The 144,179-nt window shown below is 39.3% G+C and overlaps 1 protein-coding gene across 1 annotated transcript; it reads left to right on the top strand.

Moving 5' to 3' along the window:
* The first annotated feature begins 41,813 nt into the window (after window positions 1-41,813).
* On the top strand, window positions 41,814-86,866 carry SRD5A2 (steroid 5 alpha-reductase 2). The gene is made up of 5 exons (XM_047746009.1): window positions 41,814-42,164; window positions 76,493-76,656; window positions 80,671-80,772; window positions 83,169-83,319; window positions 85,815-86,866. The coding sequence occupies exons 1-5, from the start codon at window positions 41,884-41,886 to the stop codon at window positions 85,879-85,881; spliced, it is 765 nt and encodes a 254-aa protein (XP_047601965.1). The 5' UTR covers window positions 41,814-41,883; the 3' UTR covers window positions 85,882-86,866.
* Window positions 86,867-144,179: the final 57,313 nt, after the last annotated feature.

Raw genomic sequence — 144,179 nt, 5'->3', positions numbered from 1 at the left:
TCTTATTAATTCTTTCAAAGAATCAGATTCTAGTTTCATTGATGTGCTCTACTGTAATTTTGGTTTCTAAATCATTGATCTCCCTCATTGATCTTATCTTAATTATTTCCCTTCTTGTGTGTGGGTTAGGCTTAATTTGTTGTTGATTATCCAGATCTTTAAGGTATAAAGACAGTTAGTGTATTTGGGATTTTTCTACTTTTTTAGTGATGCTTGGGTGGCTATGTATTTCCCTATTAGGATTGCCTTTGCTGTATCCCATAGGTTTTAGACCAATGTGTCTTCATTCTTATTGGTTTCCATAAATTGTTTAAGTTCTTCTTTGACTTCCTGGTTGACCCAAACATTCTTGAACAGGATGGTTTCTAGCTTCCAAGTGTTTGCATTTTTCATTTCTTCTAAACTTTTTCTTTTGATTGAGTTCCAGTTTCAAAGCATTGTGGTCTGATAATTTGCAGGAAATGATCTCAATCTTTTGGTATCAGTTGAGACCTGATTTGTGATCCAGGATATGTTCTATTCTGGAAAAAGTTCCATGTGTGTTCAAGAAGAATGAGTATTTTGTTGTTTTAGGTGGAATGTTTTGTATATATATATATATATATATATATATATATATATATATATAGTCCATCAGGTCCAATGTGTCATTCAAAGGTCTTGTTTTTTGTTGGTTTTCTGCTTAGATGATCTGTCTACTGTTGAGAGTGGAGTCTTGAGGTGTCCTACTATTAATGTGTTATTATCAATATGTCTTTTTATTATGGTTAACAGTTGGCTTATGTAGTTGGCTGCTCCCATGTCGGGGACATAGATATTTACAATTGTTAGCTCTTCTTGTTGAGTAGACCCTTTAAGAATGATATGGTATTCTTCTGTATCTCTAATTACAGGATTTAGCCTAAAATCTTATTTGTCTGATATGAGAATTGCTATCCCATCTTTCCGTTGAGTCCATTGGCATGGTTCTCCATCCCTTCACTTTCCGTCTGGCGGTATCTTTAGGTTCAAAATGAGCCTCTTGATGACAACATATGGATGGGTCCTGTATATTTATCCAGTCTGAAGCCTTGTGCCTTTTTATGGGTGCATTCAGGCTCTTCACATTGACAGTGATTATTGAAAGATATGATTTTATTGTCATCATGTTGCCTGTGAAGTACTTGTTTCTATAGTTTGTCTCTCTATATTTCTGTTCTTTAAAGAAATTTTTTAAATTAACATAATATGTATTATTAGCCCCAGGGGTACAGGTCTGTGAATCGCCAGGTTTACACACTTCACAGCACTCACCATAGCACATACCTTCTCTAATGTCCATAACCCCACCACCCTCTCCCTTCTCCCCTCCCCCTGGCAACCCTCAGTTTGTTTTCTGAGATTAAGAGTCTCTTATGTTTGTCTCCCTCCTGATCCCATCTTGTTTCATTTATTCTTTTCCTGCCCTCAAAACCACCCACATTGCATCTCCACTTCCTCATATCAGGGAGATAATATGATAGTTGTCTTTCTCCGACTGACTTATTTTGCAAAGTATAATACCCTCTAGTTCCATCCACATTGTTGCAAATAGCAAGATTTCATTTCTTTTGATGGCTGCCTAGTATTCCATTGTATATATACCACATCTTCTTTATCCATTCATCTGTTGATGGACATCTAGGCTCTTTCCATAGTTTGGTTATTGTGGACATTGCTGCTATAAACATTTGGGTGCACGTGCCCCTTCAGATCACTATGTTTTTATCTTTAGGGTAAATACCCAGTAGTGCGATTGCCAGGTTGTAGGGTAGCTCTATTTTCAACTTTTTGAGGAACCTCCATGCTGTTTTCCAGAGTGGCTACACCAGCTTGCATTCCCACCATAAGTGTAGGAAGGTTCCCCTTTCTCTGCATCCCTGCCAACATCTGTTATTTCCTGACTTGTTAATTTTAGCCATTCTGACTGGTGTGAGGTGGTATCTCACTGTGGTTTTGATTTGTATTTCCCTGATGTAGAGTGATGTGGAGCACTTTTTCATGTGTCTGTTGGCCATCTGGATGTCATCTTTGCAGAAATGTCTGTTCATGTCCTCTTCCCATTTCTTGATTAGATTATTTGTTCTTTGGGTGTTGAGTTTGCTAAGTTCTTTATAGATTTTGGACACTAGCCCATTACCTGATATACCATTTGCAAATATCTTCTCCCATTCTGTCAGTTGACTTTTGGTTTTGTTAACTCTTTCCTTTGCTGTGCAAAAGCTTTTGATTTTGATGAAGTCCCAATAGTACATTTTTGCCCTTGTTTCCCTTGCCTTTGATGATATTCCTAGGAAGAAGTTGCTGCAGTTGAGGTTGAAGAGGTTGCTGCCTGTGTTCTCCTCAAGGATTTTGATGGATTCCTGTCTCACGCTGAGGTCCTTCATCCATTTGGAGTCTATTTTCCTGTGTGGTGTAAGGAAATGGTCCAATTTCATTTTCCTGCATGTGGCTGTCCAATTTTCCCAGCATCATTTGTTGAAGAGGGTATCTTTTTTCCATTGGGCATTTTTTCTGCTTTGTCAAAGATTAATTGACCATAATGTTGAGGGTCTATTTCTGGGCTCTCTATTCTGTTCCACTGATCTATTTGACTGTTTTTGTGCCAGTGCCATACTGTTTTGATGATGAGAGCTTTATAATAGAGGTTGAAGTCTGAAGTTGTGATGCCACCAACTTTGACTTTCTTTTTCAATATTCCTCTGGCTATTCAAGGTCTTTTCTGGTTCCATATAAATTTTAGGATTATTTGTTCCATTTCTTTGAAAGAAATGGATGGGATTTTGATAGGGATTGCATTAAATGTGTAGATTGCTTTAAGTAGCATGGACATTTTCACAATATTTGATCTTCCAATCCAGGAGCATGGAACATTTTTCCATTTCTTTGTGTCTTCCTCAATTTCTTTCATGAGTACTTTATGGTTCTCTGAGTACAGATTCTTTGCTTCTTTGGTTAGGTTTATTCCTAGGTATCTTATAGTTTTGGGTGCAATTTTAAATGGGATTGACTCTTTAATTTCTCTTTCTTCTGTCTTGTTGTTGGTGTAGAGAAATGCAACTGATTTCTGTGCATTGACTTTATATCCTGACACTTTACTGAATTCCTGTACAAGTTCTAGCAGTTTTGGAGTGGAGTCTTTTGAGTTTTGCACATATAGTATCATATCATCTGCAAAGAGTGGTAGTTTGACTTCTTTGCCAATTTGGATGCCTTTAATTTCTTTTTGTTGTCTGATTGCTGAGGCTAGGACTTCTAGTTCTATGTTGAATAGCAGTAGTGATAGTGGACATCCCTGCCATGTTCCTGACCTTGAGGGAAAAACTCTCAGTTTTCCCCATTGAGAATGATATTTGCTGTAGGGTTTTCATAGATGGCTTTGATGTGTACACTCTATCCCTACACTTTGAAGAGTTTTGATCCAGAAAGGATGCTGTACTTTGTCAAATGCTTTTTCAGCATCTACTGAGAGTATCCTATGGTTCTTGTTCTTTCTTTTATTAATGTATTGTATCACATCAATTGATTTGTGGATGTTGAACCAACCTTGCAGCCCTGGAATAAATCCCACATGGTCATGGTGAATAATCCTTTTAATGTACTGTTGGATCCTATTGGCTAGTATTTTGGTGAGAATTTTCACATCTGTGTTCATCAAGGATATTGGTCTGTAATTCTCTTTTTTGATGGGATCCTTGTCTGGTTTGGGGATTAAGGTGATGCTGGCCTCATAAAATGAGTTTGGAAGTTTTCCTTCCATTTCTATTTTTTGGAACAGTTTCAGGAGAATAGGAATTAATTCTTCTTTAAATATTTCGTAGAATTCCCCTGGGAAGCTGTCTGGCCCTGGGCTTTTGTTTGTTGGGAGATTTTTGGTGATTGTTTCAATCTCCTTACTGGTTATGGGTCTGTTCAGGTTTTCTATTTCTTCCTGGTTCAGTTGTGGTAGTTTACACATCTCTAGGAATGTATCCATTTCTTCCACATTGTCAAATTTGCTGGCGTGTAGTTGCTCATATGTTCTTATAATTGTTTGTATTTCTTTGGTGTTCGTTGTGATCTCTCCTCTTTCATTCATGATTTTATTTGGGTCCTTTCTCTTTTCATTTTGATAAGTCTGTCCAGGGGTTTATCAATCATATGAGTTCTTTCAAAGAACAAGCTCCTAGTTCCATTGATTTGTTCTACTGTTTTTTTGGTTTCTATTTCAATGATTTCTGCTCTGATCTTTATTATCCCTCTTCTCCTGCTGGGTTTAGGCTTTCTTTGCTGTTCTTTCTCCAGCTCCTTTTGCTGTAGGGTTAGGTTTTATACTTGAGACCTTTCTTATTTCTTGAGAAATGCTTGTATCGCTATATACTTTCCTCTCAGGACTGCCTTTGCCATGTCCTAAAGATTTTAAACAGTTGTGTTTTCATTAACATTTGTTTCCATGAATTTAATTCTAAAATGAGTTTCTTGTAGACGCATATTGATGGGTTTTGTTTTTTTATCCATTCTGATACCCTGTGTCTTTTGATTGGGGCATTTAGCCCATTGACATTCAGGGTAACTTTTGAGAGATATGAATTTAGTGCCAATGTATTGCCTGTAAGGTGATTATTATTGTATATTGTCTCTGTTCCTTTCTGATCTACTACTTTTAGGCTCTCTATTTTCTTAGAGGACCCCTTTCAATATTTCTTGTAGGGCTGGTTTGGTGTTTATAAATTCTTTTAGTTTTTGTTTGTCCTGGAAGCTTTTTACCTCCCTATTTTCAATGATAGCCTAGCTGGATATAGTATTCTTGGCTGCATGTTTTTCTTGTTTAGTGCTCTGAATATCTCATGCTGGTTCTTTCTGTTCTGCCAGGTCTCTATGGATAAGTCTGCTGCCAATCTAATATTTTTACCATTGTATGTTACAGAGTTCTTGTCCTGAGCTGCTTTCAGGATTTTCTCTTTGTCACTAAGACTTGTATGTTTTTCTATTAGGTGACGGGGTGTGAACCTATTCTTATTGATTTTGAGGGGGGTTCTCTGTGCCTCCTGGATTTTGATGCTTGTTCCCTTTGCCATATGAGGGAAATTCTCTTCTATAATTCTCTGCAATATACCTTCTGCTCCCTCTCTCTTTCTTTTTCTTCTGGAATCCCAATTATTTTAATATTGTTTCATCTTATGATATCCCTTATCTCTCAAATTCTGCCTTCATTGTCCAGTAGTTATTTGTTTCTCTTTTGCTCAGCTCCTTTATTCTCCATTATTTGGTCTTCTATATCACTTATTCTCTCTTCTGCCTCATTTATCCTAACAATAAGAGCCTCCATTTTTTATTGCACCTCATTAATAGCTTTTTTGATTTCAACTTGATTAGATTTTAGTTCTTTCATTTCTCCAGAAAAGGCTTTTATTTCTTCAGACAGGGTTTCTCTAATATCTTCCATGACTTTTTTGAGCTCAGCTAGCACCTTGAGAATCATTGTTCTGAACTCTAGTTCTGACATAATACCAATGTCTGTATTGATTAGGTCTCTAGCCTTTGGGACTGCCTCTTGGGGTTTTTTTTTTTTTTTTTTTTTTTTTTTTTTTTGGTGAGTTTTTCTGCCTTGTCATTTTATCCAGATAAGAATATATGAAGGAGCGATTAAAATACAAAAAGAGTGGCAAAGACCCCAGGAAATGTACTTTAGCCAAATCAGAAGAGACCCCAAATCATGCGGGTGAAAAAGGGGGCAAAAAGAAGTTCAGAAAAAAAAAATAAAGAAATATAAATAAATAAAAAATATAAAAAAGAAAAAATATATATTAGACTGGTGAATAGACCAGGGTCACCAACTTGATTTTGGGAGTATTTTGGTCTTTTAGAAGAAATTACCTCCCAAAATTTTGTAGAATGAAAAACATATATAAGGGTAAACACAATGAAGGGATGGGATATGACTCTAAAGATGAAAAATATTTTAAAAATTTCTAAAAAAGGAGTTGATAAGATAAGAATGTTGGGAGAATAAAGAAAAAGAAAGTGGAAAGGATTTGCTCAGGCTGGAGACTAGAACAAAGCCTTGTGCTAGATTTACGGTATATTTTGATTTATTAAAAGAAGTTGTATCCCAAAATTTTTTAGAAGAAAAAATCCTATGGGTTTAGAAAAGATAAAGTAGGTACAATGAAGAATAAAATATGACTATAATAATGAAGGTTCAAAAAAGATTTTTTTTAAATGAAAGTTATTGTTAAGATAAACTAGTTAAAAACGTTAAAAGAGGAAAGAGGAAAAGTTAAAAAATTTTAGTTTAAGAAAAAAAATTTAAAAACTTTGATTAACTTTGCAAGACTAAAGAATCATGGGGAGAAAGCCATGAATTCCATGCTTTGCTTTCTCCTCCTCTGGAATTCCACTGTTCTCCTTGGTACGTGAACTTGGTCTTGGCTGGATTTCTTGCTGATCTTCTGGGGGAGGGGCCTGTTGTAATGATTCTCAAATGTCTTTGCCAGAGCTGGAATTGCACTGCCCTTACCAGGGGCCAGGCTAAGTAATTCGCTTGGGTTCGCTTATGGGAACTTTTGTTCCCTGAATGCTTTCTGCAGAGTTCCGGAGGATGGGAATGAAAATGGCAGCCTCCCAATCTCTGGCCTGGAGGAGCCAAGCTCAAGGCCCTACTCCTCAGCGCACCTTCGGAGAAAAGCGCTCAATCACTTCCATCTCCCTGGCCTCTGGCTGCACTCTGAACTCACCCAGCCTGTGACCAAGAGTCTCTGTCTCTGGCACACAGACCCACCTGGAGTCTCCAAACCCTGTAGATCCCTGCACTCTTCAAGGGGGGGTCTCCCTGGATCTTGTGGGGTCTCTGCTTACGGAGCAGTAGCCTATGCCATGGATCACAAAATAAGGTAACTCCAAGTTGAGAGCTCACTCCTTGGCTCCATCTCTGTAGCTGGCTTCCCTGCTCTAATAACTGCAAGCTCTGTGACTCTCAGACACCCCTGATCCTTCTGTGACCCCACAGGACCTGAGACCATGCTGTCCCCACACGGACTTCACCCCAGCTTAGTCTCTGGAGTGATGTCCCTTAGTGGAGCTGACTTTTAAAAGTTCTGATTTTGTGCTCCATTGCTCCACCACTTGCTGGCCCCTCCCCGCCGTGGTCTATTTTCCCATCATTGGGATTCACTTCTCTGCTGGTCCTACCTTTCAGAAAGTGGTTGATTTTCTGTTTCTAGAACAGTTGCTCTTCTTTTCTTTGATCTCCTGTTGGATTTGTAGATGTTCGGAATTTTTTTTTTAAGATTTTATTTATTTATTTGACAGAGATCACAAGTTGGCAGAGAGGCAGACAGAGAGAGAGGAAGGGAAGCAGGCTGTGGCTGAGCAGAGAGCCTGATGCGGGGCTCCATCCCAGGATGCTGGGATCATGACCCGAGCCGAAGGCAGAGGCTTTTACCCACTGAGCCACCCAGGCGCCCCTGGAATGGTTTGATAAGCTATCTAGCTGATCTCCTACTACCTGATGTCATCTCAGCCTGCTACTTCTCCACCATCTTGACTCCTCCCCCTCTGTATATTTCTGTTCTATATCACTCTTGGTGTCTTTCTCTTTTTATAGAGCCGTCCCCTAATATTTCTTGGAGGGTCAGCTTAGTGGTCACATATTCTTTCAGTTTCTGCCAGTTTTAGAAGCTCCTTATCACTCCATCCATTCTGAATGTCAGCCTTGCCAGATAAAGAATTCTTGGCTGCATGTTCTTCTCATTTTAGTACCCTGACTATGTCTTGCCAGCCCTTTTCTGACTTGCCAGGTCTGTGTAGACAGGACTGATGTTATTCTGGTGTTCCACCCTCTGTATGTAAGGAATCTCTTCCCCTTCACTGCCCTTAATATGGTTTCCTTGGTTCTAAGATTTGCAAGTTTTGCTATTACATGCCAGGGTGTTGGTTTGTTCTCTTTGATCTTGAAAGTGGTCCTCTCTGCCTCTAGGACACAATGCTTGTTTCATTCCCCAGCTAAGGGAAGTTCTTGGCTACAATTTGTTCAAATAAATCTTATAGTCTCCTCTCTCTCTCCACCCTCTCATGGATCCCCATAATTCTGACATTGGAATGTTTCATGGCATCATTTATTTCTCTAATTCTGTTTTCATGGATTTTAAGCTGTTATGCCAGACATCCTTCTGTCCCTTCTTTTTTATCAGTATGTCTTCTAGATCACTAATTCGTTCTTCTGCCTCACTTACCATAGCTGTTAGAGTGTCTAGATTAGATTGGATCTAATTGATAGCATTTTTAAGTTCTTCCAGATCAGTTCTCATTTCTGTCTTTAGAAAATCTATGTTGCCATTAATGGTTTTCTCCAGCCCAGGTATTGTCTTCGTAACTGTTACCCTGAAGTCTATTTCTGACATCTTGCTTATATCCATATCCATTAGGTCTGTGGGAGAGACCATTGTCTCTGGGTCTTTTCTTTGTTGGGAGTTACTCCTCCTAGTCATTCTATTGATTTGTGGTTGAGGGGCTGTAAACGGAAAATACCAATCACAATCCAGACAAGGTGCACCCTGGGAAAGTTTGGAGCAATTGGAAGCCACCACCAAAAAAACCCCAGCCAAGTTGAAACCCAAGAATAAGATTTATAAAGTATAAAAACAAAAACAAACAAACACAAAGATGCCCCCCCACACAAGAAAAACAAAATAAAGAGGGGGAGGGTGAAGGGAAGGTGGGTATAATCCCTTGATATAGGCGAGGTAGGTTATTTCAGTTCTTCCTGGGTTTATTTTGTTCTCTTTGTTAGAGAACACTACTTCCCAGAGATACAAGGAAATTAAAACTGGTATATACATAAAGTTAGTATTGAATAGGGAAAAAAGGACTACACAGAAGCTTATATCTATATATATGAAAAGAAAAATTAAAAAAAAGTATATGTGTGAAAAAGTTCAAGTTAAAAAGTTACTGTGGAATATGTTGAATGAAACATCTAGTTGAAATGGTAAGTAAGTAAAAAAACAAAACAAACAAACAAACAAAAAACAGAAAAAAAATGAGAAAGAATTTAAAAAAAAAGAGAGAGAGAGAAAAGATGTATCTAAGAAAGACACAGGCTGTGAGACAACACCAAAAACTTAATATACTTTTTTCCCCTCGTGTTGGGGTTTTACAGTTTTACAGTTTTATGGGGACGCTGTGGTGGTTGTCTTCTTGTTCTTCCAGCTTGTCTTCTGGGGGAGGGGCCTGCTGTGTTGTTTTTCATCAATCCTGCTTGGGCAGAGTTGCCCTGACCCCTATCAAGGGGCTGGGCTCTATGGAAACTGGCTTTTTGGGCTTTTGTTCTCTGGTGGTATTTCATGCCTTTTCCAAGGGTCAGAGCAAAGGAAAATGTGAACACCCAAACTTCCACCCCAGAGAAGAGAAGCCATGGTCTGCTCCTCTCTGAATCCTCCAGAACAGTCTCTCCCTCTGTAAGCACCCCTGAAAACCACAGCCTCCCACAGGCACTGCATGCCCCCAGGAATCCTCTCAGTGGTGGACCCTGGCCTCTGCTTGACTCTGCCTCCCCACATCCCATGCCACAAAAACCATGAGTGATCCTGGTCTGGGTGGGCCTGTGACCTTGTGGTGGTTGTCCGGGGTCTGTGGGCACAGGTCCAAGCTGGGTCCTCTTCGTTGTGGGTGGCAGTGGTGGTGGCATCCACCAGCCCTGGGTCTGTGGGCTCAGGTCTGTGCCAGCAGCTGCTGGGTCCCGCCATTTGCATCTTAAGCTCCTGTGTTCTGTTTGAGTGCTCTTGTCAGTCCCTTCCTGTCCCGTCATCACTGATCTCCAAGCTATTGCTGATCCCCAGGCATAGGACCCTTTTGCACTGAGGTATTTCTTTCCATTGGCTAGCTTCTGGTGGTGCTCTCCCCCTTCTGTTTATCCTCTGACATTTGTCCATGCAATCACAACTCCATCCTTCATACTTCTTGACTGATGATCCTCTGTCTCCATAAAGATCCAGATGTATAATCTTATATCTCAGGCTGATTTCGTGGGTTTTCAGAATGGCTTGGTAGATATCTAGCTAAATTCATTATTATTTTTTTTATTATTTTTTTAAAGATTTTATTTATTTATTTGACAGAGAGAGATCACAAGTAGGCAGAGAGGCAGGCAGAGAGAGAGGAAGAAGCAGGCTCCCCACTGAGCAGAGAGCCCGATGTGGGGCTCGATCCCAGGACCCTGAGATCATGACCTGAGCCGAAGGCAGCGGCTTAAGCCACTGAGCCACCCAGGTGCCCCTCTAGCTAAATTCAGAGGACAAGTTGAAATGGAGTCCTCCACTCCTCCACCATCTTGCCTCCACTACTCATCCTTTTCTTATCTAGCATCCCATAGGGTCCTGAGGGAATGACAATGGCAGGTAGGTTTTGATGTAGGGATTAGATGGAATGTCAGTTTTCTTTTCTAACTAGCTTAAGCTTATTTCCATCCTGGGTAGAGTAAGTTTCTGAAGAAAGTCGTGATGCATAGGTGAGTGTGTAGGGGTGTGTGTGTGTGTGTGTTCTCAAACATAGCGAGGTAGTGATGGCTATGAATAAGGAGACAGGAGTTAAAAGAGGGTGTTACATCCCCAAAATGTACAGATGAAAGGCATTAGCCACAAATTCTGTCTGCTTCACAGTTCTAACTAGGGCTGGCCGTTAGGTGAAGAGCAGGCCCTCCCCTAACATCTGGGCAAGAGTCAAGTTGAAGTCCCAATTCCATATGTCTAAATATTTAAAAGTAATAAATCAAGCCAATGAAGTATCAAAAAAATATGTTCTGACTTCTAACTTGGTAAATATATAGTTGATTCTCATTATTGTGGAGTCTGTATTTTCAAATTTGCCTCCTTCTAAAATTTATTTGTAACCCCCAAGTCAATACTTGTAGCACTTTTGTGGTCACTCACAAGCTTGCACAGAGAGTGGTGAAAAATTTGAGTTGCCCAATATGCATGTTCCCAACTGAGGTCCAACAAGGTCTTCTTCTTCTTTTTTAAAGTAAAGATATAATTGACATGTAACTTTATGTTAGTTATGTCATATTATGGATAACATAATTATTTGAAAGTTGTATATATTGTGGAATAATCACCACAATATATTTAGTTAATTTCCATCACCACACATAGTAACAAAAAGTTTTTCTTGTGATACGAACTTTTAAGATATATTTTCTTAATAACTTTCAAATATAGAATATAGTAGTATTAACCATAGTCACTATGCTCTAGTTTACATCCTTGGGAATTATAAATTTTACAACTGGAAGTTATTTATCTTTTATCCACCCCTAGCTCCTGCCCAAACTATCCTCTGTATCCATGAGTTTATTTTTCTTTTTAAAGAAGATTCCACGTATAAGTGAAATCATACAGTTTTGTCTCTCTCTGCCTAGCTTATTTCACTTAACATAATGCCCTCAGGGTCCATCCATCCACCTATGTTGTCACAAATGGCAAGTTTTCTATCTTTTTATGGCTGAACAATATTCCTAAATATATATAGATAAAATTCATTTTCTTAGTTTTCTTCCATATTTTGGCCATTGTAAATAATGTTGCAATGAACATGGAGGTACATGTGTCTTTTCAGGTAAGTGTTTTTTTTTTTTTTTCCCTTCAGATAAATACTCAGAAGTAGGATTGCTGGATTGTACAGTAGTTCTATTTTTAATTTTTTGAGGAATCTCTACATGGTTTTCCACAGTGGCTGTACCAATTTACATTCTCAACAACAAAGTACAAGGGTTGCCTTTTATCCACATCCTTATCAAGATTTGTTATTCCTTTATAACAGCCCTTCTAACACAGGTGAGGTGATATCTCATTGTGGTTTTGATTTCCCTGATAATTAGTGATGTTGAGCCTCTTTTTGTGTACCTGTTGGCCAGCTATATCTTTTCTTTGGAAAAAGATCTATTCAGGTTCTCTGCCCATTTTTTAATTGTATGATGATGATGATGATGATGATGATGATTTTGCTATTGAGTTGGATGATTTTTTTCTGTATTTTGGATATTAGTCTCTTACCAGTAATATGATTTACAAATATTTTCTCCCACTGAGTAGGTTATCTTTTCATTGTGTTGATGAATTCTTTTGCTGTACAGAAGCTTTTTAGTTTGATGTAGTCCTACTTGTATATTTTTGCTATTGTTGCCTTCACTTTTTGTTTCAAATCTTTTTTTTTTAAATTTATTCAACAGAGATTACAAGTAGGCAGAAAGGCAGGCAGAGAGAGGAGGAAGCAGGCTCCCTGTTGAGCAGAGAGCCTGATGCGGGGCTCGATCCCAGGACCCTGAGATCATGACTGGAGCCGAAGGCAGAGGCTTTAACACACTGAGCCACCCAGGCACCCCTGTTTCAAATCTTTTTGTTTCAAATCATAAGCATGGCTGATGTTAAGGAGCTTGCTACCTGTGTTTTCTTCTAGGGGTTTTATTGTTTCAGATCTTATGTTCAAGTCTTTAACCCACTTTGAGTTAATTTTTGTGTAAGAGATCTAAGAAAATGTTTCAGTCTCATTCTTTTGCATGTGGTTGTCCAGTTTTTCCAACACTATTTATTAAAGAGACTGTCCTTTTCTCATAGTATATGTTTGGCTCTTTGTCATAAATTAATTGATTGCACATGTGTGGGTTTATTTATTATTTTATTATTTATTTATTATCTGTTTCACTGATCTATATTGTGTTTTTATGCCAGTACTATTCTGTTTGATTACCATAACTTCATAATATAGTTTGAAATCAGGAAGTATGATGTCTCTAGCTTTTTTCTTCCTTCTTAAAATTTCTTTGACTATTAGGTATCTTTTGTGATTCCATATAAATTTTAGGACTGTTTGTTCTAGTTCTGTGAAAAATGCTGTTGGAATTTTTTCTTTCTTTCTTTTTTTTTAAAGTTTTTATTTAAATTTAAATTCCAGTCAGGTTATCAGTATACTAATATTAGTTTCAGGTGTAGAGTTTAGTGATTCAACACTTACACACAACACGTAGTATCCATTACAGGTGCCTTCCTTAATCCCCAACATCTATGTATCCCATCCCCCCACCCCCCACCCCTGTGGTAACCATCAGTTTGCACTGCTGCACCAAGGGTGGGGTTTAAGGTGAGATTATGATTCAGCCTCTCTTACCCATTTTAATATGGGATTTTTTTTTTTATTGGTAGCCTGATGTGTAGGATTCACTTAGCTAGTTTTGGGGTTTGTTTCAGAGGAAATTATTCTATATGTAGCTATAGATTTGATGTGTCCATGAGAGAAGGCAGGTTCAGGATCTTCTGTCACCATTTTCAGCCCTTGCTCTGATCTTTATTGTTCTTTCATCACTTTAGTGACCCAACCCATTATTCTCTTAAGTTTTTCCTACCCTTCCCTAGTTTTGCCCTTCTCACTACTCCTTTTTTGTTTACTTGTTTGAGCAGCCATATATGCCCTACTAAAAAGCAAGGTTTTTCTCCCTATAATTTTACCTCAGAAAAGAGTTCACCATACTTAAGACATCCCCTTAATGGCATCATTTTGAATAACAGACTACTGTTCAGGGCCCACAATAAGCTGAAATAACCTTAATCCAGCACTAGTTTTGAATGCTGATAGATTGTGTTTGTTTAGAAATGATTTTAAAAAGAGAAATTTAATACAGTTCTAGTCATTATAACAATACAGTAAAATGTTACTTTGGGGCTTAGAAATATATACTTCTAGGATGAATGCAGGAAAAACTCTCCTGTTCTACATTATGTGATAATTCTTATGGATTAGGATAAAACCTCCAGAGATAATATCATATACAGATACAAAAGAATTCTAAATCTGAAAAACCTAGAAATGATGATATACTCTGGGAAAATGATGTTGAGTGACTTAGTGATAATAATAAGAAGCATCAGAGGAATTTAAATAAAGTGGCTTAAAGAAATACATAGAATGAAAACAAACAAAAAGAAATACATATGATGTCTTTAAAAATATTTGACATAGTAATTTCTATTATAAATTTAAATAAAAATGTAATAAAAATAACAAGTCAAGTATTATACATAGATATTTGACTATTTTAATTTCTAAAAGCAAATATATTCATGTGGGCTAAAATTTATTTTTTTAATATTTAAATGCTCTCATTGGGAAAATAGGAGCCTACAGTTGATTATACAAGGCAGTGGGAATTGGGTATCAATTGCGTCCAACAAGAATCATCCTAATATATCAGGAGTCAGTGGTGATGTAGCTCTATAATGTAGGTAAGCAATAAGGTACTGAGTCAAGTGATTATCATTCTTTCTCTTCCATGAAGTATGGCTGAGTAAAAAAGTCATCCTTGTCTTAAAGTCTTAAGATCAAGGTCAAGGGAAATGGAATAGCCAAGAGCTGCTTAGACTGGGAGAGATAGAAACACTGATCAGCAATCCACTCCAAATTAGAAATGTTGTGTACTAGAAAATATGTTGGAGATATGGTTGGGTTCTAGAAATAAGTTAACAGTCAATATGTGGAATTGAGGTACCTGTTTGTTTAGAAGACTGTGAATTCTAGTCGCTGACCAAAGTGGGAAACCCAAGAAAGAAAAGCATATCTAAGAGGGCCCTCCAACAGTATTTTGTTTTCTGCTAGTGTTTCCTAAGAATGTAGGTGCCATGGCAACTGACACATGTAAAACTGTATAGAAAATATTACACATAAGTGTTCAGTAATGTTACCTAGAGTGTGAAGGGTATTTTCATGTTGTGAATTAGAAGTTTCAAATAGAATTAAAGCTCAGAAAAGTTTATATGTCTGAAGGAAAGGAGTACGATATTCCTAATGATATTTAGGTTCAAGTTCGTAGATGTTCAAACCAGAAATGGTCATAAAGCATCCATTAGTTAGCTGCTCTCTTTTGAGGAAAGTGAACTGGAGCAGTATTTTTCTTTTTAAGAAGATTGACTCTGGCCTAACTGTTGGTCCAATGACTGTGGTATGTGTCAAAGAGAACTCACATGTGGGCTAAAAGTAACAGAGTCTGACTGCCTTTGATATGGCCTGGAATGAAACTGGGTCCATAACAAGCAACAGAAACCAACTGTGACTAGTTTAAGGTTCAAACTATGGGTGTTATTCCTATGTTGAAATGTGGTTTCTGGGTGACTTTACTAGAGTCACTTGTTTACTAAGGGAATCACCCACATATACATGGTTAGACTAGACCTTTATTGGGTTAGCTGTTGAAATATATTATGTCTCCTCATACCTGTAATTCAAATAGAAAGCAGTATTGTCACAAAATCTGTAATGTTTTTATTTTTTTCATGATGATTATTTAATGCATTTTTTGAAAATTCAAATAACAGATTTCTAAAACTTTTTTTTCCTCAATTTTAAATGTCTTTACTATGCTGGTGCATTTGGCACATGCTGAATTTACATACTGGGCAATTCAGCCCTCCTCACATAGTAGTTTCATAGTGAATAATCCCCATATGTTGCTGAGGATGGGATGTAAATTGTTAAAAACCTGTAAGGAGGGCAATTTTGTACTGTCAGCAAAAACAAGCAAAACAAAAGAAGAACACACAAACACACAAACAACAACCAACAACAACAACAACAACAACAAACAAAACAGGCATGCCACTTTGGTCCAATTCTACTTCTAGGAATTCATCCTACAAACACACTCATATTTGTGCAAGGTAATATGTACACATGAATATACAAGGTTATTTGTAAAATAAATAACCTAATAAAATAAAACCATTTCTGCAAAATGGCAGAAATGGTCTTCATGTACATAAAAAAAATTAGGCACATCCATAGAATAAACCCTGATGCATTTATTAGAAAGAATGAAATAATTCTGGAGTGACATTAGCAGGATGGTCAAGTAAGACATCTCTTACTCATATTCTCCCTCAACAATAATAATTGAACATCCATCTATGGACAAGAGTGCTTTTGTGGGAGGTTTGGATTCCAGGTAGGAGATTGCAAAAGACTGGGGCAGTCTAAGCTAAGGAGAGCCATTTTTGAGAAGCCACGCCCACACCCAGATGGCTGACTTGGCAACCACGGTTCTGGCTACAGATTCAGAACAGCTCCATACCTCCTGAAAACTCAACTACAACCATATTTGGCTTTTGTTCTGTCACCAGCACCATGTACCTAGGGAACTGGGTGGAGTGATGCCCATCTGTGCATCAGGAAATACACATACAGGCCTTGGTCTCAGCTGTGAACCCTGAAATGTCCTATGAACCAGCTTTGGTCCCACGTAGCCATAGTCTGGGAAACCTTGGAGGTACACCCACTAAACTTGGTCAGACTGTATTTTTTTTTAAGATTTTATTTATTTATCTGACAGAGAGAGATCACAAGCAGGCAGAGAGGCAGGCAGAGAGAGGAGGAAGCAGGCTCCCTGCTGAGCAGAGAGCCTGATGCGGGGCTCGATCCGAGGATCCTGAGATCATGACCTGAGCCGAAGGCAGCGGCTTAACCCACTGAGCCACCCAGGCGTCCCCAGACTGTATTTTTTTTTTTTTTAATTTCAGAGAGAGAATGAGAGAGAGAAACTCAGTGAAATGCAAGAGAACAGATAGACAACTAAGTGAAATCAGGAAATCAATGCATGAACAAAATTAGAGATTTAATGAAGTCAAACCATAAAACAGAACCAAATGGAAATTCTGGAACTGAAGAATATAATGATAGAACTGAAGAATTTAGTAGATTGCTTTAGTGACAGACTTGATCATACAGAAGAAAGACTCAGCAAGCTCAAAGGCAGATCATTTGAAAGTAGCCACTTAGAGGAGCAAAAAGAAAAAGGAATGACAAGAGTAAAGAAGGCCTATGTAACTTATGGGACATTAAGCAAATGAATATTTGCATCATGAGAATCCCAGTAGGAGAAGAGAAATCATAAATTTTAGAAGAGCTACCCAGGCACAAGAAGCTGAAAGGACCCTGAGCAAGATCAACCCAAAGATGATTACTTTGAGGCACATTATAGTAAAAACTGTTAAAAGTCAAGGACAGAGGAGTGCCTGTCCGACCAACTCGGTTGACTGCCTGACTTTTGATTTGGCTGAGGTCCTGATCTCATGGTTGTAGGATTGAGTCCTGCATTGGGCTCTGAGCTTAGTGTGGAGTCTGCTTGAGATTCTCTCTTTTTCTGCCCCCCCAACTCTACACATTCTCTTTCTCTCTCTCTCTCTCTAAAATAAAATCTTTTTTTAAAAAGTCAAAGACAGAGAATTCTGAAAAAAGTGGAAGAAAAATGACTCATCACATACAAAGGAACCCCTATAAAGCTATTTGTGGATTTCTCTGCAGAAACCTTGCAGTCCATGAGGGAATAGGATGATATATCCAAAGTGCTGAAAGTAAAAAACCTGCCAGCCAAAAATACTGTACCTGGTAAACCATCTTTCACAAATGATGGAGGAATAAAGACATTCCCAAACAAACAAAAGCCAAGGAAGTCCACTGCTATTAGACCTGCCTCACAAGGAATGCTAAAAAGAGTTCTTCAAGTTGGAGCAAAAGGACACTAAATGACAACATGAAAACATATAAAAGTGTAAAACTCACTGGTAAAGGTAAATATATAGTCAAATTCAGAATGTCTTAATACTGTAATGGTGGTGTATAAATCAATTTTATCTCTACATATTTATTTTTCTGGTATTATATATCTCTGGTATATATATTTTATAGTATAAAAAGTAACTATAACTACAATAACTTGTGAATGGAGGCACAGTATAAAAAGACATAAAGTGTGACATGAGTAGCATAAAGTATGGAAGGAGGAGAAGTAACAGTTTAGAGTTTTTTTATGTAATGGAAGAAAAAATACCAGCTTCAAATAGACTGTTAAAACTGTGTTTATGGGGCGCCTGGGTGGCTCAGTGGGTTAAGCCGCTGCCTTCGGCTCAGGTCATGATCTCGGAGTCCTGGGATCGAGTCCCGCATCAGGCTCTCTGCTCAGCAGGGAGCCTGCTTCCTCCTGTCTCTCTGCCTGCCTCTCTGCCTGCTTGTGATCTCTCTCTGTCAAATAAATAAATAAAAATCTTTAATAAAAAAAACTGTGTTTATGTAACCCTATCTCCAAGCTCAGTAATTTTTTTCTGGGAATCCAGTCTACTAATAAGCCTATCAAAACAATTCTTCATTTCTATTTTCATACGTTTTATTGGTAGCATTCCATTTAACTTCTTGTAGTTTCCATCACTCTTCTGAAAATTTCCTTCCCATTCACACTTTTCATCTTTTCCATGATAGACTAGTACATTAATTGTAGTTAGGTTAACTTTACTGCCTGATACATTCAACACCTGAGTTATCTCTATGTCTGTCTCTGTTGATTGCACTATCTCTTCTTGTGTGTTATTTCTTGCAGATTTTTTGTGTCTCAAATTTCTTGTTTGAATGTTTGACATTGTATGTAGAACACTAGAATCTAAGGTAAATAATATTTATGCCTGGAAATGAGAACATATCTTATTCTGCTTGGCTGTTCATGTTTGTGAGTCGAGTCAGTCTGTTCAGAAAATGAGGTTTGGCTGTTGTTGCTGTTGTGGCTTCCTTTAGTGCCACTTTAGTGCTATCTTTTCAAATCCCTCAGTGTTATTCTATGTGTTGGGTGAAGGCTAGGATGTGAGTAAGTTTATGCTGATGTTTCTGGTCCAGTCTCAGGTTCTAGCTTTTCTATATGTCTATACCACAGAGCATATCTCTTTATACACTGTTACCCTTTTCCCATTGATGGACTGCTATTGCTTATAATTCAGTGCTTGCTAGAGTGGAGTTGGGGCAGTCTAGTATAAATAAGTTTTCCCAGCAAGGCTTTTTATTTTTTATTTATTTTATAAAAAAAATTGTTTATTTATTTGAGAAAGAACATGAATGAGAAAGAGAGAGAGAGAGAGAGAGAGCACACAAGTGGGGAGAGGGGCAGAGAGAGAGAGATTGGGAGGAGCAGACTCTCCACTAATCAGGGAGCCAACACAGGCCTTGAAACCCAGGACCCTGGGATCATGACTTGAGCTGAAGGCAAATGTCTAACTGACTGGGTCGTGCAGTCACCCTTACCAGTAAGGCTTTTAATTTTATTTGAAATTGGGCAAGGAACATCACACAATTAAGAACTGTATGAGTTTAAAATATAAATAAAGTATAATTTGAGACTAATATTATCTAATACTAATAAATCCCTTGCAATGTGTCAAACCCAGTTCCAAGTACATTAGTTCATTTAATTCTTAAAGTAATTCTATAAGGCTAAGGTAATTTTCTAACTGCAAGTGAATTTACTGAAATTGAGTGCTTTGGATTTCTCAATAATAGACTTAGCTTACACAACTGTTCAATTAAGGACGTTGGGACATAATGTTGAAAACATAGACTGCTCTTTGGATAATTTTTTGTATACGTTTTCACCATGAAGCACACTAAGTAAATGCTAAGAGGTAATATTTCAAAATTATGATCTTAGGCAAAGATTTACCAATGTACTTGACAACTGTTTCTAATTGGGAAATAGCATTCAGAACAGATTTGAATTATACAACATATTTGGATGAGCCCCCAACATTTTGCTATTTGTGTACATGCCAAGCAAAATGGGTGAAGAAGTTGCATGATTTTTCAAGTCTCATGTACATGTACATGACTCCATGCATTGCAAAATGTTATGTTTATTTAATTCTATTTGTTTTTATTTATATTGAGTTCATTTTGAACCTAAGATAGCCACAAGCCACCCAAAGGTTGAAATATTTATGAACAAAATGGTGCAGAGAAAAAAATGTGCCCTCCAAAGAATTACTCTGTTTTAGCCCCCTTTCTACATCAATTACCACCTCTTACCAGGTTTTCTTTACTTTCTTTAGTGAGTACAATAAACCTTCTTTAAATTTCATTTTATGTCCAAACTTCATTTATTCATTTAAAAATTGCTACGTATTATGTATACAAAGTTACTTCAGTGTTCAGTTGACTTTTTTGGTCAACATTTTTCCCAATCTTCATTTGGAACTCATCTTGGTTTTTCTTGTTAAAATTAACAGAATTTTTACCCATTAACATCTCTTTACTTAGCACATTTTTCAGGAACGAATTAAGTTGTTTTTTGATATTCTGATATTTTCATTCATAATGATTCTTAGCTATTATATAATAATAATCATGGGAACAAAGATCTGAACTCTTCCCCCAAACTGAAAATACAGTAAGAATTTAGAATTACACATGAAAAAAATTAGCAATTATAGTTCATATGTTTCAGCTGCTCAAGTATTAAACTGTGAAGTGTGCATTAAAGTAGATACTGAAAACCTGGTATCACTTTTGGTTGCCAGTGTTAAGTGTTATTTATTGGTAGTCAGTTTCCATGTCCATCCCTCCTGTGATCTTCTTGTATTACAAGGAGTAGTCTAACACTTCCTTGCAATTAGGGTTCTAGATGTGATTTAGTTCCTGCTAGTGAGATGTACTCCCACAAGGCTTAGCATGTGAAAGGGAGGTGAAGGTCAGCCTGTTTGTCCTGGTGGTGGCTTTTGGAGTGCTCTGCAAAAGTGAATCTCTTTAGCTGCCAGAATCCACTTTCCTTGGGCCACCTGGATGGCTCAGTTGGTTAAGCGTCTGCCTTCAGCTCAGGTCATGATCCCATAACCCTGGCATATAGCCCCACATTGGGCTCTCTGTTCCGGGGGAGCCTGCTTCTCCCTCTCCATATGCCTTTTGCTCTGCTTACTTGCGCTCTCTAACTCTCTGTCAAATAAATAAATAAAATCTTAAAAAAAAAAAAGAGAGAACCCACTTCCCAGTGTATGTTCACTGACTTTGTGGGCCACACTAAGATGCTGACCTCTGCATGTAAGTTGTAATGGTGTGACTTTGAAGTCAATGGTGAGGTGAAGCCCAGCAGCAGTATCTTGACTTTAGTTATTGCAGGCCTTCCAACAACTTTGTAATTCCCTGCAAGACAGGCCTTTCTACTTGAACTAGTTTGAATACTATTAGTTTTTGTGCTAAATTGTGACTAACTCCCACCCCTGTATATGTGCACGTGACACACACACACACACACACACAAACATGCATGCACACAACCACGTGAATTCTAGGTTTCATGGGATTATCAATAGAGGCCTCTGGGCCATAGGATGAGCATAAAAATGTACCCCATTAGGAGTAGCCTATACCCAGGGGAATTCTAACAAGCATTAAGAAGAATCAATACCTATTCTTCTGAAGCTGGTTCAAAAAATAGAAATGGAAGGAAAACCTCCAAACTCCTTTTATGAGACCAGCATTACCTTGATCCTGAAACCAGATAAAGATCCCACAAAAAGGAAAATGACAGAACAATGTCTTTGAACATGGATGCAAAAGTTCTCATCAAAAATTAGCCAATAAGATCCAGCAGTACATTAAAAGGATTATGCACCATGACCAAGTGGGATTTATTCCTGGGTTGCAAGGGTAGTTGAACATCTGCAAATCAATGTGACACACTAAATAAATAAAAGAAAGGACAAGAACCATACGATCATCTCAAAAGATACAGAAAAAGCATTTGACATAGTACAGCATCCTTTCTGATTAAAACTCTTCAAAGTGTAGGGATAGAGGGAACATACCTCAATATCATAAGAGCCATGTATGAAAAGCCCATGGCAAATATCATTCTTGATGGGGAAAAACTGAGAGCTTTTCCCCTAAGGTCAGGAACATGACAGGGATGCCCACTCTCACCACTGTTGTTCAACATAGTACTACAAGTCCTAGCCTCAGCAATAGACAACAAAAAGAAAAAAAAACATTCAAATTAGTAAAGAAGAAGTAAAACTCTCACTCTTCACAGATGACATGATACTTTATGTGGAAACCCCAAAAGATTCCATCCCAAAATTGCTATAACTCGTACAGTGATTCAGCAACATGGCAGGATACAAAATCAATGCACAGAAATCAGTTGCATGTCTATATACTAACAATAAGAAACAGAGAAATTAAGGAGCTGATTCCATTTACAATTGAACCCCAAATGATGAGATACCTAGGAATAAACCTAACCAAAGAGGCAAAGGATCTGTATGCAGAAAACTAAAGAACTCTCATAAAAGAAATTGAGGAAGACACACAGAAATGGAAAAACATTCCATGCTCATGGATTGGAAGAACAAATATTGTGAAAATGTCTATGCTACCAGAGCAATCTACACATTCAATGCAATCCCTATCAAAATACCATCCACTTTTTTCATAGAGCTGGAACAAATAATCCTAAAATTTGTGTGGAACCAGAAAAGATCTCAAATTGCCAAGGAAATGTTGAAAAGAAAAACAAAGCTAGTGGCATCACAATTCTGGACTTCAAGCTCTAAGACAAAGCTGTAATCATCAAGACAGTGTGGTACTGGCACAAAAACAGAGACATAGATCAGAGGAACAGAATAGAGAACTCAGAAATGGACCCTCAACTCTATGGTCAACTAATTGTCAACAAAGCATGAAATAATATCTAAGGGGAAAAAGGCAGTCTTTTCAATAAATGGTGTTGGGAAAATTGGACAGTCACATGCAGAAGAATGAAACTGGACCATTACCTTACACCATACCAAAAATAGACTCAAAATGGTTGAAAGACCTAAGTGTGAGACAAGACTCCATCAAAATCATAGAGGAGAGCACAGTCAGCAACTTCTTTGACCTTGGCCACAGCAACTTCTTGCTAGACATGTCTCCAATGGCAAGGGAAACAAAGACAAAATTAAACTATTGGGACTTCATCAAGATCAAAAGCTTGGGCACCTGGATGGCTCAGTGGGTTAAAGCCTCTGCCTTCAGCTTAGGTCATGATCCCACGGCCCTGGAATCGAGCCCCACATTGGGCTCTCTGCTTGGTGGGGAGCCTGCTTCCTTCTCTCTCTCTGCCTGCCTCTCTGCCTACTTGTGATCTGTCTGTCAAATAAATAAATAAAATCTTTAAAAAAAAGATCAAAAGCTTTTGCACAGCAAAGGACACAGGTGACAAAACCAAAAGACAACTGACAGAATGGGAGAAGATATTTGCAAATGACATATCAGATAGAGGGCTAGTACCCAAAATCTGTAAAGAACTGATAATCCAATCAAGAACCAAAGAACAAATAATCCATTCAAGAAATGGGCAGAAGACATGAACAGACATTTCACCAAAGAAGACATCCAAATGGCCAACAGACACATGAAAAAATGCTCAACATTACTTGGCATCAGGGAAATACAAATCAAAACCACAAAACTACCTCACACCAGTCAGAATGGCTAAAATTAACAAGTCAGAAAACAACAGATGTTGGAAAGGATGGAAGAAAGGGGAACCCTCCTACACTGTTGGTGGGAATGCAAGCTGTTTCAGCCACTCTGGGAAACAGCATGGAGGTTCCTCAAAAAGTAAAAATAGAGCTATCCTATGACCCAGCAATTGCACTACTAGGTATTTACCCAAGGATACAAATGTAGTGATCTGAAGGGGCACGTGCACCTGAATGTTTCTAGCAGCAATGTCCACAATAGCAAAACTGTGGAAAAAGCCCAGATGTGCATTGACAGATGAATGGATAAAGAAGATATGATATAAATGGATATATAAATGGATATAAAGAAGATATATATATATATATATATATATATATATATAATCACATCTTATATATATAAACAGTATATATAAAATCACATCTTAATCACTATATATTTATATATACTTATATGTATACATATGTATATCTATACTTAAAATCACTATATATAATGGACTATTACTCAAGCACCAAAAAAAAAAAAAAATCAAAATCTTGCCATTTGCAATGACATGATGGAACTAGAGGGCATTATGTTAAGTGGATAAGTCAGTTGGAGAAATACAATTATCATATGATCTCACTGATATGTGGAATTTAAGTAACAAAACAGGATCATAGGGGAAGTGTGGAAAAATAAAACAAGAAAAAACCAGAAAGGAAGACAAATTCTAAGAGACTCTTTTTAAAAAAAAAATTTATTTATTTGAGAGTGAGAGAGAAAGAGAGCTTGGGGGGGGGGCTGGGTAGAGGGAAGGGGCAGAGGAAGAAGCAGACTCTCCCCACTGAGTAGGGAATCTGATGTGGGGCTCAATCCCAGGACCGTGGGATTGTGCTGGATCCAAAGGCAGATGATTAACCGCTTAACTGACAGAGCCACCTGGCACCCCATGAGGATCTTAATCATAGTAAACAAACTGAGAGTTGCTGAAGGGGAGGAGGGTAGAGGGATGGGGTAACTAGGTGATAGACATTAAGGAAGACGTGATAAAATGAGCACTGGGTATTATATAAGTCTGATGAATCACTGACCTGTGCCTCTGAAACCAATGATACATTGTATGTTAATTAAACAAATAAAATTGGTTAAAGTAAAAAATAAAATAAAATAATATAAAAAGAGTAGCTTTTATCTCTTCCAGGAATATGATCTAAGCAGGGGTAGAATTCTCTTAGGGAATAACTTCTTCATAGAGGAATCTACTTAGATTGCAAGAACTAAGGCCTGGCTGAATCTGGAGCTGCTAGAAACCCTTCCTGAAAATGAAGAAGAAATTAGAGTTAGTAAATGACAGATAGAAGAGTCTAGTGACAATGTTTGAACCCCAGATCCAGTCTTGCCTTTTAGCCACTTCTTGAATTTCCTACTTATAAATACACACACACATGCACATGCACACACACACTCACACACAGTATTATTTTGTTTTTTGGTTAAGATATTTTGAGTTAGGTTTCTGTCACATTTTATCTTAAAAACTACTGTTCATTGTAGTATCATTATACCCATTCTACTGATGTAGAAAACCATCAGAGTGTTTAAGTCTGATGCTCAGGGTTATACAGCTCTTTATAGCAGAAAAAAGAATCAACATTCGACTCCAAGCCAATTATCTTAAGTTATGTACACTGCCCTCAGGAGGCTCACATTCTTCAGGGGAATCAGCAATGTAAACAGAAACTCATGAAGACTCTTTCGCATGTGGCTGTACATTTTTCCCAACACAATTTGTTGGAGAGAATTTTTTTTTTTTAAAGATTTTATTTATTTGAGAGAGAATGAGTGAGAGAGAGCATGAGAGAGGAGAAGGTCAGAGGGAGAAGCAGACTCCCCAAGGAGCTGGGAGCCCGATGCGGGACTCGATCCTGGAAGTCCGGGATCATGACCCGAGCCGAAGACAGTCGCTCAACCAACTGAGCCACCCAGGTGCCCTTGAAGAGACTTTTTATAAAAGATTTATTTATTTATTTATTTATTTATTTATTTATTTATTTATTTGAGAGAGTGCGAGAGAAATCAGGGGGAAAGGCAGAGGGAGAGAAAATCTCAAGCAGACTCTGCTGTGAGTCCAGAGCCTGATTGGGAGCTCCATCCCACTACCAGGAGCTCATGACCTGAGCCCAAACCAAGAGTGGGACTTTCAACTGACTGAATCACCCAGGCACCCTGAGACTGTCTTTTTCCCACTCAATATTCTTTCCAGCTTTGTCAAAGATTAGTTGACCATATGGTTGTGGGTTCATTTCTGGGTTTTCTATTCTGTTCAATTGATCTTTGTGTCTGTTTTTGTGCCAGCACCATACTGTCTTGATCACTACAGCTTGTAATATAACTTAAGGTCCAGAATTGTGATGCCTCCAGCTTTTCTTTTCTTTTCTTTTTTTAAATTTCTTTTCAGTTTAAGAGTATTCATTGTTTTTGCACCATACCCAGTACTCCATGCAATACGTGCCCTCCCTAATACCCACCACCTGGTTCCCCCAACCTCCCACCCCCCACCCCTTCAAGATCCTCAGGTTATTTTTCAGAGTCCATAGTCTCTCATGGTTCACCTCCCCTTCCAATTTCCCTCAACTCCCTTCTCCTCTCCATCTCCCTATGTCCTCCATGTTATTTGTTTTGCTCCACAAATAAGTGAAACTATATGATAATTGACTCTCTCTCCTTGACTTATTTCACTCAGCATAATCTCTTCCAGTCCCATCCATGTTGCTACAAAAGTTGGGTGTTCATCCTTTCTGATGGAAGCATAATACTCCATAGTGTATATGGACCACATCTTCCTTATCCATTCGTCTGTTGAAGGGCATCTTGGCTCTTTCCACAGTTTGGCGACCGTGGCCATTGCTGCTATAAACATTGGGGTACAGATGGCCCTTCTTTTCACTACATCTGCATCTTTGGGGTAAATACCCGGTAGTGCAATTGCAGGGTTATAGGGAAGCTCTATTTTTAATTTCTTAAGGAATCTCCACACTGTTCTCCAAAGAGGCTGCACCAACTTGCATTCCCACCAACAGTGTAAGAAGGTTCCCCTTTCTCCACATCCTCTCCAAAACACGTTGTTTCCTGTCTTGCTAATTTTGGCCATTCTAACCGGTGTAAGGTGGTATCTCAATGTGGTTTTAATTTAATTGATGGCTAGTGATGATGAACATTTTTTCATGTGTCTGATAGCCATTTGTATGTCTTCATTGGAGAAGTGTCTGTTGATATCTTCTGCCCATTTTTTCATATGATTATCTGTTTTGTGTGTGTTCAGTTTGAGGAGTTCTTTATAGATCCTGGATATCAACCTTTTGTCTGTACTGTCATTTGCAAATATCTTCTCCCATTCTGTGGGTTGCCTTTTTGTTTTGTTGACTATTTTCTTTGCTGTGCAGAAGATTTTGGCCTTGATGACGTCCCAAAAGTTCATTTTTGCTTTTGTTTCCTTTGCCTTTGGAGACATATCGTGAAAGAAGTTGCTGTGGCGGATATCAAAGAGGTTACTGCCTATGCTCTCCTCTAGGATTCTGATAGATTCCTGTCTCACGTTGAGGTCTTTTATCCATTTCGAGTTTATCTTTGTGTATGGTGTAAGAGAATGGTCAAGTTTCATTCTTCTACACATCAGCTTTGCTTTTCTTTTTCAAAATCGCTTTGGCTATTCATGATCTTTTGTGGTTCCATACAAGTTTTAGGATTGTTTATTCTAGTTCTGTGAAAAATGCTGATGGTATTTTCACAAGGATTGCATTAAATGTGTAGATTGCTTTGCAAAAGAATGAAACTGGACCACTTTCTTACACCATACATAAAAATACACTCAAAATGGATGAACGTATAGATTGCTCTAGGCAGCATAGACATTTTAGCAATGTTTTTTCTCTCGATCCATGAGCATGGAATGTTTTTCCATCTTTTTGTATCTTCAATTTCTTTCATGAGTGTTTTGTAGTTCCTTGAGTATAGATCCTCTTTTGTTAAGTTTATTCCAATGTATCTTATATTTTTTGGTGCTATTGTAAATGGAATCAATTCTCTAATTTCTCTTTCTACAGTTACATTGCCAGTGTATAAGAAAGCAACTGATTTCTGTGCATGATTGTATCCTGCCACATTACTAAATTGTTACATGGGTTCTGGTAATTTGAGGGTGGAGTCCTTTGCATTTCCCACATAAAATATCAAGTCATCTGCGAAGAGAGAGAGAGTTTGACTTCTTCTCTGACAATATGAATACCTTTTATTTATTTTTGTTGTCTGATAGCTGTTGCTAGGACTTCTAGTGCTATGTTGAACAGTAATGGTGAGACTGGGCATCATTGTTGTGTTCCTGATCTTCAAAGTGCTGGAACAAAGACACCTAAAGTTTGCATGGAGCCAGAAATGACCCCAAATCACCAAGGAAATGCTGAAAAAGAAAAACTATACTGGTGGCATTACGTTGTCTGATTTCAAGCTATGTTACAAAGCTGTGATCACCAAGAGAGCATGGTACTGGCACAAAAAGAGACACATTGACCAATGGAACAGAATAGAAATCCCAGATATGGACCCTTAACTCTATGGTCAAACTCTTTGTCTATGGACAAAGCAGGAAAAGTATGCAATGGAAAAAAGACACTCTCTTCAATAAATGATGCTGGGAAAATTGGATAGCTATATACAGAAGAATGAAATTCAACTGTCCTCTTACACCATACACAAAGATACACTCAAAATGGATGAAAGACCTCAATGTGAGACAGGAATTCATCAAAATCCTAAAGGAGAGCATAGGAAGTAACCTCTTTGACATCAGCCACAGCAACTTCTTACTAGACATGTCTCCTGAGGCAAAGGAAACAAAAGCAAAAATAAACTATGGGGACTTCATCAAAATAAAAGCTCCTGCACAATGAAGGAAACAATCACCAGAACTAAAGGGCAGCCTTTGGAATGATAGAAGATATATGCAAATCACATATCTGACAAAGGGTTATTATCCAAAATCTATAAAGAACTTACCAAACTCATTATCCAAAAAACCCAAATAATCCAGTTAAAAGATGGGCATAAGACATGAATAGACATTTTTCCAAAGAAGACATCCAGATTGCTAACAGACACATGAAACAATTTTCAGTATCACTCATCATCAGGGAAATACAGATCAAAACTATAATGAGAGACCACCCTACACTTGTCAGAATGGCTAAACTTAACAATACAGGAAACAACAGGTGTTGGTGAGAATGCAGAGAAAGGGGAACCCTCTTGCTGTTGGTGGGAATGCAAACTGGTGCAGCCACTCTGGAGAACATTATGGAAGTTCCTCAAAAAGTTAAAAATAGAACTACCATATGATCCAGCAATCCTGCTTCCGGGTATATAGTCAAAGGAAATGCAAACGAGATATCAAGAAGATTATTTGCACTCCCATGTTTATTGCAGCATTGTTTACAAGAGCCAAGATATGGAAACAATGTAAGTGTTCATCAATGGATGAATGGATAGCAAAGATGTGATAATGGAATATTATTCTGCTATGAGAAAGAAGGAAATTCTGACATTCGTGACAACATGGTTGGACCTTAAAGATATTCTGTTAAGTGAGATAAGCCAGACAGAGAAGGACAAATATCATGACATTATTTATATGTAGAATGTAAAAAGACTAGACTGAGGAACAAAGAGTAGAATTGTGGTTATCAGGGACTGGAAGGTGGTAGAATTGGGGAGATAGTGTTAAAAGGTACAAAGTTGCAACTAGTAAATAAGTAAGTTCTGGAGATCTAATGTACAGCATAGTGACTTATCTTTTCACTTTCTTGGTGGTGTTACTGGCAGAAAGGTTTTTAGTCTTAATGAAACCAAATTGATCTTTTTTCCCCTTTTGTTACTTGTGCTTTGTGTTATATCTAAAAAACATTGCCTAATTTAAGGTCATGTTAATACATAACAATTTAAGGTCATGTTTTCTTCTAAGAGTTTTATAGTTTTAACCCACATTTATGTGTTTGACCTATTTTAGGTTAGTTTTTGTATATGGTGAATTTTAGGATCAGCTTTTCCATTTCTGAAAAGTCATCTGGGATTTTTTTTTTAAAGATTTTATTTATTTATTTGACAGAGAGAGATCACAAGTAGACAGAGAGGCAGGCAGAGAGAGAGAGGGAAGCAGGCTTCTTGCTGAGCAGAGAGCCCGATGCGGGACTCGATCCCAGGACCCTGAGATCATGACATGAGCCGAAGGCAGCGGCTTAACCCACTGAGCCACCCAGGCGCCCCTCATCTAGGATTTTTGATAGGAATTGAATCAGACTGCCATAACAAAATACCATAGACTAGGTGCCAATAAACTTAAATTTATTGTGATAATTCTGGAGACTAGAAATCCAACATCAGAATACTAGCAAGTTGATGTCTGGTGAGAGCTCTCTCCTTGGGCCACAGATGGCTGCCTTCTCACTGTTTCTTCACATGGGAGAGAGAAAGACAGAAAGAGAGAGTGAGAAAGAGAGAGAGAGAGATCTTTTCCTTATAAGGCCATAGTCTTTCATTTGATTACAGCCTGATCCTTATGACCTCATTTGACCTTAACTCCCTCCTAAAGACCCTACTTTCAGGTACAGATAACAGTTACATTAGGGGTTAGGGCTTCACTATACAAATTTTAGGGGAACACAACTCAGTCCATAGCAGGGAGTATGACATCTTAACAATATTAAGGCTTCCAATCCATGAACATAGGATATCTTTCCATTTATTTAAGTAATTTTAAATTTCTTTCAACAGTGTTTTATAGTTTTCAGTGTTTAAGTCTCATTCCTTTTTTTGTTTCATTCCTTTATTTTCTCTAAGTATTTTAGGGGTTTTGGTGCTATTGTAAATGGATTGCTTTTGTAATTTCATTTCAGATTCTTATCATTAATTTTGATTGATATTTGTATATTGATCCTGTATCTTGTAACATTGGTGCACTCTCTTATTTTTGCTAAAAGCTTTTTAGTATTTTACATATAAGATCATGTCCTTTGTGAATATATAGTTTCAGTTCTTCCTTTCCAAGCTGTTACAACCATTTCACATTTCTGTGTTTTGTTCTTGTTAATCTCTTCCTGTCCTCTCCTTCCTATTTTATTATCTTTTTGGATTTTTATTTTAATTTTACTGTGGAATTTGTAGTTATTCTTTTTTTAAATTGAGGTTTAATTTACATATGACATTATGTTAGTTTTGGGTGTACAACATAATGATTCAATGTTTGTATGTATTGTGAAATATCACCACAATAAATCTAGTTAACATTCAACCTTGTATGTAGTAGTTATTCTTTATTAAAATTTTTATAGGGTTGCCCTATGGATTTCAACATTCATTCATAACTGCCACAGTATAGTTATAATTGCAATGTACTACTTCACTTAAAAAATAGAAATCTTGAAGGAGTCAAGATGGCGGAGAAGTAGCAGGCTGAGACTACTTCGGGTAGCGGGAGATCAGCTAAATAGCTTATCTAAAGATTGCAAACACCTACAAATCCAACGGGAGATTGAAGAGAAGAAGAACAGCAATTCCAGAAACAGAAAATCAACCACTTTCTGCAAGGTAGGACTGGCGGAGAAGTGAATCCAAAGCGACGGGAAGATAGACTGCGGGGGGAGGGGCCGGCTCCCAGCGAGCGGCGGAACAACGGAGCAAAATCAGGACTTTTAAAAGTCTGTTCCGCTGAGGGACATCGCTCCAGAGGCTTAACGGGAAGCCCAGGTGGGGTCAGCGCGGCCTCAGGTCCCGCAGGGTCGCAGAAGGATCGGGGGTGTCTGAGTGTCGCAGAGCTTACTGGTATTAGAATGGGGAAGCCGGCTACAGAGACAGAGCCGAGGAGTGACTCTCAGCTTGGGGTTGCCTTGAACCGGTCGCAGGCTCGGTCAGCTCGGAGCGTGGCCGGAGGCCAGGGTGGCGGGAGTCATTGGGCGCTGTTCTCTGAGGGTGCACTGAGGAGTGGGGCCCCGGGCTCTCGGCTCCTCCGGGCCGGAGACTGGGAGGCCGCCATCTTTATTCCCGTCCTCCGGAACTCTACGGAAAGCGCTCAGGGAACAAAAGCTCCCGAAAGCGAACCCCAGCGGATGACTCAGCGCGGCCCCGGGTAAGGGCGGTGCAACTCCGCCTGGGGCAAAGACGCTTGAGAATCACTACAACAGGCCCCTCCCCCAGAAGATCAACGGGAAACCCAACCAGGACCAAGTTCACCTACCAAGGAGAGTGCCGGAATTCCAGAGGAAAAGAAAGCAAAGCACGGAACTCATGGCTTTCTCCCCATGAATTTTTAGCCTTGCAGTTAATTTAATTTTTTTTTCTTTTTCAATTTTTTTTTCTTTTTCTCTTCTTCTGCTGAATTTTTTTTAACTTTTACCGTTTTCTTTTTTTTAACGTTTTTTAAATAGTTTATCTAACATATATATTTTTTTCCTCTTTTTATATTTTTTCTTTATTGGCTTTCTTTTTTTTAATAGTTTCTTTTTTTTTTCTTTCTTTCTGAACCCCTTTTTATCCCCTTTCTCCCCCCTCACAATTCGGGATCTCTTCTGATTTGGCTAAAGCATATTTTCCTGGGGTTTTGCCACCCTTTTAGTATTTTACTTGCTCCTTCATAAACTCTTATCTGGACAAAATGACAAGGCGGAAAAATTCACAACAAAAAAAAAGAACAAGAGGCAGTACCAAAGGCTAGGGACCTAATCAATACAGACATTGGTAATATGTCAGATATAGAGTTCAGAATGATGATTCTCAAGGTTCTAGCCGGGCTTGAAAAAGGCATGGAAGATATTAAAGCAACCCTCTCGGGAGATATAAAAGCCCTTTCTGGAGAAATAAAAGAACTCAAATCTAACCAAGTTGAAATCAAAAAAGCTATTAATGAGGTGCAATCAAAAATGGAGGCTCTCACTGCTAGGATAAATGAGGCAGAAGAAAGAATTAGCGATATAGAAGACCAAATGACAGAGAATAAAGAAGCTGAGCAAAAGAGGGACAAACAGCTACTGGACCACGAGGGGAGAATTCGAGAGATAAGTGACACCATAAGACAAAACAACATTAGAATAATTGGGATTCCAGAAGAAGAGGAAAGAGAGAGGGGAGCAGAAGGTATATTGGAGAGAATTATTGGAGAGAATTTCCCCAATATGGCAAAGGGAACAAGCATCAAAATCCAGGAGGTTCAGAGAACCCCCCTCAAAATCAATAAGAATAGGTCCACACCCCGTCACCTAATAGTAAAATTGACAAGTCTTAGTGACAAAGAAAAGATCCTGAAAGCAGCCCGGGAAAAGAAGTCTGTAACGTACAATGGTAAAAATATTAGATTGGCAGCAGACTTATCCACAGAGACCTGGCAGGTCAGAAAGAGCTGGCATGATATATTCAGAGTACTAAATGAGAAAAACATGCAGCCAAGAATACTATATCCAGCTAGGCTATCATTGAAAATAGAAGGAGAGATTAAAAGCTTCCAGGACAAACAAAAACTGAAAGAATTTGCAAATACCAAACCAGCTCTACAGGAAATATTGAAAGGGGTCCTCTAAGCAAAGAGAGTCCCTCAAAGTAGTAGATCAGAAAGAAACAGAGACAATATACAATAACAGTCACCTTACAGGCAATACAATGGCACTAAATTCATATCTCTCAATACTTACCCTGAATGTTAATGGGCTAAATGTCCCAATCAAAAGACACAGGGTATCAGAATGGATAAAAAAACAAAAACCATCTATATGTTGCCTACAAGAAACTCATCTTAAACCCGAAGACACCTCCAGGTTTAAAGTGAGGGGGTGGAAAAGAATTTACCATGCTAATGGGCATCAGAAGAAAGCAGGAGTGGCAATCCTTATATCAGATCAATTAGATTTTAAGCCAAAGACTATTATAAGAGATGAGGAAGGACACTATATCATACTCAAAGGAACTGTCCAACAAGAAGATCTAACAATTTTAAATATCTATGCCCCTAACGTGGGAGCAGCCAACTATATAAACCAATTAATAACAAAATCAAAGAAACACATCGACAAGAATACAATAATAGTAGGGGATTTTAACACTCCCCTCACTGAAATGGACAGATCATCCAAGCAAAGATCAACAAGGAAATCAAGGCCTTAAATGACACACTGGACCAGATGGACATCACAGATATATTCAGAACATTTCATCCCAAAGCAACAGAATACACATTCTTCTCTAGTGCACATGGAACATTCTCCAGAATAGATCACATTCTTGGTCCTAAATCAAGTCTCAACCGGTATCAAAAGATTGGGATCATTCCCTGCATATTTTCAGACCACAATGCTCTAAAGCTAGAACTCAATCACAAGAGGAAATTTGGAAAGAACCCAAATACATGGAGACTAAACAGCATCCTTCTAAAGAATGAATGGGTCAACCAGGAAATTAAAGAAGAATTGAAAAAATTTATGGAAACAAATGATAATGAAAACACAACGGTTCAGAATCTGTGGGACACATCAAAGGCAGTCCTGAGAGGAAAATATATAGCGGTACAAGCCTTTCTCAAGAAACAAGAAAGATCTCAGGTACACAACCTAACCCTACACCTCAAGGAGCTGGAGAAAGAACAAGAAAGAAACCCTAAACCCAGCAGGAGAAGAGAAATCATAAAGATCAGAGCAGAAATCAATGAAATAGAAACCAAAAAAAACAATAGAACAAATCAACGAAACGAGAAGCTGGTTCTTTGAAAGAATTAATAAGATTGATAAACCCCTGGCCAGACTGATCAAAAAGAAAAGAGAAAGGACCCAAATAAATAAAATCATGAATGAAAGAGGAGAGATCACAACGAACACCAAAGAAATACAGACAATTATAAGAACATACTATGAGCAACTCTACACCAACAAATTTGACAATCTGGAAGAAATGGATGCATTCCTAGAGACATATAAACTACCACAACTGAACCAGGAAGAAATAGAAAGCCTGAACAGACGCATAACCAGTAAGGAGATTGAAACAGTCATCAAAAATCTCCAAACAAACAAAAGCCCAGGGCCAGACGGCTTCCCGGGGGAATTCTACCAAACATTTAAAGAAGAACTAATTCCTATTCTCCTGAAACTGTTCCAAAAAATAGAAATAGAAGGAAAACTTCCAAGCTCATTTTATGAGGCCAGCATCACCTTGATCCCAAAACCAGACAAGGATCCCAACAAAAAAGAGAACTACAGACCAATATCCTTGATGAACACAGATGCAAAAATTCTCGCCAAAATACTAGCCAATAGGATTCAACAGTACATTAAAAGGATTATTCACCACGACCAAGTGGGATTTATTCCAGGGCTGCAAGGCTGGTTCAACATCCACAAATCAATCGAACTGATACAATACATTAATAAAAGAAAGAACAAGAACCATATGATACTCTCCATAGATGCTGAAAAAGCATTTGACAAAGTACAGCATCTTTCCTGATCAAAACTCTGCAAAGTGTAGGGATAGAGGGCACATACCTCAATATTATCAAAGCCATCTATGAAAAACCCACCGCAAATATCATTCTCAATGGAGAAAAACTGAAAGCTTTTCCGCTAAGGTCAGGAACATGGCAGGGATGTCCGTTATCACCACTGCTATTCAACATAGTACTAGAAGTCCTAGCCTCAGCAATCAGACAACAAAAGGAAATTAAAGGCATCCAGATCGGCAAAGAAGAAGTCAAACTATCACTCTTCGCAGATGATATGATACTCTATGTGGAAAACCCAAAAGACTCCACTCCAAAACTGCTAGAACTTGTACAGGAATTCAGTAAAGTGTCAGGATATAAAATCAATGCACAGAAATCAGTTGCATTTCTCTACACCAACAACAAGACAGAAGAAAGAGAAATTAAGGAGTCCATCCCATTTACAATTGCACCCAAAAGTATAAGATACATAGGAATAAACCTAACGAAAGAGACTAAGAATCTATACTCAGAAAACTCTAAAGTACTCATGAAAGAAAATGAGGAAGACATAAAGAAATGGAAAAATGTTCCATGCTCCTGGGTTGGAAGAATAAATATTGTGAAAATGTCTATGCTACCTAAAGCAATCTACACATTTAATGCAATTCCTATCAAAGTAACATCCATTTTTTTCAAAGAAATGGAACAAATAATCCTAAAATTTATATGGAACCAGAAAAGACCTCAAATAGCCAAAGGAATATTGAAAAAGAAAGCCAAAGTTGGTGGCATCACAATTCCGGACTTCAAGCTCTATTACAAAGCTGTCATCATCAAGACAGCATGGTACTGGCACAAAAACAGACACATAGATCAATGGAACAGAATAGAGAGCCCAGAAATGGACCCTCAACTCTATGGTCAACTCATCTTCGACAAAGCAGGAAAGAATGTCCAATGGAAAAAAGACAGCCTCTTCAATAAATGGTGTTGGGAAAATTGGACAGCCACATGCAGAAAAATGAAATTGGATCATTTCCTTACACCACACACGAAAATAGACTCAAAATGGATGAAGGATCTCAATGTGAGAAAGGAATCCATCAAAATCCTCGAGGAGAACACAGGCAGCAACCTCTTTGACCTCAGCCGCAGCAACATCTTCCTAGGAACATCACCAAAGGCAAGGGAAGCAAGGGCAAAAATGAACTTTTGGGATTTTATCAAGATCAAAAGCTTTTGCACAGCAAAGGAAACAGTGAACAAAACCAAAAGACAACTGACAGAATGGGAGAAGATATTTGCAAATGACATATCAGATAAAGGGCTAGTGTCCAAAATCTATAAAGAACTTAGCAAACTCAACACCCAAAGAACAAATAATCCAATCAAGAAATGGGCAGAGGACATGAACAGACATTTCTGCAAAGAAGACATCCAGATGGCCAACAGACACATGAAAAAGTGCTCCATATCACTCGGCATCAGGGAAATACAAATCAAAACCACCATGAGATATCACCTCACACCAGTCAGAATGGCTAAAATTAACAAGTCAGGAAATGACAGATGCTGGTGAGGATGCGGAGAAAGGGGAACCCTCCTACACTGTTGGTGGGAATGCAAGCTGGTGCAACCACTCTGGAAAACAGCATGGAGGTTCCTCAAAATGTTGAAAATAGAACTACCCTATGACCCTGCAATTGCACTGCTGGGTATTTACCCTAAAGATACAAACATAGTGATCCGAAGGGGCACGTGCACCCGAATGTTTATAGCAGCAATGTCTACAATAGCCAAACTATGGAAAGAACCTAGATGTCCATCTACAGACGAATGGATAAAGAAGATGTGGTATATATACACAATGGAATACTATGCAGCCATCAAAAGAAATGAAATCTTGCCATTTGCGACGACGTGGATGGAACTAGAGGGTATCATGCTTAGCGAAATAAGTCAATCGGAGAAAGACAACTATCATATGATCTCCCTGATATGAGGGAGAGGAGATGCAACATGGGGGGTTCAGGGGGTAGGAGAAGAGTAAATGAAACAAGTTGGGATTGGGAGGGAGACAAACCATAAGTGACTCTTAATCTCACAAAACAAACTGAGGGTTGATGGGGGGAGGGGGTTGGCAGAGGGGGTGAGGTTATGGATATTGGGGAGGGTATGTGCTATGGTGAGTGCTGTGAAGTGTGTAAACCTGGCGATTCGCAGATCTGTACCCCTGGGGATAAAAATATATGTTTATAAAGCTGTAAAAAAAAAAAAAGAAAGAAAGGATGAATACCCAAGTTTTGTAGCAACATGGACGGGACTGGAAGTGATTATGCTGAGTGAAATAAGTCAAGCAGAGAGAGTCAATTATCATATGGTTTCACTTATTTGTGGAGCATAACAAATAGCATGGAGGACAAGGGGAGATGGAGAGGAGAGGGGAGTTGAGGGAAATTGGAAGGGGAGGTGAACCATGAGAGACTATGGACTCTGAAAAACGATCTGGGAATTTTGAAGGGGTCGGGGGTGGGAGGTTGGGGGCACCAGGTGGTGGGTATTGTGGAGGGCACAGATTGCATGGAGCACTGGGTGTGGTGCAAAAATAATGAATACTGTTATGCTGAAAAAATAAAAAAATTAAAAAAAAATAGAAATCTTGCAACCTTATGAACTTATATCTCACCAACCTTTTTTTTTATTAGTTATATTTTCCCTTCAGCCACAAGAACTTAACCATTTATTATACTGAAGATATGAATGCTCATAGTTTTTGTTTATTTGCAAATATCCATATTTCACCTTCATTATTGAAAATACTTTTTCTGGATATAGGTAGAATTCTAGGCAGAGATTTTTTTCTTTCAGCATTTTAAAGATGTCCTACTCTCTTCTGATTTACATGTTTCTGATAAGAAGTTAGCTGTTAATCAGATTTTTGTCCTCCTCTATATAATATGTTGTTTTTTTATTGCTCCTTTTAAGATTCATTCTTTATCTTTCACTTTTAATAACTTAAATATTGTTTCTTTGCCTCAGCTTGGGCTTTTTTGTTTTTCTGCTTATTTCTCATTGAATAATTTGAATTTGTAAATTTCTGCCTTTTATCAAACAATCTATCTTCAAGTTCACTTATTCTTCCTTCCATCTTCTCTGTTCAATTTATATCTATCCCATAATTTTTTAATTTCATAAACTGCATTTTTGGTTCTAGAATTTCCATCTTTATTTAAAATCAATTAATTAACATGTAGTATACTATTAGTTAGAATTTCCATCTTTTTAAAAAATTTTATTTTATTTTTTCAGTGCTCCAAGATACATTGCTTATGCACCACACCCATCTTTTAAAAAATCATTGCAGTATCTCATCATTTCCCATTTCTGTACTGTGATTTCATGCATTGAAAGCATGTTTTGTTTTATACTTTACTGAAGTTAATTGTTGCTGTTGGTTAAATTGTGTCTCCCTCAAAATTTCTTCTCTCTCTCTCCCCCCCCTTTTTTTTTCTTTTGAGAGAGAGAGAGAAAGAGCATGGGTGGGGGGAGGTGTGCAGAGAAAGAGGAGGAGAGAGAATCCTAAACAGGCTTCACACTCAGCACAGAGCCTGATGTGGGGCTTAATCCCACAACCCAGAGATTATGACCTGAGTTGAAACCAAGAGTACAATGCTTAACTGACTGAGCCATGCAGGTGACAGGTGACCCTCTCCCTCAAAACCTTGATAGTCAAGTTCTAACTCCAAGCACATAAGAATGTGATCCTACTTGGAAATAGGATCATGGAAGATATAATTAGTTTAAATGAGATTGTGCTGGAGTAGGGTAGGCCCTTAATCCAATATCCCTGGTGTCCTTATAAAAAGAAGAATTTGGGAGCGCCTGGGTGGCTCAGTGGGTTAAGCCGCTGTCTTCGGCTCAGGTCATGATCTCAGGGTCCTGGGATGGAGTCCCACATCAGGCTCTCTGCTCAGCAAGAAGCCTGCTTCCCTCTCTCTCTCTCTCTGCCTGCCTCTCCGTCTACTTGTGATCTCTCTCTGTAAAAAAAAAAAAAAAAAAAAAAAAGAATTTGGACACAGATAAATATACAAAGGGTGAAGGTTATGTTGAAGATAGCAGGCAGAAATTGGAATGAAGCTTCTACATGCCAAGGAATGGCAAAGATTTCCAGCAAATTACCAGAAGCTAGAGGAGAGGCATGGAAAGATTCCCCACTGCCCTCTGAAGAACTAACCTTGCTGACACCTTGATCTTGGACTTCTAGCCTCCAGAACTGTGTGGCAATAAACTTCTGTTGTTTAAGCCATCAAGTTTGTGATACTTTTTAGAGCAGCTTTAGCCAACTATTGCAATTATAATAATTAATTTAAAAGCCTTGTTTGTTAATTCTGAGGTGTGGTTCATCTTAGTATTGGACTCAATTGATTTTTGTTTCTCTTGAGAATGTGTTTTATTGAACTAATTTTTCCTGTATCAGGTAACTTGCACATTATGCATGCTAAGTAGTAGAGGTTATGGGCTATATTTTTTTTCTCTTGCGAATTTTATTTGGTTTGTTTTAGCTGGTAATTTCCTTGGCTGGGATTGAACTTCAGACTTTGTTTCTTGTGTCTGTTCAGAACTTTTGTCTGAGCTGAGTTGCTTTGAGTCTCCTTTGAGTCATCCAGAGATATGGGTAGATAGAGTTTGGGATTCCCTCTCTGGCTCTTTCCTTTTCAAGACTATGGTAAGTTGTTTTTTGTTTGTTTGTTTGTTTGTTTGTTTTTTGCCTGTGTCTCTGCTGCTGCCTTGTGCATTATTCAGACTGCAGTTAGCCCAGGCTGAAAGTCTCAAAAAAGGAGAACTTATGCCTACAGCTTTCCATTTTCTCCTGCCATGTGAAGGTGATTTCCCCATCGGTATCTGTTTGCTGCTGTTCATTCCTAGTAACTTCAGGTAGACTTTTTTCCTCCCCGGTTTTGTCATCGCCTTCTGCTTGTGTGTGTGTGTGTGTGTGTGTGTCAGAATCTTAGTCCATCATGTCTGGAAGCCAGTCTCCTCACCGTCATTTTTGAGGGATATTTTCATTAGATGTGAAATTCATTCATTCATTCATTCATTCTTTTTCTTTCTTTCTTTCAAGATTTTATTTATTTGAGAGAGAGACAGACAGAGAGAGAGAGAAGAGGAGCCCTGAAGAGGGCCAGAGAACAGTGACTCCCCAGTGAGCAGGGAGCCTGAGGTGGGACTCCATCCTAGGACTCTGGGATCATGACCTGAGCCAAAGGCAACTGCTTAACAGACTGAGCCCTTCCCCACCTCCAGCCCCCAGGCACCCTAGATGTGAAATTCTTGGTTGAAAAATTTTCTTCCTTTAGCACTTCAAATGTAGCATCCCATTTTCTTCTGGTTTGCATAGTGTCTGAGAAATCTGTTGTACTTATTACCTTTGTCCCTCTAGTTTTTTTTTTTTTTTTTTTTTTTTTTTTTTTTTTTTTTTTTTACTGGCTGCTTTAAAGATTTTCTTCCTTATCACTGGTTCTCAGCAAGTTGATTGGTGACTGTTAGGGGTGTATGTTCATTTTCCGTAGGGTTTACCAAGGTTCTTAGACCTGTAAGATGGGGTTCTCATCAAGTTTGGAAAGCATCCCAGATATAAGGGAACGACTTCAAATTGGGCAGATGGGACAGTGTGCCTTTCATTGGAACAGCCATTAGCACAGGCAGGAGTGGATAGGGGAAGGAGTGGGGCTCCTGAGGCAGTGACTTGGCGCTAAGAGAGAGGATAAAGAAAGAGCCAAGGAAAGGTGCGGTGTGGAAGGCTGGGGTGGAGACTGAAGTAGGGACGGGAGGAGAAAATTAATAGGGATAAAGTAATCCCTACTAGAGGTGGGACAGGAAGATGGAAGAATGATGCAGGAAGAGAAGGTCAACCTGCAGGAGAGAACCAGGTCAAAAAAGACCGAAGAGATTAAAAGGGCACACATCTTCGGAGAAAGGCAGCTAAGAAGGTCTGGATACTGATTCAGAGAAGGGAAGAAGAGATAGATAACGTACGAGTGGGTGAAGGATGAGAGGAGGGTGGAAAAATGGAAGAAAGAACCACAACTGGATGTTCAGAGCACAGTAGCATCCCCAGTGGCACCACTACGTGTAACCTGACTCGTCAGCTCCAGGACTGGGGAGAGGGCGTCAGGGGGCAGAAACCGTGGACTTCAGCCCGAGTCTGGGGCGGCTGCCGGGGTCCGGTGTTGGAGGAGAGGTGAGGGCGGACTGACAAGATCACTACTCCTAGTCGCAGTCCTTGCTCGTGCACCCGCTTTTAGGGGATGAACCTCTTTAACTCAGGCGGGAGGCCAAGGGGCGCACCCAGCAAGACAGAGAGAAACGGCGGAGCAATGAGGGCCCTGGGGGCCTAGTGGGGTAGTGGGAGCACTGGCTGAGATGTGGAAGGTGCATGAAGCCCCCAAGCAGAAGGGCTGGCGGGCGCGGGAAGTGCCTGGATGCTTGGCCCAGGGTCGTAAGAAGGATGCAGGGCTGAGCGGACCGGGAGTGAAGGAGCGTAGGGAACCAGAGGGATTGGGGAGATCCAGGCTTGGGGTGGTCTGAGCTGGAGACTGCGTGGCGGCCGCCCAGGAGTGTTTTGGGGGCGAGAGGTCGACCCCGACTAAATCGTCCCTGTGGCTTTTCTCTTCTGATTTCCTAGTCCTAGAAGCTGCGGCATCAGAGGGCGATGGGTGAGAACAGGTCTTCGAGGGGCAAAGGGGAGACCAGCGGCAGGCGGTGGAAAGGGCGGGCGCCGGCAGAGGGGCGGATGTGGTCTAGTCCCAGGCGGGGAAGAGAGGACCCCAGGACATGTTTTTGGCCCTTGGATCCTTCCCCACGCCTCGGCTTCCTCCCCAAGCGCCAGCCGAGCGAAACGGGCACTGATGCAGCGCCAAGCCAGGGCTGGCCGCGCCGAGCGAAAGCGAGATGGAAGGGCGGGAGCCAAGGCCGAAGGGGCGGACGCAGGGTGGCGTCTCGCGCCCCATAAAGGGGCCGCGGAGACGGCGCTCTCCTCTCCGCGAGCGGCAGCCGCCGGCGGGGAACACGGCGCGATGCCCCTTCCCTGCCAGCAGAGCCCGGTGCTGGCAGGCAGCGCCACTCTGGCCGCCCTGGGGGCACTGGTCCTGTACCTGGCGAAGCCCTCCGGCTACGGGAAGTACTCGGAGAGCCTACTGCCCACCGCTACCCGCCTGCCCGCCCGCGCCGCCTGGTTCCTGCAGGAGCTGCCCTCCTTCGCGGTGCCCGCGGGGTTCCTCGCCCGGCAGCCGCGCTCGCTCTTCGGCCAGCCTGCGACCGTGCTCCTGGGCCTCTTCTGCGCACATTACTTCCACAGGTAGCGTTTGTTCCCCGCGTGCGCGGCGCCCGGCCAGGTTCCCGGGGTCCAGGAACGCGGCGCACGGGGCATCGCACACCGGAGCGCGGAGCCGCGTTCCAGGGTAGCCCGTGGCGGGGCAGGGCTGCGGGCTGGACGCCGGCCAGGAGAGAAGCCGTCGCGGGGCAGACGCCTCCCGCACTTTCCCGGCCCCGCGCGCCTCTCCCGCCGGCTCCAAACGCTCTGGCTGCTGCGGGGAAGGAGATGGAGCGGGAGGGAGGCGAGCCGGCCGGCTCAGGCTGGGCAGACTGTTCTCCTCCCCAATTCCGCCCGCACCGCGACACCTGCGGCGGCTCGCCATCTCCTTTCCATCTCCCTTCCATCTCCCTTCACCTTTCCTTTGCAGGGCGGGGGCAGGCTGGTTCTGGGAGCCCGAGAGAGAGTCCACGTCTGGGCATCTCTCGGAGAACACCCGGCTCAGACAGTCGAGAACTTAATCTTTGCGGTTCGGAGGGAGGTGGGCAGAGTCTGACACGGACTCCCACCGTGGGAGAGAGAACGGGATGGGAACCCACGGGCCTGAGCGAGAACCCTACTTCTCAGCACCCCTCCCCGCAGAGGCGCGGCGCTTGCCACCAACTCCTCTGCCTGGCCGGTTCCCTGGGACTTAAGCGGGAAGGAGTCGAAGTTAATGTAGAAATCAAATGCTCCTAATTTAAGAATCCCAATCAAGAATCCAGGACAGCTTTGCCTTCTGGTCTAAGGAAAGACTGGAAAGAAATCAAAGGCTCTAGAAGAATGACTGTAGACCCTCGAAAAAGACTCCTAGGGGAAGGGAAGAACACCTGAGTGCAAGTCGCCTGTAGTGTCCAGGCAGTTGTTGTAGCCCCAGTGTAACCGTGTGAGATCTGTGTTGATGTTGCCTGCTTTGTAGACTAAGAAACCGAGGCTGAGTGAGGGTCAGTGACTGAAGGTGATGCAGCTAGTGCCCAGCCACGTTCCAATCTAAGCCCGTGAAACTCCACCGTTCAAGACGTGTTCATCGCCTTAAGCAGGCAGAAACTCCATGCAAGAAGAGTCTATGACAGAGAAAAGTTGCCAAACCAAGTCAAGAAGAACCAGAAGCACAACCTTATTTTGAGTAGAGAATTTCCAAGATCAAAAGATCAAGGAAATCTAGATTAGAAATTAAGGTAAAGAATGCTGGCAGCTGAAAGGCACCGTTCTTTTTCATCAGGATGCCTCATTTCAGGAGAAGTTGTAGAGAAACAAATTTTAACCTGTCTTACCTTCTGGATCTTCTTTATTGGTCAAGATTTCATATTTATGCAATGTGAACCGAAATTTCATTCTTTTAAAAAGATGAGCATTGGCAAGCAATAAGAACTAAAATTTCCGAAATGGGTGTCCTTTCTGCAAATATATACCAAAAGTCTGTTGTGGACAAGGTGCAGTCTTAATGAACAACCATATTATCTTACCCAGATTTAAGTGGCTTAATTTGTACAGAAAAAAAAAAAAAGATGTTGGGTGCAGGAATTAAGAGACTAACTTTTCATTTCACAGTTTTTGGAACCAACTTTTGACAAAAAACATGATTCTATCAGACTGTTAGTTTTATCTTAAAATAACACCTGTCAGTACCATAAACAGTATTTTTATGAGGTCATTTCATCTTAAAGTAATGATTAGTGTTTTCTGATGGTCCTATTAACATAATTTTCAGACTTGTTTTTAAAATTAAAAGTCACTGTGTACAATAAATGATGACCAATCAATACATTAAAAAAAAAAAAAAGAAAACAACCAAGGAAGTAATTACCCATAAAATGAGTATCAACATACTGTCCATCTTCTTTAGAGGAAAATTTAAAATGTAAGTTAAGGATTTTGGGATTGATTCCGACTGAGGGAAAATTGCCCATTGAATTTAACTGTTTCTGAGACATGAAGATGTGATGTTTGCCCACCTTTCCCCCTCGTGTGAACTCTTTTTTTGAGGCCACTGGAGTACTGGATCTGTTATTTTGAGTGCTTATGGGTTATTATGCTCTGCTGAACACTTTTTGTGAATTATCTACTAATTCTCATACCAACCTATGTAGATAGGCACTATTTTTTTCAAAGATTTTATTTTTATTTGACAGAGATCACAAGTAGGCAGAGAGGCAGGCAGAGAGAGAGAGAGAGAGAGAGAGAGGAGGAAGCAGGCTCCCTGCCCAGCAGAGAGCCCAATGTGGGACTCGATCCCAGGACCCTGAGATCGTGACCTGAGCTGAAGGCAGAGGCTTAACCCACTGAGCCACCCAGGTGCCCCGATAGGCACTATTTTCATCTCCACTTTGCAGGCAACAAACTACAGGGAAGAAAGGTTAAAAAATCTGCCCAAGGTCACACAGTAACTTGGGGAACCATGGTTCAGACCCAGGGGGTTTGAATTCAGATCTCAGGCTCTTAGCTACCAAGATAAACTGTTCTATACTTTTTCTTGCCTCCTTGTCTTTGCCTTTTAAAAAAAACTATATTTAGGCTTAAAATTATTATTTTTTTAATTCTGAAAATAATAAATGTGGACTTAAGAAAAAGAAGAAAATAGAAAAAGTAGGAAAACACTCATAATTTCAACACCTAAGTATATCAGTGGTTAATGTTTTGGACATTTCCCTCAAGGCTTTGATTTTTCTTAGTAGATTTTTATACAGGCTTGTTATATTGAATATATTTAGTTTTGTTCTGCCTGGTTACCTAATATTTTTTAATAAGTGTTTTCTTTCATTATCATTAGAATCTTTGTAAGTACAATCTTAATGGCTGCATATGATTTCATTTCATGTAAAAACAATAATTTACCTATCCATTAATTTATTAGTTGGACATTTAATTTGCCCCCTTATTTTGTAGGGGGGAAGCTAGGTTAAAGTGCATTTTTGCAACCTAAATTCTATTCAGAAGTTAGGTGTGTTTTTCAGTTGAGATTTCCAGAAGTAGATCAAAGCCTATGAACATTTTTTTTTTTTTGAGGCTTGAGGAGTCGTGTGGCTTGATGAATGAGGGTACATTAAGAAAAAAGCATCAGGCCCTCTTCTGTAAATTGCTGTGACACAGAGACCAAGATGAAGAGACAAGGGATCAGGAAGAAGGCTGGCTCAGGTGTGGCTTAGACTCTTGCAAAATATCCTTTCAGGACTGTTCAGAACAGCAGTATGTTCTATTGGATAGTAGTTAAAACTCTGCGCTTTTCTCTATACAAAGGTGCCTCCCCAGAATTTAAGTTCCACAAGGCCAAGGATTTTTGTGCCCTCTCTTCATGATTGTGTTCCTAGTGTATAGAAAAGCGCTGGTGCCTAATTAATACTCACTAAATTTGTTGAATGCATGAATGAATTCTACCTCTGACATCGGTACAGGCGGTTGGATTATGGGAGAGCCAGTGATTACTTAGAAATCACCACTGAGATTGCATGGCTAGGTCAACTGAGATAATTCTCCTCCCTTCAGAATCTATTGTTGTGAATGTTCGGATGGTCTAGCCACATGAAAATGATTGCTGTGTAAGCATGTTGTCTAATCCCACTGCCAAAGTTGTTCGAAGTCAGAGTTATCTCTTGTTAGCCTTGCCTGCAGCCCTGGAATGATCCTTTGCTAACACTCTCTGATTGATTTTCATTTTCCCAAGAAGTCTTTGTGTCTTGTGCAATGACCATCACACCACCTATGCCTGTGGCGGTTGATGTCTCTTTCAAGACTTGGATGTGACCTTGGTATTTAGCTGAAGAAGGAAAAGAAACATGTTTTCACACAAAAAAGGAGATTTTATTGTGAAAATTTGCTTGCGGAGTGATTTTTCATGATGTGTATCCCGAAGCACAGTGTAACACACACATTAGAGTTGGTCTAAATTCAGATCTTTTCTGGGGTTTAGATGTTGAAACAGATGACATTTCCTAATTAGCCAAGTAAAATGATGGCTTCCATAAGATGCATTTTTGCTTTATTGGGTAGTTCATTCTCCAGCAGCATGAATTCTTCCTTATTCTTCAAAACTCAGATCAGGATCACTTCCTCCAAGAAGCCTTCTCTAAATCCCTTCTCTGCTGTAAATCCAGGTGTGATACCATTCCTTGGGCTTTCATAGCAGCCAGTGTGGCCTTCTAAGATACACTTTACACTTGGGACCGTAATTATCTGCTCTATGGAAACTCCATCTTCATCTGTCCAGCCTCCTCATTTTACAGAAGTAAAGCACCAGGAGGTTTAGTCAATTAGGGGCAAAAAAGAGGTTGGAATTTGAGTCCCCTGATGCGCCTCGTCAGTGCTTCTCCAATCTCGAAAGAGATGCCGATGTCTGAACTATTCAGAAGTAATCAAACCTCATGAAGGAAACAAATGGATGGTTGCCCGAGGAGGAGGTGGGTAGTCAATGGGCAAAATGAGTGAGGAGTGAAGGGGGATGGGAAATATAGGCTTTCCCTAACGGGATGACTAAGTCACGGGGTGGAAAAGTGCAGCCAGGGAATACAGTCGATGGTATTATGATAGCATCATATGGTTACAGACGGTAACAGTGTGGTGAGCATAGCCTAATATATAAATTTGTCAAAGCACTATGTTGTACACCTGAAACTAATGTAACATTGTGTGTCAATGATACTTAAATTAAAAAAAGAGAGAGAAATGTGTTTTTAAATATAAAACAAACTCATAAAAACTAAAACAAACAAACAAACAAACAAAACAAACAAACAAAAAACCCTCTAAAAACCTCATGAAGAAAATTATTCATTGGCTAAGAATCAGAATATTGACTGATGCTTATAACAGAAACCACCTAGACAAATTTCTTTTCTTACAGATTGAGATGCAGGATGAGCCACATTCTGGTGGTTGCTTAATTATGTGTTAAGGACATTATGAGGCTTAATTTGATCAAGTAGGATTAACTGTAAGATTCTTTAGCATGAGGGTTAGCAAACTTTTTCTGTAGAAAAGCCATACAGAGGCATACAGAGAACTACTGTTCTCTGCTACTGTAGCATGACAGCAGCCACAGATAATATATGCACAGATGAATGTGGTTGTGTTCCAATAAAACTTTATTTACACAAACAGGGAGTGGGCACTATTTGGACTATGGCCCACAGTTCTTGCCAGCCCCTCCTTAAGAAAACTGTGAATGGCATAGCTTTCTAATTAGTAAACTGATGCATTCCTGGCAGTACTATAATAAAATTTTGTTAAATCCTGTAACAAAGCAGTGGGCCAATTCTAGAATATTTCTGGTCCATCTAAACAGGAAATTGGTACTAACATCATTTCCTGAGAATTCTCAGGTTCTAAGTCCTTTCTCTAAACACTTGTGGGAAATAGAAGGAGTCTTGGAGTTTACATTCTAAATGGGATGACATCATGAGCACATCTTAAAAAAGTAGAGCTCTGTTTGCCAAAAATATAGACAAGCGTTAGAGAACTTGGCCATTTCATTTATGCCACATTGAAGAAAAGCTGAAATTCTTGCTCATAACGTTGAAGTTCTTGCTCATAAAGTTCTACCATAATGTTGCTTAAAAAGAACAAATAAGATCAGGAAACAATGATCCAAATTGGTGAAGTGATGTGTATGAAGTCACATGGCTAGGAAGGAACAGAGTGGGGCTTGAACCCAGTGTCCTGATTCTTTCTCATAGTTCCACATACTCAGAACCATGCTAGGTCCTGTGCAAGATACCAAAGTACAACACCTTGACCTCCAGGATGAAGGCAAGAAGAATAATTATGAATCATTATGTGTTTATCATTCTTTCTGGTGTGAAAGTGGGTATTGGCAATGTCAGTCTGAGAGGCATAGAGCAGGTGGGAGGATGCAAATTGAGGGGGACCTATAGGGAGCCATAGTCATGCCACTGAACATGCTGTCTGTGGTGCTTATCTGTGCTTGAGTGTGTACATGGACCAGAGGGCACTCCTCTCTCCCACCCAAGTTCAGAACCAATGGAGAGATAAACCTAGGAATGCAACAAATGACCACCCTTATTAGAGTTCTTTAAAGCTGATTTGGGGCAATGTGGCTTACATATGGGTCTCCTAACACTGTACCTCAGAAATACTCAGCAACACTCACAGCTGAACAACCTCAGGCCTTTCCCCGGGGGAGCTTGTTCTGAAAAAGACAGCTGAGTGAGAGATGGGCTGAGCTGCACACACCTCTTGAGAGGGGCTGCTTTTAAGTTTACCAATTAGGCAATTCACTTCTCCTTCCCTGAGGAGGAATGAGTGGGGGACAGCGGAAAGGCCAGGAGAGATACTCTAATGATGGGGCCTCAACCAGCAGGAGGGTGGGCATAAATGCTTTCTGTTTCGAGATGGAACAGAAAAGTTGTCTCCTTATGGATTCTTGCCAGAGCCTGGCAACTTGGTTCTGGAGCCTGGGGCCCCTTCCATTCCATTTTTGACTCTCTCCCACATATGGCAGTGGGGTCATCAAAATCTGGAATCAAGTTGTTTAAAAAGTTGCCGTGCTCAACCCAAGATCCTTTAATAAGAGCTCAGCATAGGAGCTCTAAATTGAAAAACCCTCTGAACTGGGGCCAACAGTTCAATTTGCCTTCCATTTGGTCAGAGGAGGGGAAAAGGAAAGGGAAACCAATATTTATTGAGCTCTGGGTGTTCCAGGAATTATGTTACATGATTTACATTGGTTATCTTATTTTGTCTTTGGAGACAACCACTATCATTAATGCTATTTCACAAAAGACTGCACTCCATCTGATGACAGTGATTGGTAGGGGTGAGGGGGAGTGATGGGCTGGCACTTGAGCTGGTCCTCAAAGCATGTTCTATCCCACACTTGGGGGTGGGAATGTGATGGTCAGTCAGGAAAAGGGGCCTGATGACCTATGACCTAAAACTGCCCAGTGCTTCAGATACTCTAACTTGGAATGCCTCTCTTCCTTTTAATACCAAATGTCTTTTGAATATATGCCATAATAGCCAATCCTACTATTCAAACCTTAATCAGGTTCCATTACCTTTTTAAAGCTCTTCTATTATACTTGGGTTATGTGTTCAAGGCTGATCCTAGAAGTTAGCATGAAGAAAATAGGTAATATGCTTTTGACATTTTTCTATCTGATGTAAAACACCCTGTGTTCCTTTTCTGAGTGTTGTGTCTATTTCTCTCTCATGTCCCTATCTGCTCTCTTTAACAACAGTACAGTGCCTCACTTCAGTCTCTCAATGAATGTTCTTTACTTGCCCAACGTTACTTATCTGATAAACAAATCTAAGTATTAGAGTATTGGATCCTTTGTTTTCATATTATTGAGTTTCAAAAGTTCTTTGTATATTCTGGATACAAATCCTTTACCAGGTATATGCTTTGCAAGTATTTTCTCCTAGTCTGTGTGGCTTTTATTTTTCATTCTCTTGACCATGTCTTTTGAAAGGCAGAAGTTTAAAATTTTAATGCTATCCAATTTTTCTATTTGTTTTTGTGCTTTTGATGTCATATCAAAGAAATCTTCACCTAATCTTAGGTCACGAGGGTTTTCTCTTAGTTTCCTTATAAAAGATTTATAGTTTTGGGTTTTACATTTATGTATCTGATTCACCTTGAGTTAATCTTTTATATATGGGGGAAGGGCAGAAGGAGATGGAGAGAAAGAATCTTCAGCAGGCTTCACGCCTCACATGGAGCCTGACATGGGGCCCAGTCTCACAATCCTGAGATCATGACCTCAGCTGAATTCAAGTCAGACACCTAACTGACTGAGACACCCAGACATCCTGAGTTAATTTTTATATAGTGCTAGAAGTATGAATCAAAGTTCTTCTTTTGTGTATGGATATCCATTTGTTTCAGTATCATTCATTGAAAAGACTGTTCTTTCTTTAATGAATTGCTTTTGCATCTCATGGTATGAACAGATACTTCAATAAAGAAAACATAAAGGCAAATAAAAGCATGAAAAGATGCTCAACATCATTAGGCATTAGGGAAATGTAAATGAAAGCAAAATGGGATACCAGTATGCAACCACTGGAATGGCTGAAATTAAAAAAGTCTGACCATACTAATTCACCTACATCATTGACGGGAATGTACAATGGCAATCATTTCGAGAACACTTTGTCTCTTAAAAAATTTAAACATAAATCTACCATATGACCTAGCCATTCCATTGTTAGCTATTATCCCAATAAGAATAAAAGTGTATATTTATACAGAGATTTGTATGCAAATGTTTGTAGTAGCTTTAGTTGTGGTAGCCAAAACCTGGAAACAACCCAAATGTCTGCCAACAAGTGAATTAGCAAACAAATTGTGTTGTATCTATATAATAAAATATTACTCATCAATAAAAATGAATTAACTATTGATGTGTGCTACAACATGGGATGAAATTCAAAATACTTGGTAAAAGAAACTAAGCCAAAAAGAGCACATGCTTTATGATTCCATTTTTTTTGAATTCTATGAGCTTGAAACTAACCTAGAGTACATAAAGTATCAGTGGTTTCCTAGGGAAAAAGAAGGATAGAAATGGGATTATGAAGGGTATTAGCAAACTTTTGGTGGTGATGGATATATTCATGGTTTGAAACCATGATAGTTTCAAAATTTATCAGAGTTCATATTTTGAATACATGCAGTTGGTTATTAATTATGCCTCAGTAAAGATTAAAAAATACTGTAGGTGGACTAGTGAGAAAATTATATGAATATGTGGCCCTGTGTCACTGAGAATTGCTCTAAGTTTTTGTGAGGGTAATCTGGCAATGTTTAATAATAGCTGAAAAACTGTTCACTTTTTTGTTTGTTTGTTTTTTGGTTCAGGAATTTCATTTAGGGGAAATTCTCAAGGGAAATAATCTAAAAGAAAGAAATCAGTTTATATAAAGTTACAGTGTTACTATTCAGAACTGTGAAGCAGTGGAAGTTATTTAAATGCTCTGTAAATAGGTGATAATAATCAATATGATGGAATATCATGTATAGTTAAAAATATTAGTTTTTTGGACGTATGATAAAAATAAGTATATAAAATCCTTTAGTGAAAAGAAGAGTATGTAGGTGTGCCTGGGTGGCTCAGTCATTAGACGTCTGCCTTCAGCCCAGGTCATGATCCCAGGTCCTGAGATTGAGCCCCACATTGGGCCCCCTGGTCAGTGGGGAGCCTGCTCCTCCTCTTCCCTCTCCCCCTGCTTTGTTTCCTCTCTCGCTGTCTCACTTTCTGTCAAATAAATAAATAAATAAATAAATAAAATCTTTTAAAAAACCCAACTGTACGTGTTAGAATATTTGTTAAAAAAATAGCACATAAAGAGTACACTCTGAAAAATCCACATTAACTTGTGAGTTAGTATTGGTAACGGTTGGAATACAAAATGATGGAAATAGCTGAAACTTCAGGTTTGTGTTTTTCTTTTTTTTTTAAGAGTCTGATGTGGGGGTCGATCCCAGGACCCTGGGATCATGAGCTGAGCTGAAGGCAGATGCTTAATGGTTGTGCCATCCAGGCACCCCTTTTTAAACAAAATAAAAAAAAAAGATTTTATTTATTTATTTAAGAGAGAGAGGGCATGAGTTGGGGGGAGAGGCAGAGGGAGAAGCTGACTCCCTGCTGGGGGGAACCCAACATGGGGCTCTGTCCCAGGCCCCTGAGATCATGACCTGAGCTGAAGGCAGACACTCAACTGACTGAGCCACCCAGGTGCCCCAGTCAGTGATCTTTTAAAGAGGTTTAAATAATAAAAAACTTATGTATTTACCCATGTAGTTGCCCCTTCTGATGCTCCTCACTTTTGGGGACTGATCCATATTTACATCTGGTGTTATCTTTTATTTTGCCTGAAGAACTTTATTTCTTTCAGAACAGTTCTTTTAGATTTTGTATATCTGAAAATGTCTTTATTTCCCTTTGTTTTTTTTTAATTTTTATTAATTTTATTTTTTATAAACATATATTTTTATCCCCAGGGGTACAGGTCTGTGAATCACCAGGTTTACACACTTCACAGCACTCACCATAGCACATACCCTCCCCAGTGTCCATAATCCCACCCCCCTCCCAACCCCCCTCCCCCCATCAACCCTCAGTTTGTTTTGTGAGATTAAGAGTCATGCAACATGGGGGGTTAAGGGGATAGGAGAAGAGTAAATGAAACAAGATGGAATTGGGAGGGAGACAAACCATAAGTGACTCTTAATCTCCCTTTGTTTTTGAAGATATATATTTCTAGGATATAGAATTCTAGAATGACAGTGGTCCTCTTTCAGTGCTTTAAAGATGTAACTCCATTGTCACCTTGCTTGCATTGTCTATAAAAAGAAATCTGTTGTCCTTCATATCTTTGTTCCTCTGTACAGGTGCCTTTTTATCTCTGTTTACTTTTAGTATTTCTTTCTCATCATTGATTTTGAGCAATTTATTATATACTTTGGTATAGTTCTCTTCACTACTTTAGTGCTGGGGTTCTTTAAACTCCTTAGATCCTTGGATTTAAGGTTTTCATTAAAATTGGACTATTTTTATACATTATTCTTCATTTCCCTGCTTTTCTCTCCTATTGTTCAGAAACTGTGATTACATATCTATGAGGCCCACACATGTATAAAACCATCCCAGAGCACACTGATGCTCCTGTCATTTTTTTAATTCTTTTTTTCAGTGTATTTCATTTTGAGTAGTTTCTATTGCTATGTCTTCAATTCATAGTCTTTTCTTCTGCATTATATTATCTTGTTGATTCCATCTGGGATATTTTCAATTCAGATGTTGTAGTTTTAATCAGTAGAAGTGTGATTTTGGTCTTTCTACTGTCTTCCATGTCTCTACTTAATTTTGTGAACATGTGGAATGTAGTTATAATAGCTGTTTCTTAAAAATTGAAGTCCTTTCAGGTGTACAACATAGTGATTCAACCAGTTCACACATTATGCTGTGCTCACCACAGTGTAGCTACCATCTGTCACCATATAATGTTTTTATAATACCGTTGACTATACTCCCTATGCCATACCTTTTATCTCCATGACTCATTCATTCCAAAACTGGAATAATCATAATTTCTATTTTTTTAAAGATTTTATTTATTTATTTGACAGACAGAGATCACAAGTAGGCAGAGAGAGAGAGGAGGAAGCAGGCTCCATGCCAAGCAGAGAGCCTGATGCGGGACTCGATCCCAGGACCCTGAGATCATGACCTGAGCGTAAGGCAGAGGCTTAACCCACTGAGCCACCCAGGTGCCCCATAATTGCTATTTTAATGTCATTGTCTGCTGATGCTAGCATTTGTATCATTTCTGTGTCAGTTTTGATTGATTATTCTTCCAATTATGGTGAATGTTTTCCCATGTCTTTGCATGCCTGATAATCTTTGATTGGGTGGTCAGGTGTAGCTTCTTGTGTGTTAAATATTTTTGTATTCCTATACATATTCTTGAGCTTTACTCTGGGATGCAGTTAAATAACTTGGAAATAATTTGATCCTTTCAGGTCTTGATCTGATTTTTCTAAGTGGTTTTAGAAGAGTGCTAGTTACAGGGCTAATTCTTTCCTATGAGATAAGGCCTTTATGAATATTCTAACAAAGTCCCATATATTATGACTTCCTACTTCTGGCTCTTAGGAAAGGGATCTATTCCTGACCATATGTGAGCATTGGGCACTGTTCCCTTTAATCCTTGTCCGTCATCCTGTCCTTACATAAGTGCATTAATTAAGGCTCTGCTGAATACTTGAGAAAGATCCTTTGCAGGTCTCTCTGTATTGCTTTCATCTTAAGTACTCTGTCCTGAGACTTCTAGATGTCTTGATCTAGAATCTCAGTTGTGTTTCCTCAGTGCAGCAAGTCTTCAAACTTCTGAGATCCCCTTCCCTGAAAAGGAAAATTCTCTCAAAGAAGTAACCTGGATCAGTTGTTATATAGCTTACATTATTTTTGTGTGTCTCTCAGAGAATCTTGTCTTTCATTGCCTGATATTCAATGTTGTGTAAATCATATTTCATATAATTTGTCTTCTTGTTTTGTATTTTTGTTGTTCAGCCTGGAGGGCAACTTGTTACTCCATCCTTGGTGGAAACAAAAGTTCCTCTGATGGGTTTTGGCATTTATCTTTGCTAATTTGATCATTTGTAGTGCTTGTTGACATGTTGGTTTTAGTAACCTCTGCTTGTACTCAGTGTTATTATTTTGAAGCTCATTGGTTTGTGTTTCTAAACTTTCTACCAATTTGTTCAGAGTGTTTCTGTCTTAGCTAAGGTTGTTATAACAAAACACCATAACTGAGACACCTGGGTGGCTCAGTTGGTTAAAGGTCTACCTTCAGCTCAGGTCATGATCCCAGGGTCCTGGGATTGAGCCCCATATCAGGCTCCTTGCTCAGCAGGGAGGCTGCTTCTCCCTCTACTTGCTGCTCCCCCCTGCTTATGCTCTCTTTCTCTCTAACAAATAAATAAATAATCTTAAAAAAACCCCACACCATACTCTGGATGCTTATCAACAATACAAAATTATTTCTCACAGTTCTGGAGGCTGGAAGTCTAAGATCATGGTGCTAGCAAGGACCAGTTTGGGTGATGGCCCTTTTCTGGGTTTCAGATGACTGACTTCTTATTGTATCCTCATGTGGTGGAAATAGGATGAGTTAGCTCTCTGGCCTCATTTTGTAAGGGGACTAATCCTGTTCATGAAGGTTCAATCTTCATGACCTCATTACCTTCAAAGGCCCCATCTCCAAATACCATCACATTGTGGAATAGATTTCAACATACGAATTTTGGGGGGACACAAACATTTAGTCCCTAACAGTTTCCTTTTTTTTTTCCCATTATAAACCTATTGCTTTTTCTGTTCTCCAGCTTAATGTACAATGACCTTTAGGTCCCATGTTACAAGTCTCTAAACTTGTGGTGAGATAAGCATGAAAGGAGAATGGTGGCTTCCTTTACAGGAGTTACATGGCTCCATGTCACTGTTGCTGGCAAGGTGGCCCTAAGACTTTAAGGTGGGTGATAGCGTGGGAGATATCAACAGGCGCTTATGAATGACAGGTCTGAAACTTTCACATGGTAAATTCTGCCACAGAGACCTCAGAAATGAATTTTTCTTTTTTTCATTAGTGTGAATAATGTAATGGAGATGTAGGAGGAAGATGTACTGAGGCAGATCCAGCTTTGAAAATTGTGCCCTTTGATCAGGGCTACTTAGTCCCAGGACAATATTTGTAGAATATATATAGAAAGTAGAAACTTCTCAGAGGTTCTCAGAATGATGGTGTATATAGGCCTCATTGTCACATGGCTCTATAGAACAGTTTTCAAACAACAAGAGAAGCCCTATAAAGCTGGTCTGCAGTATGAATCCAAAGAGCTGGAATTAGAAAACCAGAAATTTCTTTTTGCAAACAATGAGAAATAGAGACAAATTGCAGCTTAGAGAAATGATGTGTTTGTGTCCAACAGTGAACGTGCCTTGCCCTGAGCCTACAATAACAGGCTTACTGAACTTTGCACTTCAAGCCGAAAACCACCCCATGCACCATTTACAATTTATTTATTTGGTCATGAGCAGTTAGGATGAGTGGTTGAGCTGGTGTGTCTATACAATGCCAAAATCCACCTCAAATTGATCAACTTAAAGGAAAAGAAAAGTTAAACTAGTTATTCAAATTAACCTATCAGTTACTCAGGCCAACAGGTTGATCTGATTCTCTTTGTGTTTTTTACCTTTGAGGGTATAAATAGTGGTCAGTGGTAGTATGTCTCTTGTAAGAGGTAGTAACTCAATGATGATTATCTTTCTATCACTCAGAGGAACACTCAAAATTCCTTAAAACTTTGGTAATTCATCATATATTCAGATTGAACTTCTGTGTAGGGGCAGGAAGAAAGAGAAGGGAGTTCCAGGGTCTCCCAGTACAATCAGGACATAAATATAAAGATATAAAAACACATAAATAGAATAACTTAAAAACAGTTTGCTATATTTTAGGTCTTCATGAGCTAATCATCTCAATGTTTTTCATAATTTAAATAGATCTGCTGGATCATGACCAGTAGATAATTTCAAACCAGATGACATTCTGCTGGACATTGACAATGGAACCTGACTATCCTCACTTATAGGGTGTCAGAGCAAGATGAGAAGAAGTCACAGTATCCTGGGGGGAAACGTTACATTGAATTTTTCCCATGCTATGGCCCTTGATATGAAATGGTCAGCTACTCCCCTGCAGGGGAAAACAATGTAATATTATTGAATTGGGCCTTTCACTAGGTTTGGCAATCTAATTTCTCTCTGTAGACATAGCTTTTGGAGAAGCCAAACATCTGGTCAATGCTAACTTGAAAAAAATTAGTTAAATCTACAATTGGAGGTTATTATGTCAGTGTTCTTTAGCCCTGGCTGCACATTAGAACCATCTGGGAGAACCCTTAAGACATGCTGATGTTCAGGATTCTATGCTGAAGATTATGAACAATTTGTCTTCAATGTGCTTCTTCCTCTTTAGTGCTCCTAAAGCCCTTTGAGTGATTTGAAAGTGCGACCAGAAATGAGAACCTCTGATGTAGACAAATGCCTATACAACTGTTTTTTTTTTTTTTTCCTACATAGCCACTGAGGTAGGGCAAAGTACTCAAGAGCATAAACTCTGGAACTAGCTCCACCTGGACTTAAATCCCCGCTCTGATATTTCATAGCTGTGTGACCCTGAGCTGCTTAATCTCACTGTGCCTCAGTTTCCTGATCTGCAAAATGGGGTAATAATAATATCTATCTCCTGGGGTATCTATAAAGATTAAATGAGTTAATGTGTACAAAGAACTTAGTAAGCACTATATAAATATTAGCTCTGTTGTCCTTGGTCTTTCCCTATCAAATGTCTGAACTGAAATTAATTTCAGTGGCCTAATATTATTCTAACAAGATGTATTATTTCCCTGTAGCTGCTATAACAAATTACCACAAAGTGGGTGGCTTAAAATAACATAAATTTTTTCTCTCACCATTCTAGAGGCCAAAAGTCTGAAATCATGGTGTCAGCAGTGCTTTGCTCCCTCAGGAAGCTCTAAAGGAAAATCCATTCCTTGTCTCTTCTGTCTTCTGCTGACTGTCAGCATTCCTTGGCTTGAGGTCACATCTCTGCTCTCTGTCTTCATATTGTCTTCTTTCTATGTGTCTTTCTTCTCTTTTTCTGTCCCTTTCTTGTATAAGGATACATGTGATAGCATTTAAGGTACACCAAGTCTGTCCAGGATAATCACCTCAAGATCCTTAATTTAATCACATCTTTTGCCATATAGCACAATCTTCACTCTTTTGTTATAAAGTAATATTCACAAGTTCTGGGGATTAAGGCATGGACACATCTTTTCTAGGGGCCACCATTCAACCCATGACACAAGGTCCATAAAAAATGTAAGCTTGAATGGGATGCATCACTAACTCATTCCGTGTTTAGTCACCTTTGCTTTTGGCCTGCACATCCCACTCTCTAATATATCCCAAACCATTATTTACAATAATAGGTATCATCTTTCTATATACAGACAAGTGACTGTTCATTGTCAGGGTTTGTTATTTTTTGGGAAGGGCTCCAGGAAGTGAGCCAAGGATTCAGAGGACTAGTTGGCCCAATGCCTTTGGCATGCAGAGAGGCTCCAACAAGGAAAGAACCTCTTGGTGGGTTCTACTCTGAAGGGAATAATTGGGGGAAAATTTGTTTTATGATTAAATGCAACCCAAAACCCTCACCAATTCTGGCTTTATATTTGGAAAAGTCTGATGCTTATTTCAAAAGAGAAGAGTGTGATTGTGCTTTAATCAGGTCTCTTTCAGTTCCAAGTGACAGAGAAGTCAATTCAAAAAGGCTGAAGTAAAACTTGAATTTATTAATGCTCATGACTGAAAAATTCCAGCTTTAGGTCCAGATTGATACAGTGGTTCCAAAGATACCTTTAGGACTCGGTTTCTCTCTCTAGCTCTTGGCTCTGCCTTTACTGGTTCTGTTCTCAAAAAGGCTTTCCTTCAGTGGTAGCAAGACTGTAGCATCTAAGAGCTTGTATACTCTCTGATCTAGGACATGTGGAGAAGGACACTTCTCAAAAAAATGTAAGCAAAACCTTATTGGGGTTTTTTGAGTCATGTGCCCATCTCTGAAACAACAAGGTTTTGATTGGCTGAGGGACCTGGAGATTGGTCTGAAATTCTTACCATTCAAGTGCTTTGCTTGATTTAAAGCAGTATGGTTCCAGAGAGCCAGGTAAAAGATCAAAATAGATCCAAAGGAGAGACAACACGGAATCCTGCATTCTTGACTGCTCCTTGTCTGCCCTTGTGGAGGGGATGAGCCAAGTCACCTTGGGAGGTGTTTCTCATTGCCACATGCAAGGCAACAAAGCAAGACTGAGAAAAATGTCCTTTCACATTCATTTGAGCATTTTTTTCTCACTACTCCTCCTGTCCTTCGTGTTCCCTGGAGGTATCCAATGACAGGGAATCTCCACATTAAAAAACTCTTTATCTAGGGTTCTCCTTTTCCCAAGTGAGTCCAGTTTCAAAATGATATATCTCCTTCATAATCACAATTCTCATTTTCACAGTGAAGTTGATCTTAGGTAGGGCAAGTGCCACCTGATTTGATTAAAGCATTCCTGTGAAGTGTGAATGAGTGACAGCCTCAAATTTCTTTCAGGGGGTAAGGTTTAATCTTCAATCTTCTATTTTGTTTTAAGAAAAAAAAATTGGGGGGTGGGGAGGATAACTTGTGTCACATTTCTACTCCTCTAAAATCAGTTGCAAATATAGTCACAACAGGTTCTAACTCTGCTTCTGAAAGATTGTTGGCCATAGGTATTAGCCATCACTTAGAAGGTAACAGGGAGTAGAGCATCCTGAGGGATTGGAACAAAAGAATAGTGGGTTTCATTAAGAGAATTGAAAAACTGTCAAGATTGGGAAGTTTCCAGGAAAAAGAAATCTTCTGGGGTATGACCAAGCAGGTCTATGTTATGCATGTTCTGTATCTTGAGATCCTGAGAGAGTGAATCAGGAGGAAAGGCCCGCATAGGGGGGATATTATGTGAACAGACACAAAGACTAAGGCACAAAGACCTGTTTCACTGTTTTTCTTATGCTGGCCCTCAGCTTTATAGAGAGAAACTGATATATTCCCTTGGTTGGGGGAAAGAAAGAGTCATTAATTTCTAATATGTATCAGTTCTATTCAATTATACCATTTAATTCTTCCAGCTACCTTCTGAGGTTGGCATCATTATTATCCTCCATTTATTAATGGAAAACCAAGGTGTGGAGGAGTTCAGTTGCCAAGGTCATTGTGGTAGTTTTTTAAACTACTGGTAGTTTTTTAAACATTTTTTAAATATGTCCACACATAATTTTGATGCAATTTCCTTGAAAATATGGTGCCGAATCACCCTCTCTTTGAATGGGGGCCAGAATTTGTGACTTGCTTCTGACAAATACAATGTGGCAAAGTGATGGTATGTGACTTTTGAGACTAGGTCACAAAAAAAGGGGAGCTTCTATTGGCACTCTATCTTGGATTGCTTGTTCTGGGGGATGCCTACCACAATGTCATGAGGATACCCAAGCTACCCTTTGTTGAAGTGAATGTGGAGAAGCCCCATGTGTGGAGAAGATGAGGCCACCTGTCCATACCTAGCCCCCACAATCCAGCTATTTGAATGAGCCATCTTGGAAGCAGATCCTCCAGCCTCAGTCAGACCTTTTATGATTACAGCCCTGGTCAATACCTTAACTGTAATCTCATGAGGGACCTTGAGTCAGGACTGCCCAGCCAAGCCACTCTTAAGTTCCGGACACATAGGAACTGTAAGTGAAAGCACATGTTTATTGAGTTTTTAAAAGATTTTATTTATTTATTTGACAGAGATCACAGGTAGGCAGAGAGTCAGGCAGAGAGAGATGGGGGGAAGCAGGCTCCCTACTGAGCAGAGAGCCCAATGCGGGGCTCAATACCAGGACCATAGATCATGCATGACCTGAGCCGAAGGCAGGGGCACCCAGGTGCCCCTTTATTGATGTTTCTAACCATTAAGTTTTAGGGGGATTTATTGTGCAACAGTAACAAATAACTAATGTATTTTGGAAGTAGTACATCCACCATCCATTTTCACCTTGCCACAGTTATCCATATAGAAACAACCAGTTGGTTCTATATACTTAGAGGTATATAAAGATAGCAGATATGTGCATGAAAAAATGTTCACATCTTTAGGAAATGCAAGGTAAAACCACAATGAGATATTATTGCAAACCTATCAGAGTGGCTAAAATAAAAACTGACTTACCTTTAAATAAAATGTCTCTTCATGTTTTTCATCCACTTTATAATTGAATTTGTTTTGTTTTTAATATTGAGTTTTGAGAGTTCTTTATATGTTCTAAATTCTAGTCTTCTGTAAGATATGGGGTTCCCCCCCAAACATGTAGCTTTACTTTTCATCCTTTTAACAGGGTTTTATGAAGAGCAAAAGTTTTAAAAGTTTTGATAAAGTCCAGTTTATGATTTTTCTTCTTTTATGGATGGTACTTTGGTGTCAAGCCTAAGACCTCTTTGCTTAGCCCTAGATTCTGATAATTTTCTGGTTGAAAGGCTATCTTTTGTCCATTTAATTGCTTTTGCACCTTTATAAAAATTAGCTGGGCCTATTTGTGGAGGTGTATTTCTGTGTTCTCTGTTCCATTGATTTATGTGTGTATCTCTCCACCAATACCACACAGGTTTGATCACTGCTATTGTGCAATAGATCTTAAAATATAGTAAGCAAATTTCTCCCACTTTATTCTTTTTCAGAATAGCTTTAGTTATTGAAACTCCTTTGCTTTTCAATATAAATTTTAGAAGGATGTTTTCTATATTTATAAAAAAATCTTGTTAGAATTTATAGGAATTTTACTACCAATTTGGGGAGAATTGACATCTTAACTATGTTGAGTCTTTCAATCCATGAACATAGTATGTCTCCATTTATTTAGCTCTTTGATTTCTGTCATTAATGCTTTGTAGTTTTCACCATACAAGTCCTGTGCATATTTGTTCAGATTTGCACCTAAGTATTTTATTTTTGAACTATTGCAAATATTACTTTGTATTTTTAATTTCAGTGTCCCTATGTCCATTAATATCATAGAGAAATATAACTGAATATAGTGTATCCCATAAACTTGCTGAATTCACTTATTAGGAGGTTGGGGTGTTTTTTTTTTTTGTATATTATTTAGGATTTTCTATAGAGACAATTGTCATTTGCAAACAGGGACAGTTTTGTTTCTTCCCTTCTGATGTGTTTGCTTTTTTTTTTTTTTTTTTTTTTTTGCCTTATCTCATTGACTGACTAGAATTTTCAGCATTTTGTTAAATAAGAGTGGTGAGAATAGACATCCTTGTCTTGTTCATTATCTTAGAGGGAGAACATTGACCATTCAGTATAATGTTCCCTGTATATGTGCTTTATTAAGTTCAGGAAGCTTTATTCCTCTTTTCTTAGTTTTTATCATTATTGGGTGTTGAATTTCATCACATATATGTATTTTTTACAATGACTGATATAATCACAATATTTCTCTTTTTGTTCTGCTAATATAGTTGACTCCATTGATTGATTTTTGAATTTTGTTTATTTATTTGTCAGAGAGAGAGAGAGATAGAGAGAGCACACAAGTAGGTAGAGTGGCAGGCAGAGGCAGAGAGAGAAGCAGGCTCCCCGCTGAGCAAGGAGCTCGATGTGGGACTCAATCCCAGGACCCTAGAATCATGACCTGAGCCAAGGCAGTGGCTTAACCAACTGAGTTACCCAGACGTCCCTGATTTTTGAATTTTGAACTAGTCTCGCATCCCTGAAATAACCCCAATTACTCCTTCTGCATGATTATTTATATATATTGTTGAATTCTATTGCTGAATTCTGTTTGTTAATGATTTGTTAAATATTTTTCTGTACATATTTGTCAGGGTTAGTGATCTATAGTTTTTTTTTTCTTTGTACTATCTTTGGCTTTTGTATCAGGGTGATACTAGCTTTATAAAATAAACAATATTGTAGAATTGGTGTTAATTCTTTAAATGTTTGTAGAATTCCCCAGGGAAATCATTTGGACCTGGGCTTTTTTTTGAGGGGGAGTTTTAAAATTATGAATTAAATTTACTTAATAGTTATTGGGCTATTCAAATGACCTATTTCATTAGGGTGAGCTATGATAGCTGTGTTTTTCAAGGATTGGTTCATTTCATTTAAATTGTCAAATTTATGCATGTAGAGTTGTTCCTGGTATTTCTTTATTATTCTTTTTATGTTTGCAGATTCTGTAATGGTAGCCCCATTTCATTCCTGATTGTGTCTTTCTCTTTTTCTTTATTAGTCTTTTTAGAAGTATGTACATTTCATTGATCTTTCAAAAAATAGGTCTTTGTCTTATTTGTTTTAGTTGTTGTTTTAATGTTTTGAATTTCACTGATATCTGCTTTATCTCTTTTTTTGTAGAATTTAGGTCTTTATATGTTACCTAAAATATCACATACATATTAGACAATAGAAACATATTAGATAGTAGAAACTTACTGGATGAGAAAATACAGTCCTGAAATATTCTACCTTAACTCTAACCAAGGTTGTATGCTATGAGAAATTTGAATTACAGTATTTTTAAAATGGAGTATTTTTTTCTCTCAGAAATAAGATCTTCCCTACAATGAATTTCCAAGTGACAGAGATGTCTTACAATACAAACTTCACTCTAAGGGAGTAGTGAAACATACATAATGGGGTGGAGGAAGACAACATAGGCCTGAAATAAGACATTTATGCCAAGCTACTAGAGTACCAATATCCTATACCTATGTGGCAGCTTTACAGTGCACAAAAGAACTAAAATCTCTGACAAATCCACTGACTTCAGACTAGGAGCATGCTTTAAAAAAAACAAGCTTAAGACTTCATAACAATGTAAATGTATCATTATGCTAAGATCAATACTTTGACACAAGTAGGTCATACTTAAGCACAGCATTCCCCAAATGATTTCATGGAATTATGAACTATTAACATGAGCTAATGATATGGTCTATTAAAAGTTATTACTAAGACACATAACAAAGAATTATTTGGTCAAAAAATTTGGGAAATGGTAGAATTGAGAAGGGTTTCCTTTACAATAGAATTTCTTTTTTTTTTTTTTTTAATTTCTATTCAGTGTACCAGAATTCATTGTCTATGTACCACACCAGTGTTCCATGCAATACATGCCCTCCATAATATCCACCACCAGGCTCACCCAACCTCCCACCCCCCGCCCCTTCAAAACCCTCAGATTGTTTTTCAGAGTGCATAGTCTTTCATGGTTTGTTTCCCCCTCTGATTTCCCACAACACCCTTCTCTCCATCTCCCCATGTCCTCTGTGTTATTTCTTATGCTCCACAAAGAGTGAAACCATATGATAATTGAGTATCTCTGCTTGACTTATTTCACATACCCTCCCCAATGTCCATAAACCCACCACCCTCTCCTTACACCCCTCCCCTTGGCCACCCTCAGTTTGTTTTGTGACATTAAGAGTCTCTTTTGGTTTGTCTCCCTCCCAATCCCATCTTGTTTCATTTATTCTTTTCCTATACCCCTAACACCCCCACCTTGCATCTCCACTTAATATCAGGGAGATGATATGATAGTTGTCTTTCTCCAATTGACTTATTTCGCTAAGCATAATACCCTGTAGTTCCATCCACGTCATCGCAAATGGCAAGATTTCATTTCTTTTGATGGCTGCATAGTATTCCATTATATATATATAATGTATATAATATAATATATAATATAATATATATATATAATATATATATATAATAATGTATATACACACACACACACACACACACACACACACCACATCTTCTTTATCCATTCATCTGTTGTTGGGCATCTAGGCTCTTTCCATAGTTTGGCTATTGTGGACATTGCTGCTATAAACATTTGGGTGCATGTGCTCCTTTGGATCACTACGTTTGTATCTTTAAGGTAAATACCCAGTAGTGCAATTGCACTGGTCATAATTGCACTGGTCACAAATGCTTGGTCATAAGTTAGCTCTATTTTCAACTTTTTGAGGAACCTCCATGCTGTTTTCCAGAGTGGTTGCACCAGCTTGCATTCCCACCAACAGTGTAGGAGGGTTCCCCTTTATCCACATCCTCGCCAGCATCTGTCATTTCCTGACTTGTTAATTTTAGCCATTCTGACTGGTGTGAGGTGGTATCTCATTGTGGTTTTGATTTGTATTTCCCTGATGCCGAGTGAAATGGAGCACTTTTTCATGTGTCTGTTAGCCATCTGGATGTCTTCTTTGCAGAAATGTCTGTTCATGTCCTCTGCCCATTTCTTGATTTGATTATTTGTTCTTTGGGTGTTGAGTTTCATAAGCTCTTTATAGATTTTGGATACTAGCCCTTTATCTGATATGTCATTTGCAAATATCTTCTACCATTCTGTCAGTTGTCTTTTGGTTTTGTTAACTGTTTCCTTTGCTGTGCAAAAGCTTTTGATCTTGATGAAGTCCCAATAGTTCATTTTTGCCCTTGTTTCCCTTGCCTTTGGTGATGTTCCTAGGAAGAAGTTGCTGTAGCTGAGGTCAAAGAGGTTGCTGCCTGTGTTCTCCTCAAGGATTTTGATGGATTCCTTTCTCACACTGAGGTCCTTCATCCATTTTGAATCTATTTTCATGTGTAGTGTAAGGAAATGGTCCAGTTTCATTTTTCTGCATGTGGCTGTCCAGTTTTCCCAATATCATTTGTTGAAGAGGCTGTCTTTTTTCCATTGGACATTCTTTCCTGCTTTGTCGAAGATTAGTTGACCATAGAGTTGAGGGTCTATTTCTGGGCTCTCTATTCTGTTCCATTGATCTCTATGTCTGTTTTTGTGCCAGTACCATACTGTCTTGATGATGACAGCTTTGTAATAGAGCTTGAAGTCCGGAATTGTGATGCCACCAGCTTTGGATTTCTTTTTCAATATTCCTTTGGCTATTCGAAGTCTCTTCTGGTTCTATATAAATCTTAGGATTATTTGTTCCATTTCTTTGAAAGAAATGGATGGGATTTTGATAGGGATTGCATTAAATGTGTAGATTGCTTTAAGTAGCATAGACATTTTCACAATATTTGTTCTTCCAATCCATGAGCATGTGTCTTCCATTTTTCCATTTCTTTGTGTCTTCCTCAATTTCTTTCATGAGTTCTTTATAGTTTTCTGAGTATAGATTCTTAGCCTCTTTGGTTAGGTTTATTCCTAGGTATCTTATGGTTTTGGGTACAATTGTAAATGGGATTGACTCCTTAATTTCTCTTTCTTCTGTCTTGTTGTTGGTGTAAAGAAATGCAACTGATTTCTGTGCATTGATTTTATATCCTGACACTTTACTGAATTCCTGTACAAGGTCTAGCAGATTTGGAGTGGAGTCTTTTGGGTTTTCCATATACAGTATCATATCATCTGCAAAGAGTGATAGTTGACGTCTTCTTTGCTGATTTGGATGCCTTTAATTTCTTTTTGTTGTCTGATTGCTGAGGCTAGGACTTCTAGTACTATGTTGAATAGCAGTGGTGATAATGGACATCCCTGCCATGTTCCTGACCTTAGAGGAAAAGCTCTCAGTTTTTCTCCATTGAGAATGATATTTGCGGTGGGTTTTTCATAGATGGCTTTGATAATATTGAGGTATGTGCCCTCTATCTCTACACTTTGAAGAGTTTTGATCAGGAAGGGATGCTGTCCTTTGTCAAATGCTTTTTCAGCATCTATTGAGAGTATCCTATGGTTCTTGTTTTTCCTTTGTTAATGTATTGTATCACATTGATTAATTTGTGGCTGTTGAACCAACCTTGCAGTCCCAGAGTAAATCCCACTTGGGTGTGGTGAATAATCCTTTTAATGTACTGTTGGATCCTATTGGCTAGTATTTTGGTGAGAATTTTCGCATCTGTGTTCATTAAGGATATTGGTCTGTAATTCTCTTTTTTGATGGGATCCTTGTCTGGTTTTGGGATCAAGGTGATGCGGACCTCATAAAATGAGTTTGGAAGTTTTCCTTCCATTTCTATTTTTTGGAACTGTTTCAGGAGAATAGGAATTAATTCTTCTTTAAATGTTTGGTAGAACTCCCCTGGGAAGCTGTCTGGTCCTGGGTTTTTGTTTGTTTGGAGATTGTTGATAACTGTTTCAATCTCCTTACTGGTTGTGGGTCTGTTCAGGTTTTCTATTTCTTCCTGGTTCAGTTTTGGCAGTTTATATGTCTCTAGGAATGCATCCATTTCTTCCACATTGTCAAATTTGTTGGCGTAAAGTTGCTCATAATATGTTCTTATAATTTTTTGTATTTCTTTGGTGTTGGTTGTTATCTCTCCTCTTTCATTCAAGATTTTATTGATTTGGGTCCTTTCTCTTTTCTTTTTGATAAGTCTGGCCAGGGATTTATCAATCTTATTAATTCTTTCAAAGAACCAGCTCCTCGTTTCGTTGATTTGTTCTATTGTTTTTTTGGTTTCTATTTCATTGATTTCTGCTCTGATCTTTATTATTTCTCTTCTCCTCCTGGGTTTAGGCTTTCTTTGTTGTTCTTTCTCCAGGTCCTTTAGGTGTAGGGTTAGGTTGTGTATAACAGTGTTTATTTTTCTGATCCATGAGCATGGAATGGTCTTCCATCTTTTTGTGTCTTCTTCAACTTCTTTCATGAGTGTTCTGTAGTACCTTGAGTACAGATCCTTTACCTTTTTGGTTAGGTTTATTCCCAGATATCTTATGGTTCTTGATGCTATAGTAAATGGGATTGATTCTCTAATTTCCCTTTCTGTATTTTCATTGTTATTGTATAAGAAAGCAACTGATTTCTGTACATTGACTTTGTATCCTGCCACATTCCAGAATTGCTGTTTGAGTTCTAGTAGTTTTGGGGTGAAGTCTTTTGGGTTTTTCCATATAAAGTATCATGTCATCTATGAAGACAGAGAGTTTGACTTCTTCATTGCCAATTTGAATACCTTCTATTTCTCTTTGTGTCTGATTGCTTCTGCTAGGACTTCTAATACTATGTTGAACAAGAGTGGTGAGAGTGGGCATCCTTGTCGTTTTCCTGATCTCAAAGAGAAGGCTGTCATCTTTTTCCCATTGATGATGATATTTGCTGTGGGTTTTTGATAGCTAGATTTTATGAAGTTGAGGAATGTTCCCTATTTTCCTATACTTTGAAGTGTTTTAATCAGGAACAGATGCTGGATTTTGTTAAACGCTTTTTCTGCATCAATTGAGAGGACCATGTGGTTCTTCTCTCTTCTCTTAATGATTTGTTCTATCACATTGATTGATTTCCAAATGTTGAACCATGCTTGAAACCCAGGGATGGATCCCACCTGGTCATGGTGGATAATCTTTTTAATGTGCTGTTGGATCCTATTAGCTAGGATCTTGCTAAGAATCTTAGCATCCATATTCATCAGGGATATTGGTCTGAAATTCTCCTTTTTGGTGGGGTCTTTGCCTGGTTTGGGGACCAGGGTAATGCTGGCTTCACAAAAAGAGTCTAGAAGTTTTCCTCCTGCTTCAAGTTTTTGAAAGAGCTTCAGGAGAATAGGTATTTTTTCTTCTTTGAATGTTTGGTAGAATTCCCTGGGGAATCCATCAGCTCCTGGGCTCTTGTGTTTTGGGAGGTTTTTTATCACTGCTTCAATCTCGTTACTAGATATTGGTCTATTCAGGTTGTTAATTTCTTCCTTGGTCAGTTTTGGAAGTTTATAGTTTTTCAGGAATGCATCCATTTCATCTAGATTGCTTAACTTATTAGCATATAACTGTTAATAATTTCTGATTATTATTTCTATTTCCTTGGTGTTAGTTGTGATCCCTCCCTTTTCATTCATAATTTTATTAATTTGGGGCTTTTCTCTTTTCTTTTGGATTAGTTTGGCCAATGGTTTGTCGATCTTATTGATTCTTTCAAAAAACCAGCTTCTATTTTCATTGATGCGTTCTACTGTATCTCTAGTTTCTATCTCATTGATCTCTGCCCTAATCCTGATTATTTCCCTTCTTGTGTGTGGAGTTGGCTGAATTTGTTGTTGATTCTCCATATCTTTAAGGTATAAAGACAGCTGATGTATTCTGGGTTTTTAAATTTTTTTGAGGGAGGCTTGGATGGCTATGTATTTCCCCCTTAGGACTGCTGTATCCCATAGGTTTTGGACCGAAGTGTGTTCATTCTCATTGGTTTCCATGAATTGTTTAAGTTCTTCTTTGATTTCCTGGTTGATACAAGCATTCTTAAGCAAGGTGGTCGTTAGCTTCCAAGTGTTTGAATTCCTTCCAAACTTTTCCTTGTGGTTGAGCTTCAGTTTCAAAGCATTGTGATCTGAGAATATGCAGGGAATAATCTCATTCTTTTGGTATTGGTTGAGCCCTGATTTGTGACCCAGTATATGGTCTATTCTGGAGAAGGTTCCATGTGCACTCGAGAAGAATGAGTATTCTGTTGTTTTAGGGTGGAATGTTCTATATATATTTATGAGGTCCATCTGGTCCAATGTGTCATTCAAAGCTCTTGTTTCTTTATTGATTTTCTGCTTGGATGATCTGTCTTCTACTGAGAGTGGCATGTTAAGATCTCCTATTATTAATGTATTCATATCAATATGACTCTTTATCTTGATTAACAGTTTTCTTATGTAATTGGCTGCTCCCATATTGGGGGCATAAATATTTACAATTGTTAGATCTTCTTGGTCAATAGTCCCTTTAAGAATTATGTAGTGTCCTTCTGTATCTCTGACTATGGTCTTTAGTTTAAAATCTAATTTATCTGATATGACAGTTGCTACCCCAGCCTTCTTGGAGGCCCATTGGCATGAAAGATGCTTCTCCATCCCTTCACTTTTAGTCTGGATGTATTCTTAGGTTCAAAATGGGCCTCTTTTAGACAAAATATGGTTGGGTCCTATCGTTTTATCCAATCTGCAACCCTGTGCCATTTTATGGGCACATTTAGGCCATTCACATTGAGAGTGATTATTGAGAGATATGTTTTTATTGACATCATGTTACCTGTGAAGTCTTTGTTTCTATAGATTGTCTCCATATATTTCTGTTCAATGATATTCTTGGTTTTTTTCCTCTTTTATAGAACCCCTCTTAATATTTCTTACAATGCTGGTTTGGTGGTCACATACTCTTTTCAACCTTGCGGTTCTTGGAAGCTCTTTATCTCTCCATCCATTTTGAATGTCAGTCTTGCTGGATAAAGTATTCTTGGCTGCATGTTCTTCTCATTTAGTGTCTTGAATACATCTTGCCAGCCCTTTCTGGCTTGCCAGATTTCTGTGGACAGGTCTGATGTTATTCTGATGGGCTTTCCTCTGTATGTAAGGAATCTCTTCCCTCTAGCTGCTTTCAAGAGCTTCTGTCTAAAATTATGACTCATCATTTTCACAATCAGGTGTCTCAAGGTCTTTCTAGATTCTATGATCTTGGGGGGAGACCTTTCTGCCTCTAGTACATGAACACTGGTTTCATTTGCCAGATTGGGAAAATTGTCATGGAGAATTTATTCAACTCAGTCTTCTTTCTTTCTCCTCCCCCTCAGGGATTCCAATAATTCTGACACTGGAATGTTTTATGGTGTCATTTATTTCCCTGAATCTGTTTTCCTGGCTTCTAAGCTGTTTGTTCCAGGCTTCTTCCTGATCCTTTTTCTCTATCAGTTTGTCCTCCATATCACTACTTCTATCTTCTGCCTCAGTTACCCTAGCTTTTAGAGGATTTAGATTAGATTAGAGGGCAGAGTGCAAAAGGCTTTGGTTCTAGAGAACACCGGCTTGCGTCCACACCAGACTCCCTCATGGGTGCTGCCACCCAGACGCTCTCAGGTGCACTGGTGGCTCAGGACCAAGACCTGGCTTCTTCATTGTGCTCTCTGATTGCTCACCTGTGGTGGCAGTCCTGGGTCCATGGACTTACGTCCCTGTCCCTAACCACCCAATTCCACCAATTTCCCCTTAAGATCTTTTGCTCTTTTTGAGTGCTTTCAAGGAGACTCCAAGTTAATGCTCATCCCCAATCACAGTGTACTCTCGTATTGGTGTATTACTTTCCAATGGGTCACTTCTGGTGGCTCCCTCCCCTTTTTGTTTATCTTACGATATCAGTCCTATGTTCCCACTCTGCTTTACCTGTCCACTGACGTCTTTTGCCCCTATAGAGATCCAGAAGTGTATAATTCTAATCTTAGGCTGATTTCATGGGTGATCAGAGTTCTTTGGTAGGTAATCAGCTTACTTTAGGGGACATGCTGAAACAGAGCCTCTTACTTCTCTGCCATCTTGTCTCCTCCAATGTCTGCTTTATCTTTATCTTTATTATTGCCTTTCTTCTGCTTCCTTTGGGAATATTTGGTGTTATGCTTTTCTTTTTTCCTAGATTCCTAAGGTGGGAGCTTTGAGATCTTTCCTATTTTCTGTTGTATGCATTTAGAGCTATAGACTTCTCTCCCAGCACTGATTTAGCTGTGTCCTACAAATTTTGATATGTTGTAATTTTCATTTTTAATGAGTTCAATATAGTTTTTTATTTCCTTTGAGGCTTCATCTTTGAACTATAAATTATTTGGAATTACGCAGTTAAGTTCCCATGTTTTGGAGATTTTCTTATTATCTTTCTGTTTGATAGAGTTGGTGAGAAGTAGTCAGATTCTAGAAATATTTTGATTGTGGAGCTGACAGGATTTGTTAATAGATTTAATGTCGGGTATGAGAGAGAGAGAGAAACAGAGAGCGAGGTCAACAGTGGTTCAATCTGTGCAATTGGAAGAATGAACTTGTCATTTACTGAGAAGGGGCAGACTTAAGGAGATGCAAATTTGGGGGAAAGTGGGGGATCAGGGGTTTGGGTTTGGATGACTGAGTTTGAGATATCCTTTTTTTAAAAGATCTTATTATTTGTCAGAGAGAGAGAGAGAGAGTGCACAAGCATGCAGAGTGGCAGGCAGAGGAGGCAGAGAGAGAAGCAGGCTCCCCACTGAGCAAGGAACCCAATGCAGGACTCAATCCCAGGACCCTAGGATCATGACCTGAGCCGAAGGCAGCCAGTTAATGGACTGAGCCACCCAGGTGTCCCTTGAGATATCCTTTTTTATCTAGCTTTTAAAATCTAGTTTACTAGATGTCTAGTGGAACATTGGCTATATGAATCTAAGTTCAAGGACATAAATTTGGGAGTTTTCATTCTGTATATGATACTTAAAGATATGAGACTAGATGTGGTCCCCTTTACAGTGGCTGGAAGTAAAGAAAAGAGTCCTGAGCCCTGGAGCGCTCTAATATTTAGAGGTCAAGGAGATAAAGAGAAACCATCAAAGGAAAATGAGGAAAAATTTGATAAAGTAGAAGAAAAACCAACAGAAAGTGGTGTACTGGAGGTTGAGTGAAGAAAATGTTTCCAGAAGGATGGAATGATTAATTTGTCAAACAAGAAGAGAACAGAAAATTGACTCTTAGATAAGGAAATGTGGAGATCTCTGGTGGTTTTGCCAAGATCAGTTTCTACAGCAGGGGAGGGAGGAAAGAAGAAGAGGAGAAGACAAAGAGATGGCAAGTGTAGACAGCTATTTGAAGGAGTTTTGCTATAAAGGAAAGCCAAGCAATGCAGTGGTGGGTGAAGGGGGACATGGGTTGAGGGAGTCATTACTACACATAACAAGTAAATATATACATGGGAAACTTGTATTTAAACATAGAGTTTGAATTTACTTTGATTGACAATGAAGTCTAAAATTTCATATAGTGAAAAGTCTTCAATAGGCTTGATAATCTTAGCAAGAGGATTTATATTTGAAGAAGACTTAGTTAAATATGAGTTGGTCTACAGAAGATGTGTAATTTTAAAGGTTGTTTCTTTGGTTTAATTTGGATTTGCAATTTCAGTTAACCCTTTCCAATAAGAGTCCTCCAAATGAATATTTACTTAGCAGTGATAGAAAACTTTATATTTACAGAATACTTATCAGTTTCTGTATCAGAACAAACACAAAAGAATGAAAATGTCGTTAGCAGTGTAGGAGGGAATTAAACCAAAGTGGTCCCAAATTGGAGAGACTGAGTCTCAGGGCATATATGGGATCTGAAGGTGAGACTCACCAGCAACCCTCCACTGGTACTAATCTTCAACCTCTCAGGCTGCCTGACTCTGTTTTCCTTTCTCTTCATTGTTTTTTTAATTGCTTTCTTCATTGAAACATCTATTTTGAACTGCTTCCAGCTTTCCAGCTATTGGGTAGCAGAGTCATTTCTATCAAAAGGATTTTATTGGTTCTCTAGGGTTCCTGGCTTTCTAGAACCTATTGCTTGTGCTCTGTTTCACCAATTCTCTTTTCCTTTTCCCACTGAGAAATCCAGTGAGGCTACATTTCCCCAGTTTCTTTAAAGTTGGTGGCCAGAGGCAGTGGCCAGAGGAGCGAGGGAGGAAGTCATCTCTATCCCACTTCTAGCTTGTGGCTTGGCCACACGGAAAACCTGTACACACTCCTCCATGCTCCCTCTCTCTGTTTGCCTGCCAGAAGAGGAATGTGCTTAGGATGAGTGTGGGTCTTGAATGATTGTGGTGCAGAGCACCAGCCCTGAACAGCATTGCACAGGGGCACCAGCAAGAGATGAACTTTCGTTATGTGGAAACTCTGATACTTTAGAGTCGTTTATTATAGCTGTGAGCCTGTTCTGGTTATTATGTACTCCTTTGGATGAGATGCAGTGAGTTTTGGCTTTGGATTTAGACTTATAAAGTCCCGAAATTAGGGGTGCCTGGGTGGCTCGGTGTTTTGTTCTTGTTGCTGCCTGTTGTCATAGTTGTTTGTTTACTTAGTGACTTTTCTGAACTAATTCACTGAAGTCTTTAAATATTTTATTTATTGATTTGGGAGACTAAGAGAGAGCATGAGTAGGGGGAGGAGGGGCAGAGGTAGAGGGAGAAGCAGGCTCCCGGCTGAGCAGGGAGCTCCATGCAGGGCTCCATCCCAGGACTCTGAGATCATGACCTGAGCTGAAGGCAGAGGCTTAACTGACTGAGCCACCCAGGCGTCCCATCTCTGAAGTCTTGATTGTTGTAGTCACTGAAGTCACTGCTTGGTTAGCTCAAGGATCAGTTAGCAGTGGGACAGAGCCTTACATAAACACCTGGATCAAATGTCTCCCGGTCTTTGCCAAGGGCCTGTGTACGGTATAATCACCCACGTAATTTATAGTTCTGCTTTTAGCCTCATTAGCTACTTGGGCAAACCCCGAGGTCAATCAGAGGTGAGAGTTTAAGACATTTTCAGGTGTGTTTTTGAATTTATGCATGTTCCTATGAATGTGCATGGTGGTCTAGATTCCCAGAAATATACCTGAGATTTTCAAAACCCCTTATGGGTGTCTTATTCCTCTGTCTTTCCTTTAAAGATTTTTGGTGAGTTTATTATTTGTCCTACCTATTATCCATTGCTTCAGGCCATTGTCCTGGTAAAACATTCAAAAACATCCCCCTGGCCCAGAAACATTTAGCACTGGGTACATTTGAATGAGGTGGAGTAAGACTAGCCTTTTGAGCAGTCTTCTAGGGAACCACTAGATAGGTTGAATGATGATTTCTCTTTGGGACTGAGGTTTTGAAAGAGATCCAGCCCCATTTGCCTCCCTCCAGTCCCAGGAATGTGGGCTGTTACCTTTCAGCTTCTGCTAAGCTGGAAAGTGGGAAGTGGGACTAGGGTAAATGAAAAGGCCACAATGTTTGTTGCCCTTCCTGACATCCAGATATTCTCTTGCTTAAATTCTCTTAAATTCTGCTGTAAGCCTTCGGCTGATACTGAGTTTTGAAAAAGTTGATTAGTTGATTCTGACTTTTTCTTTTTTGGCCAGTTTTTTCTTTGCTTTTATGGAGGGGTGAACTCTCAGAGGTCCTCCTGCTATTTCTCTCCCTTAATTAATTTTCACACTTAAGAGTGTTTCTAAAATTTGGGAGGGGGTGTTCCATAAGTTGGTTTTAAAGTTCACATGAAGAAATAAATAAGGATAAATTGAAAATCCTCAAAAACAGTAATAATGTAAGAATGCCTCACCTACCCACCCACCCCATGCCTGGCTGGTTCAGTCAGTAGAGTCTACAACTCTTGATCTTGGGGTTGTGAGTTTTAGTCCCATGTTGGGAATAGAGTTTACTTTGAAAATAGTAATCCCACCTAGCTTTTTTTTTTTTAAAGATTTTATTTATTTACTTATCTGACAGAGAGTTAGAGAGAGAGCACAGTAGGCAGGACTGCAGGGAGAGGGAGAAGCAGGCTCCTCATGGAGCAAGGAGTCTGATGCAGGAGCTTGATCCCAGGACCCTGGGATTATGACCTGAGCAGAAGGCAGATGCTTAACTGATTGAGCCACCCAGGTGCCCCTGCCCCACCTGGTATTAAGACATATATTAAAAGTACAATTATTAAGACAGTGTAGTAGTGACAGTAAATAGATCAATGGGACAGAATCAAGAGTCCAGAAAAAGAACCAATTTTTATAATTTAGTACATAATACCCATGGAAGTGCATGTCAGTGAAAGAAGACAGTTTAGTAAATTTACAAGCATTAGGAAAAATATTACATTGGATTCTTTTTTTTTTTAAAGGTCTTATTTATTTATTTGACAGAGAGATCACAAGTAAGCAGAGAGGCAGGCGGGGGGGGGGGGGGGGGGGGGGACAGGCTCTCTGCTGTGCAGAGAGCCTGATGCAGGGCTCAACCTCAGGACCCTGGGATCATGACCTGAGCTGAAGGCAGAGGCTTAAACCACTGAGCCACCCAGGCGCCCCTTATGTTGGATTCTTATCTAACTTCTTACAACAAAAGAAATTCCAGATGTATTGAGTTTAAACATAAAATATACAATCATTAAGTAATGGGAAAATAGCTCTGAGAGGTTACAAGACTTTGGAACCAACCTAAATATCCATCAAAGTAAAATAGATAAACATATGTGGTATATTCATACCTGATGGTAATATAAAACAATGAAAATACATGAACTATTGCTTACATACAAAAGCATGCTTGAATCTGAGAAATATGATGAGTTAAAGAAATAAGACATTAAGGGATACTCTAAGAATCATAGAATATCACTCCATTTGTATGGAATTAAAAATGAACAAAATAAACTATCTTTTTTTAATTTATTTGACAGACAGATCACAAGTAGGCAGAGAGGCAGGCAGAGAGAGACAGGAGGAGGCAGGCTCCCCGCTGAGCAGAGAGCCCGATGCAGGACTCGATCCCAGGACCCCGAGATCATGACCTGAGCCGAAGGAAGAGGCTTTAACCACTGAGCCACCCAGGCGCCCCCAAAATAAACTATTTTTTTAAGGCATGCATCCAAATGTGGCAAAATTGTAAAGAAGTAAAAAGAAGTGGTTATTATAAAAAATCAGGTTGGTGGTTACCTCTGGGCGAATAGAGAGAGAATATATGGTGAAGAGAGAAGCCTCTGATGGTGAAGGGAATGTTCTAGTTCTTGATTTGTTAAGTGACTACATGAGTGTTTAATAGTATGCATTAATCTATTCACGTAGGTTTATGAGCTTACCTGTATGATTGTTATATTGCATCATAGAAGAAGAAAAATTATAAAGAAAATGTAGCTGATTTCTAGTGTTTAACATTGTATCTTGGGCAAATCTTATTTTGAGGCTGTTTATATATTTTTAATCCCATTTTCCTAGATTTCTCTAGGTTCATGCTTCCTAACAGGCAGAGGAATCTCTTTCTTTTCTCAAGAGAGTCTGCAGTCCACTTCCTAGGAAATGCCACAATATTGGTAATTAAATCATTTCAGAGCGACATGTAGAAAGCTGTATGATCAGCTATCAAAATGTCATCCCACTACTGCAGGGGTGAGCAAGGCTCTCCCTTTTTCCAGTGTCATCTGGTTTTCATTTGTAGATTGATATAAAGCTGAGCTCCAATCCTGGGCTCATAGGATTGAATTTATTAACTGCCAAATGGAGATGAAATTTACCTTTCAAGGCTGGTTTGAGAATAAAATAAGGTAATAAATGGTGACTACTATGGCCTTTAATGAAGCAAGACAAATGATAGCATAAATGATTGCTCTACAATGGAATAATAATGCCCTTTTTTTGCATAAGTTCAAGGGAAAATGATTTTTAAAAATGGGTTTGATGTAATTGTTGTTTCATTTCATTGACTGATTTTTTTTTTTTTTAACACTGTATCCTATCATTTCTTTTCCATCTATCTCAGGACATTTGTTTACTCATTACTCACCAGAGGGAGGCCTTTCCCAGTTGCGTTTCTTGTCAGAGGGTTTATCTTCTGCACGGGAAATGGACTTCTCCAAGGCTACTACCTGATTTACTGTGCTGAATACCCCTCTGAGTGGTACACAGACGGACGGTTTCGCCTGGGTAAGTAAATCTGGCCACTTACGCACACCCCGCCTAAATCCCCACCACCTTCCCCCACCCTACTGCAGTAATCCCCTGTGGAATTCCATTCTCCTCTTCTCTCCCTGCTACCCTCCTCTTTTTTCTATAAAGCAGCCAGAGAGCCCTTTGAAAAACATGTCACTCCCCACCCTTTGAAAAACATGTCATTCCCCACCTCCAGGATGTTTCTACTACTCTCAGGATAAAAGACAAATTCCTAATCGCTGCCTATGCCTGTGACGCCCAAATGTGGTTGGTCTTTCCCCATTTCCTGACCCCATTTCTTGCCTCCATCCAATTACTATGCTGTAGCCTCTGTGGCCTTCCTGCTGGGGCCTGAAATGGTCAAGCTGGTCCTGCCCCAGAGCTCTTATACAGACCATTCCCTCTATATGGAATATTCTCTCCACATACACTGGTGGAGGTTGGTCCCTGACTTTATTTAGGTGTCTAACAGATTGTACCTCTTCAAAGGGACTTTTCCTGACCATTTTATCTAAAATAGTAGAAAACACTGTTGAGGTTTTTTCATTATCTGCAAGAGGAGCTCAAGTCTAGAAGGTTCAATTGTTTGTGTATTGTTTTGCCTTAAATCCCAATGCAGGGATTACCCTTAATTCCTCTCATTACATCACACATCAAATTCTATCAGTCAGCCTAGTCAGGCTGCGTGGAGCTCCATAAGATGTACCCACAATGCTCCCTTCCTCCCTCACTGCTCCGACTTCATCCTAGTCTGAGCTGTGATGACCTCTTGCTGGGACCGAACTGGGGACCTTCCAACCAAGTTTCTTGCTGCCATGGGGCCTGGCCTTCAGTAGTAGACCCTTGTGCACACAGCCGTAAGATGGAACCTTTGAAAACACAGCCGACTGGAGGGTTGACACGTGCACACAACGGAGTGTTCAGAGCCACAGAAACAAACAAACGAAACACAACACAACAAAAACAAAGAGGACCTCTGTGTGCTCCCACCAGACGTCTCCAGAATATGTGGTTAAATAAAATAAAGTGTGACCATTGTATATCCAGTATGCTACTTTTCATGTAAAAATGATGGAAGGAAAATGTGTGTGTGTGAAACTGGAAAAAGGAATGTTTGATTGAAAAAAACCTAATTTTAAAAAGGTGGCATGGAGGGTCTGGGGGAAAGAGATTGGGATGGCATGTAGAGCTTTTCTTTTAATATGGTTTTGTCCTTTGAATTATGAAACTTAATAATTTAGTTTAAAAATATCTAAATGGGGGACCCTGGCTGGCTCAGTTGGTGGAGCGAGTGACTGTTGATCTTGGGGTCAATAGTTTGAGCCCTGGGTGTGGTGTAGAGATTACTTAAATAAATGAAACTAAAAAAAAAAAAAATCTAACTGGAAGAAAGTTTCCTAAAGTAGAGAAAAAAACAATAAATGAACCTAATTATATGTTGAGCTGGTAATATAACCGGAAAATGGTTTATGTCAGTTTACAAGAAATAAGGAGACTGAAGAAGTAAGTTGAATGCCACCATCAAGAAGTGAGCCAGTCTTATCTAGAAAGGGATGTATTCTGAGGTACAACTGTCTGGTGTCTTTTTAAGAAGCCAGTGCCCTGAAAAAATTTTTAAAAAGATAAGGGTTAGGGCACCTGGGCAACTTAGTCGGTTGAGCATCTGACTCTTGGTTTTGGCTTAGGTCATGATCCCATGATCCATGAGATCGAGCCGAGTTGGGCTCTGCACTCATCGGGGAGTCTGCTTGAACATTCTTTCCCTCTGCCCTCCACCTGTGTGTGTATGTGCACCTCTCTCTCTCTTTAAAGTAAATAAAAAAAAAAAAATCTTTTTTTTTTTTTTTCTAAGAGTACGGGTCTGGGCAAGATTAAAATGGCCTTAAAGGACATAATGTCTAGATACCAGGATGGTCCTATACTGGACTTTGGTTTTCAGAAACCACCTATAAGAAGCATTTTGGGTCTATCTGGGGAAACTGAAATATGACCTAGATATTATGTAAGATGAAAATCTGGAAGGATATACATTAAGGTGTTTAATGGTTATAATTTCTGGGTGGTGGGAATAAGGTGTCTGGGTTTTCTTATTTTTGCTCATTCACATTTAGTATCCCACATAACATATTTACTTCTTTTGTAGCAATAACAAATGGGAATCACTTCCTATTTTGTCCTTGCTCCAAACCTGCCAGTGGCTTTATCTCGTACGTAACAATCCAAACTCCTCACCAAAGCCTGTAATGCTTAGTGTATGTTTTTTTAGTTAGCATTCTGTCCACATTTTCCCACTTTTCCCTCTATCTTAAAGTTTCAACTGCACCAGCCTTCCTTCTGTTTTTTAGACATAATGAAACTATTCTAGCCTCAGGGCCTTTGCACCTGCTAATTCCTATGCCAGATTGCTCTCCCTCAGATCTGTGCATTCTTATTATTCCAATCACAGGACAAAATGCCAAATTTTCAGAAAAGTTTTCTCCATTCACCTCATCTAAGTTGGAGATACCTTCCTTCCACCCCAAGTTCACTTTCTATCTCATGATCCTATGATTTTCTGCTTTGCAGTGACAGTATGTGATTTAAAATGTTTTAATTATTTGAATTCATTTCTGTCTTCTTATGCTAAAATATAAGCTTTATGAAAACAGACACCTTGACTGTTTTCTCATGACTGTATCCTTTGTGTTTAGGACAACTCTTTGTATTATAAGCTCTCAATTGATATTAGTTGAATGAATAAATGAGTGAATGAGTGAACAAATGAGGGAGACTTGTACGGCACTTGTGAAATAGATATTATTCAAATTTACATTTTACAGATGAGAAAACGGAGGGTGAAAGAGGGTCAGTGGCTTACCCAAGGACACATAGACACAGAGTCTGGGGTTTCTGCATTGTCTGCTACTGTGCATGCTATCTCCCCTCCTTCTTTCAACCTCCTGCCATTGGTGTCTCTCCCCAGTTTCCCTTTCTTCTAGGCCAATAATTAAATTATTATTGAAGTATAGTTGACATACAATGTTATAGTCCTTTCAGATGCATAACGTAGTAATTATGCAATTCTATGCATTCTTCAGTGCTCACCAAGATCAGTGCAGTCACCACCCGTCACCATACAATGGCCAATGATCTTTTGACTAGACAAGAATGCAAATCATTGTTTCCTGTCATAGCAAAGGAGGTGAGAGTAGATCTGTTTTTAATTAAAGTGTTCTTGCTTTTCACCTCTTGTATTTTGATAGCACAAATACACATTGTTGAGAGGTAAAGTTGGGCATCTATGTGGAACAGTGAGTGTTTCTGGGTAGTCATGGTGCCCACTGGGGTGCAAGACCTCACATCCCTGATCCTGGCTCTCCTCACCTCCGACCAGGGCTTCTTTCTGAGCTCATGAATGGGCAACAAGACTGTGGGTGTGACCTGACAGTGGTTGAAACCAGTTTGCTAGGTGCCAAGCTCCCCAGTCTGACTTATGTTAAGTTCCATGGGAATGGGTGTATCAATCCAGAATGCTCTCAGCAGTGAGTCACAGGAAACTAGTGCATGTGACTGGGCATTCTTAGAATTTGAAATTGAATGCCCTTCTCCTTTATTAAACAAAACAAAACAAACTTAGCTTGTGAGAAAAACACCAAAACCAGGATACATTTAAAAATTTATTTTTAAAAATAAATTATATGTAATAAAATAAATAATATATAAAATTTACATATAATAAATTTTATATAATTTACATATAAATTCATATAATTTATATATAAATACAATTTATATAAAATAAAATTAAAAATTACATTTATTTGTGTGACAGCAAGAGCACAAGGAGGGGGAGCTGCAGAGAGAGAGGGAGCAGCAGGCTCCCCGTTGAGCAGGGAGCCCAGTGCAGGCTCAATCCCAGGACCCTGAGATCATGACCTGAGCCAAAGGCAGACGCTTAACTTGACTGAGCCACCCAGGCATCCCACCAGGATACATTTGTAACTTCTTCCCTCTGTCTTCTTTGCTAAGGTGTCTTCTTATTTATTTTGGGAATGGGAGTCAACATTCATAGTGACTATATATTGCGCCAGCTCAGGAAGCCCGGAGAAGTCATCTATAGGATTCCACAAGGTAACACCTCCCCTACCCTCCAGATATCCACTCCGCCTTGAGAGCCTGTCCCAGGGATTGTGCTATGAGCAGCAACTATAGAGGGGGCAGTGAGGGTCCAAATGACACAATATATCCCAATTTGCCTCTGCGTTCTCCTTTACCTCCCCTTCTACCCCACAGCACTTTGGCGTTTTTGGAATAAACCTGGAAGTTCAGGTAGGGAAACCCTTGGGAAGGTGCAATGTCATAATACCTTGAGGGTAGGGGACAGCGAAGCTTGGGGTAAGGGGGGAATAGGCTGCCACCTCGTCACAGTAGGTAAAATAACCATGTAAAATAACCTAATACAGTACATTAGGCTTCTCCAGAGAAGCAGAGCTAACAGGATATAGGTAAAGATACAGTGATAGATACATAACGAGATTTATTCTGAGGAACTGGCTCACATGTTTATGGAAGCTGGAAAATCCCATGATCTGTTACCTGCAAGTTGGAGACCCAGGGGAGTAGATGGTGTGAGTTCTAGTCCATGCACAGGAGAAGACTGATGACCTAGGCTAAAAACGGTCAGGCAGAGAGAGTGAATTCTCCCTTACTTGGCCTTTTTGTTCTATTCAGGCCTTCAGTGGGTTGGATAAGGTCCATCCACATTGGGGAGGGCAAGCTGCTTTAGTCAGTGTGTAGATTCAAATGTTAATCTCATCCAGGAACAACCTCACAGACATAACCCGAAATAATTTTTTTTAAATATATATTTTTAAAATATTTTTTAAATTTCTTTTCAGTGTTCCAGAATTCATTGTTTATGCACTGAAATAATGTTTAATCAAATATCTAGGCATATTGTAGCCCAGTCAGGTTAGCACAGAAATTTAAGCATCATATGTACACACAGTGTTGGTCCTTCATGAATCAGCCAATAAAGCTGAATTGTATATGACTTGTCTTCTCCAGCTGACCCAGACTTAATCTAGTCAGTAAGTCAGGGGTAGTGTTGTACTGTATATACTTCCTGCCTCTTGTATTTTCTTAGTGGCATGATGAGCCAAAATTACTTAATCAAAAATTAAGATGGGAGGTCTTGCAAGTACAAATGCATTCTCAGATATGAAGTCACGGAATATTTGAAATCTCAACTGTTTCCAAGAAACCAGGGTGTGAAGTTGACAAACGTAAGCAGGTGAGAGTGATTAGTCCAAGTAATCTGTCGCTATTTTAGGTGCTATTTGTGTCGGTTGATAGCTCCCACCCTTTTTGCTGTAAATGGAACCTCTTATTTACTTTAAGATTTTTCCTAAATTACAATGTGGTATTGATATTCATTTATTAATAAAATAATGACAGAGCTACCATGAATTCAGTAACACATTTAAATGAATTTAAGCATTGCTGACATCCCCATGGTGTCTATATCAAACAAAAATGGAGCCATATATTGAGATATCCCATTTGCAATTTATAGACCCTCTGTAGGAGGTGAGTGGTTTCTCCCAGGGCCTGGGAAATCACCAGTCTGGAATTGTTCACGCAGTGTCATCTTTAAGGAAGACAACTTGAAGGAGCTTTGGGATTTTAAATATTCACTCAAAAACTAGCCAGAGAAAAGCATAGAATTCTCTTAAAAGGTAGATTGTCAAAGTTCGTTTCTAACTATTAAGGTATGTTACAGAATGATTTAAAAACAAAATATTCTTTATATAAATATGGAAAGAAAAAAATCAGTTTTAGTTTACTGTGGGGCAGAAAGTGGATACATTTACTATCATTGGAAATGTATTGATTTCTATTTACAGGTCTGATGTCAGACATATATGGTTGGATAGAAAAGTAAACCTTGAACATCAGCAGAAGCAGACCTCACCATTCCCCCATGGGGGGCAAAACCCTTGCAGCTCCTACTCACTTCTTTCAACTTGAACAGTGTACATACACTCCCTTGTGGTTGGGGATGTGCAAATGCCATGGGAAACTCTCATTACTTCTGGAATCAGCTCAGGTTGTCACATAACATGTTGTTCATTTTGTCTGAGTGCCCACACGAAATACGTTGTACAGGTGTCCAGGGGAAAAGTGAGGGGGGAAAGGTGGCTTGGAAACATTATTTAATGGGACAAAACAAAAACCAGACCTCCTGTTCTTCATCATTGTCCAGCCCCGAGCCAGGGGTGCAGCAGTCGCTAGAGATTGGCTGGAGCCCATCAAGCAGTTGGCGACACGATTCCAGGAAGTTCTGAGGGCAACAGGCTATTGTCACTGTGTTTACCCTTCTCTCCAAGAGGATTGCACCAGACTGCGATGACCATAAGGAAGTCTCCAGCCCCACATTTGTCATAACTGCCTTTATGTGTTTTGGAACAAAGCAGTGGGGTTTGAAGTCCAGTTCTGATGATGGACTTTTCATTCTGCGCATGCAGGTGGCTTGTTTACGTATGTTTCTGGAGCCAATTTCCTCGGTGAGATCACTGAATGGATCGGCTATGCCCTGGCCAGTTGGTCCTTCCCAGCACTTGGATTTGCGTTTTTCTCACTTTGTTTCCTGGGGCTTCGAGCTTTTCACCATCACAGGTAAATTTCTTGATCAGTCAAGTCCGGATTGGTAAACTCTGATTTTCTGGGCTTTTACTGAGTTTGGATTTCAGCTGGGTGACAGTACCGTAAACAATTTTTTTTTTTTTTTTAATGAGTAAAACGAAACCCATGTAGGGAGAGGCACACCCTCAGTGACTTGGGAAGCCACTTACTACCTTATGGAAGAAGGTTTCCTGGCAAGGAAATTATGAGTTAGTTGACCCGGGCTCTGTGCATTCCTAGCAGGGTCATCGGCAATGGGCTCTAAGTAAGGGTTGAGAGGTCCATGAAGTATCTCCCATTTCCATGCTTCAGTTCAAGTGACCTCTGCCACATTTCTCAATGTGCGTCGCATGGGCAGCACAGCCCACAGCTTCACAGATAATCCTGCCATTATATAGTACCACCAGGGGAAAGGCTAGCCCCTGGTCTAGTGTGGCTCCTATGTTTAATTCTGACTTTGGTGCTAATAGTTCAGGTAATCACAGAGGCCTGCAAACGCCAGGATTAATCTCTCCCAGAATCTGTATAACACCAGTGCTTACTCTGGCACTCCTCTTTATCCGCAACACCCACCCTCCATAAATCCAGCCAAGGTCATAGCTGCTTCCTTGGAAGTTACGATAAGTGAAAGCTTATGTGGTGTGATTTCAGGACTGTCCCCTCATCTGGAGAATGCCTGGAATTGCAGGGGCTTAGAACCCTTTCTCTATAGGTCTAGGCTAAAGACTTACTAACTTCTACCTCCCTGCCAGACCCTGTACCTGGGATGGGCTGGGGACAAAGGCATTAACTAAAAGCATCACTGCAAGGGGAAGAATAATGTACTAAGCTGTTATCAGGCTTCACACCTGAACTTCAGATCCTTTCTGGCATTCAGATCCCAAATGGCATTTTCGGCTAGAGAGACAAAGAGAGGGAGGGATAGCTCAAGGGGGAGCAGCCTCGGAACCAGGACCTAGGGGACCCTTTAAGCTCCTGCATGGGTGTTTTAGTCAGGCTAATTTTGTAGTTTTGAAGGTTAAACCAAGAATCTTTTCCTCAGAGTGGACTTTATGTGGATGTGTTGGAAATGAATCAAACAGTAGCTGTCCTCAGAAAGAGCATCTCCAGCCTGTCAGACCGTCCACATTCTCCCTTGAGGCAGAATCTGTTGCCCACCAGAAGTAGAGGGGAAGAGGGCAGAGTGCCAACATCCAGCAGTTGGAGGGGTCCTGGGCAGTGGTCTCAGGTGAGGCCAGTCAGGGGAGGGACAGCAGTTCCACCAGAGGTTTCCAGCTGGTGTAACAGCAAAATCCAAACCATGGCCCTGTCCTGTGAGATGAGACAGCTCCAGAAGGAAAGCCAGTCACCTTTCCTGTAGGGCTAACTGGCCTTTGTGAGAAGAAACTCCTTAGCCCTTTCTGAGCATAGCACGAGAAACCAGCCACCTCTTGTCACATATTGTTACTGTTTGTCCCTGGTTCACATCAAGGTACCTTAATAGAGTGCATCATCGTGATTATCACTGGAGAATCATCAGCTTCAACTAGCTAGGACAGCCTGGTCACTCAAGGAGAAAGCCATTTCACAATGTGTATTAATCTTCCAGGCCTGCCAAAGCAGATGACTGCAAACCAAGTGGCTTAAAACAGTAGAAATTTATTCTCTCAAGTTCTGGAGGCAGAAGCCTGAAATCCAAGTGTTTGCAGGGCCATGTTCTCTCTGAAGGTTCTAGGCAAGGATCTTTCATTGCCTCTTCTTGGCTTTTGGTTGGGCCCCAATCTGAGATTCCATGGTCTACAGCTCCATCCCCATTCTCTGCCTCCATGTCCACATGGCCTCCTCCCCTTCCTGTCTCTGTCTTGGTGTCTCTTGTTCCCTTCAGTCATACTGGATTAAGGGCCTTTCCTATTCTAGTATGCCCTTGTTTTACCTATTAAATCGTATCTGTCATGACCTTATTTCCAGGTAAGTCTTCCAGGTTAAGACTTCAAGCATATATTCTGGGGGGACACAATTCAACCCAGAATATGAGGTAACATTTTCTTGGCATTTCCAAGGCTTTGGGAGGGGATATTTTCCTGGGAAATTGCCAGTTTTCTAGGATTAATCTTGCCCATGATCTTTGGGGGCTCTGGTTCCTTATTTCCCAACTGAATCCACTGAGTAGTTCCTTCTGGCTTTTCCCTTTTTTTATTGTAGTAAAATACACATAACATAAAATTTACCATTTTGGCTATTTTCAGTGGTCCATTTAGTGGCATCAGGTACATCCATAACGTTGCGCAATCATCACCACTGTCCTCTGGCAGTTACTTTTATTTCCCAACCCAAGAAGTTTCAACATTTATGGGAGGAGATGCAGGAGGGAGAAGGGAAATGGACAGATGGTCATCTGCAAGAGTCAGGCCCTGAGTAACTGTAGGTTGGTTTGGAATAAGGATCTCAGACCCAGCAAACCTCCATGGTTGACCACTGCTTATTATAATTGTTCTTTTCTTGTCTTTTAGGTTCTACCTCAAGATGTTTGAGGACTATCCCAAATCTCGGAAGGCCCTCATTCCATTTATCTTCTAAAGAAACCAGATAAAAAAGAAACTAAAAGCTCCCACATGACTGCTGAACACCATCAAGCTGCTGAGCTTTAACTTTGAAAGTTCCAGTGTGTATATAAACCAGGAGGCTCTTGTGTTCTGACAGCCGGCCTGGGGATTCTGTGGGGTGGCTATTCTGTGTGTCTCTGTGTGTCTTCCCAGGGTCTCTCTCCTGATCTCCTATTGAAGCTTTGACAAGGTTCTTCTCTGCACGGAGACATCTATCTGCTCTTTATCCAGTCCTCCTAGAAAGTGCGAAACTTCCCCATGTCTTTCCTTCTTTGGGTGATCTAAGTATGTGTGGCTCTCTGTCAATGTAAGACAGCCCTGTAGCCAGGAAAGTTTTCAGTTGGGGGCAGTGCTTGTAGAATTTATTAAAGGTACGCATTTTACACCCATACAAATGAGCAATATTGAAATTCTGGAGCTGCATGGACCCCGAGCCAATCTCCCAAATGAAAACCCAGTCATACTTTCTTCTCCCTCAGTTAATTATGAAAGATGTGAAGTGATGATGTGGGCTTTTAATAGAGGAGCCCTCTCTTCATATGGCCAAAGGTGTGAGGAGGCATTGACCCCATTTCAAATTTGTGCGTGGTCTCGCACCTTTGTCCTACTGAAGTTTCCTGGATTCCTGTCAGAGATATCTCAGAAAACTGGTGTGGGTTTGTTGAATGTCAGGTTTTCTTGACCACAGAGGGAGAGACATGACTCTGGTTGGCTAGTGAGAGAGTGAAAAAGCCTTTTACAGTAGACACTGCCCATTCCAATATTCTCAGAAACCTGTGGAAATACCCAAATGATGAGAAAGTGTCAAAAAAGGGAAATGACCAAGCAAGATCATATGTTGTTGCTTGCCTGGACAGGACATTGGCAGTGACATGGAAGCATTCCAGAAGTGCTTGGCAACTTCTTCACGGCAGTCTTTGGGATCTGCTGAGAAATGCATTTCCTAGCGGCAGCCTAAACATGGGTCCTCCAAGTCCCCGAGAGCACAGGCAGGGCAGAAAACATCTTTTGTTTGGCTCAGGCAAGGATTTACACACAGTTTGACTTTCTCTGCTTTTTTTTTTTTTTTAAACCTTGGAAGTTTCCAAAATTTCAAAGTTAGATCTCTGCATTCCAGTTTCCCTTAAAGCATTGGAGGCTGTGGTCCCATGGAACCCCCTAAGAACGTGGACTGATCAGCTAGTATGTATTAGAATTTGCAACCTTGGTGGATGGGTCACCCTAGAGTGGGTGCTCAGATGCTGGGCTCTCTGAGGGAGGGGCTGAAGACTCAGAATCAGAATGTAGGAAACTATTTGTCCTCTCGGATCTAGGTGTGTGGCAAGCGTCGGAAATGTTTAGCAAGCCCTTTTGGGAAAGGAACACCAATTTGATCAGGTGAGGTACTAAGTACAGAAATTCACTGTACAAGAAACAAGACGTTTGAAAGTTCTGAGGATGATGTATGTTACTGAAAAATACAAATTGTAGTCATGTAAATGTTTTCTGTTTTCTTTTTATTAAATGCCTCTCAAATCATGGATGCTAAGTAATTTTGTTTGAATTGAAAAATTCCTGGGCTCATGAAGATTTTTATAAGGTGTTGAGCTGTGGGTTTTTCGTTGTTATTTTTTTTTAAAGAATTTTAAAAAAGATTTTATTTATTTATTTGACAGAGAGAGAGAGACCACAATTAGGCAGAGAGGCAGGCAGAGAGAAGGGCAGTGGGAAGCAGGCTCCCCGCTGCATAGAGAGCCCTCACCTCAATCCCAGAACCTTGAGATCATGACCTGAGCCAAAGGCAGAGGCTTAAACCACTGAGCCACCCAGGTGCCCTGTTGTTGTTATTGTTTGCCTCTCTTTCTTCCTTCCTCGCCCTCCCTCCCTCTCTCCCTCCCTTCCTCTCTTTCTTTCTTTAAAAGTATTGCTTCTTTTTTGCTCTCTGTCTTCATTTTGTCAACTTGAAATTAGGAGCTCTGAGTTGAAAACAAAAGAGAAATATAACTTATATGATTTCTCAACCATAGCTCAGAAGTGGAAGCAGGTGCAGGCAAGGTGCTGGAGAATGTGCTAAGGCCAGATGCTACCCGTAACCTTTAGGAATACACAGACGGTGAGATATTCTCAGTGACATAAATCTTAAGGTATAGCTTGGGCTCAGTGAAATAAAAGTCTTTCAGTTCTCTCCATGACATTGAAAATTGGCTTTATTAAAACCTTTATCTTATTACCATATAAAATATCTGGGCCAGTCCTTGAAATGTAATAAGTGTTCAATGAATGGCAGCTCCTTTTTGACCAGGAGGTGCAATCTTGGGACAAAACTGCGGCCATTCAGTGACTGCATTTTTTTTTTATTTGCTACAAGAGGGCACTCTCTAGAATTTATAGGCCAACCCTGATTTAATACGGTAATATACATATTTGGAAATTGAAAAAACCCTATTGTCATTTCAGATTAACATGATCATAATCTTGGGTGCCTGGGTGGCTCAGTTGGCTAAGCTACTGCCTTCGGCTTAGGTCATGATCCCGGAGTCTCAGGATCGAGTCCCGCATGGGGCTCCCAGCATCATGGGGAGTCTGCTTCTCCCTCTGAACTTCTACCCTCTCATGCTCTCTCTCACTCTCTCTTTCTCTCAAATAAATAAATAAATAAAATCTTTAAAAAATGCTCATAATCCTTCCTTTTTAAAAATTTATTTATGTTTTAGTAATCTCTATATCCAACGTGGGACTCAAACTCATGACCACAAGATCAAGCCTGCCAAGCTCTACCAAATAAGCCTGCCAGGTGCCCCTAATGTGGACCTTCTTAATTTAAACATAGTGTGAAATAAACTTCACACAATCTTAACTTTTCCCTTGATAGCTGAGGTATTCTCCATGCTCTAGGACCATAGTTTTCAACCCATTTTCTCTGTTGGGACTAGAATATGTATGCAGATTGAGTACAGTAAAAGTCTGAAGGGAAGGTGTGCCCATCCCTAAATGTATTTCCTATTTCTCCTAAAACTAGAGTGCTACAAAAAATATGGTAAATTTAGGTTTCTGGGGAGTGGTTTTTGAAACCAGAGGCTAAAATATGACAGTGGCATCAAGATAGTCTATCTCGATCTTGCTAAAAATTTTCATGGAGGGAATGTTTTCCTATTGACTTTGTAGAAGATGTTGTAGTGTTCTGTTTATCTTCAGACTGAAAGAGCAGAAGCACATTTAAGACATCCACTAGTTCCACCTTTTCACAGAATATATGGAGACACTGAGACCTGCAGTGTTGAAATGCAGTGTTGAAATATAGCTGGTCAGAACAGCCATCCCACCTTATCCCTTTAAGGATCAGAAGTCTGTCTTTCTTTGTAGGGGGCATAGCAGGCTTTTAGAAGAGAGACTCAGCATAACCTATTTGGATGGGTGTAAATTTAAGTCCCGAACACACTCGTTCACTCTAAAGTCATTTATTATTTAAAATATGGAAAATGGTAAGGGGTGGAGGGAGATTGTTGGGTGAGACATTATTCTTGCCTTTTAAAGGCTGCCATGCAGATTTCTGAAGAACTCATGCAGGAGAAAAATAGCCAGAGACTGAGAAATCCACCAAATGTCGTGTCCATTTTGTGAAATTTGTTTCCCCCACTCTGTGGAGAGGATCGGGCTATGCCCTATCATGAACCTATTTCATAAAACAAAGGTGTAGTAGAGATCATGGTGTAGAAGAGATGACATTTGTGCTCAGTCTGGAAAAAGCTTCAACTCATGAGTTCCTCCTACCCCTAATGCTTATCTCCCTAAGACTCATCATTGGTTGCTCTGTATTTGAGAAGGAAAAAAAAAGAACTCTAATGAGTACTTTGCAGTTAAGTGATTTAGGTGGTCTGACCCTTTCAGGAACAAATAAACAAACCTATGATTTTACTGCCTTGAAGTTTTTCAACAGCTGCCTTGACTTTTTGTGGTAACCTTATGGTAATCTCACCAAGAATCAAAGGATAAAGCTGTTGGCACGTGAAGGAATGGACTCATGAAGAGTCGTTTCCTTTCTTGCCTGGCCTTTGATTCTCTAATAGACTGTGGGCTGAGGTCCAGGCATGGCAAATAAGCTAGGGTAACAATAAATGTTAAGCAAAACCTTCTAGAAAAGGCTGTTGATTGTTTTATAGCATCTATACTATCCCATGATAAAAGAAAGAGGCATGGTGCCAGATGGTAATGTGGGTGCTTGGATGATTTAATAGCCATTGAGTGGTTTTAATTTCTGAGTAAGAGATTTGCTCATTCTCTCTGTAAGTCCGTTAAGCTGCGATCTTAAAAGTTTCCGTGTTATCTTATCGTGTCTCATTTCTTCCCACCAACCACAGTTTGGGATTTGGATGAGTGAAATACATTGTTGAAGAAGGTTAAATATGTACTAACCTGTATTCATTCCTTTTGTCCTAACCTTCATGGCTTCAGGGTTTGGCTTTGCTCAGGGTAGGTAGAGGCTAGGTGAGGAATATCCAAGACCCTCTCCCACATGGCAGGCTGGCTGGGAGCTGGAGGAGAGCTGAGAGAGGAAGCAGAGGAGGGTGGGGAGTTATGCGGGAGGAGAGGGGTGGAGGCAGGGGAAGGTTGGCAATGAAGTCAGGGAAAGGGCCTTGGGAGAGGGGGGCCTCTCCTGACAGAATGAGCTTCTTTGCCTTCCCTTGCATCTGCATAAGTCTGATGCCTTCTTTATCCTCCCAGGGAAAGAATCCCTCTGGGAGGGAGAGTAAGCTCTTCTTAGAGCTCCTTTTTCACAAGGAAAGATGCTGAGTTTCTTTAAACACAAGCCATATGGTTGTGCCTCACAATAAAGGATTTAATTGTATTTCTTTCCACTCACCTCATAAAGATGGTTTTATGTCTGTACAGCAGTGACACTTGTGAGAAAGAGGTGAAGGAATTGTTCTGAGAAATGTGTGACTGCATCCAAAGTCAGTGAGGCCAGAGGGGAGACCAAAGCCTCCAGAGGAGTGAGCACCCACAGGCTTTGCCCTTTTCATGGTCTTTGTTTTCCTCGATTCCAGAGGCCCCAAAGAAAAGGATCCTTCCTTAGAAGGTGCTTTTTTTTCCAGCATTGACTAGAAGACAAATGTCATAAAATCAATTAAATTTCATTAATTGATTCATTAATGCATTTAATTATTAATGTAAGATTCTGATGCTATGTATAGAATCTGGATACATATATACATCTATATATGTATATATATATGCTATATTCCTATGCTATATATAAATCTTAATATAAACTCTATTAAGTTGGGCACCTGGGTGGCTCAGTTGGTTAAGCAACTGCCTTCAGCTCAGGTCATGATCCTGGAGTCCTGAGATTGAGTCCCTCATCAGGCTCCCTGTTTGGCAGGGAGTCTGCTTCTCCCTCTGACCCTCCCTCTTCCCATGCTCTCTCTCTCTCATTCTCTCTCAAATAAATAAATAAAAACTTTTTTTTAAATAAATAAACTGTGTTAATTTAAAGACATACATCATATAAACTCTGGAGCAATAACTTAAAAAAGATATAGGTAATAAACTAATAGTGGAAATGGAAAGGAATCATAAAAAAAATCAATCCCAAAATAATGTAGGGAAAGCAGAAAAAATGAACATAAAACAGATGGAGAAAATAGAAAATAGCGAGATGGTGAATTTAAATCCATCCATATCAGTAATTACATGAAATGTAATGGTATAAACAGTTCAATTAAAAGGTAGAAATTTTCAGGCTAGATAAAAAAGCAAGATCCAAGTGTATGCTATATACAAGAAATCGGCTAGAAATACAAATATCCAGGTTAAAAGTAAGTGGATGGAAATTATATATTATGATAACATTAACTAAAATAAATCTGGAGTGGCTATATTAATAGATCAAGTAGATTTTAGAGCCAGGAATATAATTTTTAAAAAATTTAATTCTAATATAGTTAATATACAGTGTTATATTACTTTCAGGGGTACAATATAGTGATTCAATAGTTCTGTACATGACTTAGTGCTCATCCTGATAAGTATGTTCTTAATCTCCTTTATCTATTTTACTCACTCCTCCCCCTATAAGCCATCAGTCTATCAGTTTGTTCTCTTCTCTCTATTTTTTTTTTGCTTTGTCTCTTTTTCTTTTATTTCTTAAATTCCACATATGAGTGAAATCATATGGTATTTGTCTTTCTCTGACTGATATATTTCACTTAGCATTATACTCTCTAGGTCCATCCATGTTGTTGCAAATGGCAAGATTTTATTTTATTTTTTTTATGGCTGAGAAATATTCTGTATTTTTAAAATTATTTTATTAACATATAATGTATTATTTGCCCCTGGGGTACAAGGTTTGTGAATCATCATACTTACACATATCATAGCACTCACCATATCACATACCCTCCCCAATGTCCATAATTCAACCACTCTCCCACGCTCCCCTCCCCCTAGCAACCCTCAGTTTGTTTCCTGAGATTAAGAGTCTCTTATGGTTTGTCTCCCTCCCGATCCCACCTTGTTTCATTTCTTCCTTACCTATCCCCCAAACCCCCCACTCTTACTCTCAAATTCCTCATATCAGGGAGGTCATATGATATTTGTCTTTCTCTGATTGACTTATTTCGCTCAGCATAATACCCTCTAGTTCCATCCACGTCGTTGCAAATGGCAAGATTTCATTTTTGATGGAGATTATATATATATAATATATAATATATAATAATATATAACCTTGATGTCCATCAACAGATGAATGGATAAAGAAATATATGCCACTTTTCTTTATTCATTCATCTGTTGATGGACATCAAGGTTCTTTCCATAGTTTGGCTATTATGGACATTGCTGCTATAAACATTTGGGTGCATGTGCCCCCTGGGGATCACTACATTTGTATCTTTAGGGTAAATACCCAGTAGTGCAATTGCTGGGTCATAGGGTAGCTCTATTTTAAACTTTTTGAGGAACTTCAATGCTGTTTTCCTGAGTGGTTGCACCAGCTTGCATTCCCACCAACAGTGTAGGAGGGTTCCCCTTTCTCTGCATCCTTGCCAGCATCTGTCATTTCCTGACTTGTTAATTTTAGCCATTCTGACTGGTGTGAGGTGGTATCTCATTGTGGTTTTGATTTGTATTTCCCTGATGCCGAGTGATGTGGAGCACTTTTTCATGTGTCTGTTGGCTATCTGGATGTCTTCTTTGAAGAAATGTCTGTTCATGTCCTCTGCCCATTTCTTGATTGGATTATTTGTTCTTTGGGTGTTGAGTTTGATAAGTTCTTCATAGATTTTGGATACTAGACCTTTATCTGATATGTCATTTGTGACTATCTTCTCCCATTCTGTCAGTCGTCCTTTGGTTTTGTTGACTATTTCCTTTGCTGTGCAAAAGCTTTTGATTTTGATGAAGTCCCAATAGTTCATTTTTGCCCTTGTTTCCCTTGCCTTTGGTGATGTTCCTAGAAAGATGTTGCTGCAGCTGAGGTCGAAGAGGTTGCTGCCTGTGTTCTCCTCAAGGATTTTGATGGATTACTATCTCACATTGAGGTCTTTCATCCATTTTGAGTCTACTTTTGTGTGTGTTGTAAGGAAATGGCTCAGTTTCATTCTTCTGCATGTGGCTGTCCAATTTTCCCAGCACCATTTGTAAGAGACTGTATTTTTATTTTATTTTATTTTATTTTATAAACATATATTTTTATCCCCAGGGGTACAGGTCTGCGAATCGCCAGGTTTACACACTTCACAGCACTCACCATAGCACATACCCTCCCCAATATCCATAACCCCACCCCCCCTCTCCCAACCCCCCTCCCCCCATCAACCCTCAGTTTGTTTTGTGAGATTGAGTCACTTATGGTTTCTCTCCCTCCCAATCCCATCTTGTTTCATTTATTCTTCTCCTACCCCCTCAACCCCCCATGTTGCATCTCCTCTCCCTCATATCAGGGAGATCATATGATAGTTGTCTTTCTCCGATTGACTTATTTCGCTAAGCATGATACCCTCAGTTCCATCAACGTCGTCGCAAAAGGCAAGATTTCATTTCTTTTGATGGCTGCATAGTATTCCATTGTGTATATATACCACATCTTCTTTATCCATTCGTCTGTAGATGGACATCTAGGTTCTTTCCATAGTTTGGCTATTGTAGACATTGCTGCTATAAACATTCGGGTGCACGTGCCCCTTCGGATCACTATGTTTGTATCTTTAGGGTAAATACCCAGCAGTGCAATTGCTGGGTCATAGGGTAGTTCTATTTTCAACATTTTGAGGAACCTCCATGCTGTTTTCCAGAGTGGTTGCACCAGCTTGCATTCCCACCAACAGTGTAGGAGGGTTCCACTTTCTCCACATCCTCGCCAGCATCTGTCATTTCCTGACTTGTTAATTTTAGCCATTCTGACTGGTGTGAGGTGATATCTCATTGTGGTTTTGATTTGTATTTCCCTGATGCCAAGTGATATGGAGCACTTTTTCATGTGTCTATTGGCCATCTGGATGTCTTCTTTGAAGAAATGTCTGTTCATGTCCTCTGCCCATTTCTTGATTGGATTATTTGTTCTTTGGGTGTTGAGTTTGCTAAGTTCTTTATAGATTTTGGACACTAGCCCTTTATCTGATATGTCATTTGCAAATATCTTCTCCCATTCAGTCAGTTGTCTTTTGGTTTTGTTCACTGTTTCCTTTGCTGTGCAAAAGCTTTTGATCTTGATAAAATCCCAATAGTTCATTTTTGTCCTTGCTTCCCTTGCCTTTGGTGATGTTCCTAGGAAGATGTTGCTGCGGCTGAGGTCAAAGAGGTTGCTGCCTGTGTTCTCCTCAAGGATTTTGATGGATTCCTTTCTCACATTGAGATCCTTCATCCAATTTGAGTCTATTTTCGTGTGTGGTGTAAGGAAATGATCCAATTTCATTTTTCTGCATGTGGCTGTCCAATTTTCCCAACACCATTTATTGAAGAGGCTGTCTTTGTTCCATTGGACATTCTTTCCTGCTTTGTCAAAGATGAGTTGACCATAGAGTTGAGGGTCCATTTCTGGGCTCTCTATTCTGTTCCATTGATCTATGTGTCTGTTTTTGTGCCAGTACCATGCTGTCTTGATGATGACAGCTTTGTAATAGAGCTTGAAGTCCGGAATTGTGATGCCACCGACTTTGGCTTTCTTTTTCAATATTCCTTTGGCTATTCGAGGTCTTTTCTGGTTCCATATAAATTTTAGGATTATTTGTTCCATTTCTTTGAAAAAAATGGATGGTATTTTGATAGGAATTGCTTTAAATGTGTAGATTGCTTTAGGTAGCATAGACATTTTCACAATATTTATTCTTCCAATCCAGGAGCATGGAACATTTTTCCATTTCTTTGTGTCTTCCTCAATTTCTTTCATGAGTACTTTATAGTTTTCTGAGTATAGATTCTTAGTCTCTTTGGTTAGGTTTATTCCTAGGTATCTTATAGTTTTGGGTGCAATTGTAAATGGGATAGACTCCTTAATTTCTCTTTCTTCTGTCTTGTTGTTGGTATAGAGAAATGCAACTGATTTCTGTGCATTGACTTTATATCCTGACACTTTACTGAATTCCTGTACAAGTTCTAGCAGTTTTGGAGTGGAGTCTTTTGGGTTTTCCACATATAGTATCATATCATCTGCAAAGAGTGATAGTTTGACTTCTTCTTTGCCGATCTGGATGCCTTTAATTTCCTTTTGTTGTCTGATTGCTGAGGCTAGGACTTCTAGTACTATGTTGAATAGCAGTGGTGATAATGGACATCCCTGCCGTGTTCCTGACCTTAGTGGAAAAGCTTTCAGTTTTTCTCCATTGAGAATGATATTTGCCGTGGGTTTTTCATAGATGGCTTTGATAATATTGAGGTATGTGCCCTCTATCCCTACACTTTGAAGAGTTTTGATCAGGAAGGGATGCTGTATTTTGTCAAATGCTTTTTCAGCATCTATGGAGAGTATCATATGGTTCTTGTTCTTTCTTTTATTAATGTGTTGTATCACATTGATTGATTTGCGGATGTTGAACCAACCTTGCAGCCCTGGAATAAATCCCACTTGGTCGTGGTGAATAATCCTTTTAATGTACTGTTGAATCCTATTGGCTAGTATTTTGGCGAGAATTTTTGCATCTGTGTTCATCAAGGATATTGGTCTGTAGTTCTCCTTTTTGATGGGATCCTTGTCTGGTTTTGGGATCAAGGTGATGCTGGCCTCATAAAATGACTTTGGAAGTTTTCCTTCTATTTCTATTTTGGAACAGTTTCAGGAGAATAGGAATTAATTCTTCTTTAAATGTTTGGTAGAATTCCCCCGGGAAGCCATCTGGCCCTGGGCTTTTGTTTGTTTGGAGATTGTTGATGACTGTTTCAATCTCCTTACTGGTTATGGGTCTGTTCAGGCTTTCTATTTCTTCCTGGTTCAGTTGTGGTAGGTTATGTCTCTAAGAATGCATCCATTTCTTCCAGATTCTCAAATTTGTTGGCGTAGAGTTGCTCATAGTATGTTCTTATAATTGTCTGTATTTCTTTGGTGTTCGTTGTGATCTCTCCTCTTTCATTCATGATTTTATTTATTTGGGTCCTTTCTCTTTTCTTTTTGATCAGTCTGGCCAGGGGTTTATCAATCTTATTAATTCTTTCAAACAACCAGCTCCTCGTTTCGTTGATTTGTTCTATTGTTTTTTTGGTTTCTATTTCATTGATTTCTGCTCTGATCTTTATGATTTCTCTTCTCCTGCTGGGTTTAGGGTTTCTTTCTTGTTCTTTCTCCAGCTCCTTGAGGTGTAGGGTTAGGTTGTGTACCTGAGACCTTTCTTGTTTCTTGAGAAAGGCTTGTACCGCTATATATTTTCCTCTCAGGACTGCCTTTGTTGTGTTCCACAGATTCTGAACCGTTGTGTTTTCATTATCATTTGTTTCCATAAATTTTTTCAATTCTTCTTTAATTTCCTGGTTGACCCATTCATTCTTTAGAAGGATGCTGTTTAGTCTCCATGTATTTGGGTTCTTTCCAAATTTCCTCTTGTGATTGAGTTCTAGCTTCAGAGCATTGTGGTCTGAAAATATGCAGGGAATGATCCCAATCTTTTGATACCAGTTGAGACTTGATTTAGGACCAAGAATGTGATCTATTCTGGAGAATGTTCCATGTGCACTAGAGAGCAATGTGTATTCTGTTGCTTTGGGATGAAATGTTCTGAATATATCTGTGATGTCCATCTGGTCCAGTGTGTCATTTAAGGCCTTGATTTCCTTGTTGATCTTTTGCTTGGATGATCTGTCCATTTCAGTGAGGGGAGTGTTAAAATCCCCTACTATTATTGTATTCTTGTCGATGTGTTTCTTTGATTTTGTTATTAATTGGTTTATATAGTTGGCTGCTCCCACGTTAGGGGCATAGATATTTAAAATTGTTAGATCTTCTTGTTGGACAGTTCCTTTGAGTATGATATAGTGTCCTTCCTCATCTCTTATAATAGTCTTTGGCTTAAAATCTAATTGATCTGATATAAGGATTGCCACTCCTGCTTTCTTCTGATGCCCATTAGCATGGTAAATTCTTTTCCACCCCCTCACTTTAAACCTGGAGGTGTCTTCGGGTTTAAGATGAGTTTCTTGTAGGCAACATATAGATGGGTTTTGTTTTTTTATCCATTCTGATACCCGGTGTCTTTTGATTGGGGCATTTAGCCCATTAACATTCAGGGTAAGTATTGAGAGATATGAATTTAGTGCCATTGTATTGCCTGTAAGGTGACTGTTATTGTGCACTGTCTCTGTTTCTTTCTGATCTACTACTTTTAGGGTCTCTCTTTGCTTAGAGGACCCCTTTCAATATTTCCTGTAGAACTGGTTTGGTATTTGCAAATTCTTTCAGTTTTTGTTTGTCCTGGAAGCTTTTAATCTCTCTTTCTATTTTCAATGATAGCCTAGCTGGATATAGTATTCTTGGCTGCATGTTTTTCTCATTTAGTACTCTGAATATATCATGCCAGCTCTTTCTGGCCTGCCAGGTCTCTGTGGACAAGTCTGCTGCCAATCTAATATTTTTACCATTGTACGTTACAGACTTCTTTTCCCGGGCTGCTTTCAGGATCTTTTCTTTGTCACTAAGACTTGTCAATTTTACTATTAGGTGATGGGGTGTGGACCTATTCTTATTGATTTTGAGGGGGGTTCTCTGAGCCTCCTGGATTTTGATGCTTGTTCCCTTTGCCATATTGGGGAAATTCTCTCCAATAATTCTCTCCAACATACCTTCTGCTCCCCTCTCTGTTTCCTCTTCTTCTGGAATCCCAATTATTCTAATGTTGTTTCGTCTTATGATGTCACTTATCTCTCGAATTCTCCCCTCGTGGTCCAGTAGCTGTTTGTCCCTCTTTTGCTCAGCTTCTTTATTCTCTGTCATTTGGTCTTCTATATCGCTAATTCTTTCTTCTGCCTCATTTATCCTAGCAGTGAGAGCCTCCATTTTTGAGTGCACCTCATTAATAGCTTTTTTGATTTCAACTTGGTTAGATTTTAGTTCTTTTATTTCTCCAGAAAGGGCTTTTATATCTCCCGAGAGGGTTGCTTTAATATCTTCCATGCCTTTTTCAAGCCCGGCTAGAACCTTGAGAATCGTCATTCTGAACTCTATATCTGACATATTACCAATGTCTGTATTGATTAGGTCCCTAGCCTTTGGTACTGCTTCTTGTTCTTTTTTTTGTTGTGAATTTTTCCGCCTTGTCATTTTGTCCAGATAAGAGTATATGAAGGAGCAAGTAAAATACTAAAAGGGTGGCAACAACCCCAGGAAAATATGCTTTAGCCAAATCAGAAGAGATCCCAAATCGTGAGGGGGGAGAAAACGGAAAAAAAGGGGTTCAGAAAGAAAAAAGAAAAAAAAAAAGAAAAGAAACTTTCAGCTAGTGGTTGATTTTCTGTTTCTAGAATTGCTGTTCTTCTTCTCTTCAATCTCCTGTTGGATTTGTAGGTGTTTGCAATCTTTAGATAAGCTATTTAGCTGATCTCCCACTACCCGAAGTAGTCTCAGCTGCTACTTCTCCGCCATCTTGACTCCTCCTCTTTCTAAGAGACTGTATTTTATCCATTGGACATTCTTTCCTGCTTTGTCGAAGATTAGTTGACCATAGAGTTGAGGGTCTATTTCTGGGCTCTCTATTCTGTTCTATTGATCTATGTGTCTGTTTTTTGTGCCAGTACCATATTGCCTTGGTGATGACAGCTTTGTAATAGAGCTTGAAGTCTGGAATTATGATGCCACCAATTTTGGCTTTCTTTTTCAACATTCCTCTGGCTATTCAGGGTCTTTTCTGGTTCCATATAAATTTTAGGATTATTTGTTCCATTTCTTTGAAAAAAAAAAAAAAAGGATGGTATTTTGATAGGGATTGCATTAAATGTGTAAATTGCTTTGGGTAGCATAGACATTTTCACAATATTTGCTCTTCCAATCCATGAGCATGGAACGTTTTTCAATTTCTTTGCATCTTCCTCAATTTCTTCCATGAGTATTTTAGTTTTCTGAGTACAGATTTTTTGCCTCTTTGGTTAGGTTTCTTCCTAGGTATGTTATGGTTTTGGTTGCAATTATAAATGGATCAACTTCTTTTTTTTTTAAGATTTTATTTATTTATTTGAGAGAGAGAGAATGAGAGAGAGAGCATGAGAGGAGAGAGGTTAGCGGGAGAAGCAGATGTGGGAGCCCGATGTGGGACTCGATCCCGGGACTCCAGGATCATGACCTGAGCTGAAGGCAGTTGCTTAACCAACAGAGCCACCCAGGCACCCAATAGATCAACTTCTTAATTTCTCTTTCTTCTGTCTTGCTGTAGGTATAGAGAAATGCAACTGATTTCTGCACACTGATTTTATATCCTGACACTTTACTGAATTCCTGTTCAAGTTCTAGCAGTTTTGGAGTGGAGTCTTTTGGGTTTTCCACATACAGTATCATATCATCTGCAAAGAGTGATAGTTTGACTTCTTCTTTGCCGATTTGGATGCCTTTAATTTCCTTTTGTTGTCTGATTGCTGAGGCTAGGACTTCTAGTACTATGTTGAATAGCAGTGGTGATAATGGACATCCCTGTCGTGTTCCTGACCTTAGCGGAAAAGCTCTCAGTTTTTCTCCATTGAGAATGATATTTGCGGTGGGTTTTTCATAGATAGCTTTGATAATATTGAGGTATGTACCTTCTATCCCTACCCTGTGAAGAGTTTTGATCAAGAAAGGATGCTGTACTTTGTCAAATTCTTTTCAGCATCTACTGAGAGTATCATATGGTTCTTGTTCTTTCTTTTATTAATGTATTGTATCACATTGACTGATTCACGGATGTTGAACCAACCTTACAGTTCAGGAATAAATCCTACTTGGTCATGGTGAATAATCCTTGTAATGTACTGTTGGATCCTATTGGTTAGCATTTTGGTGAGATTTTTCACATCTGTGTTCATCAAGGACACTGGCCTGTAATTCTCCTTTTTGGTGGGGTTTTTGTCTGGTTTTGGGATCAAGCTGATGCTGGCCTCATAAAATGAGTTTGGCAGTTTTCCTACCATTTCTATTTTTTGGAACAGTTTCAGGAGAATAGGAATTAATTCTTCTTTAAATGTTTGGTAGAATTCCTCTGGGAAGCTGTCTGGCCCTGGGCTCTTGTTTGTTGGGAGTTTTTTGATGACTGCTTCAATCTCCTTACTGGTTATGAGTCTGTTCGGGTTTTCTATTTTTTCCCAGTTCAGTTTTGGTAGTTTATACATCTCTAGGAATGCATCCATTTCTTCCAGATTGTCAAATTTGCTGACATATAGTTGCTCATAGTATGTTCTTATAATTGTTTGTATTTCTTTGGTGTTGGATGGGATCTCTCCTCTTTCATTCATGATTTTATTTATTTGGGTCCTTTCTCTTTTCTTTTTGATAAGTCTGGCCAGGGGTTTATCAATCTTACTAATTCTTTCAAAGAACCAGCTCCTAGTTTCGTTGATTTGTTCTACTGTTTTTTTGTTTGTTTCTATTTCATTGATTTCTGCTCTGATCTTTATTATTTCTCTTGGGCTGTGTTTAGGCTTTCTTTGCTGTTCCTTCTCCAGCTCCTTTAGGTGTAGGGTTAGGTTGTGTACTTGAGACTTTTCTTATTTCTTGAGAAATGCTTGTATCACTATATACTTTCCTCTCAGGACTGCCTTTGCTGTGTCCCACAGGTTTTGAACAGTTGTGTTCATTTTTATTTGTTTCCATTAATTTTCTCAATTCTTCTTTAATTTCCTGGTTGACCCATTCATTCTTTAGTAGGATGCTCTTTAGCATCCATGTATTTGAGTTCTTTCCAACTTTCTTCTTGTGTTTGAGTTCTAGCTTCAGAGCATTGTGGTCTGAAAATATGCAGGGAATGATCCCAATGTTTTGGTACTGGTTGAGACCTGATTTGCGACCCAGGATGTGATGTATTCTGGAGAATGTTCCATGTGCACTAGAGAAGAATGTGTATTCTGTTGCTTTGGGATGGAATGTTCTCGATATATCTGTGATGTCTATCTGGTCCAGTGTGCCATTTAAGGCCTTGATTTCCTTGTTGATCTTTTGCTTGGATGTTCTGTTCATTTCAAGGAGGGGGGGTGTTAAAGTCCCCTACTATTATTGTATTATTGTCAGTGTGTTTCTTTGATTTTGTTATTAATGGGTTTATATAGTTGGGTGCTCCCATGTTAGGGGCATAGATATTTAAAATTGTTAGATCTTCTTGTTGGACAGACCCTTTGAGTATGATATAGAGTCCTTCCTCATCTCTTATTATAGTCTTTGGCTTAAAATCTAATTGATCTGATATAAGGATTGCCACCCCAGGTTTCTTTTGATGTCCATTAGGATGGTAAGTTGTTTTCCACCCCTTCACTTTAAATCTGGAGGTGTCTTTGGGTCTAAAATGAGTTTCTTGTAGACAGCATATTGATGGGTTTTGGTTGTTTATCCATTCTGATACCCTGTGTCTTTTGATTGGGAAATTAGCCCATTTACATTCAGCGTAACTATTGAGAGATATGAATTTAGTGCCATTGTACTGCCTGTAAGGTGACTATTACTGTATATTGTCTCTGTTCCTTTCTGGTCTACTTTTAAGCTGTTTGCTTAGAGGACCCCTTTCAATATTTCCTGCAGGGTTGTTTTTGGTGTTTGGAAATTCTTTTAATTTTTGTTTGTTCTGGAGGCTTTTTTTAAATCTCTCCTTCTATTTTCAATGATAGCCTAGCTGGATATATTATTTTTGGCGGCATGTTTTTCTCGTTTAGTGTTCTGAATATATCATGCCAGTTCTTTCTGGCCTGCCATGTCTCTATGGATAGGTCTGCTGCCAATCAAATATTTCTACCATTTTATGTTACAGAGTTCTTGTCCTGAGCTGCTTTCAGGATTTTCTCTTTGTCACTAAGATTTGTAAGTTTTCCTATTAGATGATGATGTGTGGACCTCTTTTTATTTATTTTGAGGGGGGTTCTCTATGCCTCCTGGATTTTGATGCTTGTTCCCTTTGCCATAATTAGGGGAATTTCTACTATAGTTCACTCCAATATACCTTCTGCCCCCTCTCTCTTTCTTCTTCTTCTGGAATTCCAATTATTCTAATATTGTTTCATCTTATGATATCACTTATCTCTCAAATTCTGCCTTCATGGTCCAGTAGTTGTTTGTCTCTCTTTTGCTCAGCTTCTTTATTCTCCATTATTTGGTCTTCTATATCACTAATTCTCTCTTCTGCCTCATTTATCCTAACAGTAAGTGCCTCCATTTTTTATTGCACCTCATTAATAGCTTTTATGATTTCAACTTGGTTAGATTTTAGTTCTTTTATTTCTCCAGAAAGGGCTTTTAATTCTCTAGACAGGGTTTCTCTAATATCTTCCATGCCTTTTTCAAGGCAGGCTGTCACCTTGAGAATCATAGTTCTGTATTATATTTCTGACATAATACCAATGTCTGTATTGATTAGGTCCCTAGCTGTCAGTACTGCTTTTTGTTCTTTTTTTTTTTTTTTGAGGTGAGTTTTTTCACTTTGTCACTTTATTCAGATAAGAATATATGAACAAGAGAATAAAATACCAAAAGGGTAGCAATGACCCCAGAAAAATGTATGCTAACCAAATCAGAAGAGATCCAAACAAGGGGAGAAGAAAGGGGAAAAAAGAAATAAAATTAAAAAATATAATACATATATATTAGACCGGTGAATAGAACAGAGCCACCCACTTGATTCTGGGTATAGTTTGGTCTCTTGGAAGAAATTGCCTCCCAAAATTTTAAAGAAAATAAAACTTATATATATACCAAAATAAGGGTGAACATGATGAAGGGGTGGAATATGACTGTAAAGATGAAAATTTAAAAAAATTCTAAAAAAGGTATTGATAAGATAAGTTGGTTGGAAAAAGAAAATTTAAAAAAAAAAAAGAGGGAATATGTTCAGACTGGAGACTAGAACAAAGCCATATGCTAGATTAGGGTATATTTTGATCTATTAGAAGAAATTATATCCCAAAATTTTTAAGAAAAAAAGTTCCTAAATGTATACAAAAAAATAAAGTTAAATACAATGAAGGGATAAAATACGACTATAACAATGAAGGTTTAAAAAGATTTTTTTTAAAGAAAGGTATTGTTAAGATAAACAGTTAAAAAATGTTTAAAGAGGAGAGAGGAAAACTTAAAATTAGAATAAGAAAAAAATAAAATTAAAAAAAAATTAATTTTGCAAGACTAAAGCTCATGGGGGGAAAAGCCAAGCACTCTATGCACAGCTTTCCCCTATCTCTGGAGTTCCATTGTTTTCCTTGATATGTGAACTTAGTCTTGGCTGGATGTTCTTGTTGATCTTCTGTGGGAGGGTCCTCTTGCCGTGATTCTCAAATGTCTTTGCCTGAGGCAGAATTGTGCCGCTCTTGCCAAGGGTGGCACTAGGTAATCTGCTCGGGTTCGGTCTTGGAGCTTTTATTCCCTGAACGCTTTCCGTAGAGTTCTGGAGGACAGGAATGATAATGGCGGCCTCCCAATCTTTGACCCGGAGGAGCCGAGAGCTCGGGGCTCCACTGCTCAGTGCAGCCTCAGGGAAAAGTGCTCAATCACTACCGTCTCCCTGGTCTCTGGCTATTCTCTGAGCTCACTTGGCCTGTGACCGAGCATTTCTGTTCATGGTGCATGGCCCTGTTTGGAGTCTCCAACTTCCTCCAGAGAAGGAAGGTGGGTCTCCCCGGATCTGCCACTTGTGGGGTCCCTGCTCAAAGAGCAGTGGCCTGACTGTGCCACGGATCACAATTTAAGGTAACCCCAAGCTGAGAGCTCACTCCTCGGCTCTGCCTCTGTAGCCAGCTTCCCTGCTCTGATACCTGCGAGACTGCTATACTCAGACACCCCCGATCCTTCTGTGACCCCACAGGACTTGAGACTAACACTGTCCTCACTTGGGCTCCACCCTAGCTTAGCCTCTGGAGCAATGTTCCTCAGTGGAGCAGACTTCTAAAAGTTCAGATTTTGCACTCTGTTGCTTGGCCGCTTGCTGGGCGCCAGCGCCTTCCCCCACGATTTATCTTCCTGTCGCTTCAAATTCACTTCTCTGCATGTCCTACCTTTCAGAAAGTGGTTGATTTTCTGTTCCTAGAATTGCTGCTCTTCTTCTCTTCTATCTCCTGTTGGATTTGTAGGTGTTCGCAATGGTTTGATAAGCTATCTAGCTGATCTCCTGCTACCTGATGTCGTCTCAGTCTGCTACTCCTCTGCCATCTTGCCTCTAAACTCAATATTCTATATTCTGTATATTCTCTATATATCTACACATGCACACACACACCCAACATCTTTATACACTCATCTATTGATGGACACTTGGGTTGTAGAGTAAGGAATATTTTAAGTGAGAAAGAAAGATATTACATCATGATAAAGAAGCCAATTTATCAAAAAGACAAACGTAATTTGTATGCATCAAATAACAGAGCTTCAAAGTATATAGGTAAAAACTTACATAACTGAAAGGACAAATAAATCCATAACTGTAGTCAAATTTCAACACCTTTCTCTGTGGACAGTATGTATACACTTTCAAATTGATGGGGTCTGTGATCAAAGGAGTGAGACTGATACAAAGCGAAGGTCAAGCAAAGATTTATTTTGCGCCAGCACCGAGAATCAAACCGACTGGCCAGGGCCATCTCTTACAGAGAGAGCGATGACCCCCAGCTTCACAGACTAGCTTTTATAGAGCAAAGGCCATGTGGTTGAGCCTGGCCAATGAGATTGTTTCCACCTGGCCTGACTCGTCCTTGAATTCTGGGCTCTGTTATCTCCACCTGACCTGACCCATCCTTGTATTTGGGCTCTGTTATCAGGGACTGGTCGACCATATTTTACTGGTTTCCTGGACTTGCTTCTAACTAAGTTCCTCTGGGGGAGGGGGAGCAGGGTCAGTTTAAGTTTTACTGCATAAACAACAAAATGGCTGTTCAACTGAGATGGAGTTGCCCTGGCTAAGTAGGCCCTTACAAAATTACCTATACATCAAAGCAGAGCTTGCACAGTAAATTAGAATGTTTTGAATCAGGGGTGCCTGGCTGCCAGCCTTGATCTCAGGGTTATGAGTTCAAGACCCATTTTTCAAAATGAAAATGAAAAATATGACATATCAAAATCTGTGATATGGGACATCCACAAATGGTCATGATTTAAAAATCAGGACTGAATTTATAATTAAAATACAAGAAAAATATATGAAACAATGTTCAAATGTTGAACAATAGACAGTGCCTGACAGTGGTCACTGAACAAAGGGAAATAAACAAGATGAGCCCACAATTTCCTCAGCTTATTGGTTAAAAAAATTTTTTCCAAGTCACAACACAGGGAAGGGAAACCCAAACAGAGGCTGATGGTCTCCTTGAGTTGATAAGACAGAGTCGAGGATTTGGGAAAGCCAGGGTAGCTGGAATTCTGAGGGCAGAGTTATTTAGAGGAGTCTGGGAAGAGTTCACAAAAGCAGCACATAAACTAGGCCCTCCTTATGGCCCTTATGAAGCCAGAGATGAATTTTAAAGATGGACAAAACTCTCAATATACTTAGTTGCAAATTTGGGATAGAAAATTTTGAAGTTGGGAGCACCTGGGTGGGTCAGTTGGTTACATGTCTGCCTTCAGCTTGGATCATGATCCCAGTGTCCTGGAATGGGGTTCCTCATTGGGATCCCTGCTCTGTGAGGAGCCTGCTTATCCCTTTCCCACTCACCTGCTTGTGCTGTCTCTCTCTCTGTCAAATAAGTAAATAAAATATTTAAAAAGGAGAAAATTTCAAAGATAAAAATAAGGACTGTTGTCATATATATAGAGTCGTTTGGACCCTAGGGACTCTAAGTAATTTTTATCTGGTCTTCTTAATTTGGCCGAAGTCTGCTCTTTTTCCACAAACAAAGCATTCTTCTTCCCAAATTTACAGGTGCTATGAGTACTCTAACCCTTCCCAAATGGGGGTACTTGACTACTAGCTGAATTATTAGCAGAGCTTAATATGGCTGAAGTGCCGTCACACTTTGTCAACAGTTCTAATACACTCTCTTCTTCATTGTAAAAGCCTTAGGGGAAAAAAAGCCTTAGAAATATATTAGGTAGATTTGTTCTGTCTGGCACCAGTCAAATAGATTCCTTATTTTCCTTTAGCCTGTAAGAATCATAGTTAAAACTTAGATGCTTGGTATCTTTGAAGACAAGTCATATCAAACTTTTCATTCATTTGTTCAGCAAATCTATATTGAGACAACAGGATATCCACATGCAGGAGAATGGACTTGAACCCCTATCTCACACAATAAACAAAAATTAACTGAAAGTGAATTATGAAGGTAAATGTAAGCACTAAAATATAAAAACATGTAGAAGCAAAACAGGAATAAATCTTTTTGATGTTGGGTTAGGCAATGATTTCTTAGAAATGACACTAAAAATGCAAGCAATAAAAGAGAAGATTGGCAAGTGAGACTTTATCCAAATTACAAATTTGTACTTCGAAGGACACTGCCAAGCAAGTAAAATGGCAACTGAAAAGGCTGAGAAGCAATATTTGAAAATCATATATCTGATAAGGGTTTTATATCCAGAATACATAAAGAACCTTTACAACTCAATAATAAATAGATAAATAACCCAATTAAAGAAGGATAAGGGCGCCTGGGTGGCTCAGTTGGTTAAGCGACTGCCTTCAGCTCAGGTCATGATCCTGGAGTCACTGGATCGAGTTCCGCATCGGGCTCCCAGCTCCACAGGGAGCCTGCTTCTCCCTCTGACCTTCTCCTCGCTCATGCTCTCTCTCACTATCTCTCTCTCTCTCTCTCTCTCTCTCAAATAAATAAATAAAATATTTTTTAAAAAAGGGTAAAAGATTTGAATCGACATTTCTTCACGGGAGATATAGAAATGTCCAGTAAAGATATAAAATATGCTCAACATCATTAATCATCAGGGAAATGCAAATCAAAACCACAGTGAAATGCCATTTCACGCTTATCAGAATATCTACAATTTAAGAAGACAGACAATAACAAGTGAGGAGATAGGAAGAAATCAGAACCCTCATTCAATGTTAGTGGGAACATAAAATGGAGTCACATCTTTGGAAAACAGTTTGGCAGTTGCTGAAAATGTTAAATATAGGGTTATCATATAATCCAGCTACTCCTAGATAGCTATCTACCTTTACTTGGGTTTAAAGCGCTGAGTAATCTGAAATGACAGTTATGGATCTCTTGGCAGAGGTTAGGTGGGCTGACACTATGACAGAGCAGAGAAGATGCAGAGGAGCCTGTCCAGGAGGGACTGAGCAGTGCTCGGAGTGCCCTCTAGTGGGAGTTGCCTAGATGTGCAGAAAGGGCTGTGGACAATGGGAAGTTGAATTGAGAACTCTGGGCATTCCCGCAAGTGCGGAGAGAGGCCACAAAGGAAACAAGGAGTAAACTTCAAGGGAGAGAGATTTGATTCATCATAAGGAAGACTGCAAACGTGGTTGTCAGCAACTCATCACTGGAGTGTTCGGAAAGAGGCTGGAAGGTGAGTTGTTGGTGAGGGTCGGGTGGAATGGAAGCTGGGGACTGGACTAGTGTTCTCCGAACCCCGCTCTGAGTTTGTGACTCTGAGTGCTAGGCATTTGGACAGTATTCTGGGCTGACAAATTTCCCTGGGCCAATCTGGCCTGTTGTTCCAGGCGGTTTATGGGAATCCGAATAGGGTCTCTCCAGGCATCAGTAATTCAGTTGCATTGAGCTCTGAAACTAATCGAGTAACATCTGGATATGAGTTGATGGAAAAATGCAGAATTGAAGAAGTTTAGTTCAATTCCAGGGAAAACAGAATCGCCTGAAGCACCAAATTCTGGGCAACAAAACTTAGCTCCTTGCACTCAGGGGAGCTGGTGGAAGAAAAAAGATGGAAAAACTGTGATACATGAGAGGAGACTTCTAGGAAGATGGTATATTAGTGACTTGATGATGCAAATCAGCTTATTAGACAAAAATTTTTATGTTTTATTCATTTTTAGGGGAAGAACCACACCATAAGATGGCAAAATGATTATTAGAGATGTCTTTTCCATATCAACTTGAGGAAAAAATGCTTTATTTGCAATAAACTGTACCTCTTTGAAAAAAGAAAAAACTGGACTTCTTTGAAGTGTTAAATACCACGAGTTTGACAGTTACATACAACCATGAAATTACCCCTTCAATCAAGATACAGACTATTTTCTCATTCTCAAAAGATTCCTCATGCCTTTTTGTGAGCATCCATCCCTCCACTCCTCATCACAGACAGTCACTGACAGGCTTTTTTTTTTTTCACTGTAGGTTAGTTTGCATTTTACCTAAATGGAATCATACACTGTGCACTCTATTGTATGTGTTTCTGTCACTCAGCGGAATGGTCCTGGGATTCATCAGTGTGATCACTTGATTCCTTATTATTGCCAAGTAATTGCATTCAATTTGCCCAAGTATATTGTGTTTTATTTATCATTTCACACACTGATGGATTTTCAGGCTCTTTCTAGTTTTGGACAGATATAAATAAAGCAGCTATAAATATTTGTGTACAGATTTGTTGTGAACAGAAGTTTCAGTTCTCTTGGGTAAATATATAGGATTGGGTTGTGGATTATGCTGCACAAATGTTTGTAAAGAAACTGCCAAACTGATTTTCCAAAGTGGCTACATTATTCTGTGTTGCTGGCAACAACGTATTAGAGTTCCAGTTCTGCATCTTCATTAGGGCTTGATATTGTTACTTTAAAGAAACCAATCTTTTTTTTTTAAGATTTTATTTATTTATTCAGCAGACAGAGATCACAAGTAGGCAGAGAGGCAGGCACAGAGAGAGAGGGAAGCAGGCTCCTCGCTGAGCAGAGAGCCCGATGTGGGGCTCAATCCCAGGACCCTGGGATCATGACCCAAGCCAAAGACAGGGGCTTTAACCCACTGAGCCTCCCAGGGGCCCCAAGAAACCAATCTTAATAGGTATAGTAATAGACCAATATAATAATATAGTAATAGTAATATAGTAATTTAAAAAATGTTTTTATATTCGTATTTTTTAAATGACTAATGATGGTATCTTTCCATATGCTTGTTTGTCATCTGTTTTCCTTACTGGTGAAGTTTTTCAATCATTTGCATTTAAAAGAACTTGGGTTGTTCTCATTGTGGAGTTTTGAGGGTTATTTATATATTTAGAGTACAAATGCTTTGTCAAAGGTATGTAATGAAAATATTTTCTCACAGTCTGTGGCTTATCTTTTTATTATTTTTAAAGTGTCTTTAACATAAATTTTAGCTTTGATGGAGTCTAGTATATTTTTTCTTTTATGGATCATACTTCTTAGATAGTACCATACCTAAGAACTTTTTCCTTAAACAAAGGATTTTTTTTCCCCTATGTTTTCTTCTAGATATTTTATAGCTTTGTGTGATTTTCATTTAGGTCTATAATCCACTTTGAGTGGATTTTTTTGAGGTTTTTTTTTTTTTTCTCTAAGATGTGAGGTATGAGTTGAGGTTAACACTTTTTACATATGAATTTTTAGAAAATTTATAAATATCTTTCTGTTATTGGTTTCTAATTTGATTCCACTGTGGTAAGAGAACATACTTTGTATGGATTGAATCCTTTTAAATTTATTGGAACTGTTGTTATGAGCTAACATATGGTCTTTGCTTATAAATGATCCATGAGCCCTTGAAGAGAATGTGTATTCTCCTATCATTGGCTATAATGAGTTACACGTAGAAATTAAATGCAAGTGATTAATAGTAGATCCTCTATTTTTCACTTTTTAAAAATCTAGTTGTTCTTATTCCACCAAATTCTGAGAAAAGAGTGTTAACTCCTCCTACTATGATTAGGTAGTAGGATTATGTATTATGTCCATTTCTGTTTTAATTCCTTATCTTTTTCCTTTCTGGTGATGAGTATTAAAGAGGGCATGGATTACATGGAGCACTGGTGTTATAGGCAAACAACGAATCATGGAACACAACATCAAAAACTAATGATGTACCGTATGATGACTAATATAACATAATAAAAAAATAAAGAAATTTATTTATTTATTTATTTATTTTAATTGATTTGTTTATTTTTTGTTATTTGTTTTTTGTATTTGTATTTTGTTTTTTGTATTTGTATTTTGTTATTTGTTAATTTTTTTGTTATTAACATATAATGTATTATTTGTTTCAGGGGTACAGGTCTGTGTTTCATCAGTCTTACAGAACACCCAAGGTTCACTACAACACATAGCTTCCCCCATGTCCATCATCCACCCACCCCACCTCTCCCTTACCCTCCAGCAACCTTCAGTTTGTTTCCTGAGATTAAGAGTCTCTTATGGTTTGTCTCCCTCTCCGGTTTCATCTTGTTTAATTTTTTCCTCTCTTCCTCTTTCTCTGCTTTGTTTCTTAAATTCCGCCTACAGTGAGATCATATGATAATTCTCTTCCTCTGATTCACTTATTTTGCTTAACATAATACCTTCTAGTTCCATTCACATTGTTGCAAATGGCAAGATTTCATTTTTTATGGCTGAGTAATCTATCTATCTATCTAGCTAGCTAGCTATATAAATATACCACATATTTATCCATTCATCTGCTGATGGGCATCTGGGCTGTTTCCATAGTTTGGCTATTGTGGACATTGTTGCTATAAACATTGGAGTGCGGGTGCCCCTTCGAATCACTACATTTGTATCTTTGGGGTAAATACCCCATTTCTATTTTAATTCTATCAGTTTCCCCTTCTATTTTGAGGCCCTTAGATATATATACATGATTGTTATATCCTATGAAAAGCCAATAGATAACTAACATTATGAAATGCGTTTTCTATCCTTGGCAAAATTCTACTCTTATCTGAGTCTGTTTTAGCTGATATTAATATATGCATCATGGCCTTCTTATTCTATTTACATGATATGTATTTTCCCATGTATTTATTTTCGATCTTTCTGTCTTTATATTTAAAATATGGCACTAGGTTCAAAAGATGTCTCTTATAGACAGCATAAATTTAATCTTGGCTTTAAAAAAAATCCATTTTGATCATTTTTGGCATGTTTAGTCCATTAACATTTGATATCACTAATATATTAGCTTAGATTTAGGTCTACTAATTTGTTACTTAGTTTGTTCCCTCTTTTCACTATTCCCTTATTGTCTTTTTTTTCTGCCTTCTTCTGCATTATTTATATTCTATACATTTTAGAATTCCTTTTTTTTAATTTAATTTTATTTTTTCCGTGTTCCAAGATTCATTGTTTATGCACCACACCCAGTTTTAATGTTATCCATTCGATTTTTAATGGTACATCTTTGTGTTATATTTTTAGTTTTAAGGATTATAATATACATCCTTAGTTTTTCAGAGTCTCACCAGTTAATCTTAGAGCTAATTACTTAGAGCTAGTCTTATACCCCTTCACACGTGTAATCCTTGCAATGATGTAAGTAAGTCCATCTACTTATGCTCCCACCATGCTTTATTTTGTAGTTCTTATACATATTACATCTACGTGCTAGTAAACTCTATGAGACAATGTCAAAAGTTTGTCTTTAAAAAGCATTAGAGGGGTGCCTGGGTGGCTTAGTGGGTTAAAGCCTCTGTCTTTGCCTGGTATCAGGGTCCTGGGATCGAGCCCTGCATAGGCTCTCTGGTCAGTGGGGAGCCTTCTTCCTCCTCTCTGTGCCTGCTTCTCTGCCTACTTGTGATCTCTGTCTATCAAATGAATAAATAAAATCTTTAAAAAAATAAGGAGCATTCGAAGGAAATTAAGAGAAGAAACAGTTTTATTAAAAGAGTACACTTATAATGAAAAGATAAAATGATTCAAAAATACTTAAATTTTGCTGTATTTCTGCACCTTTAACACATCATCTTTTCATCCTTCAATATGTGAATCATGGTATATGGTAATCACAAGGTAAATTTTTAAATACTGCATATGGAAATTCTTTAAAAATCATTTAAAAATTAAGATTACATACTTACACATCATATATAATTTTATGCATATATAATTTTAAGCACAGATATATGATATATACATATAAAAACTATACAGAATATATATATACATATATAAACTATTCATGTGTATGTCTTTCTCTTTTTAGATAAAAGAGAGAGAAAAGACAAATGAACACTTTTTGTTTGCCTTAAATGTTAGGTTTAGGTGTTTGTTACATACATTCATTCGTTCACTAAGTAGGAATAAGTAGGAAGCTAGTCCTTCCTGGGCATCATTCTCTTTCCTCTAAGAACATACAGTCTAGTTGGAAAGTATAAGCAAACAAAAAGCTGTGAACCAATCCTTTCATTGCTTCTTTGGGGCTCATGTTATGTATGCAGTGTGAACATATGAAGAGGGACCCTAAAGCTGGCTAATTACATCACAGATGGTGTTATTAATGATATCATACATTCTGTGATAAAACTGAAAGCATGTGCCAAAGTTTTCTAAGCGGACAAATTGGGTAAGAGCATTCCAGGCAGAAAGGACAATGTGTGTGAAGCTGTGGAAATATGATAGAACATCACAACTTCCTAGAATATTTGCCATTTTAAAGAATAGAACAAAATAAATATATTAGCTCCCAAAAGGAAAAGAAAAAAAAAAAAGAACAGAAAAAAACAAACCACCCTCCCCTCCCAAACAGTCCTGTATATAAATCTCTGTACTTTCTCTTTCTGAATTTCCCTGTGGTGCTATTTCCCTTCAGCCTAAAGAGCTCACAGTAACATTTCTTGTAGAGCAAGTGTGCAGGCAACAAACACCCTTAGTTTCCCACTATTTGAAAATATCTTTATCTTGCTTTCATTAATGAAAGATATTTTGGGTGGGATACAGGTATTTTTCCTCCTGTCAGTGCTTTAAAGTTAGGTCACTGTCTGAGGGCTCCTCAGTTTCTGATGAGAAGTTGTAATCATTCATATAGATACTGAATGTAATGTGCTATTTTCTCAGAAATAATGATTCCATGATTTTCCCTTTATCTTTGAGCATGATGACCTAAGTCTGATTTTCTTCAAATTTATTCTGTTTGGGGTTCATGAGCCTATGGAATCTGTAAATTTGACTCATTAGCCAATTGGAAGCTTCTGGCCTTTATTTATTGAGATCTTTTTTACTATCCTTTTCTCTTTCTCTCCTCCATCTTTAACTACATTTATGCATGTTAGACCTTTTGAAATTGTTCCATGTATATCCATGAAGCTCTGTTTGCTTTTGTTTGGTTTTTTTTTTCCCCTGTCATTCAGATCATTTACTTTCTATTGACCCATCTTCAAGTTACTGCTTTTGGAGGAAAGCCACAAAAAAACAGAGGCTTCCTTGTACAGATTTCAATGCTCCTCCAAATCCTGCCTGCTTTCCCTTTGTCTCCAGAGCATGAGGCAGGTGTTTTCCATTTTGTCCAGATCTTCTAACTCTTAACTTTCAGCAAGATCAGGTCCTTAGGTCTTCATTTCCTCATACAGTTAGCAGAAATGAAGGGTATTATTTTTCCTTGCAGCCAGTGTAAGTTTAACGATTTATAAAATTGTATTCACAGAATTAATAATCATAATGACCTAAGTCTGAAAAAATAACTAAGGAAAGATTAAAAGCTATTCATTATAACACACTTATTTGTGAAGAAAAGAACTCCTACCCTTATAACGTTTTTTATTGATTTATGCCTACTCAACTAGAAAGATCTTTTTGACTTTTGCTGCCTTGGTTTATCAGTCAAAAAAAAAAAAAAAGAAAAGAAAGAAAGAAATGAAAAAAAAAAAAGCTAGACTGTATTAGCTTGTCCTGAAAAATATTCTAATGTTATATATGATGTTACTTACAAATGGCTGTGTGGTCAAATACATTTGGGATCTGTAGGATTAAGCAAAGCTGAATAGGGTTCTTTTCTGCAGTATTCTTCAAAGCCTTTAATATGGTAATATGTGTTATGAGTTTCCAAAAAGAGGACAAGATCAATATTACTTATTTTTGCTTTTGTCTTAGAGGTTTTAAGATGAATTGGAAGCGTTACTGACCCTTGATATTTTCCCCCCATTCTTCTTCATGGATTTTCCCCGCATTAATTTGTCTCTTAAATGCTGCAATAAAATATTATTTACCTTGATTACTGAGTTTCTTGGTAACCTCTTCCATTTTGCACTGAAAGCAGTGCCTCTTATGCCTCGCTTCCCTCCCCCCTGGGTCTGGAGTGCCAGTGTCACCATATTTCTGCAAGACAATGCTAGTCTAGAGACTCTCCCACACATCTATGTACTCAAGAGCACATGTCCAAGAACGCTTGTAGTCGCTTTCACAAATGCAATCACAAATTTAGAAATAGCTTCTATGTTTATCAACAGGATAATTGATAGTTTGTATCTGTGCAAGGACATTCTTATTTATATGGAGTTAAGATAAACCAATTCGTCGTCCTACATACATAACCAAGAAGAAAGCTCCAGTACATGGGGAGTATGTTGAGCAGAAATACAGGTTGTAGAATATTGTATGAAGTGCAGTACCAATTGCTCAATGTTTTAAAAACACAGAAAAAATAACAAATGTTCTTTATGGATATACGTAAATATATGTATAAAAGTATAAAAACTATAGAAGTATAAAAACAGTAAAAGTATAAAAACACAGACATTGGGGAACCTGGATGGCCTACTCTGTTAAGCAGCTGACTGGATTTTAGCTCAGGTCATGATCCTAGGGTCCTGGGATAGAGCCCTGGGGTGGGCTCCACTCTCAGTGAAGTTGGCTTGAAGATTCTCTCTCTCTCCCTCTGCCTCTCCTCTGTCTCTTTCTCTCTCTCAAATAAATAAATAAGCAAATAAATCTTAAAACAAAACAAAAAATTTGGGCATGATAGAAGCCAATTTCAGAATAACTGCGGTTTCTGGGATGGTACAGGGGATTAGGAAAAGTCATATTAGAGATTTCAACTGTATGGTTAATTTGCTTTAAACAAAAGACTGGGAAGAAAATGGCAAATTGTCAGAATTTGTTAAGTCTGCCAGTGGGGACGGAGATATATCTTGTGTTATTATTCCCCATAGTTTTCCCTACATTAGAAACAGTTTACCATAACAAGTAAATGAGAAAAGTACAGTATGTGAGAGAGTTTTTTTTTGTTTTTTTTGTTTTTTGTTTTTTTTTTTTTACAAAAAGACTAAGTTTCAAAGACTTGTTGCCGCTCTTGCAATTTAATAAAAGTACCGGGAAGGTTCTATTCACCTTCACCAGTTGGAAATGTAGCCTGGTGTAATGGCAAATGTTAATTAAAGCTTTGGAGAGGGGTGAAGTCCTAACTTGGCTGCTTTCTAGCTGTGTACGCTTGAGTGATGTTGTTAAGTTTTTATTTTCCTGTCTGGGAGATAAGGATTACAATATTTGTGAGGGTTGTGATGAGGGTCAAAGTAACAACTGGTCAAGTGTCAGGCACAGTTGACATTCTAGAAACTGCAGGCTTATGTACATTATTGCAGATTTTCGTTCTCTTCCTTTGTATCTTTGACCTCCTGTGTGCCCCCTGGTTTGTTTTGACTTCAAGGCCAGAGGAAGAGGAACTCTACTCAAAGAAGAATAAAACCACAAGCTCAGTTGACTATGTCCCTGAGAAAAGCAAATGGCTACCAACACAATGAACATATATATTTTGGCAGAATGAAATTTAATCAAAACTTTATTGTGCAATGGCACTACTGCTTGCCCAACTGATCTCACAGAGAAGCTATGAAAATGAATTCTGTGATGAGTAAGAAAGCCTTCCCTGGACTCGGATGGATTCTTGCTTCTTCTGCAGTTCTCAACATGGGGGACTTTTCCTCCTTTTGGCATAGTCCCAGAGACCTCTGAAGCCCAGAGCTGGAACTTCAGGGGTACTGGATATATATTATCAGGATGACCTTAAACCAGTTCCCAATGAACACAAACTAGCTGTTAGAATTAAAATGATCTCAAGTGCTCCCCACAGAGATGAAGTGAGATAAGATATTCCTAAAGTATACATCATTCTGCTTATTGGGATGCTCCAAGGACAGATAAGATTGCCAGAGTTCCTTCTTTAGTTGGTCAGTCCACACATCCATTTGTCCACCCAGACATTAACCCTTCCATCCAGTGAAAAGTGAAGGGAAACCATAAAGGAGAACCCACCATGTGTCCAGAATTATGTTAGAAGCACTTTACATACAGTATTTCATGTAACTAGATTATTATGTGAGAGGTGCTATACTTTCCAGTATAAAGGTGAATGCAGCATAGTCTCTGAATCAGAAAAGTATGATAGAATAACTGGGGCAATAATATAATTATACAAATAACTAATATAAAGCACAAACACAAAAATATGATGTTCAAAGTAAACGCTACAGGAATCAGAGGAAGAGATGTCAAACAGGGGAAGGCGTTAGGAAACAAAGAGGGAAGACTTTGAACTGGTTATAAGTGATCACGCAAAGCCAGCGCACAGGACAGGGTGAAGATCATACCAGGTGGAGGAAAATGGTGAATAGAAGCATGAAAGAAGGAGAGTTCAGGCTAAAAGAGAATACCATAAAATCTGAACTGATGGGATTGGAATCATGCATCCATTTTTTATGGAATGACTTCACTGTAGCCTGGAGAATGTCCTTCTATCATCACTCCAAAACATTGTGTCTCCACACCCTTAGACATTTCTAGCTCTGATCATACAAAATAACATGCCCAGACCAGAGCAGAAACTATTCATACTGTGGATTTATTCCTTTCTTACAGTTTGATACTAGGGCCCCTACTTTTCTCCTTGGGTGGAGACTTGGGAGCACATAAAAGATCTTGGAACCTGGAAAGACAGGAAACTTAGAGATGGCATATTTATAGCAGTGGTCTAGAACCAGCAAGAGGTAGAGTCAAAAATGGCTGAGCCATTCAGGGCCTGTTTCTTCCCTTTCACAGCTTTGTTTCTCTGTGCTTTCACTGTCCTCCTGTTGCCAGCAGACTATGTCCCCTTTCCTCTGCCTCCACGAGGACACGGATGCATTAGCATGCCCCCATGATCTTTACCACCAAACTCTTTTTCTCTCTTGGTTTTTTTCTTCCCCAAATAAGAATATGATCAAACTTCTTCCATGAAAAAAAGAAAAAAACAAAAAACCAAAACCATCCCTTTCCTAATGCTAAATATTTGCTATTTTTGACAATCACCCACCCATTCCTTACAGTCAAGTTCTTGAAAGAGTTCATCTGCATTTCCCTTTTCCATTTCCTCTTGTCTAAACCACTATTTAGCCTACTGTGTCTTGGATTCTACCCCATCCCTCCACCAAAATGGCTCTCACAGTATTAGTTTCGTATTGCTGTGTAACAGATTACGTCAATACATAGCAGTTTACAACAACAAATAATTGCTGTCTTATAGGAATCAGGACTTTGGAAGTGGCTGAGTGTTCTGGCTCAGAATTTCTCACAAGCTTGCAATAAGGGAGAGCTACAGTCCTCTCAAGGGTCAACTGAGATGGAAGGAGACTTCCACATTCCCTCACATGGTTGCTGGCACGCCTTGGTTCTTACCAATTTTGTTCAGAGGCTTCAGTTCTCACTAAGTGAGCCTTCTTCATGGGGCTTCTGACAACATGGAAGCTTGCTTCTCATGGAACAAAAGACTAGAGAGTGAGACCAAGAGAGAGAGAATACATCTAAGAAAGACAATGGAATGCCACAGTCCTCCATAACCCAAACTTGGAGGTGACACATAATCACCTCCATGACATGTTAGCTGTCACACAGACTGTTCATGGCATGATGTGAGGGGACCACACAGGGTCCTGCAAATAGCTGCAGGCTGGGTCAGTGGGGTTGATCTTTCAGTCTGTCCTCCATGCTCGCTACAGTCACCACTGAGGACTTCCTAATGGCCAAATCCAGCAGAACTTTTCCTGTCTTTACCAAGTGTTATGGACTGCATGTTTGTGCCCCTCCTCAAAATTCATATGTGGAAGCCTTAATGCCCACTGTGATGGTATCAGGGGGTGGGTCCTTTGTGAGTGGTTAGGTTATGAAGGTAGAACCCTTATGGTGGGATAAGAAGAGATGAGAACTTTGTTCTTTCTCTCTCCCTCCATCATGTGAAGACATAACCAGGTCCTCACCAGGAACCGAATGGGCTGTCCTTGTTCTTAGGACTTCACAGTCTCCAGAACTGTGAGTGAAATACATTTCTGTTGTTTAAGCCACCAGACTGTGGTAGTTTTGTTACAGTAGCTCACACTGAATACCAAGTAAAAGATTTTGCCTCAGTGTAACATTTCACTCCACCTGAACCTTCCCTCCTAACCTCTCTTCTCTTTTATGTGTGTGATTTCCCCCTCTTGGTTTTCCTCCTACTTCTTGGGCTGCTAATTCTCAGTCTCTAGTTTGCCTCCTAGGCATGGGTAAATGCCCATGACCCCAGGAAAATGCCCTCAGGTCCCTGATTGCCTTTCCCAAACTTCGTGGTTCTAAGCTGAACTCATTATCCCCTTTTCATACCTTGTCTTCCTGTGGTCTCCATGTCCATGACTGGCCTGGGATCTAACCTGCTCCTCAACATCAGGGGTATCAGCATTGTTAGAATGTTTGACTTAATTAGAGTTTGCAAACTATGGAGTCTCAGGAATATTTTGCTTATTTAAACTAAATTATGTCTATAGTAAGTGAAAAAATTAAAAAACCCAGATTTTAAAAGCATTCTTTTTTTTTAATTTTTTTTAATATTTTTTATTTATTTATTTGACAGACAGAGATTACAAGTATGCAGAGAGGAAGGCAGAGAGAGAGGAGGAAGCAGGCTCCCTGCTGAGCAGAGATCCCGATGTGGGGCTCGATCCCAGGACTCTGAGATCATGACCTGAGCCGAAGGCAGAGGCTTTAACCCACTGAGCCACCCAGGCGCCAAAAAACCCAGATTTTAAAGAAAGATTTTATTTATTTATTTTAGAGAGAGAGAGTAAGAGGGATGAGGGGCAGAGGGAGAAGACTCCCCACTGAGCAGAGAGCCTGATGTGGGGCTCAATCCTGGGACTTGGGGATCATGACCTGAGCTGAAGGCTGATGCTTAACTAACTGAGCCACCTAGGCACCTGACCTGGATTTTAGTATACTCTTTTTTTGTTTTTTAAATATTTTATTTATTTATTTGACACAGAGAGAGAGAGAGAGAGATCACAAGTAGGCAGAGCAGCAGGCAGAGTTGAGGGGGAAGCAGGCTCCCCAGTGAGCAGAGAGCCCAATGTGGGGCTCGATCCCAGGACTCTGAGATCATGACCTGAGCTGAAGGCAGAGGCTTAACCCACCGAGCCACCCAGGCATCCCTAGTATACTCTTAAAACCTGACAATAACCAAACTGTGGAAAGAGCCAAGATACCCTTTAACAGATGAATGGATAAAGAAGATGTGGTCCATATATACAATGGAATATTAGTCAGCTATCAGAAAGGATGAATACCCAACTTTTGCATCAACATGGATGGGACTGGAGGAGATTATGCTGAATGAAATAAGTCAAGCAAAGAAAGTCAATTAAATGGTTTCACTTATTTGCAGAACATAAGGAATAGCACGGAGGACATTAGGAGAAGGAAGGGGAAAATGAAGGGGGCGGGAATCAGAGATGAACCATGAGAGACTATGGACTCTGGGAAACAAAATGAAGGTTTTAGAGGGGAGGGGGGTGGGGGGGATGAGTTGGTCCACTAATGGGTATTAAGGAGGGCATGTGTTGCATGGAGCACTGGGTATTGAACACAAACAATAAATCTTAGAACATTACATAAAAAACTAATGATGTACTGTATGGTGACTAACATAACTAGAAAAACAAAACAAAACAAAACAACAACATGACTTTTTACATGACAACACTAACTGGGAGCTGAGTGGTAGCTACCCCACTTATTCTAGGCATGTACCATCCCATCTGCTGTGTGGTTTGCCATGGTCCCCAATGCTACCTACTGATCTCTAAGAAGGTCCCTGGAATGCTTTGCTTGCTTGCTTTCCTATTTATTTAGTTATTTATTTATTTACTATTACCAGCACAGACCTTGAAGTAAAGTGTGTTATAGAATTGTTTGGAAACATGCTGGTGCCTTTTTTTTAAGTGTTGTAGAATTGATCATTGCAGGTGCAAAAATATAGATACTATTGTAATAGTCAGAAAATGTGGGCTTCACATAGCTCCACCTCAACCTCTAAATAAAGGAAAATGAAGTCCAGTTCCCTGTGAAGACTGGTTCCTTTTAGTATCTGTGGTAGCTCCTTTTTGCCCCTGCTGGTTGGTGTAAATTGTAAACACATGGCAAATAAGCTTCCTGATTTGCTTGTATTTATACAGCAGTTAGAAAGAGAAGTTAGGGCATACTTGGTCCAAGGACTATGGAAAGATCTCAATGATCAAATCACCCAAACTCGCTCAGTGATTTTTTTTCTCTCTTGGTCAGACACATTTATTTCAGTTGGATGGGTTATTTCTGTTTAAAGCTCTCCAGGTTATCAGGGTTGATAGGAGGCAGGTGTCACTTTTCTATACCACAGAATTATTCCAGTCTGGTCGAGTCAAGCCCCCTGGAAGCTGGGCCATCACTCACCTTTCTTGCAGATCCAGCTCCTTCCTGAACTGTGCTTCTAGTAAGGATGGTACCAGGCTTTGCAAACATTGGGTTTGATAGCCTCAGCTCCTTGTAATTAGGATGCCAAGGGCATACATGTGAGCCTGAACAACTGCTTCTTTATAAGTGAAACAGAAAACGAGGTTTTTGAAAACTCCACACAAAAATTTACTCTATTATTAAATCAGAGATGAATAACATGTAGGGATGATCATAAACAAAGAAAACTAGATAGATGATTCATTCAATTCATTTCAGTTTCCTGATAACACTTTGCAGGCGTGATCAGGGTTCTGCTCTGCTAAAGCTAGGCCACAGTTTACCTTGTCTGCCGGGAGTTTGTTGGTTGGATTTACTACCATATTTTTCCACATATAAAGATCTCTAGAAACCTAATTTTTTCAGGGGTCTTCATCTCCTTACAAAAGTTTATGTACTGCTTCTCGTGTTTCTTTCATAAAACAAGGGAGAACATTTTAAAACCAGGTTACTTTTAAAAGGTCTATATATGATTTTTTTTCTTTTTCACTCTACTAAGCTATATTTTATAAATAAAAATATGGCATGAGCCAAATACATTCATATTTCAACACAATAGAGTTTCTGTACAAGCAATGAAATTTAAGTATCCTATCAAATGAATTCAGTTCCACATTGAATTTCCGTCTCTGAGCCACCATGTTTCTGAGAACTTATTACTTCTGGCAACAGAAGAAACTGGTCACTCTTACAGTAATTCATTCTGGACAGGTAGGGGAGTAAAAACCTGATCTCTTCAAGTAAAGTGAGACCAAATAATTAAGTTAGTTCCAAATGGCACTGTTTGCTACTTTAACTGCAAAGTATTACTTCACAGCATTAAAAGGAGGGTTCAAGAGTGTCAAAACTTGGCCATTTGCTTCAATTTCCATTTTATTTTGGCAGGATCTCCTTTGGCTGAATGAGTACAAAGTCGACTTGATTCAAGAAGAAAATGGGATAAAAGAAGAAGAAAGGGAAAGTAAGCAGATATTGGGGTAAGGGAGAGGGAAAGGAAACATTTACTGCGAACTGACTATAACCAGGCATTTTGTATATTTTATCCCATTTATATGTCATAAATCCCTGATAAGCAGGTATTGTGTCCCCACTGTAGATAAAAGGTATGAGATGCTGAGAGATTGGTGGGCTACTTCCCAAACTCATGTTCTTTCTATCACTACCTGGGGAATAAGGAAAAGTGAGAAAAAACAGGTTTGATGGATTATGACCTGTTCACTTTTGGGATTTGTTGGGAAATTGCTTCCAGGGAGGTGTGGGGCTTGAAGGGTTGGGTTGAGGACAACAGGCTGAGATGTATCATTTTAAAAGGCTGAGAATCAAGTTTGAGCTCCACAGAGATCTGGCAAACCTAAATGCTGAGGCTTATGTCTTGATGGTTTGGGAGTATTAGGAAGGATTTTGTGTTTCCTTGATTTAGCCTGGTGATGGATTTAGCCTGGTGATTTAGTGAGTGATGGACAAGGCCATATGTTTTATCCATTGAGGAACAGGAAGTGGGCAGGTGACAGACATGATCTGATTTAGGTGTTAACAGATCTGCAGGGCATCTGGGTGGTGCAGTCGGTTAAGCTTCTGACTCTTGGTTTCAGCTCAGGTCGTGATCTCAGGGTTGTGAGATCAAGCTCCCTATCCAGCTCTGCACTCAGCATAGAATCTGCTTGAAATTCTCTCGCACTCTCCCTGCTCCTCTCAGGGGCTCTCTTTCTCTCTCTTTCTCTAAAATAAATAAATAAATCTTTAAAAAAGGGAAAAGAAAGGAAAAGAAAAGAATGGTTAAGCTTGCTTTGTGGACAATAGACAATAAGGGCTCAAATATAGAATGAAGCCAACCAGCCAGGGGTTAGGGCAGTGGCCTAGGTGAGGTAGGGTGGAGGCAAGAACCAGAGTGGTGGGGTGGAGAGAGTGAGGAGTGGTTGGATTTATATTGTCTTTTAAAAGTAGAGCTAAAATCTGGTTGTTGAGACAAAGATGCAAAGTCAAGGATAATGTCACGGTGTTTATTTGTCATGAGAAATGGATTGAAACTGTGATGGGAGGATACCAATAAAAATATCAGAAACATTTTTAAAAAGGTAAAAATAGAATGAAGTCCAGCTTGGTATATAATAACTTTGATTAATCTGTTAGTCATTTAAGTGAAAATGTTGGGAAGACAGTTGGATGTAGCAGTCTAAAGATACTATATATGAGTTATATATCAGGACTGGAGGTCTATCCAGAAATGTATAGTATTTAAATCCATGAGATTAGGTGAGATCCCTATGGGATTGAGTGTGGAGAGAGTAGAGAGATCCATGGATCAATGGCCACTCTGGTCTTGGTGTTAAGAATCACCACAGGGCCATATTGGAGCCACCCATGATTCTCTCTTACACATCGCATCCAATTAATCAAGCAAATCCCTCTTCTAGCACTTCCATAGCTGTCATCCCAATCCTAGCTGCCATGAGCATTCCCCTTGATGGTGGCAGTCACTGTCCAACTTTGTTATGGTGGCCCGGGCAGACTGATACAGACTGATAGCAACTTTTGCAGTGACTGATCTCTGGGTAACAGTACCTTTCTCCTCCTCTCCCCACTTCAGTCCTCTAGTCCTTTTAACACTTCGAAATAGTATCTCCTGTATTAAATCTCTTCATGCTGAAAATGTCTAAGGTGATTTCTGTTTTTCTGACTAAATCCTCACTGATATTTGTTACCAATGATGATAATGGCACATCCCGTTGGGTGGAACTACATTTGCTGATGTAGGTGCAATTGCCAGGGATTTTGAAAGCTCTGTGGTATCTTGAGCAGCTGGCATGGTTACTCTCCATTTGCCTGTTTTGTTGACTAAAGCCTTGACTCAGCAGGGGCGTAACTCAATGAAGATGAGGTGCCATAACTTCCTTGGTATAATGGGAAAGAAGGAATCCAAAGACTTAGGGAACTGAAGGTTAGAATAAATTTTGCAGTTGTGACTCTCCCCACTTCCACCGTGTCTCCAAGTGGACCAAAAGTAGTGAAAACTGCCTTGACGAGTGAGACACCATAATTTTGTAATGCTCTGTACTATCTATCTCCTGCTAGCTGGGGATGAAGGTGATAGGTGCCCCCATTCTAATGTACCCTCAGAGTGGCTGAGACCAAGCAGGACCACTTTTGTGCCTGGGACAACAGGGGCCTAGCTCCTAAAATGGTCAGTATGGGTGGAACAGCAATCTGAATGTTATGACTCTTTGTGGTTATTTCATCAGTGTCCTTGGGACTGGTAGTGGGACAGCCAACTAAAGCAGCAAATATAGTCATAAACATTTGCGATCTAGAAAATAGGCAGAGCTTGTGGTGCCCCAAAGCCTCATGTCCTCTCACTGTGAACCCACTCAAGCCAGTTCATTGATCTGGAGCCTCTTGAATGAAAAATAGACTGAGTCTACTTGAAGAAGGAGCAGTGATGCTGTCACAATTGCATAGTTATAAAAATTCTTCAATTTCCCCCAAAGGACCTGGATCCATATATCAGGATGATGGTGAATTGAGGAAAGAGAAATAGCAATATCTTTAGGAATTGTAGTCAGTAAATCAGAATTTGTGTTAATTCCTGAGGACCTGAAATGCATCCATAGTCTCTGAGAGTTGGGGGTTATGGAAGTTGGGTGATAAATGGAGTATGGGTCTAAGCCTGATAGGTCCGTGATCAAAGGAGCAAGACTGAATAAAAGCGAAGGTCAAGCAAAGCTTTATTTTGCACCAAGCATCGAGAATCAAACCAACCAGTTGGGGCCACCTCTTAAAGAGAGGCGACCACTCCCAGCCTCACAGACTAACTTTTATAGAGCAAAGGCCATGTGGTTAAGCCTGGCCACACACAGGTGGCCAATAAGATTGCAACACACAGAGAAAGCTGCACAGTCATGCTAGGTCACCCATGGGTGGCCAATTGAATTACAATTCACCCCATAGTAGCTATTTGAACTAGCCTATCACCTTGGTCAGAATTGGCGCCCAAAAGTTGCCCAAAAGCCGGGACCCACACTCCTTGGTAGCTAGGGAGACAGTATGCACGCTCTACTGATTGGATGTCTCCACCTGACCCGACTCATCCCTGCATTAGGGCTGTTATCTCCACCTGACTTGACCTGACCCACCCTTGTATTTGGGCTCTGTTATCAGGGACTGGTCGACCACATTTTACTGGTTTCCTGGACTTGCTTTTAAATAAGATCCCCTCGGGGGAAGGGACAGGGTCAGTTTAAGTTTTACTGCATAAACAACAAAATGGCTGTTCTACCGAAATGGAGCCGCTCTGGCTAAGTAGGCCCATACAAGCCTAGTAAGTCTGAATTTCCCTTGGGTTCCTTCCCAAGTTCCTGAGTGTATGGCTGGACTAGACCCACTGGGAACTGACAAAATCACCATGTTGGCTCTATGACTTGTGAACCAATGGCTGTTAAGGTACGAAGATCCAAGGTGCTGGGACTTCCTCTCCTACCAATGCCCAAGTGAAATGCAGTAGTTAGTGTTACTGCCAAAGACTTGAAAGATGCATGGATGGTGACTCGTTCTACATCCTCCCTTCACTTGCCTGTTGGCCTGGCTGGAAGGCAGCAGGGGCTTGGAGAATGACTGAGCAAGCATTTTTGCAAACTTAATCAGAGGCGATTGCAACTGTAACAGCAAAACAGCTGGGGTAGGTGTCCTGGGAGACTGAGCCACGGGTTCATCCAACTTATTTATGCTTCAGAACAATTTCTACTCAATTTGGCACATCCAGTTGTAAATTGAAATTCAGAGAACACCTGATTCGTAATGAGCTACTGTGATTGAATTGTACCTCGGGCCCCATGGCTGGGCATTCAGGGCTCAGTAGTAAGGCAGAAGCTGTTTCTTGAAGGGGACAAGGACATGGCTTTGCTCCAAAACCTTAGGGTCTGTATTGTATCTGAGAATTGCTGGAGAGTCCATGTAGTGTCCTTATCTGCTACAGACACTGTGCACATCTTGGAATCTTCTGGGTTATAAGGCCCAAGTGGCTGAGCAGCTTTCAATAATTGGACTAATTGCAGAGGTTTTCTTACTCTCTCAGCCTGATTCAAATCTGGCAATGCTATGGGTTTGTTGGTAAATGAGTCAGAGTAGCTGACGCACTTAAATGTGGTATGTGTGGAGCGTGACCTTACATTCCAGTTTGCCTAGGCCAGTCCCAGTTGGTTCTAAAGATAAAATCTCCGTCAACACTGAGTCCTTCATGCTTTTATTCCCCTGGACAACCACTTTTACTCCTATGTATATTTTTATTCTCCTGGAAAAATACTTTGGGTCTTTTTTTCTAGGTGTTTATTATTTATTTATTTATTTATTTATTATTTATTTGACAGAGAAATAGAGAGAGAGCAGAAATAGACAGAGCAGCAGGCAGAGGGAGAGGAAGAAGAGGCTCTCTGCTGAGCAGGGAGCCCGATGCGGGTCTTGATCCCAGGACCCTGGGATCATGACCTGAGCCAAAGGCAGCTGCTTAACCAACTGAGCCACCCAGGTGCCCTTTTTTCTAGTTTTATTGAGAAATAATTGACATACATCATTGTACAAGGTTGAGATGTACAATGTGATGATTTGAAATCCATCAACAGTGGTCCCCTCATCCATGGAGGATATGTTCCAAGACCCCCCATGGATGCCTGAAACTGGCAATAGTACTGAACCTTATACTATATTGTTTCCTATACATACACACCCATGATAAAGCTTAATTTATAAGTTAGGCAAGAAAGACATAATAATGTTATTATTGTATAGTAATATAATAATATAATAATAAAATAGTAAATAATAATAGTAAATAAAATAATAAAATAAAACAATTATAACAACACACCATAATAAAAGTTAGGTGAATATGGTCCCTCTGTCTCTCAAAATACCTTACTGTACCATAATTACTCTTATTCTTGTGATGATATGAAATGATAAAATGCCTATGTGATGAGATGAAATGAGAGGAGCGATGTAGGCACTGTGGCATAAAGTGAGGCTACTGTTGACCTTCTCATGGTATGTCACGAGGATCATCTGCCTCCAGACTGTTAGGGTCTGTGATCAAAGGAATGAGACTGATATAAAGCGAAAATCAAACAAAGCTTTATTTCATGCCAAGCATCAAAAATCAAACTGACCGGTCAGGACTGTCTCTTATGAAAAGACGACAACGATGATTCCGACAAGGTCACTCCCAAGAAGGCCACTCTGGATTAGGCTGCTCCGCAGATGAGGCCGCTCCCCAGTTGGAGCCGCTCCCAAGAAGAGGCCACTCCCAAGAAGGCCACTGCTGGTGAGGTCGCTCCCTGGACAGGGCCGCTCCCAAGAAGAGGCCACTCTGGAGGAAGCCGCTCCCAGGACGAGGCCGCTCCCAATGATGAAGAGGCGATGACGACAGCGACGATGACGAGGAGGACAACACCGATGACACAGACTCTGCTCCCCATGATGCCACTCTGACAAGGCTGCTCTGGCAAGGCCGCTCCTCAGACAAGGCTGCTCCGGTGAGGCGCTTCTGGAGGAAGCCTCTTTCCTGACGATGCTGCTCCCGCAGGGCCACTCACCGAGGAGGCCTCTTCCCAGATGAAGCCGCTCCCCGGAATGACACAGCTCCGGCAAGGCAGTGGCTCAGGGTTCCCAGCGAGGTTGCTGCTGTCTAGGCTGTTCCCCGCGGCGCCGCTGCTGAGGGTCGCGGTGTGTGGGCAGGGCCGCTGGCGTCTGGACCGCTGGCGGCTCGGGGCTGCAGGCATTGGGGCGCTGTCGGCGTGGGACCGCTGGCGTCTGGACCGCTGGCAGCTCGGGGCCACAGACGTCGGGACCACCGGTGGCTCGGGGCCGCCGGCGGTGCTTATAGCTCTTACAGGAGCTGTTACAGCCCCTATAGGTCTTACAAAAGTTATTACAGCTCTTCTTCTGCTCCCACCGACTCTCCTTCTTCTTCTGCTAGCTCTCCTTCTTCTCCCCTCAACAGCCTCGCAGACCAACCTTTATAGGGGTGGTAGAGCCCCGCCCCTACACAGGCGGCCAGTTGAATCTCAATTCACCCCAACGGATATACGCGCGCCCCACGGATTGGACGTCTCCACCCGGCCTGTCCTGCCCCTACATCCGGGGTCCACAAGCCAGTTCCTCTAGGGGAGGGGCAGGCCCTTACACAGACCATGAGTAAATGAAACCACAGGAAGCAAAACAGCAGATAAGCAGGGGACCACTGGAACTGAGTGTTTACTCCGCTGAGTCCTGAGGTCATGAATAAGTCACAGTTTCTCTCGCCCCAGCGTGGAGTGGAAGGAAGAGACACACAGACACCTGCAGTGGAGAAGAACACGTATGGTGATGGAGATGTGTGCGAAGCTCAGGGACACAGAGGCAGGGGTGAGGGACAGGAAGAGCATCACAAATGGGGGCTGAGGCTGCTGAGTGGTGAGGAACTCTCTGGAAGATAAGAGTTAAAAACTGCAGATACGGGGGGATACCGTATTATGAAATGATAACCACAGCAGGCTCAGCTAACATCCATCTTCTCATATAGATACATAGAAGGAAAAGAAAGAAAAGAGGGAAAACAGTTTTTTCCTTCTGATGAGAACTCTCAGGATTTATTTTCTTAGGCAGTTTTCCTGTATATCACATAGCAGTTTTAGCTGTGGTCACCATGTGTCATATTACATCCCTAGTGCTTATCTATCTTATGACCATAAGTGTGTACCTTTTAACCAATTTCCTCCATTTCCTCCCCCCCACTACTCTCCACCTCTGGTAACCACAAGTCTACAGAAGTCTGATCTCTTTTTCTACAAGTTTTGTTTTTATTCCACTTATTCGATAAGTGAGATCATATAATATTTGTCTTTCTCGATCTGATTTGTTTCACAAATGACAAGGATTTCCTTATTTTTTAATGTCTGAATAATATGCCATTGTATTTCTCTCTCTCCTTCTTCATATGTTCAACCATTCATGGGCACTTAGGTTTTTTCCTATACCTTGGTTATTGCAAATAATGTTGCTATGAGTATGGGGTGGGGGGGTTCAGATATCTTTCCAAGTTAATGTTTTCATTTCCTTTGGTTATATTCCTAGAAGTAGGAAGCCTGGGTCATATGGTAGCTCTATTTTTAATTTTTTGTATACCCTCCATACTGTTTCCCATGGTAGTGGCCCCAATTTATAATCCCAAGAAAAGTGCATAAGGGTTCCCTTTTCTCCACATCCTCATCAGCACTTGTTATCTCTTGCCTTTTTGATGATGGCCATTCTAGGAGGTGTGAGATGATATTTCACTGTGGTTTTAATTTGTATTTCTCTGACGATTAGTGATGTTGGGCATCTTTTCATTTGCCTGTTGGTCTTTCATAGTTCTTCTTCAGAGAAATGACCTATTCAGGTTTTTTGTCCATTTTTTAATCAGGTTATTATTATTATTATTGAGTTGTAAGATTCCTTTATTATTTTGAATATAAACCCCTTATCAGATGTATGGTTTACATATATACTTTCCCATTCTGTAGGTTGTCTTTTCACTTTGTTGATGGTTCCTTTTGCTGCACAGAAGCTTCTTAGTTCAATGAAGTCTCACTTGTTTATTTTTTATTTTGTTGCTTGTGCTCTAAGTGTCATATCCAAAAAGTCCTTACCAAGACCCATGTCAGGCTGCTTTGTTCCTATGTTTTTTTCTAGGAGTTCTTTGTGGTTTCAGGTCTTATATTTAAGTCTTTGATCCATTTTGACTTAACTTTTGTGAGTGATATAAGGTATGGGTCCAGTTTCATTCTTTTACATATGAATATTAAATAATCCCAGATGATTGATTGATTTATATTAACATAAAATGTATTATTTGCTTCAGGGGTACGGGTCTGTAAATCCTCAGTCTCACACAATTCACCATAGCACATACACTCCCCAGTGTCCATAACCCAGCCACCCTATCCCTCCTCCCCCAATCCCCAGCAACCCTCAGTTTCTTTCCTGAGATTAAGAGTCTCTTATGGTTTGTTTCTCTCCCTGGACCCATCTTGTTTCATTTTTTTCCCCTCCCTTCCCCCCACAATCCTCCACCCTGCCTCTTAAATTCTTCATACCAGAGAGATCATATGATAATTGTCTGTCTCTGATTGACTTATTTTGCTCTGCATAAAACCCTCTAGTCCCATCCACATCATTGCAAATCACTACATTTTTATCTTTAGGGTAAATACCCAGTACTGCAATTCCTGGGTCGTAGGGTAGCTCTATTTTCAACTTTCTGATGAACCTCCATACTGTTTTTCAGAGTGGCTGCACCAGCTTGCATTCCCACCACTAGTGTAGGAAGGCTCCCCCTTCTCTGCATCCTCGCCAGCATCTGTTGTTTCCTGACTTGTTAATTTTAGCCATTCTGACTGGTGTGAGGTGGTATCTCACTGTGGTTTTGATTTGTATTTCCCTGATGTTGATTGATGTTGAGCACTTTTTCGTGTGTCTGTTGGCCATCTGGATGTCTTCTTTGCAGAAATGTCTGTTCATGTCTTCTGCCCATTTCTTGATTGGATTATTTGTTCTTTGGGTGTTGAGTTTGATCAGTTCTTTATAGATTTTGGATAGTAGCTCTTAACTGATACGTCATTTGCAAATATCTTCTTTCCATTCTGTTGGTTGTCTTTTGGTTTTGTTAACTGTTTCCTTTGCTGTGCAAAAGCTTTTGACCTTGATGAAGTCACAATTGTTCATTTTTGTCTTTGCTTCTCTTGTTTTTGGTGATATTTCTAGGGAGAAGTTGCTGTGGCTGAGGTCGAAGAGGTTGCTGGCTGTGTTCTCCTCAAGGATTTTGGTGGATTCCTATCTCACATTGAGGTCTTTCATCCATTTTGAGTCTACTTTTGTGTGTGGTGTAAGGAAATGGCCCAGTTTCATTCTTCTGCATGGGGCTGTCCAATTTTCCCAATGCCATTTTAAAGAGACTGTTTTTTTTCCATTGGACATTCTTTCCTGCTTTGTTGAAGATTAGTTGACCATAGAGTTGAGTGTCCATTCCTGGGCTCTCTATTCTGCTCCATTGATCTATGTGTCTGTTTTTGTGCCAGTACCATACTGTCTTGATGATGACAGCTTTGTAATAGAGCTTGAAGTCTGGAATTGTGATGCCACCAACATTTGTTTTCTTTTTCAACATTCCTCTGGCTATTTGGGATCTTTTCTGGTTCAATATAAATTTTAGGATTATTTTTTTCCATGTATTTGGGAAAAAAATAATGGTATTTTGTTAAGGATTGCATTAAATGTGTAGATAGCTTTAGGTAGCATACACATTTTCACAATATTTGTTCTTCCAGTCCATGAGCTTAGAATGTTTTTCCATTTCTTTGTGTCTTCCTCAATTTTTTTCATGAGTACTTTATAGTTTTCTGAGTACAGATTCTTTGCCTCTTTGGTTAGGTTTATTGCTAGGTATCTTATGGTTTTAGGTGCAATTGTAAATGGGATTGACTCCTTAATTTCTCTTTCTTCTGTCTTACTGTTGGTGTATAGAAATATAACTGATTTCTGTGCATTGATTTTTATCCTGACACTTTCCTGAATTCCTGTATGAGTTCTAGCAGTTTGGAGTGGACTCTTTTGGGTTTTCCACCTAAAGTGTCATATCATCTGCAAAGAGTGAGAGTTTGACTTCTTCGCTGATTTGGATGCATTTTATTTCTTTTTGTTGTCTGATTGCTGAGGCTAGGACTTCTAGTACTATGTTGAATGGCAATAGTGATAGTTGACGTCTCTGCTGTGTTCCTGACCATAGGGGAAAAGCTCTCAGTTTTTCCCCATTGAGAATGATATTCGCTGTGGGTTTTTCATAGATGGCTTTGATGATATTGAGGTATGTACCCTCTATCCCTACCCTATGAAGAGTTTTGATCGAGAAAGGATGCTGTACTTTGTCAAATGCTTTTCAGCATCTATTGAGAGTATCATATGGTTCTTGTTCTTTCTTTTATTAATGCATTGTGTCACATTGATTGATTTGCAGATGTTGAACCAACCTTGCAGTCCAGGAATAAATCCCAATTGGTCATGGTGAATAATCCTTTTAATGTGCTGTTGGATCATTTTGACTAGTAATGTGGTAATTTTTGCATCCATGTTCATCAAACATATTGGTCTGCAATTCTTTTTCATGGGGTTTTTGTCTGGTTTTGGGATCAAGGTAACGCTGGCCTCATAAAATGAGTTTGGAAGTTTTCCTTCCATTTCTATTTTTTTGGAACAGTTTCAGGAGGATAAATATTAATTCTTTAAATGTTTGGTACAGTGAACTGGGGGAAATCAGAGGGGAAAATGAACCATGAGGGACTGTGAACTCTGAGAAACAAACAGGGTTTTGGAGGGGAGGGGAGTAGGGGTTTAGGTGAGCCTGGTGGAGGGTACTAAGGAAGGTGCATGTTGCATGGAACACTGGGTGTAGTGCATAAACAATGAATCTTGGAACACTGAAAAAATTAAATTAAATAAAAAAATGCTTGGTAGAATTCTCCTGGGAAGCCATCTGGCCATGGGATCTTGTTTGTTGGGAGATTTTTGGTGACTGCTTCAATATCCTTACTGATTTTGGGTCTGTTCTGTTTTCTACTTCTTCCTGGTTCAGTTTTGGTAGTTTATATGTATCTAAGAATGCATCCATTTCTTCCAGATTGTCAAATTTGCTGGTGTATATAGTTGCTCATAATATGTTCTTATAATTGTTTGTATTTTTTTGGTGTTGGTTGTGATCTCTCTTCTTTCATTCATGATTTTATTAATTTGGATCTTTTCCTCTTTTCTTTTTGATAAGTCTGGCCAGTGGTTTATCAATCTTATTAATTCTTTCAAAGAACCAGCTCCTAAGTTTCATTGATTTTTTTCTACTGTTCCTTTGGTTTCTATTTCATCAATTTCTGCTCTGATCTTAATTACTTCTCTTCTCTTGCTGGATTTAAGCTTTCTTTGCTATTCTTTCTCCAGCTCCTTTAGGTGTAGGGATAGGTTGTGTACTTGAGACCTTTCTTGTTTCTTGAGAAAGCCTTGTATTGCTATATACTTTATTCTCAGGACTGCCTTTGCTGTGTCCCACAGATTTTGAACAGTTGTGTTTTCTTATTCATTTGTTTCCATGAATTTTTTCAATTCTTTAATTTCCTGGATGACCCATTCATTCATTCTTTAGTAGGATGCTCTTTAGCCTCCATTTATTTGAGTTCCTTTTATCCCCTTGGGGTCGAATTCTAGTTTCCAAGCATTGTGGTCTGAAAATATACAGGGAATGATCCTGATCTTTTGGTACCAGTTGAGACCTGATTTGTGACCCAGAATGTGATCTGTTCTGGAGAATGTTCCATGTGCACTAGAGGAGAATGTGTATTCTGTTGCTTTGGAATGAAATGTCCTGAATAGATCTGTGATGTCCATCTGGTCCAGTTTGTCATTTAAAACCTTTATTTCCTTGTCAAGTTTTTGCTTAGATGATCTGTCCATTTCAATGAGGGAGCTGTTAAATTCCACTACTATTGTTGTATTATTGTTGATGTGTTTCAGTCTAACATTTCCACCATTGTATGTTACAGACCTCTTGTGTCAAGCTGCTTTCAGGATTTTCTCTTTGTCACTGAGACTTGTAAGTTTTACTATTAGATGATGGAGTGTTGACTTATTTTTATTCCTTTTGAGTGGGGTTCTCTGTGCTTCCTGGATTTTGATGCTTGTTCCCTTCACCAAATTAGGGAAATTCTCTGCTATAATTTGCTCCAATATACCATCTGCCCCTTTCTCTTTCTTCTTTTTCTGGGATCCCAATTCTAATATTATTTCATCTGATGGTATCACTTATCTCCCAAATTCTCCCCTCGTGATCCAGTAGTTGTTTATCTCTCTTTTGCTCAGCTTCTTTTTTCTCCATCATTTGGTCTTCTGTATCACTACTTCTCTCTTCTGCCTCATTTATCCTAGTAGTAAGAGCCTTCATTTTTTATTGTACCTCATTAATAGCTTTTTTGATTTCACCTTGGCTTAATTTTAGTTCTTTTATTTCTCCAGAAAGAGATTCTCTAGTATCTTCCACGCTTTTTTCAAACCCAGCTAGAACCTTGATTATCATCATTCTGAACTCTAGTTCTGACATCTTACTAATGTCTGTATTGATTAGGTCCTTAGCCATTGGTACTTCTTCTTGTTCTTTTTTTTTTTTTGAGATGAGTTTTTCCAACCTATCATTTTATCTAGATAAGAATAAATGAATGAGAGAACAAAATACTAAAAAGGTAGCAACAACCCCAGAAAAATATACACTAACTAAATCAGAAGAGACCTGAAACTGGAAGTTGGGGAAGAAGAAGGGAGGGGGGAAAAAAAAAATATATATATATATAGGCCCGAAAGAACTTGCATGATATATTCAGAGCACTAAAAGAGCAAGATATATATCTATATAGATATAGATATAGATATAGATATAGATATGAATGATGGATGAATAGAACAGAGCCATACATTTGATTTTGGGTGTATTTTGATCTGTTAGAAGAAACTGCCTCCCAAAATTTTAAAGAAAGTAAAACTTATATATACAAAACTTATATATATATACAAAAATAAAGGCAAACACGGTAAAGGCATGGAATATGACTGTAAAGATGAAAATTTAGAAAGGTTCTAAAAGAGGAATTGACAGGATAGGAAGTCGGTTGAATAAAGACAAAAAAGAGGAAAGAATGTGGTCAGGTTGGAGACTAGAACAAAGCCATGTGCTAGATTTAGGGCATATTTTGATCTGCTAGAAGAAACTGTATCCCAAAATTTTAAGGAAAGAAAAACCTATATGTTTACAAAAAATAAGGTTAAATACAATGAAGGGATAGAATAGGACTATAACAATGAAAATTTAAAAAGATTTTTTTAAAGGTATTGATAAGATAAAATGGTTAAATAGGTTAAAATAGGAATGAGGAAAAATTTTAAAAATAGAATAAGAAAAAAATAAAATTTAAAGAATTTAACTTTGAAAGAATAAAGAATCATGGGGAAAAAAAGCCATGAATACTATGGGTTGCATTCCCCTACTTCTGGAGTTCTGCAGTTCTCATTGATCAATGAACTTTGTTTCTTGGCTGGATGTTCTTGCTGATATTCTTGAGTGGGGTGCTGTTGCAATGTGCTCAAATGTCTTTGCCTGAGGCAGAATCATACCGCCCTTGCCAGGGGCCAGGCTAAGCAATCTGCTCGAGTTCACTCTCAGGAGCTTTTGTTCCCTGAACACTTTCCATACAGCTTTGGAGAACAGGAATGAAGATGGCAGCCTCCCAATCTCTGGCCTTGGAGGAGCTAAGAGCTTGGGGCCCCTCTCCTTAGTTCACCCTCAGAGAAAATCAGTCAATCACTCCTGTCTCCTTGGTCTCTAGCCATACTCCATGCTCACCCAGCCCTTGACAAAGCATTTCTATCTCTGGCGCCTGGCCCCATTTGGAGTCTCCAAACCCAGAAGATTCCTGCTGAGTGCTCCTGTGGTGCTCCTCCCAGAAGAGGAAGGTGGGGGTCTCTCCAGATCTCCACATGTGGGGTCTCTGCTTGAAGAGCAGAGGCCTAACAGTGCTGTGGATCATGGTTTAAGGTAACCCCGAGCTGAAAGCCCACTCCTTGGCTCTGTCTCTGTAGCTGACATCCCCACTCTGATACCTGGCAGCTCTGCCACACTTAGACACCCCTGGTCTTTCTGTGACCCTACAGGTCCTGAGATCACACTGTCCCTGTGAGGGCTCCACCCCTGGATTAGCCTCTAAAGCTCCATTGCTCAGTGGAGCTGACTTCTAAAAGTTCCAATTTCATGCTCTGCTGCTCTCTCACTTGCCAGGAGCCGCCCTTCTCCCCACAGTCTATCTTTCTGTGTGTTGCCTCAGATCCACTTCTCCACACGCCCTACCTTCCAGAAAGTGGTCGCTTTTCTCTTCCTAGAATTGCTGCTCTTCTTCTCTTCCATCTCCTGTTGAGTTTGTAGGTGTTCAGAATGGTTTGATAACTATCTAGCTGAACTCCTGGGACCCAATGATATTTAGGTATCATACTCCTCCACCATCTTGCTTCGCTTCTCCCCCCAGATGATTTATTGAAGAAACTTTTTCTCCTTTGAGTATTCTTGGCTCCTTTGTCAAATATAAGCTTGGGTTTCTTTCTGGGCTCTCAGTTCTCTTTTATTGGTCTGTCTATTTTTATGCCAGTACTGTACTGTTTTGATGCCTATAGCTTTATAGTACAGCCTGAAATCAGGAAATGTGATGGCTCCTGCTTTGTTCTTTTTTTCTTAGGATTTTTTTGGCTAGTCAGGGTCTTTCATGGATTCATATAAATTCTAGGGGTGTTTTTATCCCCCACTCCTTTGGAAATGCCATTGAAATCTTGATAGGGATTACATGGAATCTATAGATGGCTTTTGGTAGTATTGACATTTTAACAATATTAATCGTTTTAATCTATTATCATGGAACACTTTTCCATTTATATGTATCTTCTTTGATTTCTTTCATCAGTGTCTTGTAATCTTCAGAGTAGAAATCTTTCATCTCCTTAGTTAAATTTATTCCTTAGTATTTTATTATTTTTGATGCTATTGTAAATGGGATTGATTTCTTTATTTCTTTTTCAGAATATTTGTTGTTAATGTATAGAAATTCTACTGATTTTTGTGTTAATTTTATATCCTGTAGCTTTACTGAATTCATTTATTAGTTCTAACATGTTTTGTGGTTTTGTTGTTTGTTTGTTTTGAAAGACAGAGAAAGAGGGAGCCTGTGCTCTTGTGCATGAGGAAGGAGAGGAGGGGAGGAGGGAGAGGGAGAGAGAGAGAGAGAGAGAGAGAGAATCTTAAGCAGGATTTATGAACAGCTCAGAGTCTGTTATGGGGCTCAATATCATGACCCTGAGATCATGACCTAAGCCAAAATCGAGAGTTGGGTGCTTAAACAACTGATACACCCAGGTGCCCAGATCTAATAATTTTTTAGTTGAATCTTTAAAATTTCCTGTATATAAAATAAATCATATCATTTGCAAGTAGAGACGATTTTGTTTCTTCCTTTCTAATTCTGATACTTTTTCTTTCTTTTTCATGCCTGATTACTTTAGCTGGATGTTTAGTACTATGTTGAACAGAGGTGGTGAGAGTCGGTACCTATATATTGCTCCTGACCTTAGAGAAAAAGTTTTCAACATTTCACCAGTAAGAGTGATGATAGCTGTGGACTTGTCATCAGTGGGTTTTGTTTTCTTGAGATATGTTACATATATGCCTAATTTGCAAGAATGGATGTTGACTTTTCACCTTGATTCTTTCTTTTATAGAAAAGAAAGAAAAGAAAAAGATAGAAAAGATTCTATCTTTTATAGAGATATATATTCAATATATATACAATATATACAATATATTTCTCCCTTGGACAAATGCTGTGAACCCTTATAGATCTTTAATATTTGCTGGGTAAATATGTCCTCTTTTGTATATATGTTATCTGCACCCATTTCAAATAGTCTATTTGGAAAGTATCTAATTTATGATGGCAAAAAATCGAATCCCACCATCCTACTGATTATCATGAGGTCTGATCTCCCCTTTTAGGTCCTCTTCCCTTGATGACTTCACGGATATTCTCAGGGGATTTTGGATTATATTTATAAAGGAAGGAAAGGTTGATGTGTTAAGGGTGTGGTAGTCAATGCCTTAAGCCAGTAAACATTCATCATCTGCCTTTCTGCAGAGGTTTTGCAAGAGTATTTTTTTTTTTAATTGCAAGTCAGGGGTTTTATATTTCCACATCAATCTCCACCTGCCATTTCCATGAAGATGCTTTTCTAAGGTTTGGACATGAAAAGTCTTGATTAAAGAATTAAATTTAAGGATCTGACTTACTGAATTTTTTATTGAGACTGCACAATGGGAACATACTTTGGCCCCCACTCTACTCTCGTTTTCCCCACAGATAGAATGAAGGATGTAGATATGGAGGCCAGAGGGTTACAATGAAAGAAGAGAAGGAAATTGGGTGTAGTGGGGATTCGTAAGAAAGGAAAGTGACAGAGAAAGCTGCTGAGACTAAACCATCCTGCTCCTTTTCCACCTGCAGAGTCAGGCATTCAAGAGGAAAAGGATTTGTTTAGAATGTACTACACCCCCTACATCTGGCAGGAAACCAGACTCAGACAGGATGGTGCGGGCCTGTTCTACTCGCTGTCCTACCATGGTAAATTGATTGTCCCATCACTGTGATACCTAATCTTGCAGCTCTTGATCTTATTTCCCATCATGGATCATCAGCCTCCTGGGAAGCTCCTAGTCCATCTGTGCAGGTGCCTTACTTATCCATTCAGTTGTTCTGTAGTTTTTACTCTGTCTTCCTCTCCTCTGGTTCCACTCAGTGCTGAGTGAAGAAGCATAGCCATGGCTCCTGAAGTCTTCCAAGCTGTTCCTCTCTATCTCTACCATCCCCAGGTCCTGGGGGTTAAAGCTGAGTTACATTCTTCCTTATTAACCAAAGCCAGCACCTCACCAAGCTGGGGATATCCATACCTGGTGCTGAAGGAAAAATGTCCACCCCACAAACATTTTTTACCTATCTTTTAATGTTGTTTTTCTAGAACATTAAAAGAAACTGAAGGAATACTGAAAAACTGATAAACAAGAGCATTAAAACTCACATGATTTTAAGTTTAAATATTTTATTTATGTCTCCCAAAAGAATTTATTACAATTTTACTTTCCTGGCTTGACAGAGGCAAAGTCATCAATAGCAACTCCAAAATCTCTTTCTGGAAAAAAACTCACCATAAAAAAACTCTGCCTCAGCATGGGAGTATAAGTTCCTGTCTATTTAAAATTTTCATATATTGTTCATCACTTGGCATTAATTTTGATTTAAAAATATTGCACTAAACTAGTTTTTGTGTTGATTGCTGAGTTTTTCACCCTATTAAATGTGCCCAGCCTGAGTGCCTCATTTGCCTCACCCTAATCCCAGCCCTGACAAAGCTATACCATGTTCTAGGCTGGAGGGGGCAGAAGGGCACTGTTAGCTGACACCTGGATGGATTACTGAAACAGGCAAACTAAGCATGTGCTCAGGGAACCTGCAAAGTTGCGCACCAAAACCAAAACTGAAACCAAATAGACAAGATCACAGTTGGAATAAGCTTTTCTTTTACTTTTTATTTATTTAATAAATAAATATTTATTTATTTATATTTAAATAAATATATTTATTTTTATTTAAATTGAATTAGCCAACATATAGTCCATCATTAGTTTCAGATGTAATATTCAATAATTCATCAGTTGCATATAATGGCGAGTGCTCATCACATCCCTCACCCACCTCCCCTTCAGCAACCCTTAATTTGCTTCCCAGAGTTAAGTCTCTCATGGTTTGTCTCCCTCTTTGATTTCTTCCCATTCGCTTTTCCCTCCCTTCCCTTATAATCCTCTGCACTATTTCTTATATTCCACATATGAGTGAAACCATATAATTGTCTTTCTCTGCTTGACTTATTTCACTTAGCATAATCCCCTCCAGTTCCATCCACATCAATGTAAATAGTAGGTATTCATCCTTTCTGATGGCTGAGTAATATTCCATTGTGTGGAGATATGCATATGTGTGTGTGTGTGTGTGTGTGTGTGTGTGTGTGTGTGTGTGTGTGTGTATAATCTCACATCTTCTTTATCCATTCTTTTGTTGAAGGACATCTTGGCTTCTTCCACATGTTGGCTGTTATTGACATTGCTGCTATGAACATTGGGATGCATGTGTCCTTTTGTTTCACTACATTTGTATCTTTGGAGTAATTGCTGGATCATAGGATTGCTCTATTTCTAACTTCTTGAGGAACCTCCATACTATTATCTAGAATGGCTGCACCAGCTTGCATTCCCAACAACAGTGTAGGAGGGTTCCCCTTTCTCCACATCTTTGCCAACATTTTTTGTTTCCTGTCTTCTTGTTTTTAGTCATTCTGACTAGTGTAAGGTGGCTTCTCATTATAGTTTTGATTTTTATTTCCCTGATGTCAAGTGATAGGGAGCATTTTCTCATGTCTGTTGGCCATTTGTATGTCTTCTTTGGAGAAATGTCTGCTCGTGTCTTCTGCCCATCTCTTGAGTGGTTTATTTATTTTTTGGGTGTTGAGTGTGATAAGTTCTTTATAGATCTTAGATACCAGCTCTTTATCTGATATTTAATTTGCAAATATCTTCTTCAATTCCATAGGTTGTCTTTTAGTTTTGTTGACTATTTCCCTTGCTGTGCAGAAGCTTTTTATCTTAATGAAGTCCCAATAGTTCATTTTTGCTTTTGTTTCCCTTGCCTTTAGAGACATGTCTTACAAGGAATTGCTGCAGCTGAGGTCAAAGAGGTTGTTGCTTTTGTTCTCCTCTAGGATTTTGGTGGGTTCCTGTCTCAAATTTAGGTCATTTATCCTAAATTATTGAGTTTATCTTTATGTGTGGTGTAAGAGAATGGTCCAGTTTCATTCTTCTCTATGTGGCTGTCTAATTTTCCCAAAAACAATTGTTGAAGAGATTGTCTTTTTTCCCTTTGATAGTCTTTCCTGCTTTGTTGATGACTATTTGACCACAGAGTTGAGGGTCCATTTCTGGGATCTCTATTCTGTTTCATTGATCTATGTGACTGTTTTTGTGAGAGGACCATACTGTCTTGATGAGCTTTGTAATAGTTCTTGAAGTTAGGCATTGTGATGCCCCAAGCTTTGTTTTCTTTTTCAAAATTCTTTTGGCTATTTGGGGTGTTTTCGGGTTCCATACAAATTTTAGGATTGTTTGTTCCAGCTCTGTGAAAAATTTCAGTGGTGTTTTGATAGGGATTACATTGAATGTGTAGATAGCTCTGGGTAACATAGATGTCTGAACAATATTTATTCTTCTAATCCATGAGCATGGGATGTTTTTTCATCTCTTTGTGTCTTCCTCAATTCCTTTCATAAATGTTCTGTAGTTTTTAGAGTACAGATCCTTCACCTTTTTAGTTAGGTTTATTCCTAGGTATCTTATCATTTGGGGTCCATTTGTAAATGGGATGAACTCCTTAATTTCTCTCTCTTCTGTCTCATTATTAGTGTATAAAATACAACTGATTTCTGTGCATTGATTTTGTATCCTGACACATTGCTGAATCACTGTATGAGTTCTAGCAATTTTTGGATAGGGTCTTTTCAGTTTTCCACATAAAGTATCATGTCATCTGTGAAGAGTGAGAGTTTGACTTCTTCTTTACCAGTTTAAATGCATGCCTTTTTGTTGTTGTTGTTGCCTATTACTGAGGCTAGGACTTATGGTACTATATTGAACAACAGTGGTGAGAGTGGGCATCCCTGTCATGTTCTCAACCTTAGGGGAAAGCTTTTAATTTTTCCCCATCAAGAATATTTGCTGTGGGATTTTCATAGATGGCTTTTATGAAATTGAGGTATATGCTCTCTAACCCTACACTGTGAAGAGTTTTAATCAAGAAAGGATGCTGTACATTGTGAAATGCTTTTTCTGCATCAATTGAGAAGATCACATGGCTCTTGTATTTTCTTTTATTATGTGAATTATCACATTGATTGATTTGCTGATGTTGAACCACGTTTGCATCCCAGGAATAAATTCTACTTGGTTTTGGTGCATAATCCTTTTAATATACTGTTGGATCCTATTAGCTAGTATCTTGGTGAGTAATTTGACATCCATGTTCATCAGGGAAATTGATATGTAATTATCTTTTTAAATGGGGTCTTTGTTTGGTTTCAGGATCAAGGTAATGCTGGCCTCATAGAATGAGTTTGGAAGTTTTCCTTCCATTTCTATTTTTTGAAATGGCTTCAGTAGAATGGGTATTATTTCTTCTTTAAATGTTTGGTAGATTTCCCCTGGGAAGCCATCTGGCTCTAGACCCTTGTTTTTTGGGAGGTTTCTGATTACTGCTTAAACTTCCCCATGGGTTATTGGTCTGATCAGATTTTCTATTTTTCCTGTTCCAGTTTTGGTAGTTTGTAAGTTTCCAGGAATACATCTATTTCTTCCAGATTGCATAATTTGTTGGTATATAGTTGCTCATAATATGTTATTAAAATTGTATTTTCTTGCTGTTGGTGTGATCTCTTCTCTTTCATTCATGATTTTATTAATTTCAATCCTTTCTCTTTTCTTTTTGATGAGTTTGGCTAGGGGTTTGTCGATTTTATTAATTCTTTCAAAGAACAAGCATCTAGTTTTATTGATCTGTTCTACTCTTCTCCTGGTTTCTATTTCATTCATTTCTGCTCTAATCTTTATTATTTCTCTTCTCCTTCTTGGTGTAGGCTTTATTTGCTATTCTTTCTCCAGCTCCTTTAGTGTAAGGTTAGCTTATGTATTTGAGATTTTCTAATTTTTTTTTTTTTTAGAAAGGCTTGTATTGCAATGTAATTCCCCCTTAGGACTGCCTTTGCTGTATCCCAAAGGTTTTGAACAGTTGTGTTTTCATTCTCACTCATTTCCATAAAGTTTTAAAATTCTTTTTAATTGCCTCATTGACCCATTCACTCTTCAGTAGGATGCTCTTTAACCTCCAAGTGTTTACATTCCTTCAAATTTCCTCTTGTGATCGAGTTCATGTATCAAAGCAGTGTGGTCAGAAAATACGCAAGGAAAAATCCCAATCTTTTGGTATTGGTTGAGACCTGACTTGTGACCCAATATGTGATCTATACTGGAGAACGTTCTGTGTACACTTGAGAAAAATGTGTATTCTGTTTTTTTAGGATGGAATGCTCTGTATATATCTGTGAAGTCCACCTGGTCCAGTGTGTCATTCAAAACCATTGTTTCCAGGGGCGCCTGGGTGGCTCAGTGGGTTAAAGCCTCTGCCTTTGGCTTGGGTCATGATCCCAGGGTCCTGGGATCGAGCCCTGCATCGGGCTCTCTGCTCAGCAGGGTGCCTGCTTCCTCCTCTCTCTCTGTGCCTGCCTCTCTGCCTACTTGTGATCTCTGTCTGTCAAATAAAATAAATAAAATCTTTAAACAAACAAACAAACAAACAAACAAAAAAAGAACCCGTTGTTTCCTTGTTGATCTTCTGCTTAGGTGATCTGTCCATTGTTGTGAGTGAGAGGTGGAAGTCCCCTATTATTTATGTATTATTATCAATGTGTCTCTTTATTTTGGTTATTAATTGGTTGATATAATTGGCTGCTCTCAAGTTAGAAGCTTGAGATATTAACAATTGTTAGATATTCTTTTTGGATAAACCCTTTAAGTATGATAGAGTGTCCTCTTTATCTCTTACTACAGTCTTTGGTTTAAAATCTAATTTGTCTGATATTAGAATTACTACTCCAACTTTCTTTTGAGGTCCATTAGCATGGTGAATTGTTCTCTACCCTTCACTTTCTGTCTGGAAGTGTCTTTAGGTCTAAGATGAGTCTCTTGTAGTCGGTATATGGATGGGTCTTTCTTTTTTATCCAATTTGATGTCCTGTGTCATTGGATTGGAACATTTAGCCCATTTACATTTAGAGTAACTATTGAAAGATATGAATTTAGTGCCATTGTATTACCTGTAAAGTTCCTGTTTCTGTAGATTGTCTCTTTTCCTTTCTGATCTATGTTACTCCTGGGGTTTCTCTTCACTTACAGGATCACCCTTAATAATTCTTGCAGGGCTGGCTTGGTGGTCACATATTCTTTCAGTTTCTGTATGTCCTGGAAACTCTCTATCTCTCCTTTCCATACTGAATGACAGCCTTGCTGGATAAAGTATTCTTGTCTACATGTTTTTTTTCATTTAGTACCCTGAATATATCATGGCAACCCTTTCTGGCCTGCCAGGTGTCTATGGATAAGTCTGATGTTAGTCTGATGTTCTTACCTCTGTAAGTTAGGAACCTCTGTGTTGAGCTACTTTCAGGATTTTCTCTTTTTCTCTGAAAAATTCAAGCTTCACTATTATATGTTGGTGTGTTGATCTATTTTTATTGATTTTTGGGAGGGGTCCTC

Source organism: Lutra lutra, chromosome 9 (genome assembly GCF_902655055.1).
Source record: "Lutra lutra chromosome 9, mLutLut1.2, whole genome shotgun sequence".
NCBI classification, from domain to species: Eukaryota; Metazoa; Chordata; class Mammalia; order Carnivora; family Mustelidae; genus Lutra; species Lutra lutra.
This window is presented reverse-complemented; position numbering and strand designations above follow the sequence as displayed.

Coding starts and splice junctions, on each gene's coding strand:
- SRD5A2 (XM_047746009.1), top strand. CDS start 41,884: ATGCCCCTTCCCTGCCAGCAGAGCCCGGTGCTGGCAGGCAGCGCCACT. Junction 76,657..80,670: donor AGACGGACGGTTTCGCCTGG/GTAAGTAAATCT, acceptor TTCTTTGCTAAG/GTGTCTTCTTATTTATTTTG. Junction 83,320..85,814: donor CGAGCTTTTCACCATCACAG/GTAAATTTCTTG, acceptor CTTGTCTTTTAG/GTTCTACCTCAAGATGTTTG.